Raw genomic sequence first — 144,179 nt, 5'->3', positions numbered from 1 at the left:
GGCATGTTTAAGCCAGCTAGCTAATTAATATTGGCAGGCCCATTGCCTTTGCGTAGGTTCTGACTTAAAGCAACTACAGGACGGAGGAGTCCCGGGATCTCCAAGACTGTCACCTTTATGGAAACAGGCTACCACACCTTTCTCCTGTGGAGCAGCTAATTTCATTTCTTGGGATGGACTGTGTAATACATATGTAATATGCTCCTTTTTTAAAATTGTTTTAATTCTTTCAAATTTTAACCTAAATAGTAGTTTAAGTAGCTGAGAGAGAGAAGGAAAATTAAAATTGAAACGGACTTGATGTCTTTCATGATAAACAATGATGGCTTCATCTCAAACAAAAAAGCAAAAGTAAAACATCAACCTCTTGGTTAACTGCTGAACACTTAGCTACTATATCACCCAATTGCCTGTTAACCGTGGGTTACCTACCTCCCATCCTGCTCATAGTTTATTTGACTTGGTACTCTGTCCAGAAATCAGAAAATATAGGTCCTGCATTGTTCCTCCTAGCCCTTTCAGCAATACACAGGACTTTTTATCAAGCCTGGGATACCATTTTCTTCTTCATGAAAACACTGTCCAGCTCTTGGCTACTCTATCAAGAATCATTTCAGAAGATGTGATCGCTACAAAACTCTTGCTGATGCCACCAGGCTGATATGAAGGCCCCTCCAGGGTCTGCATTCTGTTCTTGTTGTTGTTGTTGTTGTTGTTGTTGTTGTTGTTGTTAGGTGCCATCGAGTCAGTCCTGACTCATAATGGCCCTAGGTACAAGAGACCAAAATAAGCCATTTTCACAAGCCTTGCGATGTTGGAAACCATTGTGGTTACCACTATATCAATCCACCTTGTTGAGTATCATCCTCCTTTTTGCTGACTATCTACCAGGTCAGATTGACTTTAGTCCCCAAATGACTTCTTTCCTCATTAACATGCTAAAAAAGTCTTTTGAAGCAAATCTGCCCATGTGATTTCTTGAAATAACCATGAACATTAATTGTGGATCCAAATAAAATGAAAGCGTTGCGCTTCAATTCTTTTCTCCGTGTATCATGGTGTTACTTATTGGCCCCATTGTGAGAATTTCAGTTTTCTTCACGTTGAGGTGTAATCCATACCAAAGGCTGTATTATTTTATTTTATCAGGAAGTGCTTCCATACCTCATCGCGTTCAGCAAGCCAGGTGGTGCCATCTTTGTATTTCAGGCTACAGATGAGGATTCGTGTAATCCTGATGCTGACTTGCCTTCATATGACCCAGCGTCCAGTATTTGTTCAGCATGCAGACTGAATAGGTATGGTAAAAGGATACACACCTTTCTTTGTTTTAGACAAATCTCTCTGCTCGGTTCTAACAATTGACCCTTGGCCTGTGTATGTGTTTCACATAAGCACAATGACGTGTTCTGGAGTTCCCATTCTTCTCACGGCTACCCTAATATGTTATGATCCACACAGTCAAATGCCCTTGCCTACTCAATCAAACATAAGTAAACATCTTTTTGGTATTCTCCGCTTTCGGTCAAGATCCATTTGATTTGGACAATGATATACCTTGTTCCACATGTCTTTTCCTAAATGCAGCTCGACTGTCAGGTAATTCCCTCTTGGCGAACCGCTGCAACCATTTTAAACTACTTTCAGCATCATTTTGTTTGCATGAGATATTAAAGCTGCTAGTTAATAATTTCCCCTTCTGTGGGATTGTCTTTCTTTGGAATAGGCACGTCTATAGCTGTCTCTTTGGAAGAAGACAGCTCTCTTCCAAATTTCTTGACACAGACAGGTGAGCAGCCCCGGCATGGCTCTGGTGAAACCTCTCTATTGGTATTGTGTCACTTCCTGGAGCCTTGTTTTTCAATAATATCTTCAGTGCAGTTTGAACGGCTTCCTTCAGTACCATTGACTTTTGATCATGTGCTGAAATGTTTGAACATTAACCAAATTGTTTAGGTCCAGTGACTGTGTCATCCTTCCCTCTTCTGTTGATGGTTCCTGTATCATCCAATATCCTGTCCGTGTTGTTGCTAGGTGCTGTCGTGTCAGTTCCAACCCAGTGATCCTAGCCCACCAGAACCAATCACAGCCTGATCTGTGCCGGCATCATAATTGTTGTGTTGGCGCCTATTATTGCAGCCACTGCATCAGTTCATCTGGTCCAGACACTTACTCTTTTGTGCTGAGCTTGTACTTTACCAAGCACGATGTCATTTTCCAGTGATTGGTCTCTCCTGATAACATGTCCAAAATATGTGACACAAAGTTTCACCACCCTGACGTCTAAGGAGTATTCTGGCTGTCTTTCTTCCAAAACAGATTTGTTTTGTTTGGGTAAAAGGACTTTCAGCATTCTTCACTAGCATCTGAATTCAAATGTATCGAGTCTTCTTCAGTCTTCCTTATCCAATGTCCACTTCCCCATGAAGACACTGAAAGTGCTATGGCTTCAATCAGGTCCACGTTAGTCCTCACAGTGCTGCCTTTGCTCTCCACCACGTTAAGGAGTCGTCTTGTGTAGCAGATGCACCTAATATAATGCATCGTTTGATCTCTTGGCTGCCGCTTTCAGGAGTATTCACTGGGCATCCCAACCAGATGAAATACTTGACAATTTTAACCTTTTCTCTGTTTATCATGATGTTACTTATTGGTCAAGTTGCAAGGATGTAGGTTTTCTCTACAATAAATTGCAATCCATATTGAAAAACTGCAACCTTTGAAGCCAGGGCTTCAACTTCTCACGTTCAGCAAGCAAAGTGACGCTATTAGCAGAGCAAAGGTCCTTGAGAAGCCTACCTCTAATCTGATGCCAGTTCTTCTTCATCCAGTACAGCTTCTCTGATTGGTCATTCAGGAAACAGATGGAGTGAAAACAGTGAGGATACAACTCTGCCACACACCTTCCCGACTTTAAACCATGCAGTCCTCCCTTGTTCTGCCACCGCCACTATGTGATGCAATACAGTTTCCACATGGACACAAAAGAGTTTTCTGGAAGTCTCCTTCCTAAGGCTGTCCAGGATTTGTTATGTTTATTGCGTAGTCAATAAAGCATTCCTCTGGCCTCCTGTGCCTTCAGCCAAGAACCATCTGGCATCAGCAATGAAATCTCTCATTCCGTGCCCTCTTCTGAATCGGGCTTGGGTTGCTGGCAGCTCGTTGTTTTACTTTATTTTTTCTAGCTGCCCTGTTAAATCTTCTGTTGAGCTCTTTCACTTTGTCATCATTTCTTTCTCGTACCTGAGCGAAAAACTGAAATTTGCTTTTGACATCTGATGTCCATTTTGTTCTTTCCTGTCTTTTTAGTGGCCTTTGGCTTTGCTTTGTCGATGATGCTCTAGGAGTCGTCCCACAACTCACCTGGTCTTTGGCCAGTAGTGTTGGATGTGTCAACTCTACTCTTGATAGGCTCTCAAAATTCACATGCGATACGCTCAGGGCTGTGCTTCGACTCGGTGCCTTCATTTTCTTCAGCTTCCACTAGAATTTGCATATGAGAGATTAATGGTCTTGTTCTGAAGGATGACCTCGAGCTTCTTCCTCAAGTCTATCTCAGGAGCAGTGGATCTGGTTCCTGTGTACTCCATCAGATGACATCTATGTATACAGTTGCCAGTTATGTTGCTACAAAAAAAGGTTGAGGGTTCGCGGATCAGAGCAACCCATTCATCTAAGGTCTTTGGAGAGTGCTGGAAGAGGTTTAATGGCAAAGTCCTCAGAGCCAAGCCATTCACGGTCATATAGAGGTCATATGCCACTGAAATATGTGATATTTGAATTTGGGAGTTTTCCCTATAGTCAGGAAAGGCACCAGAAAACCTGGGCTGGATCTCGCCGAGTGGGTTTGCTTCAATAAGCATGGACAAGGAAAGATGTTCCTGGCTGGAAGGAGGATGTAAACAAAAGCAGGACAGGGTTGGGGGGCGTGGGGATGGCGGTGGTTGGGAGGTGAAGACAAATGAGGAAGCAGAGCAGAGTGCTCCTGTGTGCTTCATCATGTCCTCATTCCATCACCCGAGGCCAGGCATAAAATCTTAAGAGGTGCCATGCTGGGTTGGATCAATAGTCCATTCAGGATTCTATATTTGGAAGCAGCCTCAGGGGATATTTCAGGAGAGCCTCTGGTTGTACTCGCCGGATGATTCTTTAGAGATTAAGGAGGTAACTTGTATAATAAGCCATTATGGGGCACTCATTCATGATTTTCTGTTAACCCTGTCTGCATCTAGAGGCAAACATTTCCCATCTGAGAGGCACAACCACTTTAAAGGAACGCTTTATAATGCAAGCTGTTTCCACGGCCTCTCAAGACAGCTGATCGCGAAAAATAGTTTATAAAAGATAACACTTTTTAAAAATAGCCGATCGAGATAGAAAGCAGATCGGTGGTTGCATAGCGCTGGGGATGGGAAGTGGGCTTGCCTGCAAACGGGCACAAGGGAACCTGTGGAAGATATGTTTGTGATGATGGTTTTACCACTGTATCAATTTACTAAAAATCATCACACTGGAGTGTATACGATTGCTCATAAAGCTGTTCTTTTAGAAATCCTCCATAAATGACCTTACCCAGGAAGCATCACATTCTTTATCAGGAAAGTTACTACGAAGACAGAGATGACACAGCAAGGAAACAACATCAAATCATATCACATGAGAAATGTTTCAAGTGTCAAGTCAACCTGAAAAGGAGGGTGGGGGTTGAGGAAGGGCGAGGAACAAAACATCTGGTGGAGCTGACAATCTTGGGGGAAAGGAATACAGTTTCTCAGTGAACCTCCCAGGAGGATGAGCTACTACCACGGATGACGGCGACTGTTTCCTCGGAGAAGCAGGAGTCATGCAACCCTGGAAGTGTTCAAGTCTGGGCCCGCTGCCCCTTACTGAATGCCGCCAAGCCTTGGAGCATAAGGACCTTCAGGTCCTTTCTCATCACGAGTGTCTGTTATAACTTGGTTAGATAGAGGTTGGCCTAAAACACGAGGGAAACTGAGTCAACATACCAGATGTTGTCTCCATTCTTCCTAAAGAGCCCATGTATAAAATTGTACAAGGAGATCTTGCCGTCTTCCTTCCTTCCTTGCTGCCTTCTTCCTTCCTTCCTTCCCTTGGGGCTTAGACGATTTCTTTACAGTACCAAGTGTGGTGAGTCAGTTCTTTGGTCCCTATCGGTCTTAAAGGACCTGGTTTTAATTTCTTGCCTTGGCCTGACATTGAAAAGCTCTCTAGTCTTTAGCAGCTCAGTTCTCTTCCCAGCCTCACCTCAATATGCCCTACCCCAAACCACCTATTACAGGCAAACAGATCAACACACAGCCTCCCAAACACCTTTTATGTTTCCCATTCTGCATCTTCCCTCAGATTGATCCTCCCATATCTCATACCTCCTTCTCTGCCCCCTACACTTCTGTACATCCCATGTGGCCCCCAAGGCTTGGCTTCTGTTCCACTTTCTCTCGGCACCTCAGGTGAGTTGGGTTGTGGAGATGTGGCTCGGGACTACTTCTATTAGTTGTCCACCTGCAAAAACTAAATATGGAAATTGGAAGACTGAAACTACAACAGGCCCAAGGTGAACACAGAAGCAGAAACCAGATATCCAAAATAGGGCAAGGTGAGATGATGCTTACCTTTGGCATGGGATTAAGGAACCCAAACAAAATACTGATGGATGCCTGGCTAGGGCTGCAGTGGCTTTTTTTCTTCCTTCTAAAGTTGTCATTTATGTGTGTGTCTGTGTTTGCATATATAATGAGCCCTCGTGGCACTATTGAGTGAGAATATCCGGTCCTATCGGGTTGCTATGAGTCAGAATTGACTAGATGGCAGTGAGTAATGTAGCCGTAACTTATAAAGCACCGTATCTCTTTCCACAGTGATTGCGCAGTTTTACATGTCCACCAGCAACAGTGGACATTTTAAACAGTTTGTTATCTTATGAAAATTCACTGTGTAGTTTTCAGTCATTTATCTACAGCCGGTATATAAGTTGTGCCTTCTTTTTAAAGGGTATTCTGGGCAGGAAACACACAAGCAATAAACACCGATTAAACTGAAGCGAACAAATGCATGCCATTAGTGACTCCATCCCTAACAACCAAAGCTATGGTGCTGGAAGCTACATTACTCATGTTTGAAATACCAGCAAGGTCACCCATTGTCATTGTTAATTGCCGTCGAGTCAGCCCCAACCCACAGCGACGCGATGTGCAACAGAAGAAACACTGCCAGCTCCTGCGCCAACCTCACATCTGTTCCTATGCTTGCGACCATTGTTGCAGCCACTGTGTTAATCCGTCTCCTTGGGGGCCTTCCTCTTTTCTTGATGCCCCTGTGCTTTACCAAGTATGATGTCCTTCTTTGGGCACTGGTCTCTCCTGACATGTTCAAAGTATGTGAGGCGACGTCTTACCCTCCTTGCCTGTAAGGAGCACTCTGGCCTTACATCTTCCAAGAGAGATGTGTTTGTCCTTTCGGCAGCCCATGGTACTGTCGATATTCTTTGCCAGCCCCACAATTAGAACACATCCATTCTTCCTGCTTTTCAACACTCTAAAGAGGTCTTGTGCACTAGATCTGCTCAGGGCTATACATCTTTTGATCTCTTGGCTAGTGCTTCCGTGAGCACTGATTGTGGATCCAAGCAAAATGAAATCCTTGATAACTTCCGATCTTTTTTCCATTTATGATGTGACCTATTGGTCTAAATGTGAGGATTTGGGTTTTTTTTGTTGTTGTTGTTTTGTCTTGTTTTGTTTACATTGAGATGTGATTCATACATTAGGCTACAATCCTAGCTCTTCGTCAGCAAGTGCCTCAAGTCCTCCTCACTTTGAGTAAGCAAGCTGGTGTCATCTACAGATCTCGGGTTGTTCCTAGCCCTTCCTCCAACCTCACATGATGCCACATTCTTCTTCACATAATCCAGCTTCTCTGAAGATTTGCTCAACATACTGATGGGTAAGAGGATCCAAAGCTGAAGCATGCCTTTCCTGCTTTTAAAACATGCAGTCTTCCCTTGTTCTGTTTGCACTGCCTCTTGATCCATGTACAAGTTCTGCATCAGCACAATGAAGTGTTCTGAAATTCCCATTCTTCTCAAGGCCGTCCATAGTTTGTTATGATCCACACAGTTGAGTGCCTTTGCATTGTCCGTAAAACATAAGCAAACATCTTTTTGGGACTCTGCTCTCAGCCAAGATCCATCTGACATCAGATAATGCTATCTCTTGTGCCAGGCCCTCTTCTGGATCCAGCCCAAACTTGAACTTCTAGCAGCTCTCTGTCAATGTACTGCTGCAACTCTTGTTGGATGATCTTCAGCAACATTTTGCTTTCATAGGGTATTCATGATATTGTTGTATAATGTAAGCATTCTTTTGGGTCAGCTTTCTTTGGGATGAGTGCAAATATGCATCTTTTCTATGAGCTGGCCAAATAGCTTTCACCTAAGTTTCCTGGCATAGACATGTGAGTGCTTCCAGTGTTTCATCAGTTTGTTGAAACATTTTAATGTCATTCCATTGATTCCTGGAGTATTGTGTTTGGCTAATACTTTCCGTGCAGCCTAATTTCTTTCTTTAGTACCCTTGGTTCTTTGCACATTTCATTACCATATTTTACTGTCTTCTCCAACTGCCCTTTGAAATTTTTCTCTTTAGCTCTTTTACTTCATTATTTCTCCCATGTGTCTTAGCTACTTTATGGTTAAGAACAAGTTTCAGAGTCTCTTCTGATATCCACTTTGATCTCTTCTATCTGTGCTGTCTTTTTATGACCTTTGGCTTTACTCCCACAGGCTTTACTCTGCCTGCATCATTATGGTCGCTTCTACTTTGAAACCAACCAACCAACAAAAATCCTCTTGCCTTTCTCAGTCATATTTTGAGTACCTTCAGATCTGAGAGGTAGGTGCTCTGGTGGTGTAGTGGTTATGTGTTGAGTTGCAATCCCCAAGGCCAGTAGTTCAAAATCACTAGCCACTCCATGGGAGAAAGGCAGGACTTTCTACCCCCATAAACAGTTAACAGTCTAGGAAACTCATGGGACAGTCCTACCCTGTCTTATATGGGTCAGAAGTAACTCACTGACAGTGAGTTTGGGATTTATTTTTGGTTTTTGACTAAGGGCCTCCTCATATGGCATTATCTCTAACAATCTTCTATTTCTATTCACGCGGCTTGATGATCTTATAATTTTCCAATGCTACCAATTAGGTTCTCAGAGACTAGTTCCTTTGAAGTGTTTGTTCCTTCTTCGTAGTCTTGTTCTTAGTCAGGAAGCTCTGATGAAAGTTATTCACTTTGGATGACCCTATTGGTATTTGACATACCAATGACACATCATAGCAACACAGAAACCACAACAGTACAACAAACTGACACACAAGTGATGAGGCTTGTAGGTAAGTGGGTTAAAAAAAAACTGCAGTATCAATTTTTTTCCCCACCAAGTCAGAGGACCTCAGAGAAAGTCTATGCACTTGGAATTGTTTGGCTGAGATTTTAAATCCCAGCTTAGCTAGTAATTTTCATCTTTATGAAGAAAACCTTTATTTCTGGTACAATCTCCTGAGCAGCTAGCATGCCAGATGACAGCGTTGGCCCCAAGGAAGAATAAAACTATCATGCCTCTTTCACAGGCATCCTGATGGTGCAGGGCACTATGAACTGAGCTTAAAACCACAAGGTCAAGCCCCAACAAATTGTTTAAAAAAAAAAAACACCACAAGGTCAGTGCTTCAAACCCACCAGGGGCTCAGTGGGAGAAAGATGAGGCTGTCTACTCCTATAAGGATTTTAAGTCTTGGAAACCCAAAAGGGGAGTTCTACTCTAGTCTGTAAGTTAGAATTGGCTCAATGGTAGAGAATTGGTGGGGAGGGGTGCTTTCCTTCCTCTCTCACATTTCAGGAACTTTCCACGAGAAGGACCTGCCCTAGAGGAAGATGTTTTTTCTCCAATCGTGGTGATAGCATCAAACCCAAAATTGCAGTTGCAGGTGGCTGGTTCAGTAGTATAAAGATGTAGCCTGAGTTGTTGCTTTTCTGGATCTTCAAAGAGACTGAATGCCATCAGTAAGGGAGGCAAAACTCTGTCAATAGACCTGCGGAGAATGGAGGTGCTACCATTGAGTAAATTGCGTCTAGTCTTGGGTCTTTGGAATGGTGCAGGCCCAAAGAAGGGCCGAAAGTGTGTGAACCTCAACAAGAAGCCACCAGGTGCCTTTGGCGTTTTCCGTCTCGACTTAAGCCTCATCAAAAGCACAAGCCCTTCTAACACCTCTACCACCAGTTGATAAGCATGAACTCAGCACTTCCACCTCCTTTATCAAAAGGGTTGGTGTCCTCCTGAGCGCCCTGAGTAGCAAAATAAACCATCACGTTAGCCTCATCTTTGTTAATTTGTCTACATTGGCAGGGGCGTGGGGGGGGGTACCCATCACTACATACTTGAAAAGCTTTCTGCCTGGCAGCGTCAGCATCCTTCTGCGCCATGCCTGTTGTACCTCCTCGTTCTGCGGGTGGTGTTCCGTGCACCCTGGCGCCCTTCGTTGTGCTGCTTTGACAAACGTCAGCGCTCCACACGGAGGTGTGGGCCTCATCGCTAGCGCGCACTCATCCAACTGCCAGTCACTGTCCCATCGAGGCTCATGACCTGCTGCAGTGCGTGAATGTTGCCATGAGGTCACTGTTAACTTGCACTCTGAGCAGCAGAATGCTTTCCATCCGGGGGCCGTAAGAGGTTTCCCGGTGCCTTTCAGCAAACACCACCTCATCTTCTTCTGTAGCGCCCGTCGAAACAGCAGCTCCAGGAGCGGTGGCTTGCAGGACTGGAATTAATTGAACGAATTTCATTCTAAGCTTCCCTTGAATTGTGTAACCCAATTTATTCTGGTTCTTTTCAGGCTCCAGCTGGCTTTCATTCTGGCCTTCTGCGCACGTAGGTCCTTTCACTCCCAGCATCCCTAACCTCTGACACCGGGCGCCCTGCCTCTATATTCTGTATCTTTATCCATACCTTCTAGTTAACGGTGCCGGATGTCATTGGAAAGCGCCCTGGTGGCATAGTAGGTAGGCAATCAGCTGCTAACCAAAAGACAGCGATTCAAACCCACCAGCCACTCTTAGGGGGCGGTGTGGGGGCGTGGGGGAGATGTGGCAGTCTGCTTCCATAAGCATTACAGACTGGGAGACCCTATGGGGCTGTTCTACTTTGTTGGAGTTAACTCAACAGAATGTGTTTGGTTGGGGGTGGGGGGGCTTTGCTCTGTTGGTTTTTATTAGTAGAGTACCTACGTGGTACAAATGATTAAGCACTTCCTACTAACTGGAGCCCTGGGGGCATAGCGTTTACACATTGGGCTGTGAGGTAGTTTGTTTATTGTGCCAACCTGACTGATAAACACATGTGGGGTTAATTGAAGGGCAGAAGGATAAATAGCTCAGTGAGCCTTGCCTTTCTAGTTCTCAGGTCTCTTACTTTCTGATGGTCAGACCAGAGTGCAGCTGCCTGAGCAGTTCCCTGCTTCAGCTGGCAAGGCTCACTTCCTGCGAGACATCCCTGAGAAGAAGCCACATGGATCTACCCCGATGCAGCCCTGGGTACTGAAGCAACTGTGTGGAGACCCCTGCAAGCGCTGAGATGCTTACACATTCACTGACTTGGCTTTCCTCCTGCAGTGGGCATCGTAGTGTGTGTTTTGTGAGATGGAGGAGGACTTTGTGGATTGGTGTCCGACAAATGGGTTAATGTTGTACTTGTGGGCTTGGGCAGCACCGAGTTGGGATGTTTTCTTGATGTGCACTTACCCTTTATATAAAACTTTCTCTTATACATGAGTTTCTGTGGATTTGTTTCTCTAAAGTTCCCAGACTAATACAGGCTGCTAACTGCAAGTTCAGCAGTTTGAAACCACCAGGTGCTCCAAGGAAGAGAGACAGGGCTTTCTACTCCTGTTAGGAGTTAGAGTCTGGGAAACTCACAGGGGCAGTTCTACCCCATCCTGTACGGTTGCTATGAATCGGTTTTGACTCAGTGGCAGTGAGTTTGGTTTGGTTTGGTTTTACTAACTGAATGGTTGGCAGTTTGAACCCCCCAGAGGCCCCTCAGAAGAAAAGTCTGCCTATCTGCTTCCCAAAGACCACAACATTGACAATCCTGTGGCGAACAGCTGTACTCTGCATACATGGCGTTGTCGTGCGTCAGAATGAACACGCCAGTAGCTGATTCCGATTGTGTTGCTTGGCTTTTAGATTATTGGTCAGTTTGGGTTTGGATTTTGTTTCAAATGATGATCTGGTTTGCCAATTACATGTAATGCTCTGGATCTTCAGAGTGCTCACTCTTCTTGTTGTTTATTTACCCTTTTACATTTTATAAACTGACATCTCCCTTCTGCCTCTCACTCACCACCCCCACCCCCCCACCCCCCCACCCCCAGGCTGTGAAGGCTCACTGTTAGACCAACCATGTTCTCACTGGCGCGTTGAAACCAAGCTGAGGTGAGGAAGATACAGCCCCTGCTTAGCCACAAGGGAAAAGAAGCCCAGCTCAGGGGATCGGTGACTACAAACGACTGTACCCTCGCATCTCAGATAAAATCCTCTGCTGAAAGGGAGGGAGGACCCTGTCTCGCTACCAATGCACGTGGCCAGCTTTAAGCTATTATGGGCTGCTTGTTGTTGCAGCAAAGGGATGCTGTTGTGAGCAGTCAAACCTGCACGCCAGGGAGCTTCAAGAGGGTCGTGGGAAATGGAATGAAAAGAGAACAGCATCTTTCCACGGGCTTTTTGAAGCCCCTCCGAGAAGAGCCTGCCTCGGAAGGCTTAATGTAAGCGTCTTACGGGGAGTCAGTCCAAGCTTTTTGAGTTATTATCGTTGCTATTTGTCTTGCCCACTAAATAGGTAGCAGTGGGAGTTTCTCATGCCCCTTTATTAGTAAGAGAACCAGAGACATGTTTATAAATAACCTGGTACAAGTGGAATACGGCTACAAGGACTAGCTGCTGCTGGATCGGTTCCAATGCATGGGTCCATGGGTGTCCTGTGTGCTCCCTGGATTTTTATGGCTGATTATTTTCACAGACGTAGATTGCCACACCATTCTTAGGAGATTTTTGTAGAAAAGCCCAAATCACTGGCTTTTTCTTATCAGGGGAGTGTGTAAGGGTTTGTACCATGTGGGGCAAAATTGCTGACTGGCACTGGAAAATTAGTATTGCCAATCAGTACACCCAGTACACCTCCACCCGCTGCGGAAGGCTCACCGGGAAAGCATGGCTTTACTTTTATTCAGATTTGCACATTTGAAGTTGTGTCCAATACACGTTTGAAAGGGCCTTTAGAGGTTGTGTGAAGAGGTCTGGTGGGGCTGGAGGGCAAGCCCTGGACTGCTACCGGCCACCCTGGTGGTTCAAAACCACCCACTGCTCTGTGAGAAAACTACGAATCTCTCTCTCCCAGAGGGATTTACAGTCTCAGGAAAAGGTTGCTATGATTTGCCATTTACTCTACGGCTGTGGGTTTATTTTAGACATCATTTAGCTCAAACTCGGTTTTTTTCTCTCTCTCTCTGCCAGTGTCCGGTGGGTCTCTATTGTGGGAAGCAGTCCTGTCCACTTACGTGCAGAAAGTTCCCACGGATGCAATGAGCCTTGGGTCTGCTCAAAATACTCCCCTCCCTTGGCTGCTTCTTTCCCTGAGCTAGAGACTAGCGAGCGCTGCCAAGGAGGTCCAACCCCCCACAAGGCACGGGACCGAGCAGGCGGTTTGCAGGGAGGCCCGTGTGACATTTTTCTCGTCCATGCTTCAGACGGGCTGATGCAGAGTTACATAATTGACCTCCAGTTTCAGCTAAACAATGAGATCTTAACAAAGGCAAAGACAATTTCAATCTACAGTCTTGTGTGTATAAATGCAGCACTTCGGGGAAGGGGGGGGACACACCTCACTGCTGTCGAAGTCAACGCGGACAGGTTGCGACCCCCGTTAGCTGCAGGCTGGAACTGCCTTTGTGCAGCGCTGCAGCGGAGTAGAAAGCCGGGTCCTCCTCCCACGGAGTGGCTGGTGACTTTGAACTCTGGACCACAGCCCAACACGCAACCAGGGCTCCCCAGAAAGCCAGCACAGATAGAGACAAACATGTTTCGTGGTTTCACATTTCATCCCCAAGGTGATGAGGAAAAAACATTTACAAGGAGCTGTGTAAGGGTTGGGAGTGGGGTGGAGGGGAGCGGAAGACGGGCATTGATCTGAACCAGTGTTTTGCAGAACAATGGAGTCCGAATTATAACAAGAGGGGTCCCACCCCGTTTTCTTTCAACCTACTATTTTATGATGCCGCCAAGCTAAGACTGCCTCCCACAGCATTCCCTCAGCGACTGAGGACTGGAAAACAGGGAAGTCACCTGTCGCGACCACAGACCAGTCCCTGCCTGAACCTGCTCCTGGGCTATCTTCCCTACGCCATGGTGTCTTCGTCGCCTTTTTAAATGCACTGTTTGATCGCGCTTTATTACCTGTTCGCCTGTGGACAATATGGTTCATACGTTAAAGAAAATGGTCTCCTGACAGCTTGAGTCATGGTTTTTAGCATTTTTATTTTGAATTGTTTTCGTGGAAAATGTAAATCATGCACATGGTTTTAAAAAAAAATCCAAATCCATATATACACAAACCAAATCTCTATTTCCTCCAGTCTCTCAGAGACTGGTCTTCTTCTCCAGACAAGGGTCTGTCGCAAGAGTCCTGATTGTCAACCAAAGGACAATTCTCTACCTCACCCTTCAGCCTTTAAGCAAAAGTGCTTACAATCAAGCAGAAAGGGATAAGGCTGAAATCGGGTTCCCAGGTGGCTGTCCTCCTGGCTCCATTGTGTCTTTCTTTCTCAGGGCTTGGGGAGAAGCAGTACACACCCTTTTCCAGAAGTGAAAATATCATTTTGAGCAGCTCTGATTATTTCCATACCCACGCCGCCGACACCGGAAATGGCCCAGCTGTAAAACACGACCCAAACAGGCTGTCTCATTGTTCTGTGCGGAGGCTGCTGTAGTTGTGAGCTACCCAAGACTTCATAAAACAATCGACTTATCAAAGGAGGAAAGCATTGCCTATCACAGATTTCCTTTTATATTTTTATATTTTTCTAAACCTTGTGTAACCGCTTTACCTAGTAAGCTGTAAATGGCATGTGGTTGCTTTTAGTGGTTGGTAAGTCCTTCCAACTCACGCGACCCTCTGTGCGCAGAAGAGGACCGACCCTTAAGGCTCTCCAGAGTGTGGCCTTTGGAAACAAGATTCTCTTCAGAGACTGTAACTCTGGACAGGAGTAGAAAGACTCATCTTTCTCCCACAAACTCACTAGTGGTTTTGAACTGCTGGACTTGCAGTTGGCAGCCCAACACATGACCCTCTATACCACCCAGGGTTCAGGGACTCTTAAATGAATAGTTTTTAAAAATCACTCTCTTCAAGTTGATTCCAATTCAAAAAAACAACCTATAAGACAGAGTCGAACTACCCAGATGATTTCCAAGGCAGTGATGTCAAGGATCACTCACTACTCGTGGAAACTGACTCAACAAGACTGGGTTGGGTGGTGGTGGTGGTAAGAGTCTCTGGGTGACACGAGTGGACAGGTTTGGTTTGGGTTTAGCCCTTACGGTAGCAGACTGCCACATCTTTCTCCTCACCAAGGTAGGTAGATTCAAACTGCCGACCTTTGCATCAGTAGCTGAGTGCTTAACTACTATACACTCCCTGGGCTCCTACCTACACGAACACATGCATTATCCTTATGGGAAAGGGCAAGGGTTTGATTGTTGATTCTTTTTCAAGGAGGGGCTTTCAATACAGCATTTTCCCGTCTTCCTTGCCTAGACATTCTCGATGTCTCCAAAGTGTACTGAGTTAGTGACAAGCAGTGGTCGGGAGGCTCCTTCTAGGGCGATGATTAATCTCCACGAATCTGCTCCTTTTCCTGCCCAACCCCCTTGTCTAAGTGTTACTCTCAGGAGAAAAACACTTCTTGTTTCTCTGAGAAGACACACTTTAAAAACTGTGCTCTTGGAATGCTTCCCTACCCAGAACATGCTGGCATAGAGCGAAAACGTTAAATTTAGAAAATTCTCTCCCAAATCACAAAACCCTCAAGCCGAGAGGAAAAACAGAGACCCTTCTCATCCAGGATTTCATCTTACAGAGAAGGGAATTGAAGTCTCAGGAGGTTCGGCGGTTTGCCCGCGGTCACATGGGACAATTCATTCATCTTTTGTAACAAATGACTAGTGAGCATCTGTCTCCGAAGGGTCCGGCTCTATGCAGCCCCTGGGCGCAGCAGGGAGATGGTCCTGTCAGGGACAGTTGGGGGCACACCCACCAGCCTAGAACTCAGTGTCTGCGCTCTTTCACCACCCTCCATCACACTCTTCTCCCTGGGACTCTGGCCTGGCTTCCTCTGAGGATTAGCATTCAGGGTGATAAAAATAAGACTATTTCCAGGAAGACGGATCCTCATTTATTCTCATTCCTTCTGGCAGGAATCGAAGGACATTTGGGAGGAAGCCAGAGATGTGAATATGTCCTTATTCATAGAGATGATGCCACTGTGATTCCGGACAGGGGTGGAGACTGCACATGGAAAGGGTGGCCTGGGACAGAAACCATAAGAAAACCAACTCACCCACTCAGGAATCACAGCCAAGACTTCACCTCCTATACAACTGGGTGGAACGTGAGGGGGCGGCAAATAGAGCAAGCCTGGATCATGACTTTAAAGCAATGGCTTGCTAATGTCTGAGGTGTCTGTATTTGTTTTTGTGTCATAACATATCGGGAATAGTATAAGATTAAATAATGTGGATCATGTAAAGATGGTTAAGTACCAGTCTTGGCAAATAAAACCCAGACACATGGCGTGCACATGCACACATACATGTGCATGTATGCATGCACACATACAGAAGCTAAAACTTGACCCTACACAACTCTCAAGTTAAATAAAATCCATGTTGCAGGGAAGAGAAATATGTTCCTGGATCTCTGTGAGGCTCACCGAATGATCGGGTGGGACTGTGCAAGTAGACTATGTGAAACACGGCGGGAGGGGATTGATCGGTTTGCGTCACTGGCCTCCTCCCTCTGTGTAGAAGAGAACCAAGCCAGAGGCAGAGAGAGATTTCCTGGGACCATCAGAGAAGAGCCACCAGCAACGCACACTTGAAATCCCTGTGGGAAGTGTCTAGGCCACACTGAAGCCACAGGCCTAGGGAAGGAGACCATGAGACAGAGCAGAGTCCCTCAGGCTGTGAGACTGTGAGGCAGAGTGGGGGGGTGGGGAGCTTCCTGGCCCCCAGAGGCACAGGCCAAGGTGCTGTGTGGCTTCTCAGGGAGAAGAGACACTTGGCTGCTGCTGAAGATCCAAGACAATCTCCTTACTGTTTTCCGATGCTGGCTTGGGGTGACCTGTTAACGTCCTAAAAAGCCCCCATCATGGTGAGTATTGTCTCTGAGTTTTATGTGGCCATTAAAACAGATTGTAGAGCCCAGCAGAAAAGTAGAGTGCCGTGGGTGGAAAGGTTGGTGGCAAAATAGGGAAAGAGATGGATGGAGGGCGGAGGTATGTCTGACCTCTGCCTTGGCCTGGTGTGCAGCCAGGTGAGGCCAGATGTGGCCACACGCCATTTTCTCACCTACTTTGGAGTGACACTAGGAAACTTCATGCAACACTGATTCTAGGTTATCTCTATAAGTGAATGAGTATCAGTTCTTTCCAAGAACATAATAACAAAAATAATTTTTTAAAGAGTGTAATTGTTAGGTCTCTCTCTCCGGCCTAAATGTCAGCCTCGGTCCTTGGCTCCGCGCAAGAAAGATTTCACGCCTAAGCCGGGCTCGTGATCCAAGTGAATTTAATGAAAGTTCAAAGAAGCGTCAGGTTTTACGCGGCACCCATAGGATTCCTCTGACCATGCGGCCTGGCAGAGACTGTCCCAGGTCATGCAAGGATCTCTCTCCTCCCACGAAGACGACCAGACCACCCAAGCAAGCCCCTCTCCCTTCAGGTCCCTGCCTTTTCAAGGGTTCCCGGGGGAGGCATGGTGAACGACCCCAGGTCGATCCCATTGGCTGAATTGCAATCACCTGGTCCAGGTGGGCTGCTCCAGGTGTAACGCCCATCCGACAGCTTTGTCCTATGCTGGCTCTCCTGGGCATGTGTAAATGGACTTCCCAATTCCCTAGGCTAAGCTGCCTAACAAAGGGACTAAGCCAAAACCAAACACCCAATAACATCGAGTTGATTCTAACTCATAGTGGCCTTAAAGGCGTGAGTAGAACTGCCACCACTGAGTGTCCATGGCTGTGAATCTTTACAGAGGTACACTATTGGGTTTTTCTCTCCAAACCAGCTATAGGTTCCAATGACCCACCTTGGGGTTAGTGCCTAATCGCTGCACCTTAAGTCCCTCCAAACAAGAGTTTGAGCAATTGTAATAGGCTCTTTAAAGTGTCCAAAAGCAAGAATGTCACTTTGAAGACTCATGTGTGCCTAACCCAATCAAGGTCCTTTCAAAAACCTATCTGAGTCCCAAAGCTGGACAATGAATAAAGAAGACCAGACAAGTGTGGTGTTGGCGAAGAACACTGAAAGGATCGTGGGTTGCCCTGAGAACAAGCAAATCGGTCTTGGAGGACATACAGCCAGAATGTCACTTGGAAACCAGAGTGCTGAGACTTCATCTCACATACTGTGGACCCTTCATCAGGAGAGACGAGTCCCCGGGAAAGAGCATCGTGCCTGGTGGAGCAGAAGGTCAGCAAAAGAGAGGAGATGGATGGCCACAGGGACCACAACCAGGGGCTCAAACATGAAACCGATTGTGAGACTGGCACAGTGCTGGGCAGTGTTTGGGCCGTTGTACAGGGAGTCTCCCTGATTGGCAACCACATTCGAGTAGATTAAACATATGAAACCCCCTGCCATGAAGTCCATCCTGACTCACAGTGACCCTATAAGTCAAAGTAGACCTGCCCCTAGGGGTTTCTGGGACTTTAAATCTTTATGGGAGCAAAAACCATCCCAAGCAGTGGATGGCAGATTCAAACTGCCAACCTTGGTGTTGTAACCCATAACACCAGCAGGACGCCTTGCCAAATATTACAGGAAGTACTTTTGCAACCCAAGACCAGAAGAACTACTTGATGTCTGGCTACCACTCCCATTGGCTCTGTAAAGGATCAGCTTGGAAGGTCGTGCATAGTGTAGGAGAAAAATATGGAAGAGAATTCAAAATTACAAAAGAGTCTAGACTTACTGGTCCTCTAGAGACAGGAGGGGAGACTCCAGAGACTATGCTCTTTCACCTTCAAGTCGGGAACTGAAATCATGTTTGTGTCTTCTAACCATCTTCTCAGCCATTTAAAATCGAAAGGGCAGCATTTACCCCAGAGCAAAGTTCTTCAGGTTAGGAAAGGAGGGAGAATAGGACAGGCAACACAGGGAGGAAGTGGGATGCGCGATGGTGCCCGAGCGGGTTATTACGGATGTGCTGAATCCGAATGTGCAGGAATTGCTGGATGTATAAACATGATCTGCTCTGTAAACCTTCACCTAATTCACAATAAAATATTTTTGAAAACTAAAAATAAAGGCGGAGCTTTATGTAATATTGCCCCAAACTTTAATTCATGCATCTGTCAAGTAAACCTCTTCCCCTCTCACTGCGAACCCAAAAGTAGACAAACCAAGAAAAATGTGTGAGAACCCTGCAGGTGTTTTCCATGCTTGCTTACAAAAGATGGAGCTAGGAAGATCCTTTGAGATCTGCTGTTCTTGTCGCGGGCTGTCTGTCTGCTGGTATGAACATGTCATTTTCACGTTGGAGGCAGCAGCTGGGTGGCACAGAAGAGTCTGTACGTACTCTAGATTCTAGAAAGAAGTCTGTACGTACTCTAGATTCTAGAAAGAAGTCTCTACGTACTCTGGATTCTAGAAAGAAGTCTGTACGTACTCTAGATTCTAGAAAGGAACCCTGGTGACTCTGTCGGGTAAGCACTGGACTGCTCACTACAAGGTTGGGGGGGGGGGTCAAACCCCTGGCTGCTCCAAGGGAGAAAGAGGGGGCTCGATGCTCCCACAAAGATGGAACAGCCTCAGAAGCCCAACACGGGCCAGCACCAGTCAGAAGTGGCTTGATGACAGTGGGTGCACTGATAAAAACGTGCCTTCCCTTGAGAAAGTGTCCATTGATTCTCATGGGGAATATTTATTTCCTGAAGGACATTTAAAAACTACTGCTTTGATTCATAGAATTCTATGGGCTTTACGACTTTGCGGCATGTATTTGAAATTAATCTTATGATTTATAATGAGATTCCTAGGCACTGTTATGGATTCCCCAGAGGCTCTGTACTCAATGTGTGTCTTTACACCAGCACCACCAGTCTCTCTCTCATGAGAGCCTGTCAGAAATGCAGAATCTCAGGTCCCTTAGCAGACCTGTGGAATCAGAACCCACCTGCAATCCCCAGGAGGGTCCTCTGCCATCCGAAGGCTGCTTTCAAAAGAGACATTCCTAAGTTGCACCCCACTGGATGTTCCCTAGACTTTGAAAAGTCCCTTGGCCTAGAAATTCCAAGTTATTTTTAAAATTTCCCAGAAAAAAAAAACGTTAGCATGTGATAGTTACAGAATTCCTATGAAAAATGGGCATTATTACTTCTGGGGCAGAGAAGGGAATTTTCAGGTTACTCACTCTGAAACAATTAAATAACCATGAACTTTTTCTGATTACTGTATTTCAGTAGAACATTATCATTTACAAAATAGTTTCTTGTACATGGTTTCACAAATACGCGGAGCCTCCTGGAACCAAAATGTAATACATTCAGATGGTCCTATATTATAAATGAAGACGTTGAGGCACAGAAAGAAGGTCTGACAGAAAACCTGAAAATTAGGCAAAGCCAAAACCAAGATCCTAGTTTAAAAATATATATTATGACAAATTTTACAAAGCAGACATAATCTTATTGTTGACATTCCTCAGCCAACTTCAACAATTATCAACGTTGGATATTATTGTTTAATCTCTACCTGTGCCACTCCTATGCACACTGGAACAATTACACACACCGGCACTCTGGTAGCAACACTTTTTGACGTGTGTGTGTGTGACATGCACACTCACCAAAAATTTTTTTAAGTTTTCCAGAAAAAAAAACAGAAAACCTGCTAGACAAATTCTAAAAGAGCTGTAACACTCCAAAATCTTTTTAAGAGGGTTTCATGTCTTACATGTAAAGGGTATGTTGCAAGCAAAATGTGGCGAAACATGTGACTGTGATCAGTGGACGGCTGCAGACAGGTTCTCTCCATAATGCATTTATTTGTCTTGGTCTCTTTAGGGTGCCTCTAAAAAAATTTTAAATAAACAAAAAGATTTTGAATTAAGGGCTAATATCAAGTGTTTAACAAAACTCAGGTGGCGATCTTCCTAGATCATTGAGAGAGCCAGTGGCACAGGGGCTGCACCCTGGGCTGCAGCTCCCCATGGTTCACAACCACCCGCTGCTCCTCAAAAGAAAGACAGGGTTTTCTCTGGCCATTAGCAGTTCAGGCTTGGAAACTCACAGGTGCAGTTCCACCCTGTCCTATAAGGTGGCATTAGTTGGCATCATTTCCATGGCAGCGAGTTTGTTTGATGCAATATGTTCACAGGAAGGCACAGCTTTCAGAGGAATCAAGTGTTTTAAGGAACGTCTAGAAGGCTTCGACGATGAGGTAAGAGAGGGAAGCTCACCGAGCTTGTTGAAAGAAGAAGTGGTGGCTGAAGTCAAGAAACCAGTGGGAGAAGGCCACAGGATTATCAGCGATAACACAGCTACTAAAATTGGGGTCTCAGATTTTCAGGGTTTTTATTGAGAAAGCTTGCACTCAGCAGGCTTTCCGCTCAATGGGTGTCAAAAGCATCGCATGACGATTGAAACCCATAAAGATGATTATGTGGAACAAATGGTATTCAAGGACAAGTCTTGGGTTTATCAATATAATCAAAAAGAACAAGATCCAATCAAAACAGTGGCTTCCAAAAGGATCTGCTAAGGCAGTGCAATTCCAGGCAGAGCAGTCGGCTTAAAGGGTTATTTGCGGTTGTGGTGGTTGAGGGCCGCTGCAACCCTTTGCACGACACAACTACACCCAGTGTGGTCCTGCCCCACCCTCCCAGTGGTCACGCTTGACCCCATTGTGACAGCCACTGTGTCAGTCCCTCTCATTGAGGAGCGTCCTCGTTTTTGCTGACTCTACTTTACCAAGCCTGATGTCCTATTCCAGGGTCTGGTCTCTCCTGATAATATGTCCAAATGATATGGGATGCAGTCTTTCCACTAAGGAGTCGTCTGGCTTTACTTCTTTCAAGACAGATTCGTTTATTCTTCTGCTAGTCCATGGTGCTTTCAAGATCATAATTCAAAATTCAGTTCATCTTCAGTCTTCCTTATTCCAAAATCTATCACTTGGTAGGTTTTTCTCAAATGACATAGGAAGCTCATAAATGCATGTGAAGAAGTCTTAAGAAAATTAAAAACCCTAGGGAATTAAAATCCACAATGAGGAGGACGTAGAACTCCTGGAGGTGTTGGAGCAACAGCAGTCTAGCTGAGGGGAATGACTCAGAGGCAGAAGAAGGGTGAGCATGATGGTGGGACAGGAGGAAGGTAAAAGGAAACAGAGACAAGATCTAGGAAGCAAAGCTAGGGATAGACGTATAAGCATAGGTGTTACATAGGTAAATACATTGATTCACAAAAATAGACATATTGACCTATGTACATATATTTATAAAGCAATATATACTGAAGTAGTGGACAGACTTTAGGCCTCTGCTCATGCCCTCCCTCAATGCAAGAACACTTTGTTCTAAGAACCTGGAATTCTGTGCTGCTCACTGTCTGAGCACAATCACTGAAGACAAAATGTGTGCATAAATAAATGTGGTGAAGAAAGCTGATGGTGCCTGGTTATCCAAAGATATAGGGCCTGGGGTCTTAAAGGCTTGAAGTTAAATAAGTAGCCATCTAGTAGAGAATAAACAAGCCCACATGGAAGAAGCACTCAACAAAGGGTGTCAGAGCAGAGACCCCAAACCCATCTGTAGACAATGGAACATGCCCTCACAGAAGGGTCACATACAATATTCCTCTGGTTCCTTGAGGTTTCCTTAACCCCCACTATCATGACCCCAGTCCTGCCTGTGAATTGGGGCTAAACCGGAGCCTGTGCACAGGTACAGATAAGAGATAAGAGATCACGACACATGGAGTCCAGGAACATGAATGAGAGTAGCAATACCAGGAGGGGAGGGGGAAGGTGGGAAAGAAGGGGAGGAAGAGGGAACTGATCAAAATGATTGACACATAACCCACCTCACCGGGGACCCCCCCACCCCCAAGAGGATGAACAACAGAAATCATGGGCAGAGACAGCAGTTGGTGTAAGATATGAAAATAATAATAATTTGTAATTTATCAAGGGGTCACGAGAGTCAGAAGAGGGAGGGGGGAAAAGGAGCTGATACTAAGGGTTCAATAGAAAGTAAATGTTTAGAAAATGATGATGGCAACATGTACAAATGTGTTTGATACAATGGATGTATGTATTGTTATAAGAGCCGTAAGAGCCCCCAATAAAATGATTTCTTAATTAAAAGAAGAAAGAAAATTAAAAACTGAATTGATGAGAATAAGGTCAGAGAAGTTACACCAAAGATGTTTTTTCTTCCAAAATCAGGATATCAGGGCTAGCAAGGGTTGTTCTATGACAATTTCATTGGGAAACTTCACCCTATTCACCCTATGGCCCTGTCCTACCCCTGCAGACTTCTCTTTGTTCCTTAAGCTCAAAGAACATTGAAATGAAACAAGATTTGAGCTCCTTGTGGATATTAAAACTGATGTTTTAAAGTGGTGTGAGTTAGTTAGTTTCTTGTGCCAACCTGGCCGATAAACACACGTGGGGTTAATTGAAGGGCGAAGAGATAGGGTGCAGCTGCCTTAGCAGTTCCCTGATTCAGCTTGCAAGGCTGACTTCCTGCAAGACATCCCTGAGAAGCCATGTGGACCTACCCCAATGCAGCCCTGGGTGCTGGAGCAGCCGTGTGGAGACCCCTGCCAGCGCTGAGATGCTTACATGTTCACTGACTCGGCTTTCCTCCTGCAGTCGGCATCATTGCGTGTGTTTTGTGAGATGGAGGAGGACTTTGTGGATTGGTGTTGGACCTAAGGGTTAATGGGTTAATGTTGGACTTGTGAGCTTGGGCAGCACGGGGTTGGGATATTTTCTTGATGTGCACTTAACCTTTACATAAAACTCTTCTTATACGTGGGTTTCTCTGGATTTGTTTCTCTCAAGGACCCAGACTAACACGTGGTGCAAACTAGGGTTTTTTAACACCTCTCATGGGTATGTGTGTGTTCAGAAAGTTTGTGGAAATGTGCATTGTGGAAAAAAAAACAATGCCTAGACTGCTAAACTTTTTGCATCAAAATAATCTGACTAACTGGTTACATGACTACACAGGATCTAACTGGAGACACTAAGGATAAGACATCAGCTTGACAAACACAAATTCTTCTAAAATTGAAACTGAAGCAGACATCAAATTTATGGTGGCGCTTGAGAGGCAGAATGGTGAAACTATTGATGCTTCACAAAAAGTTTATTGAGACAAGATCTCACATAAATCATCAGTTTAAAGGTCGATAACTCGTTATAAGAAGGAAAGAGGACCAGTGATTCGCAGCAGAAACCATAGCCAACTCCGTAGACGTGTCACTTGGGTGAGCTTACATAATTCTGACTGAAAAATTAAAGTTGAGCAAATGTTCCGCTCAGTGAGTGCCCAAGCTGTTACGTCTAGATCAACTGCAGACAAGAACAGAGCTTTCTATTAAAAAAAAAAAATTTTTTTTAAGTGAAATCAAAACAAAGCATTTCTTGAGAGAGCAGTAACAGGCGATGCAACATGGCTCTGCTAGCACGATCCTGAAGACAAAGTAATGGCTACCAAGGGCCAGAAGTGGTCCAGTCAAAGCAAAAGTAGGCCAGTCAAGAGCAAAGGTCATATCAATTTTAAGTTGTTTCCGTTTTTTAATATTTTTTGTTTCTTTTTGATTGGGGTTTTCCAGTGTTTTCTCTAATCGTTGCTATTGTGTTTGTTTGCTTGTTTGTTTGCTTCCTGTGTGTGCTCTGCATGATTTTCTTTCTATGGAATCCAGGATAGGCAGATCTGTAGAGACAGGCACTGCATAGGGGCATGGCGGGGAGGATGGGGACAATGGGGAGTTAACAACAATGAGTGTTAGAAGAAAACCTTTTCTGAAATTGATTGTGGAAATGACTGCACACATCTTCTTAACATGACTGAACAATTCAATTCTACCATCTACAAAAGGTTTGCCAATAGAATTTTTTTTTAAGAGCAAAGGTCATGGCAACAGCTTTTCTTTGTTTTGTTTTGATGTTCAAGGCATTTTGTGTGTTGATTTTCCAGAAGGTCAAAGAACAATAACATCTGCTTATTATGAAAATGCTTTGAGAAAATCATCCAAAACTTTAGCAGGAAAAAAACGAAACAGGAAAGTTTCTTCAGAGAGTCCTTCTCCAGCATGGCAAAGTCCCTGCATGGCATCTCGTGAAACCAGGGCAGTTTGGCAAGAGTTCTATGGAAATTCATGAGGCAGCTTCCTGACAATCCTGAGTAGGCTCCTCTGCCTTCTTTTTGTTTCCTAGTTTAAAAGAAAATCTTTAAAGGGGACCCTTTTTTCTTCAGTAACGGTGTCAAAAAGACTGTATTGACCTGGTTAAATTCCATGGGCCCCAGTTCTTCAGGGTTGGTCTGCTATCCTTGCTGACAAAAATGTCTTGGCCCTGATAGAGCTTATGTTGACAAATAAAGTTTTTATTATTTTTTTGTTTATTTAATCCTATTTTCCATGACCTTTCTGAAGACTCCTCCTGTGTGTGTGTATGTGTGCGTGTTGCACAAATCTACCTATATTGAAATGAGCAGATCTTTTTTTTAATCATTCTACTGGAGACTCTTACAGATCTTATAACAATCCACAATTCAATTGTATCAAGCACAAATGATACAATGAACAAATCTTAAAAGGGCCCCCTTTTCTCTCTCTCTTTTTTCAAATTCCAATTCTGTATGGCAAAAAAATCTGGCTCTGTTACCTCCAAAATGTAAATGCTATTGCCGGATTTCCTGCTGTTTCCTCCAGGGAGTCGAATCATCCTTCCCTCAATTCAGGTTTTGCTTGGAGAAGAGGAATGCTTTTGTTCTCGGTGGGAAAGCTGTATAGGATACCAAATCAAGTTACTGCATTGTTACCCACCCACCAGTGAAACCCAGGCACGTCTCATCCCATCTGTGCTATTAGGCTGCCTGTGAAATGGAAACCCCCTGAGCCAAGTTCCACACCTCCCCTATCCCCTCCCCCACCCCCATCCCTACCAGCTTTGCACCTTCCCCCTGAATGCTCACCACTCTGAGCCACACACTGGGGACATCTCACACACATTCAACCAGAGTTCATTTAGCTCTACTGTGCGCTGGCCACTTGCTCTCCCTACTGTGTGCCAGGTAATTGCCAGGACTTGCTCTTATCTCCAAGAAATCCGAACGTGTAAGCATCTCATTTCCCTTTAAAAGCTGGACAGGAAAATATAAACTTGTCTTCCATCTCATTGCAGGAGATGAGTCAGCAGAACAGGAAATTCTCCTTCTGATCCGTGGGCCGGGCGGGCGTGTGCGGTATCGAGCAAGGGCTGGGGAGGCGCCCAGCTTCTCTCCTGGAGCCGCTCTGAAAGGTGAACAATGGGAGCTGGCCCGTGAGTTTAGAATTGTTGACACACACTTGCCAATTAGAATTGTCCCAACATGTTTGGGGGAAAGCTCAGCTGCTTCCAAATAAGGAACAGGGCAAATAAGGAAACTGATGGTTGCCCACGTCTCAGTGGCCTCGGAAAACAAGAGGTTCTAGGCGGTGCAAACACAGAGTCTCAGGGCAGACTTGAGCAGCACACCCAGGTGTGGGCCTATTTGGGGAAAGATGTGTTTCAAGAGACGTGCTGAGACTCCACAAAAGCTTTCAAAACAGGAATCGGAAGGCGTAGTGAGTGACAGGCCCAGAAGAGCCGTGTGGACTGGAAAAGTCTAGAATCATGATTAAGCCCCTTCTGGGTGCAGCTCCTGTCAGCAGTCCAAAGTCCACAGGGGAGACCCCAGTTGTAATGACTCTTCTCTAAGACCTTTTAAGTCAATGAGCCACTGTGGGCCTCAGGGTTCTGATCTGCCTAAAGAAAGCCCCTTGGGGACTGTTTCTAAAACTGGAGCTCCGGTACAGACTCCAGTGTTCACACCACTCTTTCCTACCTTCCAATCTTTTCCTACCGAAATGAGGAGGGAGAAATAGCTGAGTACGCTGTTTGATCAAATGAGGACTTTTAAAAATAGCTGCTTTGTGGGAATCAGGCTCTGTGTGTGTGTGTGTGTGTGTGTGTGTGTGTGTAGAGAGAGAGAGAGAGAGAGAGAGAGAGAGAGAGAGAGAGAGTGTGTGTGTGTGTGTGTGTGTGTGTGTGTGTGTGTGTACATTTCTTCCAGGAAGCAGTCGCCACTGTTCAGAGCCAGCTCTGAATGTTTCGGCTTTGCAGAAAAACCAGTGCAGCCACAAGAGGAGTGAGAGCTTCTATGTGAGAAGGAGGTGGGGGGGAGGAGTAAATGTGCTGAGATTCCAGCCTTGAATTTAAAAAAAAAAGGATGATAATGCTGCTAGCTAGAATGGGAGGTTGAAAATGAGCCAAGAAATAAAAATATGCTGGGACTTTTAAATAGGATGTAGCCAGAGCCCGTTCAATCCGCCTCTTCCACTCTGACTGGCTTTTTACATTCGCCTGCCCTTCCCCCTCACCCCACCCAGGCCCATTCTAATTCTTTCACGAAGACTCCAATTCTTCTCCCTCCTCCCCCACGGAGAGATTACATAGGAGCCGGAAGGAAGTGACACATTTTCCTGCTTGAATGGAGCAGGCCCCTGCAGCAGCAACTCCACATTTGTCAGCAGTGTTATCTCACCTCCCCACCCCCCCTCCACCCAACCGACCCCCGGCCAGCACATGGTTCTCCACATCACACTTCCCAAGCTGAACCCTGTTTGATGGCTGCCAGGCCTACAGGATAGCGAGCTCCAGCTTGGGGCAGCCAGGCACGGAAATTCAAATTCCTATCTAGCGCAAAGGCCAAGGGCAGCGCCTACACTGATCTGGGTCCTGCGCCTGCACCTCCTACTGTGCGTAGCTCTTGAGAAGTCGGGAGTTATCGGGCCTGCCTTTGCATGCACTGTGTGACCTGGGGCATATTAGCCTCTCTGGACCTCATTCTCTTCATCTCTAGAAGATGAAGTCTACATCTCGGATTCTAACCAGGATTGAATACGGTCGGGTATGTATCATTCCTGGATTGTTGAACCAACTTCTTAGAAGGTAGACAGCACAGTTTCAAATGTAAATCGACTACACCTGGACTTACCAGGTGTGCATCACAAAGTGCCAAGTGTAACTGGGAGTGCTTACTCTCAATGCCATAGAGCTGGCTGCAACTGCCCGTGTGAGTTTCTGAGATGGTTCATGGTTACAGAAATAGAAAGCCTCGTTTTTCTCCTAAACAGTGGCTGGGCACTGCTTACCTTGTGGTGAGCAGCCCCGATGTATAAGCGCTTCACCACCAGGGAGCCTAACTGAGAGTGGGAGAGACAGATAAAGGAGTCTGTTTCCTTTCTTGCCTTCTCGAACATTTCCTCCTGCCCACCCTCTTTGCCTACCCTCCATCTTTAACACACTTCTCTCCACCACCATGTTGGCTGTGCACCTTATTGGATGTGCTTCTCCTGTGTTCCCTGCTCTAGCCGTGCAGTAATTAAGCTCTCCACAGGAGGGGATTGACAGGTTGAGCCCATTTTTTTCACTCCCTTGGAGTCTCCTTAGAATCCCTGCCAGTCTGCTTCCTTAAGGATGGCAGCCTTGGAAACCCCATGGGGCAGCTCTGCTCTATCCTGTTAGGGTGCTTGCTATCAGTCAAAGTCTACTCTGTGACGTGGGTTTCGACTGTGGTTTATTCATAGGCGTTGTTCTCTGGGTGACACTGAAAACATAAATTGGTATTCCAGTTCATAAATGGCAGTTCCCCCCAACACTGGCTAATTGCCTCTGCCTGTGGAACAGTGCGTGGCGGGTCATAAACCCACAACAGCTATCTGCTGAATGGATGCGTTGGGACCTCCCTGGGCGTTGCGTTCCTCATTGGCGTGAGAATGCCTCATTGAGGTCAGCGGGCAGAATCAGTGATTCTCAAGCCTTGGTTCTTCAAGGGACCCCAGCAGAACTGTGCAGAAGTAGACTCCATTCTGGAATGACTCGGCAGGTCTACGGTAGGGAATATGAATGAGTACTTCAGAAACAACCACTTTCCAGGTGATTTTGCTGCATGGCTAAACTTAGGGCTCATACTGCCAGATATTTGTAACCATTCTCAGCTGTATAGAACAGCAAGCCTGCTGAGGGGTGATAGTACCATGAAGGTGGTGTAGTCCTTAGCGGGCTCACACCCTTTGTTTTGCTCTTCTATTTTGATGGGGGTGGGGGTGGGAGACACTGCTTTTACATGATCCTCCAAGAAAGGGAATGAAAAAAGAAATACAACGAAACCTCTGGTTTTGTTTCACAACATACAAGCAATTTAGTAAACTTTCGACAGTTCCACCATGTTTCACTCACAGAACTATTTGTAGGTCCTCTGGGGAAGTGGGGGCACCGCATGCTTACGTCTCCATTCCTCTGAGCCTCTATTTCTGTCGCTAGGTGACTTCTGAGGCCAACACAGTCAGCAGCCTGGCTACATGGTCCCAAGGATGCTCTGTTTGATGGCAGAGAAGGGGTTCTTCCTCAGCGTGGCTGCCCTGCAGGATGACCTCTTAGTCGTGGGTCAATGGCAAAGCAGGCACATGCATGCCATCAAGTTGGAGAAGGAAAGGCCAGATATTAAAGCAAAAGATTAAGCTGCAAAGTTCTGACCGAAAATATAAAGGAGGCAGGTACAAACACCATAGAATTTTCCATAAATGCTCAGGAGCTGGAGGGAGCAAGTCTGGGATGAAGGGAGCAGACATGGGAGATATGGCCGAGTCCCTTTCTCAGGAAGCAGAACCTGAGGCCCAGAAGTCACTGGGAAGAACATCAAGGTTCTCCTCCAAGAGACAAAGCTGCAAAACGCCTTCTCCAGGCACGGTCTGGAGGAGATGGCTCCCTTGGTTAGCAAGTAGCATTCGTATTATCACTGAATCATTTATCAAGTGCCTGCTGATGAGGGTGAGTCAAATGGCCCTATATTTATGGCCTATACATTTGGATTTTCTTCACAGGGATTGTCGGTTTCATCATAAAGAAGCTGGGAGACGAATCTTGCAGAGAAAAACCAGAGCACCCTGCTTGTCATCTTCAAGGTATGAAGTCTCAGTACTTTCCTCCAAACTGCCTCTCGCAAATATTGATGAGGGAACTGATATTGGCAGCAACAACTTTTAAATGAACTCAAATAACTGGAGTGAATTGAAAATAGAAATATAGCACATTCCATCAAACTCCAGTTCCCTCCACTGTAGTAGTAGTATTTTCGAAAGAGGGAACTTCAAAAAGTTCATGGAAGTATTCCATTATCCCCCTTGTATGGACATTTAATTGTAATATCATACCTCTTAAATTTCCAGTTTTAACACTGTGTTAGTCTGGGTTGATCAGATAAACAAATTCATAGACACTCGTGTATGTAAGAAAGAGCTTTATATAAAAGAGTAATTGTATATTAAGGAAAACATCCCAACCCAGTCCAGATGAAGTCCTTGAGTCTGATATTAGCCTATAGATCTGATACCAATCTATAAATTCCTCTTCAGACTCGTGAAACACATGCAATGATGCCAAATGCATGAAGATCGCAGGCCAGTGGGTAGCAAGTCTTGTGGATCCAGTGGTGGTGGAAGCATCTCAGCACTGGGAGGGGTCTCCACTCCATGGTTCCTCCAGCTCCAGGGTTCTGGCTGCATCAGCGTAATTCCAGGTGGCTTGTCAACAGGAATGTCTCACAGGGAGAGTGTGTGTCCCACCTCCAGGGAGGAAGACAGGAGTTCCCAGAATCCTCAGGAGAAGGCCATGCCCACACAGTCTTCATTGACTATGACCTGATTGACAGGCTAGACTCCACCCCTTCACTCAAGTTGACTGATGTTTATGCAACTGCCATAAACACTAAGGGGCGGCAGGGGGATTAAAGCCACATGTATTTAGAAACAGTGAAGTTTTTTGTTTAGTTTCCCCTCAAAATGTCTGTTTTTAGCTGACCAGCCTGTCATCTCACGTCTGGGGAGATCAGTTCAAGGTGGACGGAGGAGTCAGACTGCCAGGGTTGGGATCTCAGTGCTGTCACTTATCAGCCACGTGACTTTGCCATGTCACTTACACTCTCGGTGCTTCCATTTTTTAACCTATAAAATGAGAGTGAAGATGCCTACCTCGTAGGGCCCTTGTAAGGCACAAAGGAGCTAGGATCCGTAAAGAACATAGTCCCAGACCCTTCAGTGGCGCTGGGAGCAAGTGCCAAGGAAGAACACACTGCTTCTGCAGCTCTTAGTGTCCTTTCAGCAAAGCACTCAATCCACTTAACACCAAGGTGGTGGGGAATGACCATGGGAGGCTCCACCTAACACACCTGTGGGACGGAATGGATGCTATGAACTTCATTTAATCGGGGCTTACATTCATGGAATGATACTTGTCAATCAGGAAGGAATAGTTCATGAGAACTAAAATTAAATGAAGTCCTTGGTGGTGTAGTTAATGTGCTTGGCTGCTAACTGGGGTGGGGGGGAGCCAGGAAGGGGGTGGGGGGAATAGTTCAAGTACATACAGTGAAGTCTTCCAAAAAACCCAACCTGACTTGCTGTCCTGAGTCCTTTATGACTCTCAGTGACCCCAAGGGACAGAAGAGAACTAGGGGTTTCTGAGAGTGTCGCTTTTTATGAAAGCATGCAACAGCACCTTTTTCCTGCACCTTTAGGTCATCGACCTCTTTTGAAATCTGACGAGAGCTCTGCCCCTCTGCTCAGGACAGTGCTCCTTCACACCTCGACAGCATATTCTGCAGGTGACGTCATGAGCTTCACTGACCTCCAGTTCGGCTTCCCCGGCTCTGGTCATAGTTGTCTCCATGGTGACCATTCCAAATGCCAAATTCCAGGGCCACACTTCACAAGATGAAAACCTTGATCCAATGCCATTATTTGTCACTTCTCCTTTTGCAGTGGATCTCATTCTTGGCTGGATGTTAGGGAGTTTTTAAAAAATCCAATTGCCAAGCCACAGCCTAGCTCCATTGAAATCGGAATTTCTAGAGGGTGGAACTAAGGCATCGAGATTGATCAAGGCTCCCTGAATGAGACTGTTCAGCCACCTTTGAGAAACACTGCTCTCTGGCTTCTCCACAAGAAGAGTAATAATTCAGTTGATCAGAGCAGTCCACCTGCATCCAAATTCCTGTACTTTCTGTTCAGAATCATCTCTGGGTGGTGCATAGCATTTTCCTCTTTACGCTAAGAATTGATTTTCACCTCACATTAGTTAGCATGTCATGAGGAAATCTATTGTTCAACTACAACAGCCCAAAGGGGATGAGAGGAACCAAAAAAAAATGTAGAAGAGAGAAAACAAAACTGCCTTGGATTATTAAATTCCATCCAATCCCATGAGTATGGTTTACTTAAAAAGCAGAGGACAAAGAGGAAGTGGAAACCATTAAAAAAAATTAAGCTGGTTTTTGAAATCCTGGGTGACTCAGTTAAATCTGCATGAATGGAGGCGTCCAGAGAGACCGGAAGAAGCATCTACAGAGTGTGATTCCTCTCGCCATAGGAGGTGAAGAGTGAAATGGAGACTGAGTAGGTGGGATTGAGTAGCACAAAAGCAGTCTTCCTGTAGAGCCATCATTTCAGAGCTAGAGGAGACCACGAAGAGACGAAGAGACGCCAGTCCTCTTTCTATTCTAAAGCAGCCCAGGGTGGCAATGCCCGCCTGGTGGTGGCAGGGCCGGGCATCTCCTGAGTGGAGTGCTCTCACACTCTGTGAAGTCAGTGTGAGTGGGTCCCATGACGGCCCTCGAGAGGACGCTAACATAGGCTATCAATAAGATGAGCACATACTTTATTGTCTCAATGTAGACGCTTTTAAGAGTAAAAGAAGTGCTTTGAGAATGAATTACTTTGTTACAACAGACCAACCTAGACAGACCCTGATACCTGTTTACACGCTTCTTCTTCTTTTTCCAAGTCTGTCAAGTCACCTCCTTGGTAATTCCCCCATCCATACTATCTTTAAGTGGGGGATGACATGTAGTAGGTTTCCAATGACCTTCGACTCATCTGCCAGTCCCTCCGAGGGAGAACCCAGAGATGTCAATCGAAACAACAACTCCTGGTTCTAACCCCTGTTGCTTTTCCTTTTCCTGTCTCCCCTCTGGATGCTGGCATTCCTAGAGGGGGACAGTATGAACTCGAGAAGAGTTCCACAAAAAGTGTCTGCAGCGCTTGTGTGGTCAGGCCGAGGGTGTGTGGCCCTCCCCCTCCACTTCCTTCCTGGTGGATGGCGCCTCTGGGCAAAACCTCTGCTCCACAGCACAGCTCCTCTGACTTGACTTCCCTTTCTCCCAAAGATGCATTGTTGCTTCTTGAGGGAGTGCATTATTTCTTCTTCCTGTAATAGAATTCCATTTTGAGAAGGCAACGTTCTCATTTCTGTGGCTCTATTTATTTATTTATCTATTTATTTATTTATTTATTTATTTATTTATTTATTTGCCTTTTCAAAGACAGACCTACCTTGTCCAAAGGGAAGAAGAATGCAAACAATGAAGACTTCAAGGAAATAATTAGTCCAAGGGACTAAGGGACCTCATGAACTGCAGCCTCCTCTACTCTGAGACCAGAAGAACTAGATGGTGCCCAGCTACCACTGCCAACTGTTCTGATCAAGAGCTCAGATGGTCTTGGGCAGAAAAGGAGAAAAATGTAGGACAAATATTTAAATCTAAAAAAGACTAGATTTCATAGAGATTGGTGAGATCCCTGTGGCTATGGCCCTTATACATGTTTCAAACGTAAGGTGAACCCACCAGTGGGGATCCCCTTGTAGCCAAACAACAAACAGGACTAAAAAGTGAACAATAACACTCATGGGGAATATACGCCTCTGAATAATCAACCATGGGCAGCATTTGCCCAAAAATGAAGCTCAGAAGGCAGGCCGGGGCAGGGAAGAAGGATAAAATGGAATGGGGGACTCAAGGAGGAGTACCCTAGTGCTGTTTCATGAGGGAGCTGCTACAAATGAAATGTGGGTCAAGTACTGAATGGAGAACTAATTTGTAACCTTTCACTTAAATGACAATAGAATAATAAATCAAAGATAGACCTGCCCGGTTCAGTTAGGGCCATCAGCCAAATATGGGTTTCAGACAGAGACAACAATGGGACCTCCAGTCACTTTTCAGTAGATGCTGCTTTGGGTGTTTTTGTGTTGAGAATTTGCTCTTTGGAGACCTGCCCCATTCAGAGCATTATTTCCTTTCTCAATGTGCTCTTTTCAAAGAACTTAATTTTCTTTTTAAAGAAAAGGCTAATTCTATAAGTTACCGGTGTCACCTGTTCCTCCCCTTTCCCCTTCCAAGGGTTTCCAGGGAGTTTCCAAGTGCTGAGATACTCTGTAAATCCTTTGCTGATTCTCTCTACTCTACTCTGCTATAGAGCCGGTTTCTATTATGAAACTCTCAAAATCGGTTTCTGGAAATCCATTTCCCACCAAGACTGGAACCAGTCAAAGACTCAGTCAGGTGAAACACACAACATTCCTCTAGTTCTTTAATGCTTCCTCCCCAACCCCCACTATCAGGGCCCCAGTTCAAGCCCACAAATCCTACTCCACCAGTGTATGTACATTGGTAAAGATAAGAGCTTTCGACATACCTAGTCCAGGAGCGATAAACCCCTCAGAAACAGTAATGGGAGTAATGATTCCATGAGGGTATGGGAAAGGGGGTGGGGGGGTTGGGGAGACTGATAGCAATGATGGATGCATAAGCCCCCCGCAAGGGGAATGGATAACAGAATAGTGGGTGCAGGGATACATTGGACGGTGTAAGATATGGAAATATATATATAATTTATTAAGGATTCATGAGTGTGGTGGAGGGGCGGGAGGGAAGGAATAATGAGGAGGTGATATCAAGGGCTCAAGTAGAAAGAAAACATTCTGAAAATGGTGATGGCAGCATCTGTACAAGTTCACATGATATAATTGATTTATGGATTGTTTTAATATTTGTAAGAGCCCCCAATAAAACAATCAATTTCAAAAAAGAACTCAGGGTTATGCATGCTTATAAAATATATCTTTCAGTTATCAATACTGCAACCTCCACCAGCTGCTGCTGCCTCGTCTTCAGATTTTCTCACAGGAGCTGGTTAACTAAGTGGTCTTAATACGACCTGACTTACCAACCTCCAGCTGGTGGTGCAACTCAGAGAGTTCCCTATTACTGTAGGCTTTCGTCTTGCAGAGATTGCTTACGCCATAGTTTCCCCCTGCGTGTATCAGAACTTTAGCTACAATACCGTCTCCATGTTATTGGAATTATTACTACCTTATGATCATGTCTGGCTTTTTAAATTCTCCTCCATGCCCAGATACAAAGCAGTCTTTTCCCCAAGATGACTTTCACCGTGAAACAGGTATGTAGTCATGAAGGTGGAATAGAGTGCCTCTTACTACCACTGAGTCAATTCTGACCCATAGCTACCATATTGGGAAAGGTAGAATGGCCTCTGTGAGTTCCCAAGACTGTAACACTTCAGGGGAATAGAAAGCCTCATCTTTTTCCCTTGGAGTTGGCTGGTGGTTTTGAACTGCAGACCTTTTGGTTAGTAGCCCAATACCTAAGCACCACACCATCAGAGTGCCTCAGCCCAGTGGAAATGTTCTCAAGTTGGAAGAGGATTCTGGCAGGGAACATAGGTGGGATACTGATTAACCTCCTCATGTGACCTTCAGAAGAATCACAGAGTTTTCCTTTTGCAACGTGATGGGGACTGTGAACTCTGCAGGGCTGGAGGAGGTTGGGTTGTGGAGGTGGGAGCTTGTAATAGCATTTGCAGAGGGGTGTCTCATCTAATTTCCCTTCCTGCAAGCAACTTTGACGTTTAACTTTAGTCATTATTGCCTTCCAAGTTAAGAAGTTATTAAATTTTTTTACTGCACCTCTATGAGCCTACCATATGCAAGGGATTTTTGAGCTCTCTTGGATGTAAGAAGAACCGGGAGCCCAGGAAGTGGTGGCAATGTACAGCCTGGGAATGCTTCTGGGGGCAGTTCAACTCTGTCCTGCAGTGTCACAGTGAGTCAGATTCCACTCCCTGGCAGGGCTGCTGGTTTTTATCAAGTGTAAACCAAATTTGATTCATTACACTCTCAAGTTTCTTTAAAGTCCTGGTTCCATATTTGTAGGCACATGTGCAACCTTTTGGGGGGAGAGGGTCAGGGTGGAGAAGGCTGTTCTGAAGATAAGGGTTAGCGTCAGACCATCTTGGTATCTCATATGTAAGTTTACATGTTTTACCCCAAGGGGGTTTTACTGGACTATTTATAGTTTGCTTATTTTAAAATGTGTTTCAGGACATGGCTTCTGTAAGTGCCCTGGATCTGAGCACACTCCAATGATAAACAGTATAAAAACAAGCTGCTCGGTGGGATGCTGGAGTGGATTGAGTGGACTGAGAGCACAGCTGACTTCTGGCTTTCCACTAACGAGCTGGGTGACCTCAGGCAGGCCACCAGCATTTAATAACAAATGCCTTATGCAATCTGTTAGAACACCAGTTTCCTCAGTTATCTCATGAAGGCCTTTGAAATAATATACAAGAGAAAGCTAATGTGTTGTTCTAATGCACAATAGTATTCTGTTGTCAGGAAGAGCAATATGATACTTGAAACCTAACTGATGGTTAGACACCGAAGTGAGCAGAATTTTGTTTTGTTCAAACCTTTGGGAGGTGGACATTCCGGAGGTGGAGGCAGGACTGCACTGGCATCCCCTTTCCCCGTACATTTCAAAGTAGACCCAGTGTTGGACCAGGCTCTCCATCTGCAGTCCTATGAGGCAGGACTTCAGGGAGTACATGGTAAGATCAAGGCATTTTGAAGGATGATGATGTCATGATCCAACGGTCTGTGTCTTTGAAGGGCCTAGAAGCAACATGGGCAGAACTTGGATATGCTAGAACGGGATCCAGAAATCGATGATTGGATGGCTGCTAGGTTCCTAATTTTATTAGATCCAGTAACCATGCCAATGGCTGGTGCAAAACTAATGAACAGAAGGTCTGTACAAGGTGCTTCATAGGATCAATCATGCAGGGTTGAATGCTTCATGCTTGAGAATGTATGTAAGCGAGGTACTAGGAGCGCATGAAAACAATTCCATCCGTGCTATCAACAGTGGAATGGGACAATGAGTGGTCTCCATCTATGAGATCTAGCAAGAGCTATTCGTTCTGAAGAATGTGTCATGACTTGCTGCAGGTTCCCTGGAGCTGGCTATGAGCAGGGAGTGAACAATAGCAAGATAAGGGAAGTCTAATATAATAGATATCCAAAATGAGGTCAAAGCACAGAAACAGTAAGCAAGTCATAAAGTGTGTTATGAAGGCTTGGGGCATAGTTCTGGATTAACTTGCGGGAGGAAATATAAGAGCAAGTACCACCAAGAAGTATGTTAGAAACAAATAAGTTAACAGCTTCGAGTATATATCAAAATGGATCTTAATTGCAACGGGGGAAAAAAAAAAGCTTTCATAAACATAGACTCTTGTTTTCTTTGTTGGCTTGTCTTCATTTATTCTAACATCACTATTTTGTCATCTCAATAGAAATGTATGGGCATATTTTAGCAAATATCCTGATATTGAAATTTTAGAGTAAAACGTTGAGACTCATCAAAGAGATGAGGGTCATAACTGGAACAGCAATGGGAGGAAATACTTTTGGGTAAAAATACAATGATTAGGAAGGAAGGGAGAGCATAACTGTAGGTCAGAGATTGACTTATATGGCAGTCAATGAGTCCCTGGGCAGCACTGTACTGGGAAATGTTTAACAGCCAGCTTTCTTGAGCAGGGGAGGGACAAGCCCTAATTTATTAATTTATAGCACTTACTGATTTCTGAGGTATAAATATTTCCACTGTGACAAATTTTCACCACACAGATATAATAAAGGTAAATAACCCCGAAAGAACATAAGAAAATAATTGGAAAGTAATGAGTTTTAAATATTTATTACTCTTATTTATAATATAATTTAATTGAAAGTTTACATCATTTAAGTTTTAATAATGTCCGTTTTTAACAACCAGCTTGTAAAATTCCTAAAAAATTAACAATCAGCTCTCATGAGTCAGTATGAGCCAGCTCCGACACACCACTCACTGCTGGTGAGTGCAAAGAACCTAAGAGACTTGTTAGATACAGAGCAAAAGAAACGGAAATCGTAGTGGACTAGTGGTCCCTGATGAAGAAAGGTAGCCGTGGATTGGATCCTTCTTCATGCAAATTAATGGATAACTCCAAGGTTCTTCTAAGGTGCCATCAGCCCATTGCAGGACACGGCAACCCTGTGTACCACAGAATGAGACACTGCCTGGTCCTGCTCCATCCTCACAATTGTTCTTGTGCTTGCAGCCACTGTGCCAATTCATCTCATCGAGGACCTACTTCTTTTTTGCTGCCCCTCCACTTCATCAAGCATGAGGTGTTTCTCCAGGGCTTGGTCTCTCTCCTGGTAACATACCCAAAGTGCATGAGATGAAGGTTCACCATAATTGTCACGTAAGAGTATTTGGGTTAGACATCTTCCAAGATGGTGCTTTCAGTATTCTTCTCCAGCACCATAATTCAAATGCATTGATTTTTCTTCTGTCTTCCACATTCAGTCTCCAACTTCAAGTGCACATGAAGCAAATGAAAATACCGTGGCTTGGATCAGGCCCATCTTAGTTCTCAAAGTAGCATTCTTGCTTTTTAGCAGATTAACCTAATTCAAGGCTTCCTGTGATCTCTTGACGGCTGCTTCCATGAGCATTGATTGTGGATTCAAGCAAGATAGACCAGCCAGTCAGAGTGCGATGTAGCAATGATGAAAAATACAACTTTTCTCTAGCTCCTAAAAGCTTCCTCCCCCCACCAGTATCATGATCCCCATTCTACCTTGCAAGTCTGGCTAAACCAGAGGGTGTACACTGGTACAGATAGGAATTGGAAACACAGGGAATCCAGGGCGGATGATCCCTTCAGGATGAGTGGTGATACTGGGAGCATAGAGGGTGGGTGGGTTGGAAAGGGGGAACCGATTACAGGATCTACATGTGACCACCTCCCTGGGGGATGGACAACAGAAAAATGGGTGAAGGGAGACTTCAGACAGGGCAACATATGACAAAATAATAATTTATAAATTATGAAAGGTTCATGAGGGAGGGGGAATCGGGAAGGAGGGGCAACAATGAGGAGCTGATGCCAGGGGCTTAAGTGGAGAGCAAATGTTTTGAGAATGATGAGGGCAATGAATGTACAAATGTGCTTTACACAATTGATGTATGTATGGATTGTGATAAGAGTTGTATATGCCCCTAATAAAATGCTTTTTAAAAAAATCTTGACAACTTTGATTTTTTTCTCCATTTATCGTGATTGGGCCAGTTGTAAAGATTTTGATCTTCTTTGCAAAGAGTTATAATACACATTGAAGGCTACAATCCTTGAGCTTCACCAGCTAGTGCTTCTAGTCCTCCGCACTGTGAGCAAGGTTGTGTCGTCTTCATATCACAGGTTGTCAATAAGCCTTCCTTCTATCCTGAAGCCACATGCTACTTTATATGAGCCAGCTTCTCTGGTTGCTTGCTCAGCACACAGATTGGAAAAGTCTGGTGAGAGGATACACACCTTTCCTGATTTTAAACCAGGCAGTATTCCTTTGTTCTGTTTACATAGCTGCCTCTTGATCCAGGTACATGTTCCAGATGAGCACAATGAAATGTTATAGAATTCCCATTTTTCTCAAGATTATCCAAAAGTTGTTATGATCCACATAGTTTAATGGCTTTGCATAGTCAATAAAACACAAGCAAATATCTTTCTGGTGTTCTCTGCTTTCAGGAAATAACCATCTGACACCAGCAACAATATCCCTTTTTCTAAGTGTCCTTGTCTGAATCTGGCCTGAACCTCTGGCACCTCCCTGTCAATGTACTGCTGCAACCATTCTTGGATGATAGTAAAATTTTATTGGTATGTCATATTAATGATGATGTTTTATAATTCAAGCATTCTCTTGGGTCATCTTTTTTTGGAATGGGCACACATCCAGTCATGTCTTCCAAATTCCCTGGCAAAAACCAGGGAGTGCTTTCAGTGTTTCGTCAGCTTATGGAAACATTTCGACTGGTATTCCATCAATTCTGGGAGCCTTGTTTTTGTTAATGCTTTCACTGCAACTTGGACTTTCTTCCTTCAGCGCCATTGGTTCGTGCTCATACGCTGCCTCCTGAAATGGGGAGTGTTGACTAGTTCTTTGTGAAACAGGGACTCTGTGTAGTCTTCGTCTTCCTTTGATGCTAGAATCCTTCAGTATTACAACTCGAGACTTGCGTTCTTTTTCTTCAGTTCTTTCCGTTGGAGATATGCTGAGCATCTTCTTCCTTTTTGGTTTTCAAAGTCTAGGTCTTTGCACTTTTCACTATTTCACTTTGTCTTCTAGAGTTGCCCTTTGCATTTTTCTGTTTAGCTCTTTGACATAACCAGTGCTTCCATTTCCCTTAGCTCTTATTAGCTAAGAGCAAGTTTAAGTCTTTTCTGACATCCACTTTGGTCTTTTCCTTTTTTAAATCATTTTATTGGGGGGCTCGTGCAATTCTTATCACAATCCATCCATCCAGCCATTGTGTCAAGAACATATGTACATTTGTTGCCATCATCATTCTCAAAACATTTGCCTTCTACTTGAGCCCTTAATATCTGCTGCTCATTTCCCCCTCCCTCCCCACTCCTCCTACCTCAGGAACCCTTCATCATTCATAAATTATTATTATTTTGTCATATGTTACACTGTGTGCCGCCTCCTCCCGCCCTCTTCTCTGCTGTCCCTCCCCCAGGGAGGAGGCTAGACGTAGAGTCTCGCCATCAGTCCCCGATCTTTTCCCTCTTGCCTAGCTTTTGAAGGACTGTTTGCTTTCTTTGTGTAACGATGTGCTTGCTGCCATCACAGAGCTCATCGGGTCTCCTGTCATTAGTGTTTGATACATGAAATATGTTCTTAAGAGGTTCTTGGACTGTGGATAGACAGATGGGATAGCCTTAAGGTCATATGTTGGCTCTTGTGGACTTGTTTTTATTTTCTTCAAATTTGACCTCAGCTCACATATGAACAATGGATGATCTGCTCCACAGTTGATGCCTGGCCTGGTTTTAGCTGCTGATATTGAGCTTCTCCCTCATCTTGTCCCACAGATGCAGTGTAGTCTATCTGGAGGAGTCCATGTGTAGTGGTTGAACAAGGTATTTGCAATGAAGAAGTCATTGGTGCTGCAAAATTCTATCATCCGATCTCCAGCTTCGTTTCTATCACTGAGACCCTATTTTCCAACTGCTTGTCCTTCCTTCTTGTTTCCAACTTTTGCTTTCCAATTGCCAATAAGTATCAATGCATCTTGATTGTATGTTTGATCAACTTCAGACTGAAGAAGTTAGTAGAATTTTTCATTTGTCACCACTAATTTTAGTGGTTGGGGCATACATTTAGACAATAGTTGTATTGATGGGGATTTCCTTCTATGTCAGCAGTTCTCACCCTGTGGCTCCTGACCCCTTTGAGGGTCCAACAATCCTTTCACAGGGGTCGCCTGATTCATCACAGTAGCAAAATTATAGTTATTAAGTAGCAACAAAAATAATTTTATGGTTCGGGGGTCACCACAACATGAGGAACTGTATTGAAGGATCACGGCATTAGGAAAGTTGAGAACCACTGGTCTAAGTCGATAGACAACTTATCACAGACAGCATTGTAATTCGAGATAGATAATGGAATGTCTTTTTATACGAGTGCAATACTATTCCTCTGGCTTGTGTCATTCACATCACAATAAACCATATGAGTTTCTGATTCAAAAATGGCCAATACCAGTCCATTTCAGTTCATTAATGCCTAGAATATCGATCTTGGTTCTTTCCATTTCATTTTCAACCGCTCTCAATCTTCCGAGATTCCTACTTCATGCATTCAAAGTTCTGATTGTTAATTGATGTTTGGAGAGGTTTCTTCTCATTTTCAGTCATGCCCCGTCAGCAACGAAGAGTCCCCAAGGCTTTGCTGCCACAGGCGTTTCCCCCTGCACATCATCTGGTCAACTCTGCTTTGAGGAGGCAGCTCTTCTGCAGTCATCCGCCTCCTGGTACTACCTCTGACTATATTCTGCTTCTGTTCATTAGCTTTTCCGTAAAGAACCACGCTTCCATGCCATCCATAGGGTTTCTAGTGGTTAACTTTTGGAAGTGGCTAGCTGATTCTTTCCTTGTAGTCTGGAGGCTCTGCTGAAACCTGTTCACTTTGGGTGACCCCGCTGGCATTTGAAATACAGTGACAGAGCTTCCAGCACCCCAGCCACACACAAGCCACTGCAGATAACAAGCTGAAAGACAAGTGGTTGAACTATAGTACAGCGAATGTTCCGTCCTCCAGGTTTGGGAGATGCTTCATCTAAGACCTCAGCTGGCACAGACTCACAATGTAAATTAAAAACAAAACAACAAACAATATAGTAAAGAAGCTTTTTAAACTTAGCACTCCCCAACTTTTTACTTAATATCAAGGGATGCTGGTAGTCTTTGGAAAACCACTTAAGAAACACTGCCCTCTCTAGCTGTGCCGGAAGCCTCCTCTCTCTCAACATGTCTTGACCCAATGTTCAAAGGATACATCGTATCTCAGGAGTCTTGGCAGCAAACTGAGTTACATGTTGGACGCTAACTGAAAGGTACACAGTTCATTTTTCTCCTTGGCAGAAAAATGAGGTTTTTTCCTCCCATAAAGATTGACAGCCTCAGAAACCCTACGGCGCAGTTCAGCCTTGCCCAAAAGGTCACTATGAGCCAGACTCACCTCAATGGCAGTGGACCTTTCTCATATGCTAACTCCGTGGTCCTTAACTCCCCCTCCCCCATATGGTTCTTAAACTTGACTGCATCTCAGAATCACCTGTAAGTTTCTTAAGCCAACCACAAACCACAGTCATTGGTTCTCACTCATGGTGACCTTATATGACAGAGTAGAACTTCCTCATAGGGTTCCCAAGGCATAAATCATTACATATACAATCTGCTACATCTTTCTCCCACAGAGCAGTTGGTGGATTCGAAACACCAACCTTTTGGTTAGCAGCTGAGTGTTTGAACTACGGTACTACATAAGGTTTCTTAACAAACCAAACAAATCCACTGCTATTGAGTTGATTCAGACTCATAGAGATCCTATAGGCAAGGTAGAACCGCATCTGTGGGTCTCCTGTCTTTCTCTAGAAGTTTCTTAAAGAACCGATCAAATAAGAGTATTTGGAGTTGGAGCTTAGCTCTCTATCTCTACCCCTCCCACCAAATCTTCCAATGTGATTACAAGTAGCCAGCTAAGACCAGTGCTGTAGGGATCAGTTAGATAATCCTGAAATAAATCATCTCAACTAAGATGACAATAAGCATAAAGAATGAAATATGCTCAAGGGAATGAATGAATCCTCAAGGGAATGAAAAATACTCGAGGGAAAGGCCAACTAAACCAAAGGAGCAATGTCATGGGGTGAATTAGATTTCCCAAAATATGTGCCACGTTGGCTGGGCTATGATTGTTAGTCGTCTAGCAGTTATGATGTCCAGATTGTAATCCCCTGCTCTGATGCGATCAGCAGATCATTTGTAGGAGGATTAGGGTGGCATGCAACTCATGGGTGACCTCAAACTCAGGTCACACCACTGATCCAGTGGGAAGAAGTTTCCCTGGTGTGTGACCTGCAACACCTTTTATCTTACAAGAGATTAAAGCAGAGAGATTGGAGCAGAAGTGAAGACCTTAGTACTACAAAGAAAGATGAGCTAGGAGTCGAAGGCATTCTTTGGACCTGAGGGTAGCTAATGTTAAGGCACCTGGAGATCTCCAAGAATTCTCCAAGGAATGCTGGGCTGTGGTAGTTATATCATCTGGTGTCAATTTGGGACTTGAGAGGATTAAGAGTGAAGGGGTAGAGCATAGTCTGTCAACCTGCAGATAGCCAATGAGGCCTCTGTGAGAATTCTGAGAATTGCTATATTTCTTCCTGGGAGCGACATCCCTGGGGAGAAGCCACGTGGACCAACACTGATGTAGCCAAACCCTGGACCTGGAGAAGTCACATGGAGACCCCTGTCAGTGCTGAGATGCTTACCACCCCACTGGATCTACAAGACTTCCCACTCACTGGCCTGTGATCTTTCTGCATTCAGCATCATGCATGTGTTTCATGACTCTAAAGAGGACTTTATAAATTGGTATTGGACATATGGACTAATATTGGACTTATGGACTTGATCTGGACTGGGCTGGGTTGTTTTCTCAATATTCAATGGCTCTTTTTTGTATATAAACCTCTTTCTTATACATGAGTGTCTCTATGAATTTGTTTCTCTTGTTTGCCTGAACTAACACACGAGCCCACAGATGTTGGAAAGAAACAAGAACCTTTTCCTAGTGCCGAGAAAAAGGGACAGCTGGTGCCCCAAATTTGGACTTTGTGTCTCCTAAACTAAGAGAGACTAAATCTCTGTGTTAAAGCCACCTGGTTGTAGTATTTCCACTACCGCAGGACTAGATAACTAAGACAGGCTTGCAAGGAGGAGGTCAAGAGCTGATGGCAAGGGTGCTAGCTGATGGCAAGGGTGCTAGCTGCTGCTGGAGAAGGTCGAACTAAGCCCCGCACTCCCAAGAAAGACAGCAGGGATCCTTACTTGTATATCTTTTATTTCTCACTTGCATCATGCTGTTTCGTTTTGTCATTTTTATGTTTGAAATAAACTTTTCTGTTATTAAAGGCTCCAAGTCCACTTCAGTTTCCTTTTTGAATATTATTCTTTTATTATCTATGCAATGTGCGTGCACATTATGTTCTTATAGGTATGTTTGCCTATAGCTTTTGATTACCTATATGTCTTTCTGTGTTCCTACTTGTATATCTTGACCAAAAAAAAAAAAGCAGCAAACCAAAGAGAAAGTAACAAAGAAAACAGAGAAAAAGTTGCTAATTAAGAAACAGAAAAATCATAGATCTATGTGTCTATATTTATAGGTTAAGTATTAAGGTGGCGGAAGGACCTTGGGCCCCTACTCAAACACTCCCTCAATGCATGAATACCTTCTTTTATTAAATTGGAACTCTATTATGCTCACTCTCCCGACACAACAGCTGGAGCCAAAGTGGGTGAACAAGTAAATGTGGTGAAGAAAGCTGATGGTGCCCGGCTATCAAAAGAGATAGTGTCTGGGGTCTTAAAGGCTTGAAGATAAACAAGCGGCCATCTAGCTCAGAAGCAACAAAGTCCACATGGAAGAACACACCAGCCTGTGTGATCGAGTGGTCCCGAAGGGATCAGTTACCAGGCATCAAAGAACAAAAAATCATATCATTGACTGCACACCTCCATGATAGGATCGCTGAAGACAAATGGGTGCATAAGCAAATGTGGTGAAGAAAGCTGATGGTGCCCGGCTATCAAAAGAGATAGTGTCTGGGGTCTTAAAGGCTTGAAGGTGAACAAGCGGCCACCTAGCTCAGAAGCAAATAAGCCCACATGGAAGAAGCACACCAGCCAGTGCGATCACGAGGTGCCAAGGGACCAGGTATAAGGCATCATGCAAAAAAAAAAAAGATATAAGTGTGTGTATGTATGTGTATATGTGTGTATATGTATATATGTATATATATACCATATTAAATGAAGGGGGAAGTGCAGAGTGGAGACCCAAGGCCCAAGTGTCAGCCAATGGAGATCCCCTCATAGAGGGGTTTAGGAGAGGAGATGGGTTAATTAGGGTGCGAGGTAGTACCGATGAAGAACACAGCTTTCCCCCAGATCCTGGATGCTTCCTCCCCCCAACTACCATGATCCGAATTCTACCTTGCAGGCCTGGATAGGACAGAGGCTGTACACTGGTGCATATGAGGGTTGGAGGTACAGGGAATCCAGGGTGGATGATACCTTCAGGACCAAGGGTGTGAGGGACGATGCTGGGAGAGTGGAGGGTGAGTGGGTTGGAAAGGGGGAACTGATTACAAGGATCCACATGTGACCTCTTCCCTGGGAGAGGGACAGCAGAGAAGGGGGGAAGGGAGACTCCGGATAGGGCAAGATATGACAAAATAACGAGGTATAAATTACCAAGGGCACATGAGGGAGGGGGGAAAGGGGAGGGAGGGGAAAAAAAAAGAGGACCTGATGCAAGGGGCTTAAGTGGAGAGCAAATGCCTTGAGAATGATTGGGGCAGGGAATGTATGGATGTGCTTTATACAATTGATGTATGTATATGTATGGATGGTGATAAGAGTTGTATGAGTCCCTAATAAAATGTAAGAAAAGAGGAGAAATAAATGATTAGGGCAAAGACTGTACAGATATGCTTTATACAATTGATGTATGTATATGTATGAACTGTGATAAGAATTGTATGAGCCCCAATAAATTGTTAAAAAAAAAACCAGAAAAATCACGTTGGTAAAAAATAAATAAAAACAAAGCTTCAGCCTCTAACAAAGCAGGAAAGAAGGATCCCAAGGACGATCAGTATCTAATCTGTACATTGAACACATTAGCAAGGTCGTATGGTAGTCCTTGTATCTCCCCTCTTAGATGGAGAAATGTGTTTTAAAAATTCTTTTGTAAACTTCAGCTTTTATTGGTTCTAGAAGGTCTTCTCAGAGAATCCTGTGTCATCTCTCCTTGCTCTGTACTGCCAATTTATTTTTTTATATTTAGATAAGTGTAACGTCTTCTTAAAGAGCTGGAGTCTTGTGCTGTGTTTTCAGTAAAATCAGAAGCTGGTGGACTACTGAGTTTTAGACTGTTTTTTGTCCACCTGGTATTCCATAGGCTAATGAGCAGGGAGGCAGTTTTTATATTCTGTAAGCACAACTAAGTGGTCATTTAGACTTCTAATCATGCATTTAATATGGTTTTTGTCATTTAATGTTTTAAGGATTTTAAACCACTTGTCTTCTACACTCGTGGTGTATGTTTACTTTTTTATTTTCAATTAGGCGAAAGCGTATAGAGCAGATCATCTGTTTTATATTCAACATTTCATATACATTTTGTGTCAACCCATTGCTTTTATTTTTAGTGCAATGCTTTCCTGGATTACGGCCCTTGCCTGCCAGACTTGTGTGCTGTCTTTGGAGCTTTAGTAGACCAGTTTTTTTCTAAGGATTTTGCTAATGTGTTATGAAAGATCATAAACGTCTATCATGTCATGTGAGTGATATTAAATCTTGGATTCAGGAATTTAGACCCAAGAGCTTCTCAGTGTTTTAATTCTCCCTTTTGCCCCCAAGTTTTAAGCTGAACTAGAATATTTGTTCAGAAAGGATTCTAACTACATAGCTTTGAAGATTTTTCTGTACCTATTTTTGTACTATGCATTGGTCATCAAATGAATAGCTAATAAAATCTCCCTATAAAGAGATAATGAATAGAGAATTAAATAAAACCTTGTATTTCTTTATTCGGGTATTTATCCATTTTTTTTACTATATTCCAGGGACAAGGTAGCCATGCAAAAATTTAGCCATGTAAGACAGAGACTAGAGAGGTATTAGCCACTATGTATGAAAGGGGCTCAGATCACGAAGTGAGTAGTTCATTGTGATGAACAACTCATTTCGTTAACAGAAGCAAGGTCTGCAGAAGGCGGCAGGCAGCAGTTTTACCCAGGTGTGTAGTCACTGGGAACTGACTCATTACCTTTAGTTCTGTGCAATGTTGTATGTAGCATTCGGAACAAGTAGACCACATGCAGCGGATAGTGATCAGGACAATGCAGAGTTTCAAAGCTGGGCCAGGGAAGAAGCTGAGTTGGTTATTGTGATGTCGGTACTTTCCCATATTTAACCAACCTGTGTGTTGATGCTGAAGAGGAGCCCGACAGGAAAGCCAGGGCCTTCAGGACAAAGCAGCATTGAAGCAAATTTCGATATAAGGAAAATGATCATATAATTTTGACTGCCTAGAAACAGATTAGTTTTAGGTTCTTAGTTACTTGGAAGAGCATGGTGTATAGGGAATTAAAGTCTCCTTTGAGATAAGTAAGGTGCCCTGAAGGTATAGTGGGTTATGTGTTGAACTGCTAACCCTAAGGCTAGCAGTTGGAAACCACCAGGTAACACGTGGGACAAAGATGAGGCTCTCAACTCCCATCAAGAGGGACTGGTTTACCCTGCCCATTAGGGTCACTCTGCGTCAACATCGATTCCACGGCAGTGAAGTTTAGTTTGGGCGTAATTAAAGGCGCACTGGCGGGCTGTCCATTAGGCTGCTAACCAGAAGGTTGTTAGAGTCTACCGGATGGCCTGTGGGAGAATCAGGAGGCTGTCTACCCCTGTAATGAGTGCTAACCTCTTAGAAACCCAAAGGGGCCGTTATACTCTGTCTTATAGAGCTGATATGAGTCCGCACTGCATTTTGGGTTTGGAATACTTAGGCTGGTTAACGAAGTCCCACATTTGAGCCTATACATTTCTGTGATATAGACATAAAACACATCATTGTGTCATAGCTAAAGTTCAAAGTCACCTAAATATCTACAGCACAAAAGTAGATGTGTACATCAAGCAGATAGGATATTTGTATGTGTCCCCATTACAGAGCATTTACGATCTTTTAATAAGAAAAAATGAAACCATTTTTTAGAGATAATGGTTAATAACATCACGAGTTTTGTGACTTATACCCAAGAGACATTTATATGTTTTATATGACTGTGCCTCCCAAAAAAGTTTAAAGCAAAAAAGGCAGCATTTGCCCAAGGTCAGAGTTCAGATGGTTAGGAAAGGAGGAGGAAGGGAAACAGGAAGCCCAGGGAGGAAGTGGGTTGATCCGTGGTCCATTGAGGGGATTGCCATGGAGAATTCATACACATCAGAATGTGTATGCATTGCTAAATGCAAAACCGGTGATCTGCTCTGTAACCCCTCCCCTAGTTTACAATGAAAAAGGGGTTTTGATTTTTCTTAAGGACAAAGCAAGATGTTCTGTTGGGATATACAAACAGGAGGTACAAACATGAACTTACTCCAATCTTTCCTTCATCTTTAAATAGGCATACGGTTTCAAAAGCAAAACAAAACGTTTCTGTGTTTTAGGATAAAATCCTGGATTAAATCATCCGTGCATGCAACTTTTACTTTAATGTGGAAAACCCGTAACCTAAATGCTATGCTCCAGAACTTGCGTCAGAATGGATTTCAAAATTAAGTTTATTGTTTCCCTTTAATGTGGTTAAATATGGAATATTTGGAGAAGCTCAAATGCCAAAGGGCAAAAGGGTACCCATTGTACCACTGTGGAGAGATATTGCTGTGAACACCTGGGTGGATTTCCTTCCTGTCTTTTTAGGCTCTGCATATTTTGTGTTTGTTTGTTGCACATACTTGTGCCCATATTGTATCTGCATTCGTATCCTGATCTTCAAGTGCAAGCAACTTCCTCTGTTTTAAGAAAGGTTAAGACTTACCCACCTGCTGGGTGGACTTCACTTTGTCTTAAATACTCTCTACTATAGGATACTTTGATTTTTTTTTTAAGTGAGGGCACCTTGTTGAACATGGTCATGTGATTTTTGCTATTTTATAGACTCTGCAGAGTTTTAGGAAAGCTGCCTTGAATTAACCTAAAGGAGTTCTGGGGACATAGTCCTTTGAGCTGCTAATTGCAAGGTCAGTAGTTTGAAACCATGAGCTGCCTTGTGGAAGGAAGTTGAGGCTTCCCACTCCAGTAAAGACTTACAGTCTCAGAAACCAAAAAGGACAATTACACTCTGTCCTATGGGGTTGCTGAGTTGGAATGGACTCGATGGCAGTGAGTTTAGTTTGGTGTCCCGTTGAATTTACCTATGGGCGAATCCTGTTTGCACCATTGTGCTGGTCTTCCAGGCCAAATTTGTATATAATAAGAGGATAGATAAAGAGCTGATAGCTGACTTCTGGTGAGCTAGTGAACCCGGCAGGCATGGTACACAGACTCTACATCAAAGACCTGAGACACCTAATGAAACACAGATGATAATCCTGGAAGATGATAATCCTGAGCATCAGAGGAAAGGGGAGGGAAGTAGATCGAAGAGCAACCAGGAGAAGAAGCTGAACACAAACAGTGAGAACAGAACACATATGAATGGGGTGGAATATGCAGGGGGCAACGTTATGAACGGTTTGTTATGAAGAAAATTAACCAGGCACCTTGAGGGAATGAGTGGCTGAGCCTGGGGCATCAGGACCTTCCTGTTGGTGAACACCAGGCTCAGTTGGCATAACGTGGCTCACACACACCATGTCCTAGGACCTGCTTTAGTGAGTAGCCAGTGGGATTTTAAAAGCTTGTGAGCAGTCCTCTAAGGTGCAATTAAGAAGAGTGATGAGAATTGAGACATGTGGATTAATGGGCTAATGGACCATATAAACCTCAACCTCTGTGATTCAGAAACCAGAAAACCTAGATGGTGTCTGGTTACCATTGCCAACTGCTCGGAAAAGGATCACATGAGAAGATCCTGGAGAGAAGAGGAGAAAGATGTGGAACAGAACACAGCATCATAAGAGACCAGTTTACTTGATGGACAGAGACTGGAGGGACCCACAGGATGATAGCCCTTGGTCACCCTTCAAGTCTGAACTGAACTTAAGCTGGTGTTAGAATAATCAACCATGTATGACCAAAAAGTATTTCCCCGAGGACAGAGGGTGGGGAAGGGAGAGGAGGAGGAATGGGCACAGGAAACACGGAGGGAGGGACAGTACATGGAGAGAACTGCTATGGATGAGTTGAAACAAAATGTGTATAAATTAGTGAACTCAAAACTCATTATCTGCTCTGTAAACCTTTACCTAAGTTACCATAAAAAGTTAAGGGGGAAAAAGGCTGAGAACCAGTTATAATTTTCTCTGTACACGTCATAAACCTGCTGTGCATCAGGAAGCATGGTAGTGGTAGGTTTTCCAAAATTCTTAACTGTGTCATTTTCTAATCCGACCTCTTGAGTTCACCGTTGTACCTGGGTACCCCTAATCCTGTCTAGAAGAGGAAGCAATGAAACCATGCCACTTCTCATTTAGGGAAGAGGAAAATTTGTGTTCCGCCCCATGCTAAAGCTGCTTCACCAAGGAACAGACTCGCTTCCAAGTGTTCTCCTCTTATTGGGTAATAGTCTTGCATGGAAAAGCGGCCTTGAATTAACCTCAGGGAGTTCTGGTGGCATAGCGTCCTTTGAGTTGCTAATTATAAGGTCAGTAGTTTGAAACCATGAGCTGCCCTGTGGAAAGAAGTTGAGGCTTTCTACTTGGGTAAAGACTTGCAGTCTCAGAAACCGAAAAAGACCATTATACTCTGTCCTATGGGGTTGTTGAGTTGGAACTGACTTGATGGCAGTGAGTTTAGTTTGGTGTCCCGTTGATTTTACCTATGGGTGAATCCTGCTTGCACCGTTGTGCTGGTGAGATTGAGGGTACCCTTAGTGCCTCTCAGCTCAGACTTGAAGCAGGATACCTCTAGGGCAGCCGTTCTCAAACTGTGGGTCGCGACCCCTTTGGGGGATCGAATGACCTTTTCACAGCGGTCACCCAATTCATCACAGTAGCAAAATTACAGTTTTAAAGTAGCAACAAAAATAATTTTATGGTTGGGGGGGTCACCACAACATGAGGAACTGGATGAAAGGGTCACAGCATGAGGAAAGTTGAAAACCACTGCTCTAGGTCTTGTACACGCTCCAGAAAAGATTAGAGGAAATTTTGCTCTTTGTGTGCCTAAGTTGTTCTCAGTAGGTAGGAAACTGTTGCTTCTCTTCCATGTCGAGTCTGGCTAAAGGCCCACATAAGAGAACGCATGCATGACTGCACACACGCGAGAGAACTGTGTCCTAAGGTATCCTCTCAGATAATATGTATTCAGAGGAAGGAAGACCAGTTGGAAGTAGTTGAGACAAATCTATTTATAATCAACTGGCATATTTAACCAACTGTTGGCTAACAAATATAGATCAGAATGACCAAGATAATTTGCAAAATGATGCTTTCTTCTGAAGGGGTGAGGGGAAACATTCCTATTCTGGCAAATCTTAGGAAGCCAAGATTCCAACAGTTTTCTTCCCAAGTCAGCGAGATTCCTTCTTCCCTCCCTTATTTTATCAAATTATATGGATAGTAATACGGACATGAATAAAACAAAGAACCCTCATAGAATTTGGTCCAGTAGTGGGCACATATTTAAATAATTATAACGTGACCTAGTAAGCGAACGCAGTTGACTTTATGGGAATATTTAGAAAGGCGTTCAATCCAACCTTCGGTGGGTAGGGAATAGGGACAAACACTACCCAAGTTTTCATATTAAAGAACCAGGAGGAGCTTTACTGGCTGCGGAAGGAAAGAGGGACGGGTGTGTGGAGTGTTGGGACAGAGATGGAGTGAGTGGATGCTAATATTCCAGGGGAAGGGACAGCCTCAGGCAAGCATGAAGGGAATATGCAATCCAAACTGCCTCACTAGAAGGCAGTGGAAATGTCAAGTAGGTGGCTAGAGGTTTAGGTTGGGGGATGAGGATTTGGCTAAGGATCCAGATGGATTGTTACTGAAATCATCCTGGTATTTCCACCTGAACGACCAGTTGAGTTTACCCAGAGAGTGTATAGTCACAAATTCTCTGAGAGACAGATGGCTTCAGTACTCAGAGCATGGTCTAGGAGGAAAAGGCAACCGAGGGAACTGAAATGGGTGGTCAGAGCACTGAAGAAACCCAGCAAAGTGTCAAGACAAAGTCCAACAAAGGTGGAAGTGATCATGGTTTCAGATGCTGTGAGGAAACAGAGAAAGATAGAAACAGAGACACGACTATTGGGTTGGGTAACATGGAGATCATTAAGGACCTTGAAATCCTCTCATTGAAGTGGTGGGAATAGAAGCGCTAGTGCAGAGAGACCTAAGATAAAGAAAGGGGAGATTGAGAAGGAACCTTTGTCCTAAGAACCATTCCTAAGGGAAGTAGCTTGGGGGAGGGGGTGGGGGTGGGTTTCTCTGCAGGGCCTGACTGTTCCAGGGCCCAACATTCCCAGATCATTTTTGCCAGGTCGCCAGGTTACACTGTGCTTTGTCAAACACATCCCCGCGTGTCCCATGGGCATCCTCTTAAGACTCTTTGTAATGTTGTTGCAGTTGTTTCTGAGAGCCCAGAACATAGGAGTCGGTGTTAGGTGAATTTTTGTTATAATGATCCCAGTTTCCAAGGAAGCTCTACTGACGTCCAAGAACACATTGTGTAGCCCCCCTCATTTTCAGGATGTATGATGATGACAAATCTGAAGCGGAAAAAAGGAAAGTGACTTGCCCCAGGGGGGTGCCAACCTCCCAGTTAAATGTCTCTTCTCATTTGTTTGCTCTGACAGCCCTGAATAAAATGGGGCGCTCTCTCTAGAGGAGTCTGGGTTTGAACCATCACAGAAAGGCAGAGAAGACGAAAGGAGAACGAGCGGTATAGGCGACTCCGGAGAAATACACAAAAGAAACCAACCAAAATACTAGACGTGAATACAGCGCAGCCCCGGGTGCTTGCCCCGTTGACTGGCAGACAGAACTACTAATGTAGACCCAGAGGACGGTCATAAAGCAGGAGTGAAGCTGTACCGTCTGGAAGAATCTGGAACACTTGTTTTGAAAAGGAATTGTTCGGGAAATCAAGGACCCAACAGAAAGCAGAGAAGATGGCAAGTATAAATATCTTTAAATGTCTCCTTTTGGGGTGGGGTTATGAATGCTTTACCATTTCTTTCAACCTCAAGGTGAAATCCTTGACAGTCTTGCGCTTTTCACGTGCAGAAGGCAGCCCTGTATTCATAGGACCATTGCAGAGAGGAAGATCGCCGGAGTGAACAGCACATAGTAACTGACGATGAGCGCATCTTTCAAGAGCGGGCACAGCCCCTCTTGGCTGAAGACCGGCTTTTACACTTGTTTTTCTTCCACCATTAACTCGATTGAAGATTCTTTCAATACAAATCTAATAATAATGGCAGCTAACATTTATTGCTAACCCAAATGAAGTCATTCCATCTTCAAAACCACCCTACAAGGTAGAATTACCTTCCTGTCACACTAAGGGTCAGCATTTGGGGCCCGGGTATCTTGGCTTCGCGGCCCAGGTTTTAACCACAGATGCTACAGCTTTGGGCTGGACAAACCTGGGTCACTTCTCCGGCCATTTTCTGGCCGTTGCCAAGTCCCTTTAGAAATCACTCTCCGTCTCTGCAAAAAGGATTCAGGCTCGAGTTCCCGAGGACATGTGGGTCGGAACCAACCAACCCTACAGCACCTAAACCACAACAGACGGGCCCCGCCCAGGTAGCTCGGGGTGCGACCTGTGAGCTTTCGCCGCGGTGCAGCAGCGAGTCTGCACCACGAGGAGCGAGCACTTTGACCCGACGGCTGAGCCCGCTTCCTAGTGCCGGCCTGGCCGCGCGTGTCCCTGCTTCTTTCCCGAAAGTCGCGCGTGCTTGCTAGGGAAACTGCGCTGTGCAGACGGGTCGCCGATCCAGGAGCCAGCGCTCAGCGCGCGGGGCCGGGGGCTGGTGGGAGCCCGCCAGCGAAGCCCAGCAATCGGACCAGCCGCGAAGCGCGGGTCTCAGCGGGAGTCGGGCGCCCGGCGGGCGGGGCGGGGCGCGGGCTTGGAAGGAAGCGGGCGTGGCCAAGAGCCGGCCCGGGCGCTCTCCGCTCCTCCCCTTCCCTTCCCTGCCCTCCCCCACGCCCTAGCCTTGCCCCGCCCCGCTCCGCCCCGCCCCTCCGGCCCAGCCGGGAGGCTCCGCCCCTCCAGTGACATCACTGGCCAGGCCAGCCGGCGCCATTTTGAAAGTGGAGTCGCCTGTCCCTGCCGCCGCCGCCGCCGCCGCCGCCGCCGCTGCTGTCGTAGCTGCCGCCGTCGCTGCTGGAGAAAAAGCAAAAGCAGGGAAGCCCCAGAGTGAAATCCACCATCCTGCAGGCTGGTCTGCTCGCCCCTCTTTCCTTCTTCCCCGACCCCTGCCCCCTCCCCCACACAGGTGCCATCCGCCGCCATCCGCCCTCTCTACCCCCCCATCCCCAGGTGAGGGGGGTGAGTTCAGGAGCAGAGACCCCGAGGAACCCAGCAGGGTCACCATTTGCAGCGCAACATGGCAGGTAAAGGAGAAATCCTCCTCGGCCACTGACAAGGCACGGCTTCCTTCTCCCTCCATCACCCCCTAGCGACGGTCTCTGCCGCACAGAGAGCCACGGGGCGCCCCTCGGATTTCAGGGAATCGGCGGGGTGGGGTGCGGGTGGGGGTGGGGAGGGTTCCGGGGAGGGTCGTGGTCGCTGTGAGACTAAAATGGCTTTTAAAATAAGGGCTGGAACCTTTACGTGGGTGGGGGTGGGGTGCGTGTCGGCAAGGCGTGGGTGGGGCGGGGTGGGGGCGAGTGCAGATTTGTCTTGACTGCTGTGGAGCCTGGAGTTCCCCCTCCTCCCCCCCCCCCGCCTCTTTTTTTTTTTTTGCACATTTTCCATCATTTAATTCCTATATTTCTTCTTGCAAGGCTCTTTGGGTGCATGTACAAATACGTTTTTGCAAAGGGACGGAAGAGTGCTTTTCAAGTTACTATACAATAAGGCATATCTATATACACACATACACAGATACATTTCCTACTGTGGGTAGGTATATTTTGGAGACGAAAAGTCTGAATTGGGGGCTTTGAACCCTCAGAACTACTCTAGGTAGTTCTGTTTCTTTTCTTAGACGTTCAGACCAAAAAGTGCCAGGCCATTTAATACTGCAAGTTTCATGGAAAAAAAAGTAATTTAAACTTTGTGTTCTGGACCTTAGCTTTTGTGCAGATGGTCTTTTCCCCAAATGGGTTTTCATACAAATAGTTGTGGAGTTCAGGGACATAAATAGCAAAGGAGAGCGATTTAAGCACAAGCTTGGGGGAGAATGGAGGATGTGCAGGAAAAACCAGGTTGGACTATTGATTTAGCATGGGATGGGAACGAAGGAAGAAACGGGTAATTGCTTTGAGGACTATTTTTGTACATTTTTTGTTAGGTGCCCTCCTTCATGTGGCAGACTCACTTGTAGATCCGGAATGAGTTTCCTGACAGTTGATTTCAGGTCATTTTCAACGATTTTCTTCTCTGGGCCTGAGTGTGAAATGGAACCATCGAGAGACTTAAGATCAATTTTGCCCTGTTTTTCCAACATATAAGTAGATTGGACTTTTAAAACAAACATTGGGTTGACTTATAGTTTGCTCTTAACAAGGTGCTCTTTGGCCTGGTTGGATCATAAAGTGAAATCAAAGTTGTTTTGCACAGGTGACAAATTAGCAGGCTTGTTTTTTGCAAAGTCTTGGATTCTGAAGGAAAAGATTCAGGGAGGCAAAACACGCTTCCGTGCACCATTCTGTTTCTTTTCCTGTCAGGAGCCAATGATGCAAAGCAATGGGCGGTGTGTTTTGTTTGGTGTGTATGTGCTGTGGTGATAGGGGTCATATGAATCATTACTTTATCACTCGGGCAGTAATGTTCCTTAAGTTTTCTCTTCCACCTTTGTTTTATGGTAGTTTACCCTAATGAACTTTTCTGTGCGCTTTCTGTACATTTACAATACCGCTCTCCTCTGAGAGTTCCTCTTCTGGTACGCCTTGCTTGAACGGAAGGCTTTTACCCGGTTTTAGTGAATGTAAAAATGGAAGGAGGTTTTGAATAAATGTACACTTTAATGATTAGCTAAGTCTTTAAGTCTGCTTACCTGGAATATCATCTCCTTCTCGCCACCTCTCCCCTTTTTAAAAAAATGAAGCAGCTACTGGGGACTAATCTTTTTTCTAAATTAGTGCTGTGGAATGGTGGTTATATGTGTGGGTAGAATAGAGCTATCAGTATCAAGCCAACCCTGGATGCCATCTCACTGTTGACGGGAGTAAACATGAACAGAACTCAATTTTAATTGCTGTTTTTTGTGTATGTGTGTGTGTTGTTTTTTTCCAGGAGCTGGAGGAGGGAATGATATTCAGTGGTGTTTTTCTCAGGTGAAAGGAGCCGTAGATGATGATGTAGCAGAAGGTAAGAAAATGTTTAATAATGCAAAGCTTGATTCTTTGAAAAATCTTGGCTGCTGAGGGATTTTCATGAGGTGATGTCTGTAATAGTTTTAAAATACTTTGTGTTTATTTAAGAGACATGAATGGTTTTTAAACCTTACTTTAGTGGCAAATAGTTTTAATAACTCTTGCCCAAACCTGAAGTAAATGAAAGAAGCAATAGATAGGTAATGATATATATCAAACAAGCCACATGATTACGTTTGTTTTGTTTTTTTAATATATGAAGGACTTCGAGAAGTTTGTGGAAATTTTAAATTAGAAGATAATGGAAAATGTCCACAGACTTTTTTAAAGCCCCCTTGGGCGTTCCATATACAAGTTCGGTGGTGCACTTTCATGCTTATCCATTGTATGTCGTAAGTTAAAATTGGTGTTGTCAACAGTTCAGAAACACTATTGATGGCTTTTTCACTTGGCTTTTGGGAGTGTGGTGTTGATTGGCATGTTCTATGAATAATTGCTGGCTCAAACGATGTATTGTCTTGAAGGGATTAGTTTAGACAGATTTGAAAAATAATAAAAACACATAGCTTGTCTTCTGGGAACTTAAATCCTCGTGTAGTTTTAAGCTGGTTTTTAATGAGTTGAAGAACTTACGTTTCCCCCCCGCCCCCCTCCAAAAATTTCCCCATAATTAATGCACTTGAAAGCTTGTGAAAAGTTTTAGAGCTAAAGTTATGTGCTCATTTGATAGAGATCTCATGTGGTGGAGGTGGAGGCATTATTTCCCATTAAGTAGTTGCAGTATTTCATAGTTCACATGCCTAAATTTACAGTTTGCATTTTAGTAAAATTCAGTAGTGTCTTGAAATAGAGTAGTAGTTTTTCAACAAAACTTAATCAAATTAAAGCGCATGCTTTTTCTTAAAATTTTTTCTAGTGAAAATTTGTATCTTTACATAGAATTGTTCTCATATCAAGATCATTTTCTGAACTAGTCTCTAGAGGATCTTGTTTTTGTTGAGAGTTTTTCCTGGTGGAGACAGGATGATGGTTTTGTGTTGAGATAGATACATGCTTGTATTTTCTTGTGTAGATGTCATAAGTGTATCTTTTGAGAAGCCAGGAGAAAGCCAATGGCATGAATGGATACCAAGTAATACTTTACAGAGTGCTCGTCTTTTTTCTATCAGATACTCCTCAGGTTTTAGAAGATCAGTCAAAGAAAGGTCTTAAAGAAGTTTAGGTAGGGACTCACCATCATACTCAAGTGTGAGTCAAGGTTTTCTAGTGAAGCCTGTGGTGTTTGACTTGTTTAGAGAACTAAATCCTAAATTCAAGGGAGGGGTCACATGTGGCTCATTTTGTAACTCCAGTACCTGTTGAATTGTAGGCACTCAACTTGGATCAATGGTTCCGTGCTATTGTGTAACACCAAGTTTTGAAAGTGCTGTAATAGACGTAGTGCAATAGACCTTTGAAACCATTTCTCAAAGGTCTGTTGGGGGTGCCTCCTCAGTGCTGAGAACTGGGGTTGAGGTGTCTGAGAAACTGCTCCCTTCGCTAGCTCGTAGTTTAATTGTTAGGCACTAGGCAAAAAGTCCGTGGATTTACTTCATCAGAAGAGATGCATGCTCTGAGTTTACCTGATTGAACCAAATGGCAGTTTGGGGCTTAAAAAATTTCATGGAAAAATGGAATAGAAAGATATGGCATTTTTCCACGAACTTTTTATAGCGCCTTCATAAACACGTGGTTTAGTTATAGTTCTCATCTAATATTTTTTTAGCTATATTTTGCTAGTGAGTCATATTTTTTGAGTGTGTACCTATTTTAGCGTACAATGTATTTTTAACATCTTAAAAATGCTCAGGCTTGATATGTGTATTTCAAACATACAGGACTTCTTGTACCTGTGTCTGCAAGTGTTATTAAGGATAGAGCAGCATCTAATTTATAAATTAGGCTGTTTCAATTTTAGTATTTTAAGTGTACCGTGGTACACATGCCATAATCTAATGCTTTTATATTGCTGTGGGATGATTTGTTTTAAGAAACAGAGTAAGATTATTAATATATTGCCAGCCCGTGGTTTAGACTATAATCTAAACGTGATATCTAGCTCTATCTTTGGTGTAGTCTGCTTATTTTCTCTTAAGGCCAGATCTCGATCTTGTACCTGTGAAAAGCTCCAGAGTGCTTTTCTCATCTCATGGACAGTCACAGTTTCTACTCGTATAAAATTCTTTAATCTTTCCATACCCACTTCACCTTAGTTCAGGTTCTCGCTGTCTCACGTCTGGTGGCAGAAGCTTCCTAAATCATCTCCTGCTGCTTGCCCTGCCTGTGCTTTGTTGCTTGGTTCATCTTGATTGTGGTCCTCGTCTGGTCGCTTTTTTGGGTAATCTTCAGTGGATCACTGTATCCACTGGATTATGAATGAGGTCAGACATTTGATACCAGCATGTCAGCCTTGCGCCAGTTGAGCCCCTTGCTCTTCTTAGACTTATATTTTAGTGTGGCTTCACGATCCAGCGAACTGGAAGCAGTTCTTCAAACAGCTCTGCATGTTTTCACTCCTGAACTTTAGTTTTGCTGCTCTCCGTCTTAGATTGCTAGGCCCTCTTTATATAGGTCTCTTAACCAAACCTTACTCTTCCTCCAATTCACCCTGAAACTTGGCTACTTCTTTCTGTTTCTTTCCAACTTTTTTTTTCTTTTCCTGAAACCTCAAGTCATGTCTGTCATCCTTTCACTTTTTGGGAAATGTTAGTTTTTTAACCTCTTAACACTTTGTATCATTAGTACCTAAAATCTTTTACATTACACGGTAAATATATGCACGACTAGTTTATCTTCCATCGTGTATATATAGGGCATCCTGTATAAACTGCTAAGGAGCCCTGGTGTGAACTGTGGGCTTAGCATTGTCAGTTCAAGCTCACCAGCTGCTCCATGGGTGAGAGCGGGGGCTAGCTTATCCTGTAAAAGGTGTGGATGGTCTCGGAAACCCTGTGTAGGATCACTATGAGTCAGAATTGACTTGATGGCAGTGGTTTTTGTTTGTATTTTTTAAAATAAAGCTTTACAAAATAATATTTGAAGGTATGTAAATACTACTGTTACTATTGGACTTTGAGGAGACAGGGGAGTTAAAGAAGAAGGCATTTATGGCCATCTTGTGCTTACCAGGATTTATAACTAGATTGATGATACACAACTATTACAGAAACTCATTGGGAGACCTTGGACTTTTCTCTTGTTATAACACCAACTAATATGTCAGGTGGCTAAGTTCTCTGTGTTCTTACATGTGTTGAGGTAAAAAGTACTGGGTGAAGTGCTTGTTGCTGCTGCTGCTTAGACTCTTACTACTTTGCTGCTTATCTTATTACTTTGCAAAGAAAGATGTCTCAGAGGGAAATAGTTCAGCTTTTTTTTTTTTAATCATTTTATTGGGGGCTCGTAAGTTCAGCATTATTACTACTGGCAAATAAGTTGTTTAATTTAGATCAAGAACCTTAACTTAAATCTTTACTGAATTTTGTTATATTAAAGCTTCAGAATTTTACATTAAATTATTAGACAGAATTTGATATTTGACTAGATAATCATGTTGTCTTGTAGCCTTTGTGGGTCCTTCTTGAATCTTTTTTTTTATTTAGTCATTAGGACTCATTTTTAATAAATCTTTTTATTGGGAGGATCTTTACAACATCTAATAGGGTACAAATGAGCCCTGCTGGTGCAGTAGGTTAAGGGTTGGGCACATGTGGGGTTGGCAGTTCAAACCCACCATTTATTCATGAGAGAAAAACAAGGTTGTCTGTTCCAGAAAAGATTTACAATCTTAAAAACCCTATGTAGGGTCACTGTTTGGAATCCACCAGGTAGCAATAGACTTGTTTATTGGGATTTTTAGGGTGCAAGAGCCCTGGTGGCACTGTGAGGTAAGCATTGAGCTATTAACTACAAAAACGTCCACTCACACCTGCCAACCACTGCAAGAGAGATTCTGGAGTTGGTGTGCTGCCATAGAGGTTTGCAGTCTTGAAAATTTTGAGTGGTAGCTCTCTGTCCAAAGGGGTTGAGTCTCTGAGTAAAACTGAGACAGTGGCAGTAGGTGGGTATATTAAGGTACATACTCTAATCAGAGAATGTTATGTGATTTAATCTTGTCTAAGGAGCTCTGGAGGGGCCCTGGTGGTGTAGTGGGTTAACACATTGAGATGTTAAGCACAAAGCAGTTTTAACACACCAGTCACTTCACAGGAGAAAGATGAGATTTTGTGCTTCTGTAAAGATTTAAAGTCTCTGAAACAACACCCTATGAGTTGGAATTGACTTGATGGCAATGAGCATGAAGTTTTACGCTTGTTGGTGTCGTGGGTTGTGTGTTGAGCTGCTAACATAGTTTGAAAGCACTAGCAGCTCTGCCAGAGAAAGATGAGGCTTTCTACTCCTGTAAAGAGTTAGTCTTGGAAGCTCACAGGGGCAGTGTCCTGACAGGGTCGATGGGAGTTGGAATTGGAGTTTTGGAAGAAGTGTTTGAAGCAGTAAACACTATCCCTGGGTGGTGATGATAGGTGCCATTGACTTGGCTCCGACTTACAGTGGCCCCGTGTATGGACAAGAGAACAGAGCCCTCACTGGCTGCTGCTGCTGCGTCACTATTGTTGCAGCCACTCTGTCAATGCAGAATCCTGTCTAGGGTCATTTGGGCAGTGCCATGTGTTTCATAGAAGTGATAACATTTTCTCATACTCAGCTCTGAAACATTCCCTGTTACTGACAGCTTTCTGTTGAGAGCTAGATGAAAAGGCAGGCACAGGTGTAGATTGCTCTTTGTTGTTGTTTCAGCCCATTGTGATGCCATGTGTCTGGAGCAGGACTTCTCCAGGGGATTTTCAAGGTTGTGGCTTCAGAAACATTGCTGAGCCTGTCTGCAGAGGACGCTCTGCGTGGGTTCTGACAACCTTTCAACTTGTCAAGCGCTTGACGATTTGTACCACCGGTGTTGTACTGCTCAGTTTAAATCCTGCTAAATCACTACCTAAGGATCTTAGATAGGTTTAACATCTTCGTGCTTATTTCCCCCTGTAAAATGAGGAGTTAAAAATTAAAATGTATTTTATTATGCATTTTGATAGTACAGTGAGTTAGTGTGTGAGTGCTTAGAAACCCTTGCAGTAGGTTACATGCCTTTCAGGGTTTAACCATTATTGTTTGAAAGTTTGTAGCAAAGCAAGTTAGTAGTTACTGTTAGAGTGAGGAAGCGGGGTGGCTGGGGTTGTCTTTAAAGATCACTAAAGTCTTCCCAGCCAAAGTGAAAAAATGCTGTGTGCGCGTGTTTATACAAAGCCCTTGATTCCACTACTTAGAGCTCCAAAAACACTCAGAACTGTGGGTTAGAGACAAGTACTGAGGTGGTCATAGAACGATCAAGAAAAACTTTGACATAATTACTAGAAATGTCAGAATAGTGGTTACCTTTCATAAGTAGAAAGGAGTTGTGTTGGGAAGGGAGCTGGGGAGGCTCTTGGGGCAGTCACCTAAGTGGTGGCTTTACTTTGTAATGACAGATTGACCTGGCATTTTATTTTAGCCTGCTTTTCTCTATCTGGTAGAGTTTACAGTAAAATGATGGGTTTTTTGTTTTGTTTTAATCAAATACCATGAAGAGTTTAGAATGAGAAATGACAGTCCTACTTTATCCACTAGTCCCTCTCCCTAAGGCAATTACAGTCAACTCTTCTAACTCGATTCCCTGGTATTTAATTACATGTGTGAGTAAGATGATGGTCCTTTATCAGATCAAAGGATCCCTGGTGGCGCAGTGGATTGTGTGTTGGGTTGCTAATCACAAGGTCAGCAGTTCAAGGCCACTAGCCACTCTCGGAGAAAAATGAAGCTTTCTTGTTCCTATAGAGATTAACAGCCTTGAAAACCTATGGAGGCTACTCTGAGTTCAAACCCAGAGTAAATCTACTTTGTCCTGTAGGCTCACTGACTCTGAATTGACACAGTGGCTGCGATTTTGGTTTTGGTTTTTTCAAACCAAAACCAAGCCCATTTGCCATTGGGTCAATTCTGACATAGTCAAGGGCAGAGTGTAGGGCAGAGCAGGACTGCTTGTGCAAAGGGGCTCCGCGTTCACAGAAGCAGCTGCCGCGTCTTTCTCCCATGGAGTTGCCTCTAAGTTCCATTGAACTTCACCACTGCATCACCAGGGCTCCTTGAGGATTCTTCCATTGCTTGTGAATTTTAGACATTTCCAGTGTATTCCTTTCTACAGCAGATGAAGATTCCCCGCTGCTGTTACTGTCCCTAGCAGACCACAGCCAAAAATCTACCACTGAACCAGCAGTGCTTTCTACTGTTACTTATCAGACCACCTACCACTGCAGTCATTTCTCCATGTGCCATTCAGTGAAATTGATTACATTCTGTTTGTGCAACTGTTCCTGCCCAGCCCCATGGTGTTCCTCCCCATTGACATAAGCTCTCTGCTTCCTAAATTTCCGATTTTAGCATTCAAGTTGCTTTGTCAAGTTGATCCCAGATGGATAAATCTTAAGAGAATGCAATACTCAAGACTGATGATTTACTAGTGACCCTAAACTATTGCTTGGTGTAAAGAGGGTGGTCTGGCATTAGGTTTATAGACTGCCTGAGTAATAGTTGAGGGGTCATCCAGCCACAACGGCTTCAGAAAGTCTGGAATTGCTGAGAATTTGAAATTCTATTCTGCATTTCCCTTATCTCACTTTTTGATCAGGATTCTTTTATAGAATCTTTAATTTGAAAAAAATTCAGTAAGGTAACCTTGCAGTTCCTCTGGTTTCATCAATTTGCCTAGTGCATTTTCGCAAGACTTTATTATAGGAAATGTGAACATTTGCAGAGAGCTAGGTGGAATACTGTGGTTAAGGATTTTTGAAAGACATAATTCCTGACATCACATAAAATGAGTGACTTAAAAAACCAGCAATGACTTTTAATCCATGCCACGTGCTTGATATGCTACAATACAAATGAAATTAAAGGTCATTTGTGTTCTGTGTTAGAGGAGTATGCATATTACATTTAGGTGCCTAGGGTAAGTAAGCCCCTGTTATTTATTTTGCAGGTTTCATTATATTGGCACATAGCTACTTTCCAGTCCAGTACTTAAGTCCTAAAAGTTTCCTTGCTTCCTAAAGATAATCAGATGCAAATTTAAGGCAAGTCTAATTTGGTGTCTTTTAAAACCAGTAAAAGGGAGTAAGATACCTCCAGTAGAGATATTAATATTCGTTGGCGACTAGCATTACTCCTGATGATAAAGTCTAGTGGCTGTCACAGTACACTTAAAACATGACTGACAGAATCTACATTGAACAATATCTGTTTTATTTTAAGATGTGTATGTATATAATTTAAAGATAATATCTTATTCTTTAAATGAAAGTTGAGAGCAAATGACGATTGAAGTGTATTAGTTAAGGTTACATATAGGTTACTAAAATTAATAGGTTACTACTATCCTTTGATAGTGAAACATTTTATTAAAAACCTGTCAAATTGTGGAATAAGCAGATAATTGTGGAATAAGCAGAATGAGAGGTTGTTTGAGCAAAACATTGATTACATCAGTGAAGTAAATTGCATATATTGTTACATTTGATCTTAGCCAAAAGACAAGAAGCGGTGTGTATATTCTGTATTATGTGTGTGCATTTGCCTTGCTCCGAAAGAACCCTCCTGGTGCTGTGGATTATGTGCTGGACTGCTGTCCGCAAGGTCAGCAGTTTGAACGGACCAATTGGTCCCTGGGAAGGGATTAGGCAGCCTGCTCCCATAAAAACTCAGCCTCAGAAACCCTGTGCAGCCGTTCTCTTCTGCAGGGACACCGTAATAGGAATTTCAGGCGGCTTCATGCTGGCTGGTAGATAAGTAAAGTGAAGGGTTGGATACAAGTACTTTAGTTAGTATCTGGACTTTTGACTAGATTTTCAATTTCCAAAGTTGATCAAATTATATTTAATTTCATCTCCTTTCTGTTAGGTAAGGATAGATGTTCTAAAGAATTAAACTCTCAAGAGTTGCTCCCTTAGAAGAAGGAAAGACAATTACAGGCCTAAATGTCTTTTTATGGGGCTCTGGTGGTACGCTGTGAGCTGCATGGTTGACTGCTCAAAATCACCAGCAGCTCTTCGGGAAAAAGACTGGGCTTTCCACTCCCATGAACCCTTAGAGTTTCAGAAACCCTCTAAGGGTAGCAGTGAGTCAGCATTGACTCGATGGTATGGAGAGAGAACTTGTTGATTTGACTTCATATATAATTAACTGAGTTTGATTATTGTAACTATATAGGCAGTATAAGGGGAAAGATCGCATGATTAATTATTAACATTTGTGTTTAAGGTGCTGGCACTTTATTAGGTACCTAACAAAACTGAAATCCGTGGCCAGTGTTGATATTCTCATATTATAGATGAGGAAACCAGGCTAGGAAAATGCAGTTTTCGTGGTAAAATTAGGTGCCTTGACTGATATTCGGGTCAGCTTATACTCAAATGTATACGGTAAGTAATTTATTAACATTGTAATCTTAGCAAGCAGTGAAACTTTTCATAAAAACTCTACTACCTTAATGTAGTTTTAGGAGACCTGATGGCATAGTAGATTATGACTTGGGTTGCTAACCACAAGGTCAAGTAGTTGAACCCACCAGCCATGCCTTTGGACAAAGATGAGGCTTTCTGTTGCAGATCTACAGTCTTAGAAATCCTAGCGCAGTGGTTCTCAACCTTCCTAATGCTGCTACCTTTTAATCCAGGTCCTTAGGTTATGGTGACCCCCCCCAACCATAAAAAATTATTTTCATTGCTACTTCATAACTAAAATATTTCTACTGTTATGAATTGTAATTATAAATATCTGATATGTAGGATGTATTTTCATTTTTACAAATTGAACATCATTAAAGCATAGTGATTAATCATAGTTAAATGTTGTGAAATATTGATTTCTAATGACAAATAAATGAAATTTTGTTTTGAAGCATGGTGTAGCATGGGTAACAGTTTTCACGCTGGGTACTCATGAGGGCGTTATCTGCATGTGGGCGGACCCGCCTGGAGACAATAGAGGTGTCTTGGTTCCTAAGACCATTGGAAAGATGTGTTTTCTGATGGTCTTAGGTGACCTGTGCAAGGGTTTTTCAACCTCTAAAGGGGTCATGATCCACAGGTTGAGGACCACTGTCCTAGAGAGCCTCTGCCCTACAGGGTCCCTATGAATCAGAATCAACTTGATTGCAGTGGATTTCCCTTGTAGTTTTGTTTCAAAAACAGTTGGGTTTGTTGGAATATGACTTCTTTATATCAGAGTTTATTTGTAGTGCCTAGTAGATTGTTGTTTTTTTTTAAGTAATTAAATCTAATTTTGAGAATTTTTTAATTGCCTAGGGGGGGGCTGAATAATTCTTTTTTTCTGAAAAGGAGGCGGTAGGCCAGATAAGTTTGGAAACCTATGCTGGAGATCAGTGGTTCTCAACCTTCCTAATGCCACCACCCTTTAATACAGTTCCTCGTGTTGTGGTGACACCCCCAACCATAATATTATTTTAGCTCCCTGCCCCCCCACCATAACATTTTTGTTGCTACTTCATAACTGTAATTTTGCTACTGTTAGATATCGGGCGACCCCTGTGAAAGGGTTGTTCGACTCCCAAACGGGTCTCGACCTACAGGTTGAGAACCGCTGCTGTAGATGAAGATGAACCTTCTGAAAAATTATGTGAAAGTGTACATATGTGCATTTTGATAGTAGAGAGCATCATGCTAGCCCTGTGAGCAGCCTACTTTCATAATTCTAAGACTTGCCCTTTTCACCGTGCTGGCTTTTACACCGTGGTGTAAAAGCAATGTGGGGCAATCTACTGGTGCCTTAGCATAAACTCAAGGCAGTGCCACCAACCAGCTCATTTTCATTCCCATGAAGGAGCGGGTTAAGAAATGCCAGTTTGACTTAAAGAATGCCTTTATGATAAAGTGGTAACAGTTACTCATTTAATATCACCTCTTGAATACATGTCTGTTAATCATTTGGCGTGAAAAAGGGAAGTACACCTGATGCGCTTCTGTTATTTACAAAAGTGCATTCGTTGTCTGAAGGAAAGGTATGTGTGCTTTTTTTTGTTTTGTTTTGAACAGAATTTGGTGCTTTTTCCATGGAACTGTTTTTACTTTGAAATTGAAAACAATGGTTATTCAGACTTAAACATTTGGCAGGTGTTTTCTTAAATGAACAGACTTATCGCTTTAATAAAAGCATTTTTTTGCCCGTGATAAAATTAACTTTTCATGCATTAAATTGGAATTTTGGAAACCTTGATGTCGGTGAATATGGTAGGTTTCAGTACTAGTGAATATTTTTAGGCTTCCCTTCATGATGTTAAGGAATGTGGTTTTGATGCTCTCTAATGAAATGTGTCAACATTTGGAAGGTCTGCATAACTTTGAATTAGTGTTTTCCAAAATCATGCTTTTTAACAGTACAAGATAGAGCACTGAATTGTAGTCTGGCATTGCTTAAGATTTCATATGCCTCTAGGAAATTTCCACTGTCATTTTTGATGTGATACCAAAGAATAATAGCCATAGTTACCTTAAAACACTCCTTTTTCTAACTACATTAGGTGAGGGGAGTTTACCTAACCAGCATAATTGACTATACCTAACCAGCATAATTTAAACCAGGCATTAAAGAGATTTGCAACAGTGTAATACCATACCATTCTCTTCACTAATTTTTTTGGTAAGATATATTAAGAAAACAAACTCACTGCCATTGAGGACTGGATAGAACTACCTGTCTGGGTTTCCAAGATTAATGGGAATAGAAAGCCTCGTCTCTCTTCCTTCAGGCAGCTGTTGATTTCAAATTACTGACCTTGTAGTTGGCAGCCTGATGCCTAACTTTGTACAATTTTTGCCCAATATGTAGGCCTTACTAATATTTTTAAGTTAATAAATATTTCAAAATTTAAAAACTTTGGAAGCTGCAGTTTTAAAGAATGTAACTGGATCCTGACAGCCAAGAATGTAGAGGTGTTGAGCCTTTTAAGGTCTCATCATTTTCATAATTTTGAAAAGAGTCCTATGAACCACCAGAGAAGTGTGGTCCGGAGTAGTGTGCTGTTGTCTACATGAATGCCTATAAAGCTGTTCTATAAAAATTGTTATTTTAGATACCAAATTAGATCTGCTTTAAGCTCTTTCATTGGATGCTTTTTGGAGAAGGAAGGAAGTCTTCAGGACTTTTAAGAATCTATTTTTTAAACTTCTTCCATACCAGAGATTAAATACAAGGAGGCTACAAAATGTGTGTGGGAAAATTCTACTCATTTAATTCATTTTTTCACAAACTTTGTATCCTCCTCATACCAGCAGTATATTTGTCAAAATACTTAAAATGTGCAAAAAGTCAGGCCAACAGGACTTCCTTTATTCTGGTCCAGCATCAATAACAGTAAGATTATGAACCTCCTCAGAACCTGTCCACTGCCATTTCTGAACTGGCTGTCTGGTCATAGAAGTGAATCTGATGACCTTGACATTGTGTTTTAGTTAGAGTGCAACATGTAGCAATTTGATAAGTTGTGTTTCTTAGGGAAAAAGGGCATAAAACTGGCATGAAAAGGTCCTATTTCCCAATTGTTTCAACTATTCAAAGGAGGTGAAGGGGGAACGGGCTTTTTTTTCCCTTTCTATAATCCTACCTTAAAGTGCAACATAATTCTATTTTTAAAATAGGTGTTGAATTTCTTATTCTAATAATAGTACCAACTCTTTTTTGCTCAAAGTTTGTGGTATTTCTCTGGTTATTTTTCTACACTCTCGTAAAAAAATTTTTACTCATGTTTTGGTGAAAATTTTTAGATACCAAAGTTAGATTCCTGTTGAACAAAAGTGATTGTTGATAGTATGGTCTCATAGAGGATTTATTAAAGGAGCACAGGTTTCATGGGTGATATTTATTTTATGAGCTAATCTGTTGTCTAGCTAAAGGGTGGCCTCTGGGGATGGTAATTGTTGAAAGAGTATCTCAATGCAGTTATCTCGGAATCCTCCCCCCTTAGCCGCCCCAGTAAATCTGGGTATTTTAAGAATCTGAGGTCTTTTCCACATTTTCCCCTGTTCGAGCAGGATGCATCTCTTGTTCTATGATCAGATCAAATGATAGTGGTAGCCAGGTAACATCTGGTTATTCTGGTCTCAGGGTAAATGATAGGAATTGAAACTGGACCAGACTCGAATATAAAAATTTTGGGTGATTCTTAACTAAACCAGAATGGGGAATAAATTAATATGGGTTGAAATCCTGGAATAGGATTGGGAAGTGGCTTAATGAGCCTTTTCAGGACCCAGATATGTGACTTTGGATTATTGCCAGGACTGAAGCAGGTGACACAAAGTGGTGAGCTGGCCACCATCTTTGAGCTAGGCACCATTGTTTTAGACTCAGCTGATCACAAGATTTGGTTGCTGTACACATGTACAACACTGCCCTTGTTATTGTTACTTGAGAGGGTGATCGTGTTTCTAGCAGGACTTCAATTCTTAATCTTTCCATTTGGGTCCATGACTTCCATACCAGTTTGAAGCCCTGGTAGATCATGTTTCACTTAATGTTGATTTTGGGTTGGTACCTCACCACCAACTTTAGCACTAATTGATTAATCTCTTGTTCCGATGCTACAGAAAATAAACTTATTCTAGAAAGAAACAGAAAATAAAGTAGAGTAATCTGTGTAGATTTTCTTTTTAATTGTGGTGAAAATATACACAAGCAGACAGATACCTACTCAATAATGTCTTCATATATAAGTGACATTGATTACATTCTTCAAGTTCTGAAAGGATCCTTGCTGCCCTATTACCATTAGTATAAATCCAGTACCTCCCAAACTTCCTTTTTCCCCTCTTTTATACATTGCTGGTAGCTACTACTAATCTTTGATTTCTGTATATTTTGCCTAGTTCAGATAGGTGAGATCTTACAACATCAGGGCTATATCATACGCTGCCTTCTGTGACTGACTTAATTCACTCAACATGTTTTCAAGGTTCATCCATTTTCTGGCATGTATCATGATTTTATTTCTCTTTATGACTAAGGAGTATTCCACTGTACCATATTTACCAAGTTGTGCATGTCCATTCATTTGTTGGTGAATATTTGGCTTGTCCCTCCTTTCGGCTATGTTGGGTAGTGCTTCTTTGACTTCTGGAGGTATACACAGAGGATTGGAATGGTTGTTAGTTCCGTGCTCTCCTTTTTTCACTTTTAACTACGCCATTGAACCTTCCTGCCAGCATTGATTGAGGGTTTTAGTTTCTCCAACCTTGCCACACTTGTTTGATCATTTTTGTGTTTTATAAACCATTGCCATTTTAATGGAGGTGTCACGAGTCCTGATGGCAGAGTGAGTTAGGTGTTGTGCTGTTAACCTGGTCCACCGTTTGAAGCCACCAGCTGCTCCTTGGGAGCAACATGAGGCTTTCTACTCCCTTTAAGATCTGCTGTCTTGGAAACCCATAGGGGAAGTCCTGTCCTTTGTGGTAGCCATGAGTCAGAATTGGCCTCGTGACAAGGGAGTCTGGACTTTGGTTTTTAAGCTTATCAACCATAGGCTAATTATAAATTGGAATGGCTTCATGGCAGTGGTTTTGGGGTTTTTTGAGTATGCCTGAAAGTCAACAGTTCAATCCCACCACTCCACAGGAGGAGAATGCCACACTACTGTAAGTATTCTCAGCCTTGAAACACTGTGGAGCTGACAGTGGGTTTTGCTAATGACTAATGATGTTCAACACCTTTTCTTTCATGTGCTTCTAGGCTATTAGAATATCCTCTGTGGTGAATTAATTGTCTATTTAAATCATTTGGGGCCCCCTCCCCAGCCTACAAATTTTATTGTGAATTGAGTTGCAGTTTATAGAGAGATTAGTTTTCCACTCAACAATGGATGCACTTTTTGTTTCACCTCCTTCATTGCAGTCTCCTCAATGTAACATCGCATATCCCTCCCTGCCTGTGTTTCCTGTTTCTACTCTTCATTTCCTAGCCCTAATAAACTTTGTCTTTGGATAAATGCCACCCTTTTGATCTTAAAGGGTTGATTATTCTAAAGTGTGTAAAGCTAGTTGCCTTATTTGTATCTTATAAGTTTCCACAAATGGGTGTTTTTTGAGTCTCGTACCTTACGGCTAGCCTTCCAGGATGCCTATTACTGTTACTTTGCAAAGTCTGCATGAGAAATCTGTCAGCCTCTTCTTGAACACCCCTTCTACTTATTTGTCGATTTCAGCTTCTCTATTCTCTTTATGCTCTCATACAGTTTTTTAAATAATTGGCATTTAATACATACCATATATACTCGAGTTTAAGCCGACCTGAATATCAGCCTAGGCTCCTGATTTTACCACAAAAACTGCATTAAAAATGTGATGAAAAACTCAGCTTATATCATTCTAAATTTCAATCACTTTAAGTAGAACAGACAGTTGCTACCACAATCATTTCCCAAACATTCTTTTTTCTACATGACATTCTCTCCCTTTTCCCCTCACCTCCACCACTGTACCCCACTTTCCCTGATCTACATTTTGCTGTAGCACCCATTTCTTCTGTGTTCCCGTCCATGACGTAAGGGTTAATTGTTCTTATCTTGATCGGCTCTTACACTGTCGTTACATCGTCTTCTGTTCTTTATGTGACTGTGGGTATTTCCTTTGCTCTGTTGTCTTACACGATCATTATGCCTTCACTGTCCGATTCTAGCAGGGCTTAAAGGAGAAAGATGGATGTTTTGAATCTTCACATGTAACTACTAGAGTTTGCTAATAAGATGTTTATAGTTCTTTCTTCATATCTGAAAACACTTGGTAAGCACTTTCTCTACTATAGAAAAGAAAAATTCTAACTTTTTATCTATAAGTAGATTTGTCTTCATTGTTTTCTTAGCTCAAAATTCGAAAGCTCTGCACCATTATTTTTTTAAGCCTAGGAACATTGTGGAATTCCTTTCCTCCATTATGAGAAAAAATAAGATACTAACCTCTATTTTCAAATCCTGAGCATTAAGGACCCAGCCAAAAGCAATCAAGTTTTAAAAGTTGCCATTTTTAAACTTTAAAATGTACACTGATATATTAAATTACAAAGCAGGAGGTCTTTATTTATCTTAGCACATTCCGCAGTGCCTGGCATACATAGCAGGCACTCTTTAAATACTGGATGATGAAGTGCATATGTGAAATTTATTCAGATATTAAAGTACCTGAGAAAGCATAGCTTTGAAGGAATAAAGTTTTCATTCCAGAAGTAAATTTTTGTGAATGAAAAAATTTGGCAATTGGACATCCCCTCACAGAAGGGTCACAAGGAAGGGAAGAGCCAGCTAGGGAGCAGTATAGCACTGATGAAACACAACGTTCCTCTAGTTCTTTAACATCTCCGCTCCCCTCCCCCCTCCCCCACTATGACCCCGGTTCTACTATACACATCCAGCTGGACCGGAGCATGTACACTGGTACAGATAAGAGTTCTCAACACGCAGAATCCAGGAAACATAAACCCCTCGGGAACAAATAATGGGATTAGTGATGCCATGAGGGTAGGGGGGAAGAAAGGGGAAACCGATTGCAATGATTGACAATACCCACCCACCCCAAGAGACAAACAACAGAAACATGGGTGAAGGGAGGCAACGGACAGTGTAAGATATGAAAATAATAAATTATTTATCAAGGGGTTATGAGGGGTAGGGGAAAGAGGTGATAACCAAGGACTCAAGTAGGGAAAATGTTTTGAACATGATCATGGCAACATGTACAAATGTGTTTGACACAATTGATGTTTGGATTGTTATAAAAGCTTTAAGAGCTCCCAATAAAATTGTTTTTTTAATGAGGAAAATAAATAATTTAGTTGTCATAAACAAAATAGGAGTCACCATAAAAATATTTGAAGGTAAATACATGTACAAAGTAGAATATATGATTGTACCTACTTAATAATTACAGGACCTTCGAGAGTGTATTTTTCTATTGGGAATATCACCTGCTCCTAAAACTCAGAACTAGGGAGAAATGGTTTTCTTTAGAGGAGCCTTCATAGTAGTGTAGTGGTAATGCACTGGACTGCTTAGCTGCAGGGTCAGCAGTTTGAAACCACTAGTTGTTCCTGGAGAGAACAATGAGGTGTTCTATTCCCATAACGAATTACAGCTTTTGAGGCTCGTGTGGTCAGTTCTACGCTGTCCTGTGGGGCACTATGCTTCAGAATCAACTTGATGGCAATTAATTTTTGGTTTGTGTTTCATCAAAAACACTCATTCCCTGATTGTAGTAATAGCGCTATTTATACATTTAAAACCATGCTGATCTGTACCCAGTCACTATATTGAAAAGAAGTAGTCTATAATCACCATTTCAGGAGGTAACATGAACAAGTACCAGTAGTACTAAAGGAAAAGGTTCAAGCTACAACTAGCATTAGCCATAAAGAAGGCTCCAGGAATGGATGGAATACCAATTGGTATGTCTCGGCAAGCCGGAGAACTGGAAGCACTCACTCGAGTATGCCAGGAAATTTGGAAGACAGTTACTTGGCCAGCTGACTGGAAGAGATTCATATTTGTGCCCATTCCAAAGAGGTGGCCCCAGAGAATACTCAAATTATAGAAGACTATCATTAATAACACATGCAAGTAGAAGTTTGCTGAAGATCATCCAACAACAGTTGGAGCATTGCATTGACCTGGAGCTGCCAAAAATTTAGGCTGATTGAGAAGAGGAACAAGGGATATCGTTGCTAATGCCATTTGGATCTTGTCTGAAAACAAAAACTACCAGAAAGGTTAACGTGTGTTTTATTGATTGTGCCAAGGCATTCAGTGTGTGGCTCATAACAAACTGGATAACTGTAAGGATGGGCACCCTAGAATACTGGATGTGCTCATGAAGAACTTGCAAAGAGCTCCAAAGGCAGTTATGCTAACAAAACAAGTTAGTAAAATGGCTTAAAATTAGGGAAGGTGTGTGTGTCAAGGTTGTATCTTCTCACTATACGTAATCTGTATGCTGAGCAAATCAGAGAAGCTATATTGTTTACAGAAGAATGTGACATCAGGATTGGAGGAAGCCTTACTAACCTGTGAAATTGCTGAAAGTGATGAGGACTTGAAGCATTTGCAGATGGAGGAAGATGAAGGATTGCAACCTTCAGTATAGATTACAGTTCAGTACGAAGATGACCAAAATCCTCACAACTGGACCAAAAGATATGATAAATGGAGAAAAGATTGGAGTCCAGGATTTCATCTTGCTTGGATCCCATAGTCAATGCTCATGGAAGCAACTGTCAAGAGATCAAAGGAAGCATTCATTGCATTGGGTAAATCTGCTGCACAAGACCCCTTTAGAATATTGTAAAGCAAGGTGACTTTTAGGACTAAGGTGCTCCTGACCCAAGCAAGCCATTGCATTTTCAGTCACCTCATATGCATTTGATTTGTGGCACTGGAAAAGAATGTTTTAAGTGCCATGGACTGCCAAAAGGACAAATGATGTATATCAGAAGAAGATAAGAGTGCAAGACCAGAGGCAAGGTTGAGAAAACTTTGTCTTACATACTTTGGACATATTGTCAGAAACGACCAGTCCCTGGAGAAGGATATCTCATTTGGTGGCGGGGCAGTGGAAAAAAGGGGATGAAGTGACACGGTGGCTGCAATAGTGGGCGTGGGAACACTTGTGAGGATGATTCTGTTGTGCGTAGTGCCACTGTGGGTCCACCTACTTGGTGGCACCTAACAACAACAGTACCCGCTGCCTACCTCGCAGCTCGGTTAAAAAATCATTCTCCACTTGCTCACTGGTAGCCACAGGTGTTCTGTGTGTTCCATAGAGTCATTGAACTGTTTACGTTCTAGCCCAGATTTGTCCATGGCCTTGACAGCTCTATATACACCAACTCATTCCCAGCCTTGAAGAGATGCACACTCAATGTCAATCAACTTTTTAACTTTTAAATATCCTTACTATTTTAAACCATCAAGTTCATTTATTTTTTTGCTTGCTTAATTATTGTATGTTATTTCCTCTAATTTGTAATTTTATGTATAAGGATTTAGCCCTGTTTGGCTTTCTCTACCACTTAATTTCAGGTATTATAAGAGTACTTGGCCCTTAGTGGACATTTCTTCTGTTGTTTATTGAATAGATAGATAAATTGTGCAAGATGAATAAATGAAATATATGAAACTTCCTTTTAAAAAAATTTTACCAAGTGCACATTGTACTCATTTTAAGAACTAGGAAATATAATAACTAAAGAAGAACTTATGGCACTTAATATCATTCCCAGTTTTGTCAATCAGTGAAATGAGGCCCAACAGACTAGTGTACTTTTTTAAGGTGGTAATTAATGTGTTGTGAAAGATGCATATACAGCATTTCAAAAAATGACAAGTTTCTGTCATGTAACCCAGTAGAAAGTGGTTTGGAGTGGATAAGCTACTTTAAGATGATCCAGGATCCCAGGTTTTCAATCTTGGTAACTCTTCCATGGTTTATTGCCTGTTTACATGGGCCAGATACAGCTCACATATTTTTTCCAGTTTGTAGGGTTGGTGGAGAGGCAAGGAAGGACAAAGGGGGAAAAATCAAGTAACTTTTTTAAAGGATGTGACTTGGAAATTTTACACTCATGTCTCATTGTTCCAGGTTTGGTCGTTTGGTCATTTGGCTGTAGAAGAAACGAGATGTAGTCTCTAATTTCCTTTTGAGATGTGCATTATTACTTGGGAGGGTGGGGTAGGTGCCAAGTTTAAGTGAAAATGGCCACTGCAGAGACAATTAGTCTCTTCCTACATGTAGTAATTCTTAGAATTTTGATTTGGGACTGTTGATTCCTAAATTCAGTCTTCTGTCCTTTGTACCTACCTCTGCTGTCCCTAACATTAGATATTAGGAAATTACAAAGTGAAACAGTGTTCAGATACATGTTGGATAATGCCGACCTGGAATAGCTTCTGGAGCAGTAAGGTAGAGCAGTAACAATGAAAATTCTCATCGTTGTTTTATGTGGGTTGTAGTCGATAGGGGAGAACATGCGACCTACATCTTCAAGTTATGAGCTCCCCTCCTTCAGATTGTGTGTGCCGAAGCCTGGCCAGGAAAGGGAGCTTAACCCAGCTCAGGATGGTGTGGAGCAACGTGTTAGCATCCATCTTGGGTTTCATACGGGCAGGATAAGAATGGTGTTTAGCAGTCATTTTGTTATAGGTATGTGGTAGTTACATAATCTTCTGTCACCTTGAGGGGATATTAAGAGTGAAGGGGTGGGGGGTTGTCAATTAGGTTTCAGCTTGATGACCTCATTTGGAGGTGCAAGGGAGATAAATAACTCACTGGAGGCTGGGGCCAAGGCTGATGGCAGCCAGAGCCCTGGAGATGTGTCTACTGCCATTGGACCCACATGACTTTCTACCCACTGGCCTGTGATCTTCCTCCATTCTACATCATTGCCTGTGCTGCATGAGTCTAAAGAGAAGTACATGGGCTACTATCCGACTTAGGCGAAAATAACCGAACTTAAATGGACATGATAGAGACTGGGCTGAGGTGTTTTATTTATGTATAATTACTTCTTGATATAAAGCTCTCTCTTACACATATATGAGTGTCTCAGAATTTGTTTCTCTAGTCAACCCAGACTAACACAAGGTAAACTGAGGATTTTAGGACTAGATAGAATATAAAACAAAGTCAGATAGATGAATACTAGATTTGCTCAATGAAATATGAAGACCTCTCGTCCTGGGAAGGCAGCCTGGGTGGTTCTGGAAGCCTAAGACCTTTAAAAGAGAAGGGAAAGCCCTGTGGGTGCCCACCCCCCTTTTTGGGGGGTGGCGGGCTATAGTCTATGAAGATTTCTCTGGAGCTGTTTATTTGGAAAATCTTTCAAAGAATGACACAGTAGAATTGGTTTTATTTAGATTCAACGGTTGGAAGCATTGTTACAGATTCACTTATTTCTTTCCTCTTAGATACATGCACACCTATGATTTCCCCTGTGAGCCTTTCTGAAAATAAATTGTAAAAGAATGAGATACTTCATGTAAATAACTCAGTGTGTAAGAACATTTTCTTACATAACCACAGCACCACTGTTTATGTGTACAGTACTCAAGAAATTTATCATTGATCCAGAAATGCCCTCTAATAATTATTTTAATCCAACTGGCTTAGAGCAGTTTTTTAATTTAAAAAAATTTTAATATCCATTCCAGGCAATTCTGTGTTGTCATGTTGCTTCGATCTTTTATTTAGAACAATACTGCTTTTTTAAAATCCTGGACTAATCGCCCCCCCCCGACACTTTATTTCTTTTTTCCCTGAAACAGTTTTATTGGCACATAATTTACATGTAATACAATTCAATAGTTCAGTCATATCAAGGAGAATTATACAATCATGACCACATCAATTTTAAGAGCTTTAAAGAGTAGCAGATTTAGCCAATGTGTTAGTCTGGGTTGATTAAAGAAACGAATCCTGAGACACTGGATTTGTGTGTAAGATAGAACTTTATATCAAAGAGTAATTATACATTAAAAAAACATCCCAGTCCAGATCGGGTCCATAATAAGTCCAATACTAACCCATATGCCCGATAGTAGCCCATAAATTCCTCTTTTACTCTTGTAGCACATGCAATGATGCTGAATGCAAGAAGATCACAGCCAGTAGGTGGAAAGTCCCATGGATCTAACGCCGGTGGATGCATCTCTAGGGCTCTGGCTGCCGTCAGCATGGCTCCATGTGACTCTTCAACAGGCAGGTCAAGCAGGGTGGAAGAGATGAAATTCCTAGAATCCTCATGATTAGGCTACACCCACAAAAAGACATCTTTAGGATGTGACCTGACTGACAGGCTAGACTCTACCCCTTCATTCTGTTTATCAAGTTGACTTGAACTTTTGTAACTACCACTTCCAATACAAAGTGTCTTTTGATATCTTTTTTTTACATTTTCTTTTTTTAACCGTTTTATTAGGGGCTCATACAACTCTTATCACAATCCTTACATGCATTAATTGTGTAAAGCACATTTGCACATTCATTGCCCTCATCATTCTCAAAGCATTTACTCTCCACCCAAACCCCTGGCATCAAGTCCTCATTTCTTCCCCTCCCTCCCCGCTCTCCCCTCCCTGTATTAATCTTTTGAAGAGTCCAGAATCCTTATTCTGTGGATTTGACTGTTTCTTCTTGCCGAAAACAAGAATAAAATATTTTTTGATAAGATCACCACATAGTAATGTGTGTTCCCACATAGATATATATGTGTGTGTATGTATATATAAGTTTCTTAAATTGCTATAATAGAAAAGGTTTGGTAACTTTTAGTCTATGAACTTTTTGGTGATTAGAAGTTTAATCACTTGGTAATATCATGTCTTCTAGATCCCTTAAAAGATTCCCCCCCCCTCTTTGTAATTAATAGGTCTTATTGATTACTTGTCAGTAATTCTCTTGGTGGATGTGGAAGGTGGTTTTCTATTCTTTCGATCCTTTCTTTTCGGTTTGTGTCCCTGTGGATTCATTGATTATTTTTCAATTCACTATATTATAATCTATGAATGGCACCCCTCTTTTTGATACATTGTCTTAAATTTGGTTTCTAAGACACTCTTCATCCCACCCTAGTGTCCCTTTTTCATAGCTCAGTATTCCTTATTGTCCCGAATAAAAGATGCTCCAGGTTGGACTTTTTCTGTGCCTCAGCCCTGGGCTCCATTATTTATTTAAGAAACCTTGACTTCTTTAAAGAGAATGATGTTTGGAAACCATTGAGACTGTGCCAACTCAGTCACTTTATAGGACAGGGTAGAACTTCCCCTGCGCCTTTCCGAGACTTGTGGAGCCGGCTGGTGGTTTCAGACTGCTGATCTTGTGCTTACCAGCCCAACACATAACCGCTAAGTCACCAAGGCTCAATAGCTGCCTGTGTAGGTTAGTTTTTTTGTAAAATATCATGTGGTAGTTATGTATACTTAAGGTTATTTGTGTTAAGTTCTTTGTTCAATTTCCTACAAATTCATCAATAGTGAAAAAGAAACCTAATTTAAAACCACGTAATAGGTTACACACTTTGAACCATGATAACAGGTCAGAACATTTGTAGAAACCTAGTTCTGCTTTTTGTTGCTCTTCCCCTTTCATTAGTGGCCTCAGGAAGTAAGTTCAACAAAGTATCTGTAGATGGGATAAATGAGTAATTGTGTGTGTGTGTTTATCACACAAGAAACCAAAATGGATATTTAGGCAGTTCAAGATTTGCCCTTGATTAAATATTAGGCGCAGTCCTCCGTGCTCGGTGCCTGTTCCTGAGCATGCAGTTTGCAGGAGCTTCTTTAGGATAGTGTGTGTTTACTCTATCTTGCTTGAACTTTCTGTTACTGAAACTGCAGCGTGTCTCTGCCCTTTTTAAGATAGGTTAATGTTTACATAGTGAGATGTTGCTATGCTTCCTTTAAAGATCCCTGGTGGTGCATATAGGTAAGCATTGGACCACCTAAGAAGAAGACTGGCCATTCAACCCCACCAGCCACTTCTTGGGAGAAAATTGAGGTTGTTTGCTACTGTAAAGAAGAGTTACAGCGTTGCTGTGAGTCAGAATTGATTTGATGGCAGTGGATTTGGTTGTGCTTTTGTTCCGAATAAATAGGAACTTGGTGACAGCAGGCTTGGTTTTGTTCATGCTTACTAAGGAGTCCCCGGTGGCACATGTGGTAAGCACTCCACAACTAGCTGAAGGTTGGTGTTAAACCATGTCTGAGAGTCAGGGAAGGGTTGTAGCGTTGAGATTTGCCCCTATGGAACTTCGTGAGCAAGTTACTGCATACAGGGTTACCAGGAATTGGAATCGACAGAAAGCCGTAATAAGAGGCTTACAAAGTTTAATTAATTATTCATGTTTTAAACAGAGTGGTGATAATGTGCTTTTTAGAAATCAGCAAATTTTAGTTATTTAAATTACCATAGTAGAAAATATCCTGGAAATTGATGATGTTGGTTAAAAATCTGTGTTCTATCCAACAATAGAGTTGATAAGGGAAGCCAACATTTCCTGTCATGGTTTCCAAACAGTATAAAGAATGTGTAAATGACTTACTTAAACAAATAAGGATGTTGACATCCTTAGGAGGATGGTTAAAGCGAACAGGCGAGCGCACTGAAATGACCAACATGCATGGTGTGGAGACTTCAGTATCCTTGGGAACCCTGGAAGGGTGCCGTAACGAACCTGAAAGAACTTTGGCCGGAACTAGTACAAATGAGAAACATGGTGGGAGAAGTACCTGCTAGCTTGGTATTGAGTTTTGTGGTTAAGAAGGCCCTCCTCGGGAGTAAATGCAGTGTGCTGCCTGAAGCAGCCAGAGCCGTGAATGAACAAGCCACGGGGCAGGTGGTAAGCGTATTATTTTGTAGCATGAATCTGGGATTGAAACTGAATGGTATTTTCCGAAATGATTCTTTCCCAAGAGGTGGATGGACCATTAAGGGAAGTGTGGCTGCCCTTGGAGAGAAACTAACTGGGAAGCACAAAGTTGAAACTTCCTGGTCCACAGTGGCTCCTTTCTTGGGCCACAACCCTGCTAAACAAAACAGAAAATCCAAACCCATTATAGCAAGGTCGAGTCCCACTCCTGGCATGTGTTAACAAGGTAGAAGTGTTCTGTATGGTCCCTCGGCTATGTGCGCTATGGAAGTAGAATGCCAGGTCACTCTTTCTGGCACTGAATCTACTAACTGGACAGCCTCTAAGATGGGCCCTTCCCATTAGGTCATTGTGCCACCCCCTGCCCACGATCGTGACTGGATCGAGTGACTTTCCTCTACAGGTATGGCAAAAGTGATGGAATGTGCCTTCTGAGTTAGGTTACAAAAAACCTTTGGCTTCCATGTTGGTCTGCCCATTATTACTTGCTCTGTAGCAGGGGTTCTTAACTTTCCTAATGCTTTGAATACAATTCCTCATGTTGTGGTGACCCCCCCCCCCCAACCATAAAATTATTTTCGTTGCTACTTCATAACTAAATTTGCTACTGTTAGGAATCGGGTGATCCCTGTGAAAGGGTTGTTCGACCCCAAAAGGGGTCGTGACCCACAGAGGTTGAGAACTGCTGCTTTGTAAACCAAACTGATCCTCTATGGCAAGGAACTGATGTCTGTCCGACAGCCACATGATCTTCTCTCAGTCTAGCTTTGAAAGTGACTGTGACATTGCAACCTTGAGCCAGAAACCACCCCCAAAGACACTTTCCTGGCTCCTTAGAAACATGCTAAAAACTTTCGTATTTTAGGGTACTTTGGGAACTGTGGAACCTGAATATAGGGAAGTAAAAAATAAACCATTTTATTGCTAAGACTGAAGGAAGTTGAGTCTAAGTGCATTCTGACTGATCCCAGCACAGACCTCAATATTACATAAATAAGAACCTTTTTCTTGAAAATTTGAACAAGGAGATAGACACAGACCCAGATGTCTAAAAGGTGGTGGCGAGTTTGTTTCTACAAAGTAAACTTATAAGGGATCCCAGCACAGACCTCAATATTACATAAATAAGAACCTTTTTCTTGAAAATTTGAACAAGGAGATAGACACAGACCCAGATGTCTAAAAGGTGGTGGTGAGTTTGTTTCTACAAAGTAAACTTATAAGGGCAAGCTGCGACAGGAAATTTTGAAATTTTAAAAACAACATAATATTCCCAAGGAGACCCATGTGTATTTGTAGGAAGAGAAGTCTGTAAAGGTGTTCAGAAGAGAAAAAATTGATTGTTGACTATGCACTCTTTGGAAGAGTTTTGTAATCTTCCTGCAATGCAGACCGAAAAAAGATTAAAAGTATGACAAAGAAACATGGAGACTAGTTCCAGTGCATAATAAAATTGAGGGGTCAAAGCAAACAGAAAAGATGAAATCAAAAAAATTTCTGGGCCAGAAATGGCACATTGGGGCAGAGAATATAAGATTTTGGGGAGCAGTTACTATGTGCCAAGTATTTGACATATTTAAGATCATAAATATTTTCTACCATGTTCCTGTGGGGGTAAGCCCTGCTAATATTATTCTCTTGGTAACCTAAAGTGAACACCACACAAGCGAAATGTTTTCTGTGGGAACATTGACTGGCATCCACTGACTCTGCTCCTGGTGGCCTGGTAGGACAAAGTAGAACTGCCCATACTGTTTCCCAGACTGCAGTTCTTCATGGAGCAGCCTGTGTGTGGCTGATGGGTGCCCTCTGATGGCTGACTGTTGGCACCCAGCCCCTGCAGCACCAGAGAATAACCTAGTTGAAAAGGGAATTTTTTAGGACATCGGAATGGGTAGCACAGGTGTCCAGGCAAGAAGCAGACTGGCTGCAAATGATCGATTATCTGGGTTGGTGTAGCACTTACGTTCTGCAGTTAAATATTGCAACAGTGTTGTCCATCTATAATGGTAGTCATGTGGCTATTAAACTTAATTAAAATGTAATAAGTTAGATTTAGTGACTTTCAAGCTCTCACTAGATAAATGTGTATAGTTGCCGCTGTATTAAAGATGGTGGGGTCGTAGTTTGAGAACTCCAAGGAAAATCTGTTAAAAGCTAAGGATCTTAAATCAACACTCATTCATAGAGGCAAAGCAACAAAATGAAAAATTTCAGAAAGTATACCTGTGAGACTATGTCTCTTTACTGCTCTGGGTGCATGTAGCTGAGAAGTTAAACGAGAAGTCAGCCACTTGACGCCTAAGTGCCCTTCTGAGTCCTGTTTAACCCCCTCCTGTCTTGTTTCCCAAAATGACCAACCAAGGATAAACGAAGAGTGCGCGCCTCTGAAGCGGTATTTCAACCTACACAGTGTTATTCCAGGGTTCTGTCCCCCTTTTTTATAATGTAAAATAAAGCTATAGAAGAAAACAACTTTTAGGAAGACTTAATTCACTGAAATAATTTTGTCAAAATGTCCATGTTGTCAAACCCAAGTTTAATTCTCAGTCCTCATCCTACTTGATCTCTAATCACCTCTTGACATGGGTGTTTGTTCCCCAGCTCCTTTTAGAAATTTTGCTTCCTTGGCTTCTGTAAAAACTCTCCCTACCTTACTGTCTTTATTACCAGCTTTCAGTCTTCATTGCCTAGCTCAGGGTCAGCAACGGAGGAGTCAGTACTGTCCCTCAAGCCACTTAAAATTATTCAAAAGCAATAAAGATATTTTTACAAACAGATGAAATCACCATTATCTTTATATCCTTAATAGCCTTTTAATATAACTATGATAGTTTTATTTTCATTTTCAATTTTACTTCAGAGCCACATATATGTGACAGAAGAGCCACATAAGGTTCATGACCCCTGACCTAGCTGGTTCTTCAACTTCTTTACCTATACTCCTTTAGAAATCACATTTAGACAAACGACTTTAAATGCCTTCTGTTAATGGATGATACTGAAATTTCTTTCTTTTTTCTAATTCCCATCATATATATCTTGCTGTCCATTTATGACCGTTCTTCCTTGATCCTAGTTGAAATCTTTACCAGCAGTTTTTTTGTTTGCTTCTTACTTGTTCTTTCTGTAGAGTGTCTGTTAGCAAACGGCACTGCTGTCATCCTTGGAATCATCTTTTGGTACTGCCTTCCACACGCAAATTCTTACCAGCACTGACTTCAGCATTCATCTGTTTCTCTTACTTAATAACTTGAGAACCACTCTTCCAGTTTCATATACTTTATCCATATAATCATAGATATAATTTGTGACTTTAAGACATGACTTAGAAATGCTACAAAACGTAGCACAATCAAACAAAAGTCCAGAAGGACTTGCAGTCTGACTTCAGCTCAATGCTTCAGTCCTCCACTAACACCCCTCCTTCATGTTCTGCTTTATTAGATTTCTTGCCTCCATCAAGTTAACCAAGTTCATTCTCATTTATATTGTTCACTTAATATGGTTCACTAGAGTGTAAGAGCCATGAATGAGGGCAATAATTTTTGTCTTCCTTATTAACTCTTGTATCCTTCACTCCTAGAACTAGTTTCTGGTATGTAGTAGATGGTTGCTGAAATATTTATTGGAAGGAAGACTCTTCAAGAATCAGCTAACCAACAAAAAGTCACAAAAGCTATAACGATTAAGACTAGGTTTAAGAATCGGTAGAATAGGAAGGAGGGAGAAAATGAGCTGATACCAAGGGCTCAAGTAGAAAGAAAATGTTTTGTGAATGATAATGGCAGCAAATGTGCTTGACACAGTTGGTGGTTGGATGGATGGATGGTGGTAAGAGTTGTACGAGCCCCCAATAAAATGATTTTAAAAAAAAAGAATCAGTAGAATATACTTAATCCAAGTAAGTGGGAAAACCTGTGTTTAATTCTCCAGTGAAAGTCATGAGAAATTTAATCTCTTAAAATGGAACCATGTGAAAATAATTACAAATCACATGGAAAACATGATTACTTTAAAAGTTTAGTGGAGCCAATGAATTATTTAAATATAAGATCAGGAAATCAACATCCTGTGTTAACTTATCTACCAGAAATTGTAAAGGAAAGAGTTTTTTCCTCTTTTTTTGAATAGTTTTTAAAAAAAAACACGCACTTTAAAAAAACGTAGTATATGATACATTCCTTTAGATAAGTGTTTGACATAATATATTTCCATTTTTCCACGACTTTTTGAAGTGCTCTCATACTGGTTCAGTTCATTATAATTACTTAGCAAGATTCCTGGGAGTAAGTTAAACTCCAGGTTGGTTTCTACTTGGCCCTGTACTAGTTCCCAGCCCTCTTTGCTAGTTTGACTAAAGTAAACATCTAATTGGACATGTTGTTGGTTACAGTCAAGTTGGCTTCTGCTCGCGTGTCCTTAGGTATAAAAAAACCAAAACAGCCTGATTATTTCAATTATTGAGATAAAGCATAACAAACTACTTTAAAGAATTCTTTAACCCTCTTATAAATGTTCCTCCTTTAGTATCCTTTGGAGATGAGTTGGAGGACTCCTATCAGGAGAAAAAAAATTTTTTAATTGAGTGTGACTGCTAATACTAAAGGTCAATGAACGATCTGGGTCTTCTAGCATTTTCATAATAATCATAGTTAGAAAAGATTGTAGGCAGGTACAAATAACCAGAAACTAATCCTGGTTATAGAATTATCTTTATAAAGCATGTAACAGTTTAACACCAAGGCTTGTCTGTTGAGAATCACACCTGAAGACCAAATGTATTAGCAATTGTTTATCTTTCTGTTCTTTGTTGCAGGAGGGTATGGTTCCATTCCATTTTATCCAAACATGCTATCAGATTATCCAGGAACAAGTTAAAAAGAAGGGAGACTGGTTCCAGAACACATCTCTGGAAATTACCCTTTGGACCCTGACTCTCATGGCAACATTACAATGTAGGTCTGTCTGAGCAACAGTAGCCAGTGGCCTTTGTTCAGCGTATTACATATAACATGTTCCTGTTCACTGAGGCAGAGGCTAAGAAAAGGTTATTATACAGACCAACAGTACATATTTGATTCTTTAAAGACTGTTCTCTAAACTGATGAGAATCAGAGTGAGGTCTGAAAGACACAAGAATACAGAATCCTGAAAGACCAGTCATACTTCTGTGTGAGGCCTCTTGAGTGTGTGCATGCAGAGGCAATTTGTTATAGCTGGTGTTTTAGCCTGGGGGGAGGGGATCCAAAAATCCAAAACTGATTGCCATAACAAAGCATAGCAACCCTATAGAAAGAAGATGGTGGAACCGGCCCTGTGGGTTTCCGAGGGAGTAGAAAACCTCATCTTTCTGCTGTGGGGTGCCTGGTGGTTTCAGAGCTGCCAACCTTGGGGTTAGCAGCTCCATATGTAAGCCACCCAGGCTCCTCCTGAGTTTTAGCCTCGATAACAGCAAATAAAGAAGGGCTAGTTGTGGAACTTGTTTTCCTAAGTTAGATCCACTTGGGTAGCCTAGGCACCAAGAAGGTTAGAAGTATACCTTTGGCAACAAAACCCAAATCCACCTGAAGTTTGTCACAGCTTACATAGGGGCTTACCATGTACCTAATAAAAATAACTTTGTATTTATGGCTCAGTTAACATTAATAATCCTATGACTTATGGAAATTTAAAGATGAAGAAACGTCTTAAAGAATTTGACTTACTGCTTTTTTCTCAGACAATGGATGGCAAAGTAGGGATTTGACAACTTGGAAAGCCGTAGCAGAGTAGACCTTCATCTGACTCGTTCTTAGGCAGTCTTCTTTATCTTAGTGTGCCATACAAGTATTCTGTGTGCTCCATGAGGTGAAGAGGGTAGAGGGGCGCACTGGTCAGTGAGACTAAAGGGAACAGCAGAGCAAGGGGCGGGGGTGGAGGGCCCATTTGCCTTTCAGTCTCCAGTAATATGCCCTAGGCATTGCCACTTGAGGGCGGGGAATATTTGAAGAGAGATTCACAAGCCTCAACATTCATAACATGATAAGGAAAGAGGAAGAAATGGTAGGGTCCTATTTACTAGGACCAGGAGAGCAGAGGAAGAAGAAATTCCTGAATGGACAGGACAACTTGTTCTTCAGAGTGCCATATCAAAATGTTCTTAAAATCTTGAAAATACCATTTTGATGGGCGTAGTGTCCTGACCTTTGGGGAAAATAACAAAAGTGTTGAGCTCCCTCTACAGGTCAAAGAGTTCTGTCATGCCCTGCACAGAACAAACGCTTCCTGAAGGCTCAGCCACTCAGTGCCATCAAGCTGATGCCGATCCCCCTTCCCAAGAACTAGCATTTTACAACTATTTTCTTAACACTGAGTAAAAAGTTGGGTAAATTTTCTTATTCATTGTGTAAGGCTTGCCCTAAAGGTCAGTGTTTGTTGTTATGTAGGGCATATAAAGATAAAAGGATCATGAAAATGGATCATGTGCCCAAACAAAATAGCATCCTCCTTAATGAGAACTGTAAGTATTGAAACAAACTAAATCAAAACAGGAACTGATTTGTGTCCTATTAAGTACAGATGTATTTTAGCAGACCTCTGAAAAAGGAAGGTGAACCAATACACTGATCAGAAAATTAAATTATAAAGACCAGGTTGCATCAAATGTCCTATAAAAAGTTAACCACATACTGGTTCTTTTAGGTAATCAAATGAGAAATCTGTTCTAGAAGAGAGCTCTGAGTTGGGTTAGGGTACTCTCTAAGGAAGACTTTGCTGTGATTCTAACCTTTACTGTAGCTTTTCATCTTAATAGACTTGTACTGATCCCAACAGAGCAATTCTTAACTCTCCGTATGTAACATAGAAGAGTACGCAGTGGGGTTTAATTTTGTGATCATAATAAAATATGAAAATACATATTTTTAATGTTTCAGGAGTACTCAGGTAACAAGGATGGGGCCATGTCAAAGGGACACAGGAGCCAGCTTGAAAGTTCTCAGGCCAAATCTGGAACAATGTGGCCAGTAATTATTTCGTTCATACTTCCAAGTATGAAAATTAAATATGCACAAGTCTATATTGATAGAAATAAATGGTTGATTGAGTAAATACATTGGAAAGAAGGGGCACCTTTCCCACACTGAAGACTTAGAAATATTTGATGTCCTCACAGCTCCCCTCTCTTTTAAGGAAGTGGTGCTTAGTGCTACCTCTGCCCCCAGTGTGGGGCTGTGTTGAGTGAACTTTCCTTACAAAGAGTAGGAAGGGTGGATGGGGGCGGGAGTGATTTTATCATGGAGACAACTGACAAAAATTACCTTGGCTAGGAAAACTAGGTTATCGTTAATGATAGCATGTGCCTCTGATAGACTGTGCTGCGAATGGCACCTCACTTAAGAGGACTCTGTGCTCCCAGCTGTAATCATGGTGTAGCTGTGAGAAAGCTGACTTGAGGGAGGCATATATACTGCAAAGTATCGAACCAATACAGGTAGCTCCCACTTTCTGAAAGTTGCCTTATGCCGCTTTGCTTTTAGTGTCTATTTTTGGCCAATGGAAAGTAAATCTACAGGAGCGTTAACCTTTTACAAATAAACCTAGTAGGTTGTTTTGGGTGTTTGGGACTAAAATTAGTCCTCTAAATTAGTAGTTATTGCTTCTCCACTTAGTTTGTTAGGAACACTCTTGGGTAGTTGGGAAAACCTACTTCTCAAAACTCGGTCACAGGCCAAAAGCAGCTAAGGAAACTGCATGACGTCACATCCCATGGTGTGTGGTGGGGCGCAGGAACAGGATAGGCATCAAGGGACAACTGGGCAAAGCTGAGTCAAGTGAGCAGTTTAGTTTATAAATGCTCCAGTGTTGGCTCCTTTGTTAGGACAAAGGTACCACCATAATTTCAGGTGTAAAATACTGAAGCCTGGTGAGGTATACAAGGTATACGAGAATTGTTTTATTATATTTGGAAATGTTTTTCCAATTTAAAGCTATTCTAAAACAAGTTTATGGAAAACGAAGTTTCGACTCTCATCTATGTGGTTTTTATTCAGTAACGTTTCGAAAATGATGAACTTGTTTTTGTTATGTGAATATATATTCTTTCTTGTATTGGAGAAAGTTCTAATTTATGAAAGTGAGAAAAACCCATAGTAAGAAATGACATGAGAATCTTCTAGTACCGATTTCCTGTTGTGGTAGTGGTACCAGTTAAAAAGAACAGAAAGGATTATGTGTGACTTGTTTCAATTCCATTTTGATTTCTCATTTGCTTAGCTTGTAAGTTACTGGAAATATCCGTTGGCAATTAATCACTATTGTTAATTCCAGGCTGAAAAGAAAATAGATCCAGAGTTCATTTTTCTCAGAGTGAGATCTTTAGTGGATGATTGGCTGTAGATTTATTCAATTATAGGTCTGTTGTCCCTTCAGGTCTTTATCATATTAGGAGTTTTAAGGCAGCTGCTGCTCTCCAGCCATTATTCTACTTTAGTTCCTCCTCTAGTTTATGTAATGTCTGAATCGTGTGTCTGCGCCATGAAATACAAATGCCCTAAGAAATAGGCGAGCTAGCTGTATTTCCCTGCAGAGAGGTTACTTGACTCATAGTCACATTACTATTAGCGGAACTGAGACTGCATACTCTGGTGCCATACCTTTGCATGGTAGTTAATGAAGAAAGAGGTAAAAGGGAAAGGGATTTCAAGAAAAATTATTGCAGAGTGTGAAAGAAAGTGTACCAAACCCACTACCATCAAGTCTGTTCCAATTCACAGCAACCTGTGTAGGGCTTCCAAGGCTATCAATCTACAGAAGTAAAACGCCTCATCTTTTCTCCTAAGAGTGGCTGGTGGGCTTGAACCACCAACCTTGGGGTTAGCAGTTCAATGCCTAGTGCACAGCAACCCCATGGCTCCTATTTTCAGTGTAAAAATAGTTGATGTTCTTTTTATATAGTCCTTGACACTTTGCTTTTTAAGTTTTTAATTGCTTAAATAGGCTGGCTTCTGGAACTAACAAAGATCTGAGAATATGAATAATCCTTTTTGGCTTTTTCTATAAGTTATGCGATCACTTTCCCAAAGTTTGTACACTGCTGTCCACAATGCAAGCGAGTATCAGTCTCCTTAACAATTTATTAATTTTTCCTTTTAAGACAGGACATGCTGTGTTTTGCTTTTTCAATTATTTGTTTTGATGGGGCATTTCCTTGACATGTACAAGTATTTTAATCCTCTTAATGTTTTCCTGAGTTTTAGTAAATGAACTGTTTTTAAAATTACTTTAACTTTTTGCAATGTTTACTATTCTTTTTCTATGCTATCTGCCTTTAGTAGTTATGTACAAATATCTTATTTTAAAAATCCTCTTGGTGTATTTCTACCTCTCCGAAGACCTAACATGAATTTAATTCTTTCTTTACTCACTGGCCAAATGACAGAAGGTGGTAGATAGGAAAAGAAATTTTTCAGGAAAGAGGACAGTACTCCCAATCTCAAGAAGGTGGTCTATATGTGGAAGGTTAATTCTTGTTGCCTTAATGGAGAACTGCATGGAAACTATTTTTTGCTGACAGTAAAGCTAGTTAGTACCTCTAAAATGTTGATTATCCTTAGAGGATGATGACTGTTGAAGGTTTTGTATCAGAAATGTACTGTGTAACGAATGGTAGATTAGAATTTTGGCATGTCTAAAAAAGCTAAAAGTACTTGTCATTTTATTTCAGTATTTACCGTATATACTCATGTATAAGCCAAGTTTTTCAGCACAAAAATTGTGTTGAAAAACTGGGGTTCGGCTTATGCACGGGGTCAGTGGTACCCCAGCGAGGTGTAATATCTCGTGGGTGATTGCCGTTTCTCCACTGTTCATTAAAAACCCCGCTGACACTGGAGGTCTTTGAATGTTTTACTCACATCTAACCAGTAGAGCCGTTTTATGATGACTCCAAATCACAGAAACACCCATAGTGATTCACTTACGCCGGCAGCTGAACTGGTAGGATGTGTCTGTGGCTGCACTCCGTCTCTCCCCTCTGGTCTCTGTGTTAATTCACATCCTGCATTTCCCACTGTAGGCTTATACTCAAGTCAATCAGTTTTTCTGGTTTCCCAGGTAATAATTAGGTACCTTGGCTTATACTCGGATCGGCTTATATTCTAGTATATATATTCTAGTATAGTATTTGCCTCGTGTTTTTGCTTCCTTGTGGATTTGATAAAAGCATACAATCATTGAACTGTACCAGTTCAAGATACAGAACCGTTCCACCGGCCCTCCAAGCCCATGGACCTTTGTAACGAAGGTTTCCTCTGTGTGCTTAAACCACTACCTGTTCACAGCCCTGTTGCTTTTCAGAGTAGACCTCCAGCCGCCACTAACCTGCTCCCTGCCCTTCAGTTTATCTTGTCTCATAAGGCTGTGTAAGTGGAATCACATCCCAGGTAGTCTTCTGACTCTGGCTTCTTTGACTAAGTGTAGCGCATTTTGAGATTTATCCATATCGTATTTGTGCTTTTTCCACCTATGATCTGGAATAGAATTTCATTTTAGGAATCCTAAATGACCCAGCAGAGGGTCATTTCCAGATTTAGACAATAACAAACTGTATACTGTTTTTTGTGTGGACAAAAGATTTTCCTTTCACTTGGGCAAGTGTCTGGTCGGGAGATTGCTGGATCATAACACAAATATTTTAGCTTTTGAAGAAACTGCCAGATTTCCCCCAATATGGCTGTTATTTTGCCTTCCGACCAGCAATATGTGTGTGTCAGTTGCACAGTACCAGCATTAAGTAGTGCCCATTTTTTCTTGTGCTTTTTTCTTTTTTTAATTGTAGTCATTTGAATGGTGTGTAGTAGTGGCTCATCACTTTCTTTACCTTGTAGAGATTTTTCTCTCTCAATTTTTCCATGATTACTTTATATCAGGGGATTTCAAATATGTTACCTTGTCGGCATAAACTCCTGTAAATATTCCATGATTTCCTGATTCTCTGTTATGTAAACAGAACTAAACACATTTTGGAACAAATAGAGCTGGGGTTTTTTTTTTTGTATCAAACTCTACCAATATCTTTACACAAACTTTTAGAAGAATATGTACTAACATGGCTAACATACTCACTATGGCTCTTTCAGTAGTGACGATGTAATGTTTGCAGTCTGTCCCAACTAGTCAGCCCTGTCTAGAGTGAAAGCAGCCATAGGCAATATCACTGAGTGTGGCTGGCTTCCCATAGAACTTCAATTACAAAACCGGGCAGGAGGCCATAGTTCTCTAACCTATGTACTAGAGGTTGTCTTTATATTTCTTAATTCTTTATTGTTTGAAATCCTTTCAATCTTTTATTATCTAATAGATAGTACAGTTTTTCTGAGGCAGTACTAATTCTGATTGGTTTATTTAAAATATTTATCTGGGACGGAGTCCTCAAATGGAATTACAATGAGTAATCCTATAAAATGTTTGACAATACAAGAACTGGATTAGTTAAAGAATATTAGAGCTAATAATTTTAATTTTTTATCATTATAAAGTACTTACTGTAAATTACTGCCATTTTATATGCCATTTTAAATTTTTGCTTGTGATTTTCATATTAAAGAGTATTTAGTATTTTTAATTTATGTATGCTTGTGTCCTGCACAATTTTTATTGTGGCACAAGAGAAACAACCTGAGGTAGGTGACAGGAAGGGGAAAGAAAATGATGGCACGGTGTGCCCAACAAAGTAAAACTAGACCAGTACAATGGATGTCCTTACTCTCCTGTCCCTGTTCCCATTTCTACCTCTTCTTTGGCAAAGCCCAGGTTCCGCTTAGGGACGAACATGGGGTGAGGTGGGTGGGGAATCTGTTTTGCAATAAATTATATATTTTTTTGTTTTGATTATTGACTTAAAATTTAGCAACTATCTGAGCTAATATTTACCAAATATCTGAGAGTGCCATTACTGTGTATTAACAGAGTAAGACAATTGACTCATGTTCTAGTGGGGAGGGGCTTCACTTTTTAGTAGCTATATCAGGGAGTACTTCAATAAGATTGATAAAGGCTTTTTTTATCAAATAATATTTTTGTTGCCATAGCAAAGATGCAAATCCCCTTTTAAATAAGATTTCACTGTCTTATTTTCATAACTAGGCTTTAGCTCTAGTTTAGAATTAGTGATTGTAATAGTGGTACTGATGTTTTTGTGGCACGTGGGAAACTCGGTGCCATCAAGTTGATTCCAATTCATAGCAAGCCTATAGGACAGAGTGGAGAGCTGCTCCCTCCTCACGGCGGCTGAGAATCAGCCAGCCTCATCTCATCTTTCTCTCATAGAGAAGCTGGTGGCCTTAACCGCCGACCTTGTAGCCAATGAGTGCTTCCCATACAGATCCACTGGGGCTCCTTCTGAAGCAGCCAGAGCGGGCATAGCTGCTTTCACCTTCAGAGTACAATGTTGACAAATCTTTGTAGCTCCTATTAGTTGTTTTAAAAGTACTTTATCGGAATCCTCCTGAGGTTTCCTAAGGTGGACAGCCTAGTCCTTTTTCACAGGCTCTTTCTAGTCTGGAAACTCCATCGAAACCTGTTCACTCTGGATGACCCTGCCTGGCATTTAAAATACTGGCCACACAGCTTCTAGTAACACACAAGCCACTACTATACAGACTGTTGGATACACTGCGCTCAAACGTAACGATCATTCTAAGCATGAAGTAGGACTGGCCAGTGTTTCATTCTGTTGTATGTAGGGTTGCTATGAGTTGGAACAGTACCTAACAACAGTGGCGACAACATGTAGAATATAACATTTTATGAAACCTATCTGGTATTAGCATATTCTTCAAGACAGCACAAGGTATTTGTATAAGATGGTTGTTTTATTTTACCCAGGGTACAGTATTCCCATTTCTAAGTACTCATAAATGATTCTTGCTGATAATGATCTTATAGAACAGAATAGAGCCACTTAAGGTTTCCCAGACTGTAAATCTACTGGATTCTGTTCTTAGAGTCTCTGGTGGGTTTAAACCTCCAATTTCATAGTGAGCAGCCTCACGAGTAACCCACTCTGCCGCCAAGGTCCCTTTCAATATCCCTAGTCCAAAAGTATATTTTAAATTATTTTATTGGGGGCCTGTACATATCTTATCACAATCTCTACATATACCACCACTCCCAAGGTGACGAGCAACAGAAACATGGGTGAAGGGAGACAGCAGACATTGTACAATATGAAAATAATAATTTACAATTAAAAAAATTATTGGTTTTTCGTACAACTCTTAACACAGCCCATACATCCATCCATTGTGTCAAGCACATTTGTACATTTATAAATTATTATTATGTCATATCTTACACTATCCAGTGTCTCCCTTCACCCACTTTTCTATTGTCCATCGCCCAGGGAAGAGGTTATATGTAGATACTTGTTATCGATTCCCCCTTTCCACCCCACCCTCCAGTCCAAAAATATTTAAATTGTTGACTATTCTGGGTAGAGTAATGAACCGTGCCAGAGAGTGGACATCCTCCTAGTAACTCTGTTGGTGAGTTTCTGCCCTCTGCTGTCCAGCAGTTTAATGCTGCCCGTCTGGGGCATGCGGAGTATCTCTCCTATATGTACTATACTGTGTAGGACAGAAACATAAGACAGGGTTGCACTGTATGGTTTCAGACATCTGCCGGGAATCTTGGGACATAGCTCCTGTGGTACCATGTGTGCTCCTCTCAGGCCATCATTCTTGTGTGTTTAGTGAAAGCCAGTGTCTAATTTGTAATGTTGTAGACCTATGCAGCCCAGTATGGTAGATACAAGCCATGCATGGCCATTTAAATTACAGTGAGCAAAAATTAAAAGTTCCTTGATTTCACTAGCCATATTTCCAACGCTCAGTAACCACTTGTGGCAAATGAGTTGTATTATAGGTCACAGCAGACAGTTGTTTGACAGCACTGTTTCAGACTTTGGCGTGCATCTCCTCCATAGTTACTAGTAATCTTTTAATGCTGCAAGGATCTGAATGGTAGAGACTATTTTTAGGAGCCATAGGCAAGCCTCATTTTGCTGGATTTCATTTTATTACATTTTGTAGATAATGTATTTCTTTTACAGGTTGAAATTGTGTGACAGCCTGTATGGAGCAAGTCTCTTGGTGCTGGTTTTTACTCCAGCATGTGCTCCTTTCTCTCTGTGTGTTTTGGTACAATATTTCAAACTTTTCTTACTGTTTTTACACACTTAAATAGACTACCAGAAAGCTGAACTCACTGCCATCTAGTTGGTTCTGACTTTTAGAAAACAAGGTAGAACTACCCTTTTGTGTTGCCAAAATTGTAAACTTTTCTGGGAGCCACTGGTGGAGGCAAACTGGCCTTGCAGCTAACAGCCCAAAGTGTAACCCATTATACCACCATGCTCCTATAGTATAGTGTCAATGTAACGTTTATATACACAGCGAAACAAACGCCTGTATAGTCGTCCGTCCCCCGTCCCCCCACACACACACACACACCTAACAGTACCTGACTGACCTTAGTTTGGGCAGTTCCAAAATTTATGTGGCCACTATTTTTAGAACTATTCCTCCTTTATGTGCACATGTAAAACTATGGTAACTTTGATGGCCCACTGGGATCAACAGGAGGTAACGCATAGTGGGAAGTTACAGATTTGAGGTTTTACAGTTTCTAGGCACACCTGCAACCCCACAGTCCTTGGCACGCTGCTGTGTGGTGGCACAGGTAGGATACGAAGCTCACACTTGGTGCTCTTCAGAATGCATTCTAGTTTTGTAGGTCTGCAAACAAAGTTTGGCGGTATTCTTTCCTTGACATTTTCTTAAGTCAGTCATTGCCCAGTGAGGCCTGGTTAGATCTTGGCATTTCACAACTTAGGAAAGCTTACAAGTATCACCCACAAATGGGGAAGCTTAAGGGGTTCTCAGGTATTTTATTATTTTTCCAGGTGTTTTATACCTAGGTGACTTAGTATCCAGAAATCATGGTGTTTTACTTTTTCTCTTGCTTTTAAAAAAATGCATTATTTGCCGTGAGGGAGGGGGAAAATTAGGAGCTATTAAGGGCTCAAATAGAAAGCAAATGTTTTGAGAATGATGATGGCAACAAATGTACAAATTTGCTTGACACAAAGGATGGATGTATGGATTGTGATAAGAATTGTACGAGCCCCAAATAAAATGATTTTTAACATTCATTATTTAATATGTCAGGGAGGAGGAAGGAATGCTGCAATAGTGCTATATTTAAATTTCGTTATACAAATCAGAGGGGTAGTACCTCCGAAAACATAACTGTGAAAAATGCAGAATAAAAATCACAGTAATAAGTCCACAAGTTTGGCCACCTGTGCTCACTCAAAAAATATTCCTTTAGGCACTTCACGCAAAGAAGCCCAGGTGATGCTTTTAAGTTACGTCCCGGCCTGCGAATTGCAAGGTCCGAGGTTCAAACCCATCCACTACTCAGTAGGAGGAAGATTTACCAAGCTTCGGAAACTATACAGGGTTGATCTGAGTCGGAATCAACTCGGTGACAGGGAGAAGGTGAGGCACTTCCATCAAGCCATCAAGTATGATTGTTTCCAAAGTTTCCTCTGTGTTCATAGACTTTTGACATGATAAGTATTAACAAACATCAGTGTTTTAAGAAAATCTTTAAAGTTGAGCAAGTTATGTTGAGAAAACCCTGTGTTTCTCCCCAACAAGGACTGAACGTGGGTTGACTTGTGTGACGTCAATCATTAGCTCTTCTTGCTGTGTGGGATGGGACCTTTTTAGCCTCTTGCTAACCTGACCCAGTTATTTTTTAGGATTCTTCAGCTTTCCTCAAGTGTTCCTCTTAGGTTTCTGTCACACACTGCTTGGCATCTATCTTCTCATTGTTTGGGTGATACAAGCCTTCTTTTTTTAATCATTTTATTGGGAGCTCATACAATTCTTGACACAATCCATACATACATCCATTGTGTTGCACATTTGCGCTTTTGTTGTGCTCATCATTCTCAAAACATTTGCTCTCGAAACAATTTGCTCTTTTCATAGTTACTAAGATTAGTACACACATTATCTAGCCAGCCTTTATTGGGTTAACCACTCCGCTTACCTTCAGAGCCCTGGGGACGCAGTGTTGACACAGTGGACAGTTTAAACTCACCGCCAGCTCCAGTGGAGTGCGATGCTGCTGTTGCAGTTGGCTTCTGTAAAGATTCACAACCTTGGAACCCCTAAGATAGAACTGTCTTAAAGTCAGTGTCTCTGTGAGTCAGAATCAAGCTGAGGGCAGTGGATTGGATTTTTGGTAGGTTAGTATATGTGAAAGTATTGGACTGAGTGCTGGAGTGACACCGTGGCTACAACCATGGGGGCAGCCATGGGGACAGCTGTGAGGGTAACCGAGGGACCAGACAGTGTTTCTTTCTTTTGTGTGTAGTAGGGTGGCTATGGGTTGGAGCTGTCAAAATGGCAACTAGCAACAAGTGCTCAGAATTCAATAGTGAAAGGGAGGATTAGCAAGCACACAGAAACAGTGTAGTTAGTGCTTGACTGCCAACAGAAAGATCAGTGGTTCAAACCCACCTGCTTAATGGGAGAAGCTGTGGCAGCATGTTTCTGTAAATGCTGCTCCTGTCCCACATGGGAAACCATTTCTACTCTGTCCCATGGGGCGCAGTAAGTCATACTCACCCAGCACTGCAGTGAATTTGGTGATAAGAAAAATGTATAAGGTGACATTGGTGGTTCTAGAACTCAGCAAGGCACAGGAGATTAAGGGTCGAAGTAGTCTCTGTAGAATATATCATCTAAACAAAATTGACTTGTTTTTGTTGATGAGTAATAACGGGGAAAGTAGAACTCAATAGTACTGCTTCCAGTGTATCTTGAGAGTTTTTAAAATCCTGGTGACTAAGGAAAATAGTTGATAGCTCCTGATCACACATCTCATAATTGGGAGCGGTTTTATGCTTGCTTAGATGGTGAGCTTGAAGGCGTAGGCAGTGTACGTACTGTTCACCTGTTGCGCTTCTGTTGTTAGTGGCCGTGGAGGCGATTCTGACTCAGCGTGACCTTGGAGGGGGCTCAGTAGAACACCCCAGGGGGTTCTAAGGCTGCACTTTGGGAAGCTGATCACCAGATGTGTCTTGAGTTACCTCTTGGTGGCTTTCAGTCACCTGCCTTTGACTTTATTTGTTTGTACCACACTTTTTGGCTTGTACATAATAACAATACTTCTGACATATTTTGTTAATTCATCTTTAAAAATGAGTACCAGTACAACTACATTATTGCTATCACCAAAAGGTAAAGATGAATTTTGAAAAAAATTTCTCCTCTGTTTATCTTTATTCTAATTTTTTAAAATAACTCTTCATCTAATATTTTTGCGCTTCCAAGATTGGGAATACTAAAGTTTCATTTTGTCTTTCTCATATATTTAAACTAAATTGGGATGACTTTGGTTAAATCTAAAGTTTAAGCAGTGTGTTTTCTTCTCATCTTTTTAAATTGATCACTCGTTCAAGCACCGGAAGCCTTTCTGTAAATGGGAGGGTTGCATTGCTGTAGGTGTTTGTGAATTACACGTAAGTGGGTTACTGTCATTTGACAGAGTCATGGAAACCGAGATGATAACACTGGAAAGAAGGGGCACCCCTCTCTGCCAACATTGCGCTTAAGGAAAATCTTAGATTATTGCCTCATACCACGCACATCTCAGTAGCACATAACTCTTGAACATCCACCTTAAGTAATGGTCCCCTGCCTAAGAAGAAAAAAATTAAATACCTTATGATTCTTGATAACACATATTGCAGTCAATGTGTCTTGCGTTCCTCCACCCCACAAGTTTCTCTTTTTCCCCCACCCCCACACATTCTGCATCACATTCTACAGCTAGGTAGGTGAGTCAGTATAATCTTCAGATGAGGTTGCTATGCTTACTGCTTCATGACTTAATTACCTCTCGTAAGAATTGCATATTATATGTGGGATCTTCCTCCTCCCATCCCCAAATATCTTTAATCTTTTTAACTATAATTACCTTCTTGCTAGTTTAATTGCCTGTAGATTTTCCACTCTCCACTTCACTTCAGGAAGATCGAGGATCCTCCCTTACTAGACATGGAACCCTTCCTGCACCACACTTCGCTTAGCCATCCTAATCCTCAGTGTTGCTCCACAGAGGCTAGTCAGAGCAGGCTCTACACACCAAGATGATTGGCACGTTCCTTATTGAATTGTAGCTATAGTAACCCATCTACCTAATAAGAGTTGCTGTTTACTTAAGTGAATAAAAAAATTTGGACCTGGTGAAAGATGAAGTCATAACAAATAATGAGGCGAGTCTGCCCATTATTCCACTATGTAACCAGGAAAACAAATCTGCTGTCCCTGTGAGCATTTCACTATGCTGAGAGCATGGAGAGTTCAAGGATTTGTATTTTGGTTCAGTTTACTTCTGTATCCTAATTAGCAATTCTGTAGGAAAAATGAACGGTGGAATTTATCAAACCAATCATTTGCATATTCAAAGCGGTACCTGCCTGAAGGTTTTTAATTTAATTGAAAGGTAATTTGAATATGGACAGTTTTTGCCTTATTCCCTGATTTTTAAGCTAACCTTCAAGTAAACATCGTTCACTCTTAGCAGTTTATTCTCTTCAACTATAATTAAAGTACTGAATGTGTAGGAATATTACATGCTTTTAAGCCTTTATTATTTTCACTACCGAGGTCAGAACAGTATCACTCAGCTAAGAACTACTAAGTACTTACTGATGCTTGGCTTTACAGAGTAGTACAACTTATTTCCTGTTACACTGCGTTACGCGAGGGGATAACCCTCCCCACCCACCCCACCCCCACCCCAACCTGGGATTTTTTCAAAGCTACTGGTATATATTTAATTTTTATTTATTTTTTTTTTTTTTGTCAAAACAACCTTTTTAATGCCTTCAGAGTACTACTCTCCATTGTACCTGATACATTTGTCAAATCTGCAATTCCATTCTTGGAAACATTTTCCAAACTCATTTGTTTGGATGGCTGACAGCACCTCCCTTGTTTTTTTTCTTCACTTCTTCTATGTTGTTAAGTTACTGTCCTTTCATGTCCCTCTTTATTCCCAGAAACAAAAAACGGTTACATGGAGTGAGGTCAGGTGAGGCAGGTGTGTGGGCTAAGAGAAGCATGCTGTTTTTTGCCAAGAACTGGCACAGGAGATGGCTGCATGAGCAGGTGCACTGTTGTGGCAAAACCAGCCCCCCATCTGCCACAAATCAGGCCTTTTTTTTTTATCAGACACTGTTTTGCAGTCCTTTTAGAACCTCTTTATAGACAACTTGAGTCAACATTTCCTCCCTTAGGGCAGTTGATGGACATCCAGAACAAGGTTTGTCATCAGTCGACATTTCACCTTTTTGCTCCATACACTTGAGTTTTCCCCCTAGCACGGTCCTTGTGAGCTGTGTTCAATATGGCAACAGTTGTTGCAGCATTTTTCCTGAGCAGGAACCAAAATTTCACAGCCACAAGCTGTTAACTCGGCCATCACAAGAAATGAGGTTCGAGCTTTCATGAAAAAATTCCCTGTGACCAGAGAGAACCTTCACTGAGTGCACTAACTCTGACTGAGCGAGTTGCTTTATGCTCGCCCAGCAAGGAAAATGCATGCTACGAAATGTCTGCCCGGCAGAGCTCTTGTCCGTTTTCTTTCTTTCTTTTTTGGGGGTACTCCCTTTATGTATATAAAATCAATGTAAGTCGTACATTTATTCTTTCTTAATACTAACCACCTTCAATATGGGCCAGAGTTCTTAACCCAGAAGTAGGGTACTGCCTAAACTCTCTGAAATCATATGCAAAAACAGTGCATTCTGTATATGCATTCTCACCAAGGAGGGTGTATACTCTTCAGAAAGATACGTAAAGTTTGATTTCTTACATTGTTAATAGTGAGCTGGAATATAGACCAGGAGATGAAAACTTACAGAAAGAGTAAATTCCCCTGTTTATTTAAAATACATGTATATGAGATGTTTCCTAATACGACTGGAAGTTTTGTGGGGGAAACTTGTTAGTGACGGTGTGATTGTGTCATCTTACTGCCCAATTCTACAATGTCGACCTTTTCCTTAGGAAAAGGGCGCTTTTGTCCAAACACACAGGTGGGTAGGGCCTTCTTTTGAGCTTGCCTGTAGAGTTAGCACCAGCTTTGGATGTGTGCATTTAGTCTTGTGCAGGAGCCCAGGAGAGCGGGCATGTTAAAGGTGTGGTGCATAGCACACGGGGTTTGGGATGTAAGCATGTTCTGTTTGCAAGCTTTTGCTGGAGTTTACAAATTGATCGCTGTTAGAATTCCATCTGAAATAATTTTTACATTATTTTGTTTAGTAATATCTACTTTAATTATTTACAAATCATCTCAGATTGCATACATAAATCTGTCAAAAGCATTTTAAGAGAAGAGTAGTAGGTTTATTATTAAACATTTAGTAGTACTATCAGAATGCTTCACATGACTAATTTCTTTATAAATTTGACATCGCTAAACTAATATTTTTTCTATTTGAATAGTGTCTTCATTTTTTCTGGGAAAAATGACTTGGACTAAAATATTGATGAAATAGCTTCAGATTCACTATTTTCAATGTCAGAAAGCTACTGTGGAAGCCTGGACTCTGTTAGGAAAGACATACTAAGTTCTGTAACTACAGTAGTATGAAGGGGAAAAACTAATGTCTTTTCTTTCTGTTTCAATTATACAGCAGATATAATTTCTACTGTAGAATTTAATCATTCTGGAGAATTACTAGCAACAGGAGATAAAGGTGGTAGAGTCGTCATCTTTCAACAAGAGCAGGAGGTAAGAGTTCAAAGTTTAATATTTAAATTTCAGTTTGATCAAGGGTCTGGAACCTGAATTGCACAAGGGAATCTCAAATCACACCATAGGATGTTGGCCTTATTTTTTCAAGTGTGTGGGTTTCAACTAGAGTATCTAATACAGAGATGGCCTTGGTTACCTTAGCCTTGTTTATTTATGAGCATATGTGTGGGTGGTTATTTTTGTTTGTTTTAGTTTTAAACATACAACTTTAATTGTAAAAATATTTGGCTAGGGAAGTGGTTGGAATCAAGATTTTAACGTGGTTTTGAAACCTTGGCTCGTAGTTAAAATTTTTTCTCTTAAAATTTCTTAAAGGAAATTTACTTTGACCTCTTCTCAATGCTTTAGCTTATTATGTAATTGGTGGGGGGGATTGGGGTGGGGTGGCTAGTTTAAAGGAAAAGTTCAATTATTTTATTGCTAGTTCATACTAATGCTGCTCTTGGGATTTCGAAATCCCAAGATTTCTAAATAAAAGTTTAAGTGGTAGTTGCTTTTGTTTTGTATTGTTTGGGGTATAACTTAGGCACACTTTTAAATCTGAATGACAGGATTTCTCGCTAAACAAAGTCTGTCACACGTGATTTTCCATATACTCCCTTAATTTATAGATCACAGCCAAATCCTTAAAATTACAGCTGTTTCCCGTATTTCAAAACTTTGCTTTATGACACCTACTTCCCTTATACAAAAGACCCTACATTGGTATCTCTTTTCTCTAACTGAAAGAAATCCAAAGAGGGGTTTTGCTTTTACAGAAAATGTCAAAAAGTGACAGTGTTCAGTGAGTGGCGAGCTGTTACAAGGTAGCTTGGGGGCAAGCAGAGCGGTGGCATCTCCAAGCTCCTTCCTCAGGAACTACACGCATCAGTAAGCTGACAGCTTGGAATGGTGTCTGTGAACACTGCCTGTTAGTGTTATTTTTGGTTTATGTGGTTTGGGGTATGGTTTAGTAGTTTATTTTGAGGGTCTGGGGACACTCAAAATTTTCCCCCATACACATACAGTAATTTGTTGCTTCATTTTATAGGCTTGCTGTGTTTTATGGTAGCAGGGGAGACTTGTACTTGTTCTGAAACATCATGCCCCTGGCTATCTGATACGTGTTTATGATTATTTTTTTTAAAGCATGGATAAAATTTCAGGTATAACAAATAGATGTCTAAATCATAGTAGTTAGGTTCTTAAAGTTAGCCTTTAAAGGATTGTGAAATTCCTTAAATAAACAAAAAATCTAGTAATAATAATACTACTTTGCACTTCTATAGCGCCTTTGACCTGAGGATCTCAAAGTGCTTTAGAAACACTAATGAATTAATCCTCACAACACCTCAGTGAGGTAGGTAATTTAATTTTAAAAGAAATGATTAATAGTGTCTGCTTAGAAGATGCACAAACACTAAATATGTCTCCTTTTTAAAATTTTATTTATTTTTACCTGGAAGGAATTGTGAAAATAAGACCAAAGCTTTTCTGGACAAGGAGTAACCTTGTGAAAGGGGGGTATGGGGCTACTTTAGTTCCTTCTTCCTGGTTTTAATCGGCTGCAAACTTGACTTTTCAGAGTGGAAATACTAAGTGCCGAAATGGAACCTTACTGAGGTTTGGTACCCAGACGCCGCTTGAGTTGTCAGGACCAGCACTGGGAACTCCTGGTGTGCTCTTTTCACCGCTCTGACGCCTGTTCTGTGCAGTCACTGCCACGTCAGACGGTTGTCTGATTACTCAGAAATTAGAGTAAGCTTTCCCAAAAGACCTGATCTGTCCTTGAAATTAGATTTTATTAGAATGGCTACTCTATACCTCTACTTCTGTGCTAAAGAAAGCTATTTAGAGGGGGAGGGAAATTCCATTGAATTTCGTTTATTGAGCATTTCCATTGTGTTACAATGTGTTGATGGTTTCAGAGGGTACATTTTGTAATGAGGCTTTTGTTAGCTTAAGATACAAGCTGTCGATTATAAGCTATTTTGGTAATGCTTTGAGGGTAATAATTGTTTTCACCATCTCTAGGTTGAAAAGAATGGGTAGGCTTAAAAAGGGGCGGGAAGATGTTTGCTTTAATCATTGCTTCAGTAGAGATAGTTGGAGTAATAGGGTTTTCCTAAAGGCTCTCAGTAAGCGCTTTAATTGAATCAGAGGCCTAGTGGGGTAGCTATGAAATTACTCCCACATTTTACTTGTATTAAGAAGTAATAATTAAAATTTAGTTTGAAATAATAGTCATTTCCTGTAATTCTCTTTTGAAATTCTGCCGAAAGATTTTAAAGAGTAATATTTCCAAAATGTAATCCTGCCAAAAGATTATTTTTTTACCTCCTTAAGCCATGCCTTGTAGAGCCATGGTCAGAATCTCATTGTTCATAAATGTACACCTGCCCCTCGCTGTTTAACTCTTGTTATCTAGCAGTTTGCTTTTACACGTTAGTGAAAATTCTGGTAGGCTATCTTGCATATTAATGATATGCATCTGGCAGTAATGAATGCCAAAGTGCTAGGCAAAAGGGACACTGGCTGTGGTGGTTTAAGGTTGTTTCAGCTTGGCTGGACCATGGTTCTCCATGTTTTGGCAGTAATGTGGTGATGTAATTGGACAGTTATGTAAGCATGTAGTTAGTTATGGCAGGATGAAGTCATCCTCCATTTTGTGCTTTGATCATTTTCTATTTTCACCTAATGCCAGTTTCATCTAATGGCTTGGTCTTTGAAACCCAACCACATCTGCCAAGTGGAGAATGGTGTATGTGCCTTACACCTGTTATTCCTTGTTAAATACCATTTAGTTGTTTCGTATTATGGCGACCCGGTTCCCAACAAAATGAAACCCAGCCTAATCCTGCTCCCGCCTCATAATTGCTATGTTCGAGCCCATTGTAGCAGCAACTGTATCCGTCCTCCTTGGAGGTCTTCCTCTTTCCTCTGCCTCTCTATTTTACTAGCATGATGTCTTCTTCTAGCAACTGGTCTCCCCTGCTGAGAGGAAGTCTTGCCATCCTCCCTTCTAAAGACTATTCTGATTTCTTCCAAGACAGATTTGTTTGTTCTACTGGCAGTCCATGATGTTTCTGTATTATTCACCAACACCATAATTTAAATGCATCACTTCTTTTTTGTCCCGTATTCCTTGTCCACCTTTCACATGCATTTTAAGTGATTGAAAACGCCATGGCTTGGGTCGTGCACACCTTAATCCTCAAAGTGATATCTTTGCTCCATAACACTTTAAAGAGGTCTTGTGTAGCAGATTACCCAGTGCATTACATTACTTGATTTCTTGATTGCTACTTCCATGGTTGTTGATGATGGAAACCTTCAGAATGTGAATCAGTTATCCACGTATGATGATACTGTTTACTGGGCCAGTTGTGAGGATATTTCTTTTCTTTGCATTGAGTTGTTATCCATCACTGAAAGTTGTATTCTTTGATTTTCAACAGGAAAGTGTTTCAAGTCCCTCTGGCTTCCAGCATGCAAGGTTGTCTCTCCCCATTTCAGTAATATACTTTGATCAGATCTTTTGAGCTTACCCCTATATACTTGTAGAAGTGTAACAATTAAAAGATGATGAGACCTTAGAGATAATTTTTTTCCTTCGTTTTTAGAAAGAATAAGTTATATAAACTGGCTGTATGGCTTAGTTTAGTAGTGTAGTTCTACAAATCGAACTTGGGTTCAACTTCTAACAACCACAGCTGTTTAACATATATTGCAGTGTGCACTGTCTATTGTGTAGTAGTCTCTGCTTGTTGGAATTGAACGTAGTGTCCACTGGTGGCATGATCATAAAGCTTTGTATGCAAGACTGTCATTTAATTAACTGTACATGTGTACTTATCAATTGATTACAAGTGTACAAATAAATTGACAGAAGTTAAATTTTTTCCAAAGCAATGCAGCAAGAGTAAAAATTCTCTATTATTACTTTAAGTGATTACACATAATACTGAATATTAGCAAACTTTTAAAAAATCTTATCAACCACACAGGAAAATCTGTTTCATTAATTCATATTAGTTCCTAATGAAGAAAGTACTTGATTCTCAGTTTTCTTAACCCTATACCCCCGAGTGTGACGTTTTTGTAACATTTAATTAAATTTATGTATTTATGTATATATATTGATAACTATGAAAGTAAAGAATAAAAACAATTTTCCCCATGAAATTAAAATTCAGGCATTTAGGGTTTAAGTACTGGATTCTCAATTTTTAAAAAAAATCATTTTATTGGGGGCTCATACAACTGTTATCATAATCCATACACATACATCAAATGTATAAAGCACATTTGTCTATTCATTACCCTCATCATTCTCAAACCATTTGCTCTCCATGTAAGCCCCTGGCATCAGCTCCTCATTTTTCCCCCTCCCTCCCCACTCCCCTCTCCCCCATGAACCCTTGATAATTTATAAATTATTTTTGTCATATCATACACTGTTCGACGTCTCTTTTCGCTCACGTTTCTGTTGTCCATCCTCCAGGGAGGAGGTTATATGGAGATCCTTATAATTGGCCCCCCCTTTCCACCCCACCCTTCCTCCGCCCACCCAGTATCGCTGCTCTCACCACTGGTCTTGAAGGGATCATCCACCCTGGATTCCCTGTGTTTCCAGTTCCTATCTACCAATGTACATCCCCTGGTCTAGCCAGATTTGTAAGGTAGAATTGAGATCATGATAGTGGGGTGTGGGGGGAGCAAAAGCATTTAGGAACTAGAGGAAAGTTGTATGTGTCATTGCTACATTGTACGCTGACTGGCTGGTCTTACCGTGACAGTTCTGTAAGTGGATGCCCTGTTGCCTACAGGTGAGCTTTGGGTCTCTGTTCCGCACTCCCCTCTCATTCGCAATGATATGGTTTTTTGTTCTTTGATGCCTGATCCCTGAAATCTTCAACACCTCGTGATCACACAGGCTGATGTCCTTCTTCCATGTGGGCTCTGTTGCTTCTGAGCTAGATGGCCACTTGTTTACCTGCAAGCCTTTAAGACCCCAGATGCTATATCTTTTGATAGCCGGGCACCATCAGCTTTCTTCACCACATTTGCTTGTTCACCCTCTTTGTCTTCAGCAATTGTATCTGGGAGGTGAGTACACAATGATAGGAATTTTGTTCTTTGATGCCTGATAACTGAGCCCTTCAGCACCTCGTGATCACACAGACTGATGTGCTTCTTCTATGTGGGCTCTGTTGGTTCTGAGCTAGATGGCCGCTTGTTTACTTTCAGTTTTCTTAAAATGTTTATAAATAGTGGTGGGGTTTTTTCCTGTCAGAAAGTAAAAATTGGAAAGCATTTGGATGGAAAGACCTGAGTTCTAGTACTTAACTGTTTTCCTTCATTAATTTATGTAACCATGTCATATAATGTGAAAAGAGAAATATAAAGAAAAGGAAAAAATACTCATAACTGGACCAGTAAGCAACATAAAGTAATCTGAGAAAAGATTAAAGTGATCAAGGATTTCATTTTACTTGGACCCGGAGTCAACACTAATAGAAGTAGCAGTCAAGAAATTATTACACTGAGAAAATCTGCCTACAAAAGATCTCTTTAAAGTGTTAAAAAGCAAAGATGTCACTCTGGAAACAGAAAAGGGCCCTGGCTTGATGTTTTTAATCCTTTCATGGGCATGGGAAAGCTAGATAATAAATAAATAAAGTAACTGAAGGAGGGATGCTTTTGTAGGAGAGTACTGATGAGGAATATTGAAAGCACAGAAGAGTGAGTAAATCTGTTTTGAAAGAAGTACATTGATGATCAAGACCGTGTCTTGTGCACTCTGAAGAAAGACCTCATGGTTGATAGAGTGGAGGACCCCTAACAAAAGGGATTTGACATTATTCAGCTCACAGGTAACAGCGGTTTACGGGTTGATTCTGAGACAATATTCATAGGAGCACTGTGAGTTGGAATCTGTTTGGTAGCATATCACGAAGCTCAAGTACACCCACTAAACACTTAATTAATTAATTTATTTATTTTAGCTCTTGATTATTTAGTTATCTTTTAAAGAGTTCTTCCTCATGAAAAGCCATTTGTCCTAGGCCTGGTGGGGAATGATCAGGGGTAAGGTTGTGTAGAGAAGAGGTATAGCTGTAGCCCAGGTGGGGACGGAGCATGGTAGTGGGGCAGGAGGAAAGTCAAGGGAGATGGAGGAAGGAGCTGGGAATCAAGGGGCATTTATGGAGGTCTAGACAAAGACATGTACATGCAAACATATATATATGAGGATGGGGAAATTGATCTAAGTGTCTACATTTATAGGTTTAGTATTAAGGTGGCGGAAGGACCTTGGGCCTCTACTCAAGCACTCCCTCAATGCATGAATACTTTCTTTTATTAAATTGGCACTCTGTGATGTTCACTCTCCCGACACAACTGCTGAAGCCAAAGTGGGTGAACAAGTAAATGTGGTGAAGAAAGCTGATGGTACCCGGCTATCAAAAGAGATAGTGACTGGGGTCTTAAAGGCTTGAAGATAAACAAGCAGCCATCTAGCTCAGAAGCAACAAAGCCCACATGGAAGAAGCACACCAGCCAGTGCGATCACGAGGTGCCAAAGGGACCAGGCATAAGGCATCATGCAAAAAAAAAGATATATATGTATATGTGTGTGTGTATGTATATGTACATATATACCGTATTGAAGGGGGAAGAGCAGAGTGGAGACCCAAGGCTCAAGTGTCGGCCACTGGAGATCCCCTCATAGAGGGGTTTAGGAGAGGAGATGGGTCAGTCAGGGTGCGAGGTAGTTCCGATGAAGAACACAGCTTTCCCCCAGATCCTGGATGCTTCCTCCCCCCAACTACCATGATCTGAATTCTACCTTGCAGGACTGGATAGGGCAGAGGTTGTACACTGGTGCATATGGGGGCTGGAGGCACAGGGAATCCAGGGTGGATGATACCTTCAGGACCAGGGGTGTGAGGGGCGATGCTGAGAGAGTGGAGGGTGAGTGGGTTGGAAATGGGGAACTGATTACAAGGATCCACATGTGACCTCCTCCCTGGGAGATTGATGGCAGAGAAGGGGAGAAAGGAGACTCCGAATAGGGCAAGATATGACAAAATAACAATGTATAAATTACCAAGGGCTCATGAGGGAGGGGAGAGCGGGGAGGGAGGGGAAAAAAAAAAGAGGACCTGATGCAAAGGGCTTAAGTGGAGAGCAAATGCTTTGAGAATGATTGGGGCAGGGAATGTGCGGATGTGCGTTATACAATTGATGTATGTATATGTATGGATTGTGATGAGTTGTATGAGCCCCTAATAAAATGGGTTTTTTTTAAAAAAGCCACTTGCCCCATTGTGTGTGTGTGTGTGTGTGTGTGTGTGTGTGTGTGTGTGTGTGTGTGTGTGTGTGTGTGTGTGGTGCTGCTCTGTAGGTTTTTGATGGCTGAGATTGTTTTCATAAGTCATTCAACTGGCTTATCTTCCAAGGTACCTTTGGGCAGGCACAAACTTCCAGCCTCTTAGTTTGGGCGTGTTGGAGCCATTTGCGTGGACCCAGGGGCTCCTCAGGTTTCATGTGGTGTCGTTTACTTACTGGGAATAGTGAAACAGAGGCATCTCTGCTGATTGCCGAGCACGTTAGCTGGGCTGTCAATAACTGGATAGTAGATAATATATTAGACTCTTCCAATAAGGTTTTTCTTGTTGAGGTCAGAAATTAAATCTTTAGAAGATATTTTGGCCCCTTAAGTATTTTTGCTCTATGTCAGTTGACCAGAAATGTTAATTAGGTACCTCCAAGGGGGCCGCTGGTGGTGCAGTGAGTGGTTAGGTCATTTGGCTGTTGGTTGGAAGGTCAGTGGTTGGACCCCTCAGGCATTTGGTGGGAGGAGGGAGCAGTCTGCTCTAGTAGAGCTTTGCAACCTTGAGGACCTTGAGGCAGCAGTTACTCTGTCCTGTAAGGCCCCTCAAGAGCTATGGGTTTGGTTGGTTGTTGTTGTTGTTTTTTTTTTTAACGTACTAACACTCTCAAAAAAAAATTACCAACAACAAAACTCCAAATACATGGAAATTAATACTATTCAGTTAAGCTTGGAATCCTTTTTCTTATCTTTGCCATTCTCTCTACCCCCACACTTAAAATACTTACTGTGCTTTTGTCATTAGTCACTGCCATTGAGTCCATGCTGCCTCATAGTGACCTTGTAGGACAGGATAGAACGGCCCAATGAGTTTCCAAAACTGAGGCACCACTGGTGGTTTCAAACTGCTGATCTTTGCTACCAAGGCTCCAGGTTTATCAAAAGTGCTATCTTAACTGAGGCCAATGTAGAAAATCTGGATGGAGGGTGGTAGGGACAAGAAGGAACCTGTAATTTCAACAAACAAAAACAAGCACATTTGGTGTATGTCAGAGGCTTAGGCACACACATACACGGTATGGTAAATATTTTTTTCATCATCATTAGTGATCCAGTGATAGTTATTACAGCTAATTATTACTAAAGTTTGTTTCCCTATTAATGTACCTGTTACAGATATCAAGATAGTTTATTTCTCAAGTGGATGTTTCTCTCTTTCGTTTAGCTGTTTTAAGTAACACTGTTCTTTCTAAAAAGGGAAGGGGTCCTGGTGGCATAGTGGTTATGTATGAGTTGGGCTGCGAAACCTCAAGGTCAGCAGTTGGAAACTACCAGCTGCTTCGTGAGCAAAGGCGAGGCTATGTGCTCCTGTAAAGAGTCAGTCTCGGAACCCTGCCTTGACTTGATAGCAGTGTTTTGTTTTTGGTTTTTCCTAACATTGACTCTTTCAAGGATCTGTTATTTCTTTAAAATTTTCCTGAATACAGGAAATATGAACATTTTAAAATACTTCTTCCCGTTTTTACCAAATGCCTTGAAAAAAAAGTATGTTCAATTTATATTTCTCCCCCAAATTCTGGGATTGTCTTGTTTCCCTTCGGTCAGTGGTTATAATAGAGCAGCGGTTCTCACACTGTGATTCACAACGTCTTGGAGGTCAAACAACCCTTTCACGGGGGTTGCCCGATTCATAGCAGTAGCAACATTAACAGTTATGAGGTAGCAGTGAAATTAATTTTCTGGTTTGGGGGGTCACCACAACATGAGGAACTTTATTAAAGGGTCGTGGCATTAGGAAGGTTGAGAACCACTATAATAGAGATTGAAACAAAACCAACAAATTGATAATAGGAGAAAAATACCTTATTGGATTTCAGTGTTACCTTACTTACAATCATTGCATATTTACAGTAATGAAATGTTTCTGGGTTTCCTTCTACTCTGACAATTTACTTCTAGAGGGCACACATGCTGAAAGACACTAGTGCTTCCATATAGTGGTATGTTTTTCTGTTTCGTAGATGTACTGTCTTTTAACTTTATTGTTGTTATGGCTTAAGTTTTGTTTGCTTTTTTTGTTGTTGGTTCCCGCCTTCTAAATTATTTCAACATTAGCTCTCCTTTGCCATTTTTCCATTCAAATCCATAACTTACTCGTAAGTTACTGATAAAATGATCTCTTCCACTTTCACCACAGCACTCCCAAATAACCAGGCAGGTGGTGAGAACAGTCTAAAAAACCTGTGTCTACTGATGTAAAATGCACTTTTATCAGACAGAAAGCTCTTCCAGAGTTGTTTCTGGCTTTGTGTGATTTGGCCTTTTTAATGCCGTTTTCAGTAAGATTGTTCAACATTACTCATCTTTTCTGCCTTGCATGTCTTGTGTGATTGAGTCGTGTACACAGATTTTGTAATTTATTGAAATTATTGGGTTCTTTGTCAATTGACTTTTTATATCCTCTCAAGGTAAATACTTGCTCAGAATATTGATCCCTGCAGGTTCTTTAATTTGGAGGCTCTACTTGTTAAGAGGAGTTGACTTGTGCCCTTGCAAAGGGAACATTTCTAGTTATCTTAACATGCACTGTGTGTGTGTACATTCTTACAGCAGGTTAATAAGCATTTGGGCCCTTGGCAACCACCTGCTGCTCTGAGGGAGAAAGATGAGAAAGAAGTGTGCTTCTATAAAGCTGTGTGTCTATTTCTATCACGTTGGGCAAAGATAATGAAGACCATCTGACTCAAGGTCTGTCATCTTTGCCACCACTTTAACAAAAGGCATAGATAAGAAACTGAATTTGCCTTCACAACTCAATGCCATTATTGATTCAGTTGCTTCATGTTGCCTTTAGATGCAAAATGGATTGATTGGGCTTGGTTGCACTTTGAAAAAGAAAATAGCATTAGAATATTATTTACCTTCTCATTTAATTCTCAAAACTGCCCTGGCCCTCCAAAGATAGAATAAATTCTCCCTGCAAAATCAAGCTTTAGTGGGTTATTAAATTTTATGAATCTCAAAAGTAAAAGGTAGACCTAAAAAGAATCTGTTAAATTTTAGTCTGAAACAGATTAATAAAATAGGGTCCCGCTGAATTTCTTAACCAACTCCTTAATGGTATAAGTTAGATTGAGGATTCAAACCCACCAGTTCTGTGGAGAGAAAGATGCGGTTATCTACCAGAGATTTGGTGCCTTGGGACTCCAAAATAGGAGTTTCATTATAAGTTGGGAAACAAAAAAAATAAGTGGATGTCAGAAGAGAATAAAGCCAATCAAAGAAATGATGGAATAAAAGCTGAACAGAAGTTTTCAAAGGGAAGTTCTAGAAGACAAAATACAGTGAACCCTAGAGGTAGAAAACGAAAACGAGTCTGCTCAGCATATTTTAAGCAAAAGAACTGAAGAAAAACTTCATGCCTCAAGTTGTCATATTGAAGGATTCAATGCAAAATAATGGAACACTGCAGGAACCATCAAAAGAAGGTGAAAAGAATGCAGTCACTAGTGGCATAGTGGTTGGGGATTGGGCTACTAACTATAAGCTTAACAGTTTGAAACTACCAGGCGATCCACCATAGGAAGGTGGAGCTTTCTACTACTATAAAGCGTTGTCTAGGAAACTCAAGTAACAGTTCTACCGTGTCAGGGTGGGGGTGGGGGCCTATGTTAGAGTAGACTTAATGGCTTTGGTTTAGAGTTTTGATACCAAAAAGAACTAGTCAGCATTCACCTATTTCAATAGGGTAGCATGTGATCCAGAACTAATAGTACTAAGGGTGGAAATCCAAGCTACACTTAGGCATAGCCCCGCAGAAGGCTCTCAGAATCACCCAATTGGAATATGTGTGCAAGCTGATGAAGCAGGGGAAGCACTCACTTGTCTATACCAAGACATTTGACAGCCACCTAGCCCACTACTGGAAGAGGAGTTGCAGACTGTGCCCATAACGTGACCCCAAGGAATGTGGAATTTATTTTTAAGATCATTAATATCACATGCAAGTAAAATCCATCATCAGAATATCTAGTCAGATTAAGCCTCTGGCAGGTCCCTTCTAGTCACAAACAAGGGACTCTTGACTGTGAGGCAGATAGTATTGTAAACTTGATATGGTGAATAGATCCCTGGTCTAATATGATAATTAGTTGATAACCCCCCCCCCATTTCTTATTTTTTAATTATTCTTTTTTGGGGGGGTATTTTTTTATTTTATTTATTATTTTTTTAAAAAAACAATTTATTAGGGGCTCATACAACTCTTATCACAGTCCATACATATACATACATCAATTGTATAGAGCACATCCGTACATTCCCTGCCCCAATCATTCTCAAAAGCATTTGCTCTCCACTTAAGCCCTTTGCATCAGGTCCTCTTTTTTTTCCCTCCCTTTTTTTAATTATTCTTAATGAATATGGCATTCTTTTTGTTAAAAATCATTTTAGAAGGTGCCTATTACAGCTCATGACATTTCATACATCAATTGTATCAAGAGTAATAGTTTCCAAAACATTTTCTATTTGATCCCTTGGTATAAGCTCCCCTTTTTTCCCCTCCCTCCCCTGTGTATCCTTGATTAATTGTACATTGTTATTTCGTGTCTTACATTGGGTTTCCCCTTTCTTATCCTTCCCCCTCCCTGGCCATCCCACTACAATCATAATATCACTACTCCCGTTACTGTTCCTGAGGGGTTTATCTCTCCGGAATTCCATGTGTTGGGAGCTCTTATCTGTACCAATGTGTGTTCTCCAGTCTAGCCACATTTGTAAGTTAGAACTGGCTCATGATGGGGGGTGGGGTGGAGTATTCAGGAACTAGAACAGTGGTTCTCAACCTTCATAATTAATGCCTCAGTCCTTTAATTCAGTTCCTCATGTTGTGGTGATTGGCCCCCCCCCCCAACCATAACATTATTTTTGTTGCTACTTCATCACTGTCATTTTGCTACTTGTATGAATTGGGCAACCCTTGTGAAAGGGTCATAGAACCCACAGGGTGAGAGCCACTGACCTAGAGGAATGATGTGTGATTCATCAGTGCTGTGCTACACTTTGGTTGAAGCATCCTTTGCTTACACTGCGTTGGGTGGGGGTGGGAATATCCAATTATCTACCAATGGGTTTTGAGTCTTTTGATGCCTGATCCCATCAACACTTCATGATCACAACAGGCTGGTATGCTTCTTCCATGTGTGCTTATTTGCTTCCCTGCTAGATGACCACTTGTATGACTTCAAGCCTTTAAGACCCGAACATCTTTTGAGAGCTGGCTACCATCCGCTCTCTTGGCCACATTTGCTTATGCATCCATTTTGTCTTCAGCAATTGTGTTGGGAAGGCGAGTATCAAAGAGTGCCAGGTTATTAAAACAAAGTGTTCTTGTGTAAAAGGAAGCCTTGAATAGAATTTAAAAGTCCATCTGCTATTTTAATACTGATCATATATACATGCCTGTAGCTATACTCCTCTAAATAGCTTTTGCATCCTATTTCTTTCCTCTATTTCCTTTCACCTTTCTATCCCACTATCTTGTTCACCTTCTTTTCAGCTCTCAGTATTTCCTCTTGAATACACTGCTCTTGATCAGACCTCACCTGGCATTATACACCCTCCTGACCATCAATTTTAGATCTCTTGTTGTTCCCTTATCTGAGTTTGTTGGCTTTCTGCTTCCACTCCCTGCCCCCTCCTCTCCCGTGTGGCCCTGGAGCCACCAGTCCCGTAGTTTTCTCCTCGGGATGGTTCGTCCTGCCTGTCTTACATAGGTAGACACAGGGCAAGAGGACAAGGAAAACAAGCAAAACCAAGGGGGGAGGACATAAAAAAACAAAACAGAACAAGAGAATAAAGCAATAGATCCAGGTCTGTCTGCTGACCCTTATGTATGTTTTCCCATCAAGTCTGATTTCAGGATTCTATGGGGACTTGGTTGCTTTGCTCCCCTTTCTGCCCATTTGCACTCCCTTCATGATTCACCCCACTGTGTATGGGCTCACTTTCCGCACAATATCTCTAGTGCTGTTCCCCGTCGTGCTCTGGATTAGTGAAGGAGGAATATGTGTCGTGGTGAGGCTGGTCCTACAGTCCTGTCTACGCACTGGCTGCTCTGAGCAGGGATGGCATTCCTGGAGCTTGGTGAGCCGTGATGAAGTTGACCTCCCTTTTCAACCAATCTGAATTTGCTCTAGGCTCAAATATTTCTCACTTACTCCACAACAGAAATTTCCTTTTTGGCTTTTAGAATATTGTTAGTGGTCTTTTCTTTCTTTGTTTTTAATCTATATCTCATTTTTTCCTTTTCTTTCTGTTTTGTTTCCTGTTGGGTTTCCCAGTTTTGAAGTACAGAAAGAATGGAATAGAGACAATAGCTGATGCAATGGCTTATCGGGAAATGGGGTGGGGGGGTGAGCTGGAAGGGGTTGGGGAATTCTGGAACAAATGGTAAATGTGGGAGGAGGAAGGGAGCATGAGAACTGATAGTGGTGCTGCATCTACAACTCTTTAGAAGTGATTTTAACTATGGAAATGTATTGTATGAATATTATATCAAAACCACTGAAAAAACAAACTTGGCCTATGGTTACCATATATGAAGGATGAAGAGCTTTTGTTTAGGGGAATTGAGTTTAAGTGGTGGTGGAATGATTTGGAAAAGGTCAATAATGGTTGTACAACACAAAGAGTATAATCAGTGGCACTGAACTATAAATATAGAAGTTGTTGAATTGGAAAATATTTTGTTGTGTATATCTTTGCCATAATTAAAACAATAACCACCAGAATTACAAGTAAGTACAAGAAAGAAGAAAATGTTCTAAAATTGGTTGCTTATCTTGTTCCAATCCCGATGTTGAGTTCTTCCTCATACTGCTCAGTGTCAGTTTGCAGATTAAGTATGGGGAAAGGTTATAACTGACACATAGTTTTCCTGGATTTAAAACCACGTGATTTTTTTTTTTTTTTGCTCAGTTGGCACAGTTGCCATTTCATCCATGTACAGGTTCCACTTGAGCACAATTAAATGTTCTGGAATGCTCATTCTTCTCAAGGCTCTCCATAGTTTGCTATGATCCACACAGTGGTGCCTTTGCATAGTCGATGAAACACAAGCAAACATCTTTCTGGTATTCTCTGTACTTTCAGCCAAGATCCATCTGACATCAGCAGTGATATTCTTTGTTCTTCTGAAGCTGGCCTGAATTTCTGGCGTTTCCTTGTCAATGTATTCCTGCAGCTATTGGTGGTGGTCTTCAGCAAAATTTCATTTGCAGGTGTTGTTTAATGATATTTGTTCTATTATGTGAGCATTCTGTTGGTGACCTTTCTTTGGAATGGGTACAGTTATGAATCTCTTCCGGTCACTTAGCCAAATTGCTTTCTTCCAAATTTCTTGGCATCAATGAGGGCGGGCTTCCAGTACTTCATCAGCGTATTGAAACATCATTTGGTATGCCATTAATTCCTGGAGCCTTGTTTTTGTCTGCAAGAATCCCGTTGGCATAGTGGTCGGGCTACTCACGGCAAGGCTAGCAATTCAAACTCACCAGCCTCTGAGAGACAGAGACCACCCTTTCTATTCCTGGAAGAGAGAGTTACAGTCGTGGAAACCCACATGGGTACTTCTTTGTCCTACAGAGTCTCTGAGTTGACATCGACTGGACAGTGAGCTGATTTGGTGGCAAGGCGTTCCGTGCAGCTTAGGCTGCTTCCCTGAATGCCATTGGCCTTGCTTATAGGCTACCTCTTGACATGGCTACGTGCCAGCTAGTTCTTGTTGGTACAGTGACTCTGTATCCTTTTCATGCTTCCTGCAAAGTTCAATATTTTACCTATAGAATCTTTTAATATGGCAGGTCGGTGCTTGATTTTTTTTTTCCTCTAGTTGTTCCAGTTTAAGATATGTTGAGTTTGTTCTTCATTTATGGTTTTCTAACACTGGATTTCATTATAATATTTTGCTTTGTATCTTCTCAAGCTGCTCTTTGAAATTCCCCCACCTTTTTTTTTTTACTTTGATTAGCTGTATTTTAAGTTTAATTTGCTCCCAACTCTTTTAAGTTTTTGCTTTTTTAGTATCTTCTGGGAGGTCTTTTTCTTCTGTGTAACCTCTTAAGGTTTAGGAACAATTTGTGTCTTCTCAGTGAGGATCATTTCAGTGTGGCAGGGAGATGTCATGTTCACATGGATGTGTTCAGTGATCAGAGAATCCACATCTAAAATCTATTTTTTTAAATCATTTTATTAGGGGCTCATACAACTCTTACCACAATCCATACATACATCCATTGTGTAAAGCACATTTGTACATTCATTGCCCTCATCATTCTCATAACATTTGCTTCTCCACTTGAGGCCCTGGCATTGGGTCTTCATTTTTCCTCTCCACCCCCCCCATGAACCCTTGATAATTTATAAATTATTATTTTGTCATATCTTGCCCTGTCCAACGTTTCCCTTCACCCACTTTTCCGTTGTCTGTCCCTCAGGGAGGAGGTCACATGTAGATCCTTAAAACCGGTTCTCCCTTTCCAGCCTGCCCTCCCAGTCTTGCCACTCACATTACTGGTCCTGAGGGGATCATTTGCCCTGGATTCCCTGTGTTTCCAGTTCCCATCTGTACCAGTGTACGTCCTTTGGTCTAGCCAGACTTGCAAGGTAGGATTTGGATCATGACGGGGGGCGGGGAGAAGGAATTTAGGAATTAGAGGAAAGTTGTATTTTTCATCGGTGCTACAGTGCACCCTGACTGGCTCGTTTCCTCCCCAAGACCCTTTTGTAAGGGGATGTCCAGTGGCCTACAAATGGGCTTTGCATCTACACTCTGTATTTCCCCCCCTCATTCACTATGGTATGATATTTTGTTCTGATGACGCCTGATACCCGATCCCTTGGACACCTTGTGAACGCACAGGCTGGTGTGCTTCTTCCATGTGGGCTTTGTTGCTTCTGAGCTAGATGGCCGCTTGTTTGCCTTTAAGACCCCAGATGCTATATCTTTTGATAGGCAGGCACCATCAGCTTTCTTCACCACATTTGCTTGTTCACCCTCTTTGTCATCAGCGGTTGTGTAGGGAAGGTGAGCATCATAGAATGCCAATTTAATAGAAGAGAGTATTCTTGCATTGAGGGAGTACTTGTGTGGAGGCCCAATGTCCCTCTGCTACCCCAGTACTAAACCTATAAATATATGCATATAGCTCTATTTTCCCATCCTCATATAAATATATTTGCATATACACATGTCTTTATCTAGACCTCTATAAATGCCCTTTGCTTCCTAGTTCTTCCATCTATTTCCTTTGACTCTCCTCATGTCCCAGTATCATATTCAGTCCCCACCAGGGTTTTAGTACTTCCTCTTGGTTACATTACCCTTGATCGTGCACAACCAGGCCTCCCGTGCCCCCCTCACCACCGATTTGGATCATTTGTTGTTCCCTTGTCCCTGGGTTTATTAACACCACTACCTCTCCCCCCACCTCCCCCTCTCCCACGTCCCCGCAGAACTGTCAGTCCCGTTGTTTTGTCCTCCCATTGCTCATCCAGCCTGTCTTATTTAGACAGACCTGCGGAGATAATAAGCATGCACAAAAACAAGACAGCAAAACCAAGCATCAATATACAACAAAACAACAAGCCAATGAAAAAACAACAAGAAAGAAAAGCTTGTAGTTAGTCCAAGGATTGTTTGTTGGCCTTTAAGTGTGTTTTCCAGTCCAGTCTGTTAGGGCATCTCGCCCTGACCCCAAAGTCCACCTTCAGCATTCCCTGGGGACCTCGCTGCTCCGTTCCCATGCTGTTCTGTTGTACCACCTTAATGTTTTGCCTCAGTGTGGTGGGATCAAATCAGGTGCAATTCCCACCCTGTGTCTCTGATGTTGTCCCCTATAGTGCTGTGGGTCAGTGAGGGGTGTCGTGTCTCATAGTGGGGCCCGCCATATGGTCCTCTGTGGACTGGCTGCTCTAATTAGGAACACCATCCTCACAGCCTAGTGAGCTAGGATGTGCTTCACTCTCTCCTCCCTCTTCATCTGCTTCCATGTACTTCAGTCAGATATGTCCCCCCCCCCCCCGGAACTGCACATTCAGTGCCGTCCTTTGAAATAAGTTCTTCTTAGGGGAGGGGCAGGTGTCCACTTTGTAGTTGGGATTGGGACCGGCCCTCCCAGACCTCTCGACTGGTTCCCTACTCCACGCCGGCATGTTGCATTCACATCTTGGAGCACTGGGTTGAAGTCTGGTCCCTCTTTCCCTGTGGAGATATAAACAATACCCTCCCCTTGGGTGGGTTAGTGCCCTGTGTCCCCGCTACCCTTTTCTTTTTTATTATTGTCTATTTTTAAGTATGTGCATCAAAAATTCACTCTCTTTGGGCCACCAACCCCACTATTTGGCTTGGTCATAACTACCAACTCTGCCATTGTAACGTTAGTAGGGCACACACTGCTTCTGCCAAGTGAAATCTTTAAAATACTTGGTTACTTTTAAATAGGCATACCCTTAATGCTCATGGAGTTTTCGTGGGTGTTCTTAAAATGGACCCAACGAGTCTACCCTCTTGATTTTCATGATTTTTGTGGGGCTTTTCTGGGTCAAGTGAACCATTTTAGGAGATCATCTCAGGCTGTTACAGGAAAAGCTGAAATTGTCTCCTCAGCTCTTTAATTAAACATTCCTTCCATTTTCCTTTACTACGCTACAATTAAGAGCTGTTTCTCATCTGTTATGCTCATGATGTCATCCCATAGCTCATTAGGTGTTCTGTTCTTGAAATTCAGGTGGGATATGCTCAAGGTCATGTTTGACTGTTGTGGATTTTTACTGTTCTTCAGCTGCTGATATTGAGCTCATCAAAAAAGTGTATTCAATGTTAAAAATTGTTGGTCCTTGCCAGACTTCAACCCAGTGCACCAACCCAGCGCAACATGCCTGTGTGGTGTAGGGAACCAGTGGAGAGGTCTGAGGGGCTGGTCCCAGTCCCAACTACTATATGGACACCTGCCCCTCCCCCCCCCCAGAAGAATTTATTTCAAAGGATAGCATTGAATCTGCAGCTCCGGGGGAGGGACATATCTGATTGGAGCACATCCTGACACACCAGGCCTTGAGGACGATGTTCCCGATTAGAGCAGCCAGTCCACAGAGGGCCACATGGCTGGCCCCACTGTGAGACATGACGTCCCTCATTGACCCATAGCCCTACAGGGGGCAACACCAGAGACACTGTGGGAATTGCGCCTGATCTAATCCCGCCACACCGAGGCAAAGCACTCAGGAGTGCAATAGAGCAGCAAGGTCCCCAGTAAATGCTGAAGGTAGACTTTGGGGCCAGGGCGAGGTGCCCCACCAGCCTGGACTGGAAAATACTCTTAAAGGCCAACAAACAATCCTAGGACTAACTACAGGCTTTTCTTTCTTGTTGGGTTTTGTTTTGGTTTTGTGTCGTCATTGGTTTGTTATTGTTTTGTTGTATATTGTTGCTTCGTTTTGTGCGTATTATATCTGCAGGTCTGTCTAAATAAGATAGACTGGATGAACAATCTGGAGAAGAAAACAATGGGACCGACAGTTCCAGAGGGACATGGGAGAGGGGAAGGTTGGGGGAAAGGAAGCGGTGTTACACAAACCCAGGAACAAGGGAACAACAAGTGATCCAGGTCAGTGGTAAGGAGGGGGTAGGAGGCCTGATAGGGCATGATCAAGGGTAATGTAACCAAGAGGAAGTACTGAAACCCAAATGAAGACCAAGAATGATAGTTTGACAAGAGGAAAGTCAAAAGAAATAGAGGAAAGAGGTAGGAGGCAAAGGTCATTTAAAGAGGTCTAAATAAAGGCATGTACATATGCAAATATACTCATATATGAGGATGGGAGAATAGATCTATATGCATATATTTATAGGTTTAGTATTAAGGTAGCAGAAGGACATTGGGCCTCCACTCAAGTACTCCCTCAATGCAAGAATACTCTCTTCTATTAAATTGGCATTTTATGATGCTCACCTTCCCTACACAACCACTGAAGACAAAGAGGGTGAATAAGCAAATGTGGTGAAGAAAGCTGATGATGCCTGCCTATCAAAAGATACAGCATCTGGGGTCTTAAAGGCTTGAAGGCAAGCAAGCGGCCATCTAGCTCAGAAGCAACAAAGCCCACATGGAAGAAGCACACCAGTCTGTGTGATCATGAGGTGCTAAAGGGATCACTTATCAGGCATCAAAGAACAAAAAAAATCACATCGTAGTGGATAAACAGGCGGAGTGGGGACACAAAGCCCATTTGTAGGCCACTGGACATCCCCTTACAGAAGGGTCTTGGGGAGGAGAGGAGCCAGTCAGGGTGCGATGTAGCAATGATGAAACATACAACTTTCCTCTAGTTTCAACCCCCCCCCCCCCCGCAGCTATCATGATCCCAATCCTACCTTACAAATCTGGCTAGACCAGAGGCTGTACCCTGTTACAGATAGGAACTGGAAATACAGGGAATCCAGGACAGGTGATCCCTTCAGGACCAGTGGTAAGAGCAGAGATATGAGAGGATGGGAGGGTGGGTGGGGTAGAAAGGGAGAACCAATTATAAGCATCTACGTATAACCTCTTCCCTGGGGAACGGACAACAGAAAAGTGGGCAAAGGGAGACGTTGGACAGTGTATAATATGACAATAATTTATAAATTATCAAGGGTTCATGTGGGAGAGGAGCCAGGAGAGAGGGGGAGGGGGGAAATTAGCTGATTCTAGGGGCTTAGGTGGAGAGCAAATGTTTTGAGAATGATGAGGGCAATGAAAATGTGCTTAACACAATTGATGTATGTATGGATTGTGATAAGAATTGTATGAGCCCCCAATAAAAGGATTTAAGGAAAAAATTGGTGGTCCTTTCAGGGCCCCCACATGGATTAAACCTCTGGACACTGTCCAGAGATGTATAACCTTGCTGTCAAGCAAACAAAAAAACACAACTCAACAACAATGCCTAAACAAAATAGGAAAACCTCAAAAAGAGAATGGAAAACATTAAAAACAGAAACCACTTTAAAGCGTATTAAAGGAGAAATCTAGAGATAAGGTGTTTACATTTTAACCTAACGACTCTGCCATAATTGACTTTAAAATGTAACATTTGATTCCTCTTTTGACCCATTTTGAAGGTGTTTGTAATATATTTTTTAATGTTTTCTGCTTTCTTTTTGATTGAGGTTTTTCTGTATTGTTTAGGCATTGTTGAGTTTTTGTTTGTTTGCATCGTGTTTGTGGTTTGTAGGATTTTCTGTAATGAAAATCTAGGGTAGATAACATCTCTAGAAACTAGGAGGTTTATAATTATTTCAGGGCATGGGAGAAGTTGCAGGGCAGGGGAACCGGAGGCTGACAACAGTGAATATGGGAAGAAAATGTTCAGAAACGGAGGTGATGATTACACAACTCTTTTTAAAATGTTTGAATAAGTTGTGTGATAGGTGAATTTTATATGCCAGTAAAACTTTTTTTAAGAATAGAAAAGTTCATTTGTCTTACAAAATTCTATCATGCTATCTTTAGCTTTATTTCTTGTCACCAAGGCCATATTTTGCCAACTAATTACACATTTGATTAGCTTCAGACTGAAAACATCGTAGCATTCTTTAATTTCTTTATCAGTAGCTTTAGTGGTGCATAAATTTGAGTAATAGTTGTTATGACTGGATTTCCTTTTATGTGGCTAGATACCCTATCAAAACCAGCCTCGTACTTCAAGATCTTGTTTGACAGTAAATGCAGTGCCATTCTCCTTGATTATACTATTTCTGGCATTGAAACGTTATGACTGTATGGTTCAAAATGGACAATACCAGTCTATTTCAGTTCAGTAATGCCTGCAATATCGATCTTTATGCATTCCATTTTAGTTTTGGCGACTTTCAATTTTCTTAGATTCATACTTTTTACATTCCAAGTTACAGTTATTAATAGATGTTGGCAGTTGTTTCTTTTCATTTGCCAAAGGCATTACTCGAGTCACATCATTACGGTTGACACTAATTTAAGAAAGCTGCTCTTCGTCTGTCATATTTTGAGTGCATTTCAACATGAGTGTGTCCCCTGCACAATGTGACAATGTTTCCATGTTATCCATACGTGTTTCGTGGCTTATTCCTTCTTTGTGGTATGTTCTTAGTCTGGAAGATCTGCTAAAACCTATTCACACTGCTGATATTTGAAATACCAGTTACATAGCTTCCAGGATCACAGCAGCCTACAAACTAAGACAGACAAATGGGAATAACTCAAATGTACGAGTGATTCTCTTATTTCAAAATAGATGACATGTCGATTGATGGCAAACCTCGCTCTGGATGTCCGTCAACTTCCCAAATGGATGAAAAGGTCGACAAAACTAGTGAACTTGCGCTCGAAGCCCGATGACAGACCACAGAAGAGATGGAGAAGTTCTTTGGACTGTCTTGGAGCTTGGTTCAGTGAATTTTAAAGGAAGATTTGGGAATGAGAAAGGTTGCTGAGAAATTTGTGTCATGGATTCTGACTGGCCAAGAAAAGAAGCATTGAGTGGAAATGTGCCGTGTTCTGAAAGGACAGCTTAGAAACAACCCAGACTTTTTTCCCAGGGTCATTCTTGATGACAAAACGTGTTGTTCTTACAAGCTACCCCCTCCCCCTGAAAGCAAACATCAGTCAAGCTAGTGGAAGACACAGTTGTCATCTTGCCCAAAAACTCGAGTGAAATCCAGGTCAGACTGTTAATTAAGGTTTCTATTTAGAGGTTCTTCAAAGATTGCATAATGGTGTGTGACAAGAAAGGCCTGATTTGTGGCTGACGGGGTACTGGTTTGCCACCACAATAATCCACCTGCTCGCACAGCCATTCTTGTGCACCTGTTTTTGGTACATCAACAACAAAAACAACCCAGTATGCCTTTGTTGCCCCGTGCACCTTACTCACCTAACCTCGCTCCTTGCGACTTCTTTTTGTTACTGCACATGAAGAGAAACATGAAAGGACAGTGACTTGATGATGTAGAAGAGGTGAAGAAAAAACTAAGGAGGTGCTTAAGCCATCCAAACAGGAGTTTGAAAAATGTTTCCAAGAACGGAGTCACAGATTTGACAAATGTATTAAGTGTAATGGAGAGTACTTTGAAAGTGATCAGGTTGTTTGGGGAAACAAAATTATGGGTTTACAGTTACTTGAAGGTTAGGATTCTTTATTGTTAAATGCCCATCCATTTAACATGTAATGTATATAACACACCACAGTCTCCTGTCTGTTAGTTCTAAAGGACAAACCAGTGTCAAGCCATATCCAGATAAACCGTTTCACTGGTACGCCCTGCATTTTTCCTTAGTGTTTCGGTTTTGGGAAGCGTGATGATAGTACGGTCACTGGTGCTGCAGTTGGTTGCACTTAAGATTGGTGGTTCACCTCTCCCTGATGACACCGCAGAGAAAGGCCTAATAATTTTTGTCCATTGAGATTACAGCCCCAAAATTTATGAGCAATTCTGCTTAGTTACACACAGGGTCACATCCACTGCAGTGGGTTCAGTTTGGAATGTGGCTTTTTAATACCACACCTCTGACATGAGTAGATAAATATTTTTTAAATTCTTCTGAAATGATACCAGAGTGTATATGGAATGGATTGTTTTATTTGTAGTGAGAGAGGACAAGATTTTGGATTAGATTTTTATCCTTTCTACCCCTAATGTTGGAGCCATGGAGGTATAGTGGGCTAAGTATCGGACTTCTAACAACACCATTTGGTGGTTCATACCCACTAGCTGCTCCACAGGAGAAAGACGAGTCTCATTCTGTAAAGCTTTATATTCTCAAACTCTATGAACCAGAATTGCCTCAATGGCAGTGGGGTTGGGTTGTTCCCAATGTAGACTTTATTCTCTACAGTATTAACATTGTCAAATTTACTACTGATCATTGATACTGTCAGAGAGTTTGAATATAACAATTCATGGATGATTGATCCAGATAATGTTACTGATAACAAGCAACCCAAAATGTATACTTTTACAATGATAATTAAATATAGTTATCTTTTTATGTGGGAAACCAGTCCACCACCCCCCCAAAAAAAAACTAATACCTTGGAGTCAATTCTTACACTTACCAGCGAGCCCTATAGAACTGTACAACTTCCCTACAGGATTTCCATGGCTCTAAAGCTTGGAAATGGCACAGGAGCAATTTCCACATTTTTCTCCCACAAAACTACTGGTGGGTTTGAACTGCTGACCTATCAGTTAAGCTGAACACTTAACCACTGTACCACGAGGGTTCCTTTTTAGGTGGAGAATAATAATAATCGTTTCTATTGACCTAAACAAAATTATATGTTTGCTTGACTTTGGGAAAGTATCTATTAAAACCTTCCACTGAAACTATTTTCAGCAAGTTCTTTGAGTTCGCCATTTTATGATTTTGAGAGGTTGTCAATGTGATAATAGTCTAACAGATGACTATCTGAACATGGTTAAAATTGCATTTCTTTGAGGTATTGGTGTTACAGTGAAGTGGTTCACAAGCGTATCTAGTCATGTAAATTCTATTCCCACACTGATGTAAGGTGAAATGAATCAGCGATAACAGTGCCGATCTCATGATAAAGGAGAAGGGTACATAGTTGATGGGGTGGGATGGAGTGCTGGGGGGTTACCCGTTGTGTAACAGCTCCATGGCAATGACTTACAGAGTTTGGGGATATTTTAAAATCTTTATCTCAAAGACAGGGTTATTAGGCAAGCAGAGGAACCAAATCGGTCAGTTGTTCCATTTTCCAGAGCTCTTCATTTTGCACTAAAGTGACCTAATGCAAACCTATGAGAGAGGTGCCTGGAGGAAAAGAAGTGATCTGCAGTAACACATTGCGATTTGACAAAGAGGGGGCCTCAGCCATTGCTTATTCTCAGCAAAATATTCTTATCTTTAATTTTCAGGTTAATCCTGTGACAAAAATCTGAACAGGTTTTTATCAGTATAGTACAGGACCAGTCTTTTTCCAAAGTGGATGTTGGAGTGACCCAGTGGGCATGCAAAAGCAGACACCTACACTTTTATCTAATATTGGGGGCTAGAGTTCAAAAATTTTAATGGGGGTGGCCAAGTAATTTTTTTTCTCTGAAAAGGGGCCAACTAGGCTAATAAGTTTGGGAACCTATATTCTATATCAGTGGTTCTCCAACTAACACCACGCCCCTTTAACACAGTACCTCATGTTGTGGTGACCCCCAACCATCAAATTATTTTCATTGCTACTTCATAACTCTCATTTTGCTACTGTTAGTAATTGGGCGACCCCTATTAAAGGGTCATTAGGCCCTCCAAAGGGGCCATGATCCACAGGTTGAGAACCACTGCTCTATATTGTTTAATATTGTTAGCAAAAAAAATAGTGATCCATATTTTCCTACTGAACCAGCTTAAATTAAATTCTTTAACTTTTCCTTACTCTATTTTTAGCTTTCTTATTTAGTCTTTGAAGGCAGTTGAATATTTATAAAAATATAATTGCATACATATGAAATACATTTTTAGTATAACTAGAATTCACAAGGTCTGTTGGAATTGATTACATGCTTGATTGGTTTGAAATAGTTCTCTCAACAATGGTCCAAATATTTATGTTTCCATTATAGAACAAAATCCAGTCTCATAGCAGAGGAGAATATAATGTTTACAGCACCTTCCAGAGCCATGAACCAGAGTTTGACTACTTGAAAAGTTTAGAAATAGAAGAAAAGATCAACAAAATTAGGTGGTTGCCCCAGAAAAATGCTGCTCAGTTTTTGTTGTCTACCAATGGTAAGTATAATATTTTTGTATTACATTTTTGTGCCTCTTCTGTACATGTGTCCTGTAGAATATGTTTTCCACTTTCAAAGACAAAATACTTGTTAAGAGACCTTTGTGAATAGACTTGGAGATAACATGCATGATTATAAACTTGTCTTGCCTTCCCTTTTTGATTCTCTTTCAGTTCTTAAATTATATCAGTGATAGTCTCAGGGGCCGATATTTTAAAAACAGTTTATTGTTTTGATTAAAGTTTACTAAGTCCATTTCTGTTCAACAGTCTATATATTGTTGTATGACATTAGTTGTAATCCTCCCAATGTAGCAGAACTCTTTACCTCTTCTTCCCTGCAGTCCCCTTGGAACTTTTTTTGGGGGTGGAGGAGGCACACCGGCACATGTTATAGTGCCAAGAACCCAACATTGCCGTCAGACTTAGGTCAGATCCTGTCTCTGCCTCTTCTCACCTTAACTTGTGCTAAGTTCCTAAAGCTAGTTGTGTTTCCTCATCTGTGAACTGGAGCTGGTACCTATATATTGCTTATAGAATTATTGAGTATTGGTGTGATAACCCTCAGCCGACATTTACTGCCGTAGAATTAGTTCCAACTCGTAGCAGCCCCATATGTTTGCAGTCCTAAGATGGCATCTGCAGGAGCAGCCAGCTTCCTCTTTCTCCCCCAGCAACGCCAGGGCCCCGGGCATAATAGCCATCCCGTCCCCCAAAACACAAGCCCAGTCAGGTGTGACTCAGAGCACCCATGTAAACATAACAGACAGTAAATGCTAATTTCTGTCTTCTTTTAAGATGTAACAAGATACTTACAAAAAGTATGCCCAACTGTAAACACAATATCCTGTGAAAGTGTGGTCCCCACATTTAGATATTCCAGAAGAGAGCCTTTCCTTGACCGCTGGCAGGATCCAGTGAAGACAAACTGGAATTGGCTTACTGCCTTCCTATTAATCTGTGTTGGCTTGGAATTTTGATTCAGTTTTAATTTATGTGGTAAATAAATTATTTTGAATAGCATTTTATAGTTATGTTCTCTCTCCCCTGCCCCCACCCATTACATCAAACATTAAGCAATTTATAAAATTTCTACTCTTGGAAGTAAATGTCACAGGAAGTATGCTTGTATTGGAATATCGGTTCCTAATAAAGGCAGTTCGTTTTTATAAGCCAAATTTTTTTATGAGAAGAGATTCTAGAAATATGCCCTGACCTTGAAAGAGTATATAATAATGCACCCCACACACTCATGTCCCAGCTTCAGCGGTGAACTGATGAAGGCCAAACAACATTTCTCCAGTGCTCATCCTGCCCCTTCTCCGCAGTGTTAGTATTGGGAAACAAATCCCATTTCAGTTCATTGTGGCTGTGAATCTTAAAATAGCTGCTAACTCTGCATTCGTGTCTATATGTAGCTTCTAGGTAGGCTTTTCTGTGTTCCTCTCTGTATATAAATATGGAAGGCACCATAACACATGCCAGATCCTACCAGGTCCCCTGGGTGGTGGATTGGTCAGTATACTCAGCTAACGAAAAGATAGGCACCTTAGGAAAAAGGCCTAAGAATCAACTGCTGAGTCATCGACCATTTAATAAAATCCCCGTGGAGCACAGTTCAACTCTGACAAACATGGCATTGCACTGAGTTGGAATCAACTTGACACCAGTTGGTTTTAGGCACTGCAGTAGCTCCGTAGAGGGAGAAAGTACTAAATTCTGGGGGGCTGGGTAAGGAGTACATAATTGCAAGGAGGCTTCAAAAATTATTGAAAGCAAAACAAAAATTATTGAAAGCATAATTAAGAAATAATAAAATTTTTCCACAGCTTTTTGTAGCTACCTCCTATTATGGGTTGTTGGTTTTGTTTCTCTACAAAATTCAGTAGTGTCTTTGATTTGTGCATACTGCCAAGGTTTACATATACTAGTCAATAACATTTCTTCTACAGGCACTGTGGCAATGCATTGTAAGCTTCTGTCTTTCTCGATATTGTTAATGGATACTAAATACAATGCCCGTGTGTGTGTGTGTGTTTTGAGACTAGTAATCTTACTAACTCTGGTTCATTGTGGAAAGGATAAAAAAGAAGAAATGGGCCTTGAGCTTCCTCTGAAAACTTTAGTGTCTGAGTTAAAGCGTAAATAACAAATGCGGTGGCCCTTTACCGTTGTACAAGGGTTAGAGCGCTACCGTGAGGGAGTCCTTCATGGTGGAAATAGTTCTACATTTGGCCGTTGGCAGTATGAGTTACCCGTAAGTACCTCAGAGTACAAACCTGAGGATCTTTTAAAAGGGTGTGGATTGAAACCCCTCTGGAGAAATTTTACTTCGACACATGGCGCCATTACCACAAGTTGGAATCAGTGCAAAGGAACTACATTTATTTTTTGGATTTGTACTAAAGATAATGAAGTGAATGGACCACAAGATAACAACAAAAAAACCCAAAACAAAACAGGGAATCCTAATGCTCTTCATCTTTAGATGATTGTTTTAGAACAAATACTTGTCCCAAATAGGAGAAGAAGTCAAACAGTACAGTTATAGGGGTGTGTTCCCAACAAGACCTGCTGAGCCCTGTCTCCACAATGAGTGAGGGCTGCAGGCAAGCTTCCTCCATAGTACACCTGTCTCGGTCCTGTTAGATACATTTGGGAATAAAGGTCCGATCCAAGCATTGGCTTCTACTGCTTGGCGATTAGATTCCAGGTGGACGATCAGCCCAGAAGATTGTGCAGAATGGTTTGATGGGAGTGGAGCACTAAATTTTGATAGGTTTTTTTCAAAGGACACAGATCGCGGGCGCTGATTATCTTTTTAAAGAAATTGAAAAACTGCATTAGTGTGAAGAAAATGTTTTTCCCCACCACAACAACGCACCTTCATACTTAAAACTCAAAATACATTTCATTGGGAACATAATCGATTCCCTAGAGGACACCCAAACCATCTTTTTAAGGTGGTATAAGTTGAAGAGTGCGGAATTCTTTGGGGAAGGATTAGAGAAAATGTAACATCCTCCTTCAAAGTATGTAAACCTAGCTGCAGGATTTGTCAAGAAACAATAACTTTACATCTTTAATAAAGGTTTCTTTTTTCCCCCAAACAGTTGTATTGGCATAAAATTAATAAAGGTTTCTGATGTTGTAGCGGTACTGTTTGATATGCTTTCATATGTTATGTATGCTAGTAGGTGCGTTACACATACATGGAGTCCCACACCATATAACCTTCTTTGAGGCAGTGCACATCCACACACATCCATGTTCCCGTAGGTTTATAACGGAGTTCAGAAAGCTCAGTAGGCGTGTGGCACGTGGCAATTGCAACAGCTTCCCACACACACAACACCCACCATCTTGGTGGTTATTATAATATTACTGGGTTATGCGTGTGTGCTGTTCTGTACCTTCAGTATAAAAGTTGATTGTGTAACAGTGTGTGCTTAGGCATAGATTGACAGGTTTAAGTCTTGTGTGTTTGCATCGTGAGTGTTGTAGCATTATCTTACTGCGTAATTTTCTTTTAAAAGATGTGAGGTACAGTCTGGCTCCCAAACACACCAGAATTAGTGCTGCTGATAGCAGTGTGAAGAACTAAGAAGTTTGGGTTTGGAAGTGAAACATACGGATATTGAGTGAGGCAAATGTGGAAGATTAGTGAATGCTATATTGTTCACGATTAAGAATCACAGTGATCCTGAAAAACAGAACAAATTCCAGGTTCAGCCCAATGCAAAGAAAGCTACAAGGCTAATAGGAATGTGAGAGGGGCCTGTGTCAGACATGGGGAACTTGCTAATGACATTTATTGGGTATCAAACACAACCAAATCCCTCTCAGTCCATTGATAATCACTGCTAAGACATAAAGCTTATTCAGGATACATAAAGAAAAAGCAGCATCAAATTCTGGTATGATATTTGTCCAAATCATATGGCATCGTATGTCATATCATGGTGGCGGAGGACAAGTATTGGGCTGCTAACTATAAAGTCACTATTTCAAATCCACCAGCTGCTCTTTAGGAGAAAGATGAGACTGGATACTTTTATATACAGCAGAAAACCCTATATATCGGATCAGTATGATTTGGAATCAGTAACTCAGTAGCACCGGGCTTGGTTTTTGTTGTGGATCATGGACATGAAGCAGTGAGTTCCCAAACTCACAGCGGCAGTTGCAGTCTCTCCTGTAGGGGCTCTGTTCATTGGCATCAACTCAATGACAGTGAGTGTTAGGGTTACACAAAGGGACTTCCAAAATTGTGGGGAAATTCTGTTACCTTTCAATTCCATTTTTGTATGCACTTTTTGAAGCCTCCTAGTATTATCTGAGAGGTTTACAATTTAAACTCATCAACTACTTTTTGAGTGAAATGACTTGACAATCTATTCCTTTGAAGATTATAATCCAGGAAAGCCTGTAGGGAAATTCTGCTTTGTCATAGAGGATCAGAGTTGGAATTAGTGAGATGGCATACAACAATGACACACACACAAATAGGTTTTTTCACATGTAAAATAATCATTATAAAGTATAGAATTCTTTACCTACCTAAACTCTATAAACATATAAATTAAGTAGCTTGTGGAAAATATATTTAACTGCAAGGTAACTAAATTTAGAGGGGATTCTCAGCTGTGAATTCGCAGAAGTCCGTCGTGGTTTCTGTTTAATACGCCTTACCTTTGAAAAAGGGCATCCATAGGACAGCTGTAAAGTCTGCAAGTAGAAGATACCACTCACTGAGCCTGGAGTTGAGGAGTCACGGAGATACTCCATTTCTTTCCTCCTTTTATATAAAATCATTTTATTGGGGGCTCATACAACTCTCAGCACAATCCATACACGCAGCCATTGTGTCAAGCACATTTGTACATTTGTTGCCATTGTTCTCAAAAGATATTTCAATGTGTTTTTTATTTCCTTTTGAACTGCTTTTATAAACACATTAATTTTATTTTACACCCATTTGCCTATGAAAGACCACTAAAATGTGAAAATTCGTGTAAGAATAGTATTTTATGATTATAAACAAAAGTTCAATTCATGACTCATTACTAGCAAATAATTGATTCAGTAAATAAATGGAAAAGCAGGTCTTCATATCCTTTCCAGAATTGATTTTCTCCACTCCAGGAGATAGATCTTAGTCCTCCTTTTATGTATGAGTTAAGTTTAGTAACTTGCTTCCAAAAGTAGCAAGGGGGAGATTATAAGTACATGGTAGAGGGATTTAGCAGTTGCTTCATCAGCCAAAAGATCCGTTAACATTGCCAAAGATCAGTTTTTGCTACCATCTGTCCCCGGATGGGATACAAGGAAAACAATTCACCACTGATACTCTTACATACCTGTGATTCCAGTCTGACGATGAGACAACGCCATGAAGGGACATTGGGCAAAATAACTTGACCAACTACTCCTTAAGTGTGAAAGTTATAGGCCATAACCAGGAATGTCTGAGAAACTGTTAAAATCAGGAGATATTTGAGAATAAAATACAGTGTGCTTTTGGATTCTGGATTGGTTCCTGGAGCAGAAAAGGGGCACTACTTAAAATATAGTGAGATCTGAGTAAAGACTTTAGTTTACAGTGTTAATTTCTTAACTTTGACAAATAAGTGAGGGACTGTATTGTTTTCCATAGCCTTTCTATGTACCTAAACTTAATTCCAAAACAGACCGTTTGCTTTTTGAAAAGTAGTGTGCTATATGGTCCTATCATGGTGAGGATGTATGCTTTGAAGTGCGCGATATTTTTTCAGACCCTATTTCCTACTTGTGAGCCTCTAGTGTAGTGATGGAAACACCCCACCCCACCCCACTGCCGTCAAGTTGATTCCATCATACATTGACCATGTAGGACAGAGGAGAGCGGCTCCATAGGGTTCCTAGGCAGTCAATGTTTCCTGAAGCTGACTGCCACTCCTTTCTCCTTTCAAGTGGTAGGTTTGAACAGCCAACCTTTTGACTAGCAATCCAGCACTTTCTACACATCTGGGTCAATGAAAGAATTTGTGGATTCTTCAATAAACCCTCCAGGAGATGATTGACACCATGGCTGTAACTATGGACTCAACCTTAAGAACAATTGAGCGGATGGTGCAGTACCAGGCAGTGTTTGGTTCTGTTGTGCATTGGGGTGCTATGGGTCAGAACCGATTCAATGGCACCTAACAACAACAATAGACTGTAACAAGATCGAGAAAGATCCAGAGTCCTTAACATTTTGATTCTTAGTAATAGATTCTCTTAACTTACTTTTTTTTCCCTCCTCATATTTTTTAAAAGTAGATGTTTAGATACTAGAGTATAGGTGTGTAGATACTGACATGCTGTCAAGGGGGCCCTGTCCTGAACCCCAACCTCCAATGCAGTGGTTCTCAACCTTCCTAATGCTCCGACCCTTTAATACAGTTCCTCTTGCTGTGGTGACCCCCCTTCCTTCCCAACCATAGTATTACTTTCATTTCTACTTCAAAACTAATTTTGCTACTGTTACGAATTGGGTGGCACCCCCCGCCAAAGGTACGCGACGCACAGGTTGATAACCACTGCTCCAGTGGTTGCTCTGTTTTTGAGCCTATTGTTGCACACACTAGAGCAATTTATTTATTGTGTCTTCTCTTTTTCACTGGCAGCGATTTTACTAAACAAACATTGTGCCCCCTCCAGCGACTGGTTCCTCCTGATCAGGTGTCCAAATTATATGAGATAAAGTCTTAACATCCTCAACTCTCAGGAACACATTCTGGCTATAATTTTTCCAAGACACATTTGGTTTATTTTCCGGCAGCCAGGGTACTTGGAATATTCTTTGCCACCACTGCAATTCACATGCATCGATTTCTTCTTCAGTCTTCCTTATTCTTTTTTTAGCTCTCACCTTCTTTCTCTGGTTTATGTTTAAAGGCTGGAGATCTATGTGCGACTTGTTTAAATATCAGGTGAAATTTTATCTGGGTGCTTCATATGTAAGTTGGAATTTCGAGTGTGTGTGTGTGTATTTGAGTGGGTGTGTGTGTGAGTGTGGGGGTGGGTGGGTGTGGGTGTGTTCACCTGACTACAGTAATTTTTTTTAAATTAAATCAGACAAAGGATTTTATTCACTTTGTTTTAGGTAGGTGAAATAATGAGATACATTTCAGAACAATGCATTCATTCAAATGTCTCTTCAGTTAGTATTGAAGTCTCTTTTCTTTCTTTTTCTCTGAAAACTTGCTTTATTTTCTTCCCAGATAAAACCATAAAATTATGGAAAATCAGTGAAAGGGACAAAAGACCAGAAGGGTATAACTTGAAAGAGGAAGATGGACGGTATAGAGACCCTACTACAGTCACTACACTACGAGTGAGTACCTTCTGATGACCAGTGTGTCTCATTTCTGGATCCTGAGCGGAACTTCAATAGGAATCACACCATTCTGCTCCCTTCCCTACCAACAGTTCTCTATTCGTAGGACATTATTAACTCCCATGTCCAACATAGAAATGGGCCTACAAAAATCACAACCAGGACTCAAATTGAAGGCTCTCTTGACACTGTTACCCAAAAAGACAAACCTGCCATTGAGTAGATTCTGACAGCAACCCTGTAGAACAGAGTAGAACCACTTCCTTGGGTTTCTAGGACTGTTAATCCTTACAGGTGTAGGTATGTAGGTCTCCCCATCTTAACCCAATATGGATCCAGGGCTCCTTTGTATTACACTTAAAAAGATTAGCTTGAAAATGAATTACCTTTGAGAGCAAAGAAGTAGATTTGCACCATATATTCTAGCTGTAGCTCACAAATACTAACAATAAAAAGCTGCTACGAGCCTCCTTGATTTGAGCCGTAAGCAGTTATGAGCATTGAGCAAGGCAGAGCTCTCCAGCAGAAAGAGCCACTAGGGAAAAGCGGCAAGCTTGGAATGGCGATAAGGCAGCTGTGAGTTGGAATCGACTTGTTGTCAGTGAGTTTGTATTTTTTGTTTTTGTTTACTGTTGCCAGTAAGAGAAGACAAATTATCTGAATTGTTTTCCCCTTTGCATTTCACCGTTTTAAGGACTGTACAGCCATTGGTCATTAAGACTAAATCCCTGTGTAAAATTGTATTTTTATGTTTCGCCAGAAACTAAAATAATGATGTGCTCCTGACCTTGACTGCTACTGTTAAGAATCAATATTTTAAAATAATGAATCTCTTTCTTGTCTTATTGACAGGTACCAGTCTTTAGGCCCATGGATCTAATGGTTGAAGCCAGTCCACGAAGAATATTTGCCAATGCTCATACATATCACATCAACTCTATTTCTATTAATAGTGATTATGAAACATATTTATCTGCAGATGATTTGCGGATTAATCTTTGGCATCTGGAAATTACAGACAGGAGTTTTAGTATCCATTTGGGTTTGGAAGTTTGGTTTTGGAAAGTGTTCTGTCTATTGGATTTATTCCCTTCCACCCTAATTCATATTTATGTTTACATTTTATATTGTGCTGTAACATATGTGAGTTTCTTATTTTGTACTTTTTTTCTTCGTATATGACTGATTGAACATAGAGTCATTAGAAATTTCTCTGAGCCCCTTTAAAATATACATATGTTTTTTAAATTCATGACATGTGTTAGCAGGTATTGTTCATGTATGCATTTCCAAATAGATAGCCTTTGAAAAAAATAACCAAGCTTTATACTAAATTACTAATCTACCAACAAATATGAGAGCTCTTTTCCCTTAGAACTTACCAGTCTAACAGCCTAAGTCAATGAATAATACTTTTGTTTTCATTTGATTTTCTCTCATAATGAGAGAAGTGAATAATCCTTTTATGTGTATAAAACATGCTCTTGTTTTTTAGATTTACATCTTTGCATTGCTTTTTTTCCCCAAAGCACTGTACTTGTGTTAAGTAAATCTGCCCTGTCAGCTGTGTTACAGAAGCTTAATTTTTTTAGCCTGTTGAGTCCCCTTAATGTACATTAAGCTCTCTTAATAGTAAATTTAATATTGAATTAATAGTTAATGCTGTTTATAAGACTGATAAATTTAAGTATGGGGGGGTTGTTTTGAGTGGGTTTCTGTTAGACCTAGAAAAACGTAGTATAAAATGGCTTCAAGTGTCTGTGTTTTCCTCTGTTATTTTAAACATTAAAATGTTGGCCCTTTAGAATATATTCTCCTATAAAGAATGAAAATATAAATTTCCAGATTATCTTCTCGTCAAGTGTCCAGTCATTTCAGAAATAACACCCCCCCCCCATTTGAAATCCACTTTACATTCTCTTTGGACTCTCTTCTGATCCATCATTGATTTGTGTATACTCTATTTAATATTGATTTAGGATATTTTTTAGCGTCTCATAGAGCTAAATTCCCCTCATGACACGAAACAGAGTAAAGTTGATTACTGAATGCTGACTTACCTGTTAATTTGTATTTTATTTTACTTTGGTTAGGAGGCAGAGGTGTGTGTGTGAGATGTGATGCAATTTAGATATAATACTTGTGCTTCTGTGTATGAACGGCTTTCAGGTTTAATATGTGTAAAATTACATTTGCCGTGCTTCCTAAGTGGAAGTTCCTTAATGAAATGTGTTCAGATATTGTGGACATTAAGCCTGCCAATATGGAAGAGCTCACCGAGGTGATAACAGCAGCTGAGTTCCATCCAAACAGCTGTAACACATTTGTATACAGCAGTAGTAAAGGAACCATTCGGTTATGCGACATGAGGGCATCCGCCCTCTGTGACAGGCATTCTAAATGTAAGTTCATTTCTATGTCTTTCTGTGAAATGGTAACATTTCCTCTTTGCCTTACACTAACCTCAGGCATGGTAAGGTTATTCACATAGGCGTGGAAGTTGTTAGTCTGTGTGCTCCAGACCTCCTGCGTCCTTTGGGAAAGTGCCACTTCAGGTAGTACTGGACGCACCCTTGGCAGTGTTCTCTGCTGATGGCCCAATGGCTGTATTCTTAGTAGAATGCTATTTTTGAGGGACTGGTAGTTGGACCCTTGGGGGTGCTTCTCGGTCTTAAATATAAGTTTAATTTTTTTCTGAGTTGAATCATTTTTTAAGCTCATGAAAATCAGTGCAAGCCTGTTACCGAAGAATTTTACCAATCACTCTAAGATAAGTAGCAGATACACGTTTGCAAGATGTCTTTATCATGGTGATACAATATGGACAAAGTCAATTAGTTTATGCAGAATATGTAAATTGGTTGCCCTGAAGTCAAGTTGAGGATGATTCTAGTTCCACTAAATTAGCTCTGACATTGCATATTTAACTGAAGATCTTTAAAAACAAAACCAGAAAAAGGCTGTAGGGGAAAGGATGTTGTTAGGAGCAGTGTTTTTCTTTCCTTTGTTTGCCTGTCAAGAAGTCCTTGTGGTGCATTGGTTAAGTGCTCAGCTGCTAACTGATAGGCTGGAGGTTTGAAACCCTCCGCTGCTCCTAGAGAGAACGGTGCCGTAGCCTAAAAGTCAGCCTTGGAAGGCCTGCGACTCAGTTCTCTGTCCTGTATGCTCCCTGAATAAAATCAAAGGCAACAAGTTCACGTGGGAGTGAGATTAGCCTATGATTTTACATCACTTAGGAAGTTCGTGACTGGTTGTTTCAGTACTTTTTACTGGAACCAGAAAATTTTATACTTTGCTTTTTATTTTCTGCTTGTTTTCAGTGTTTGAAGAGCCTGAAGATCCCAGTAACAGGTCATTTTTTTCTGAAATCATCTCTTCGATTTCTGATGTAAAATTCAGCCATAGTGGTCGATATATGATGACTAGAGACTATTTGTCAGTCAAAATTTGGGACTTAAATATGGAAAACAGGCCTGTGGAAACATATCAGGTATGTTTTACCTTTCAGTGTGCATAGACTATTTGTCTGCCCCAACGTAGTGTGGCTTTACCCGTAGAGTAGGCTTATCCCCCCCCTCCCCTCTCGGAGATCACTAGGTGAGGGCACACTGTCCATGCTTGACTGTTCAGCAAGGGTTGGTGGCTTGAACCCACTGAGCAATGATGTAAAAGTAAGTTTTGGCAATCTGCTGTTTGAAGGATTTCTACCCAGGAAAATTCTGTGTCTGGATCTAAGCTCCACTGTGTGACACATTAGAACACCACAAGCCATCATCACCTCGACTACACTGGGTTTGCGTTTTTGCTTGTTTGGGTTTGGTTTGGGGTTTATTTGTGACAAACTTAAAACACTCAGGATTCTCCTTAATGGTGCTTGAAATCTCAAAGTTAGTACCCTAGTTGAAATAAAAACAACAGAATATAGGCAACTGTTTTTCTTTAAAACTTCACTGTGTAACTTGACTTGTGTAGCCCCCAAGACTGATAAGTTGCCTAGGAGTAACTTCTCCAGTTGTTCTGCCCATGCCAAATCGAAGTCCTGATCAAAAGCTGGGTGTGTGTGTTACTTCTACAGAGTCATGTGTTGTTGAATTCGCACAATTGTATGGCCTGATTTGTATGTGGTTGAAGATTATGTTTAGCTCTCTTTTTTTTGCCTTGTATGCAGTCTTTGGAACCTAACCCCACATGAGCTGCAACTCCTCTATTAAACCCACTTTATGTCCCAGGCCTGTACACAAACAAAGTTCCATGGGTACCTGAAATAAGTTGAGGGAGCTTCATGTCTAGTAGTGGAGAAGTCTTAACTCTGGGAAGGCTGCTCTTTTCTATAGTGGCCGCCCTTTTGAGATTCTCTTTTAGCGAAAGAGGGATGAAAAGGAGCTAGTAAATTCCTTTTGTTCCCACTGATCACAGCGAACACTTGAAATACTGGGCTCACTCACTGCCTAACTTACCCGTTTATGAACTGTTAGCAAATACAGAATTGATACCTCAAAATCTAACCCTTTAATGTTACAGAAGACAGTGCTGTGCATTCATACTTCACTAAAACGGGCACATGATCGTGCTATGAGTAACAGCATAAGCATTTAATGAAAGATAGTTCAGTCATTTATGCCCATAAACCGGCATTTAAATAGGAAAAGGTAGGTGCTTTCTTTCCCAAGTATTTTAGTTTGTGTTATAAAAGAATGTGTCATATTTAAAGTGAATTTTTTTTCACTCTGTTCCACAGAAAAATGTGTTTCTAGAAGAGGACCGCTCTATTTCTAAATTTTAGGGTCATGTGCTATTACTATATAGACTAAAGAAGATTAAGGGGGTTTGTGTGTATTTATTTTTTAAAGATATTTGAATAATTATATCATTACCTAATTTCAACAGGTCATGAGTTTAAGTCAATATATATAGGCATAACATTTGTTTTTCTCCAGGTACATGAATACCTCAGAAGTAAACTGTGTTCGCTATATGAAAATGACTGCATATTTGACAAATTTGAATGTTGTTGGAATGGATCTGACAGGTAACTGGTTTTAATTTAAACCTCTTATTCAAGTATTAGCTTTATCAAAGGAGAGAAATGTACTATTTAACTCTCCTTCCATGATTGGTCCATTGGGTTGCTAATAATAGAAAAGTCGGCCCTTCAAACTCCCCAACTGGTCTGAGAGAAAGGTGAGGTAGCGTGCTTCCAGGAAGACATCCAGGCAACCTGTTCAACAAAGCTAGGGAGTGGGAAGTGACCTGTGGCGGTGTTTGTCCTGTTTGCTGGGCCGTGGTAGTTCCATGGGGAATTCTTCCTTCCGTCCTCCAGCTTCCATCCCTGAGCTCAGTGCACCTTGTGCCCAGCCACCACCTGTCTGTCAGTGGTGAATTGTGTTCATTTGATGTTGGACAGGTTTCAGCAAAGTGAATCTGTATTTAGAAGCCTTTATTTAAGCAGATTTCAGTTGTTTGGTATGTTGTATACCAGGGTTTTTTCCATGTATAGTGTACACCGCAGAGAAGCAGTACTTGGTAGGTGTCCTGCTGTAACATCATAGCCATGAGTAACTTGCTTTCTATCACTGTCCTTTTGTGGGGGCGTCCCCCTTCTCATGGGGTTTGGAATGCTCAGACTACTATTCCCGAGGATAAGTAACCCTTACTCTTTCTGTGTTTTAGGTGACAATATTTATTTAGCAATTAGTACATTCCAACAAAACAAGATAACAATTTTGGAATTATTTACACTTCCGTTAAAAGTAATTCGACACACTTTACTCCATAATAGTTGAATCATGGAAGTGTGGTATGGTGGATTTCATTATGCAGAGGCTAGTAGAACCTGGAACTTTTTTTAAAATCATAGTACTGGGGGCTCTTACAGCTCTTATAACAACCCGCACATCCATTGTGCCAGTCACGTTTGTGCACGTGTGGCCATCATCGGTTTTGAAAGCATTTTCTTTCTACTTGAGGCCTTGGTATCAGCTCCTCTATTTTCCCTTCAGAACTTGGAACTTTTCTATTTTATATGTTAATTGTCTTTCCTTCTCTTTTTTATAGCATGAGTTTTACTTTTCGTACATCTGGCCACAGTGAACCAAGAGCCCTATTGGTCAGGCTAAGGAAACCCTATCTGTACAGTCACAGCTAACCCTGAGAAGACACTAGTCTGGAAGCCTGGGGCAAGGAAGGATAAAAGAGGAAATTAGCACAGTCTAAGAGCAAGAAAATGATAGAAAGTTACTGTCAGCATGTTCCTTCATTCAAATCTGCTTAACGTTTAGTAGAGGCTGACTGTGCGAGGCTACATGGAAATACTGAGGCATATGCATTTTTTAATCTCTGGTTCATCTGTTTTGCCTGACTGTTCTGCCTCCTTTTTACAGTGTTGTCATGACTGGATCTTACAATAACTTCTTCAGGATGTTCGACAGAAACACAAAGCGAGACATAACCCTCGAAGCATCACGGGAAAACAATAAACCCCGCACAGTTCTGAAGCCCCGCAAAGTCTGTGCAAGTGGCAAGCGAAAGAAAGATGAAATAAGTGTCGACAGCCTAGACTTCAACAAGAAAATACTTCATACAGCCTGGCACCCCAAGGAAAATATCATTGCTGTAGCCACTACAAACAATCTGTATATATTTCAAGACAAAGTGAATTAGGGTTGGCATTCCTAGCAGAAGAGCCCACTTCCTGCTTAGTTGAGATAGTTGAATCTAGCATTCGTATCTATAAAAGAGAGAGGTCCATTGTGGCACCCCTTTCCAGTGTTTAATAATGTGCCATTTGACAACACATTTTTATAGCTACATGGAGAAAGCTCTGTTGACTCGTCACTGCGTTCTTCTCCATGTCGGCTAGCCATTTAGGTAAGGGTAGGGCACTTTTAATTTAAATGACTTCTTGCACCATCTTGCCTAATGGACTAGATTGGACTGTATCAACATTGATTTACTCCACTTTTTATGCCTTCCATTGTGATGACGTCAAACACAGTGAAAGCCTTCAGTCATGCTATGGGATTTAATTGTGTATCCTCATACTGTATCTATCATTGGTGGGGTACACCCATTCCCCTTTTTAAATTAAATACAGCTCATTCTTACTGTGGCTTGTAGCATTCCTCCTCGCCTGGCTCCTGGACTCCTCCCCTCATCTCGTACCTTGCCCCTCCACCCAGTCTTGGGGGTGGTGTATACAAACGAACGAACGAAAGCACACACAAGTGAGTCAGTTTGGGGTCAGTGGTAAAGGGGGACATGTTGCAAACAAATGTTTTAAATAACAGTTGGCTGTAATCACTCCTTGCCATGTCTGGCACTGAAAATAAGGGAAAAAAAACTACTGAATAAAAGTGACAAAGAATGGAGAATCTGGTTTTCTTTTTCTTTTGGATCTACCTCTTTAAGCCAAGGCACAGTGAAATGAAATGAGTTTCCATTGTTTTATTGGTATTTTTGTTCATTATTTTTCACAACTCGTCTTTTACATGAAGAAGAGGTGTTGCTTCTGTATGAACATGTTTTGAATATGTTTTTGGTGTTACTGAGGATTCCGAAATCTATAAAATGCTAATAGGTTTGTTGTTATTTACAATGTAGTTATGTGAGGGTATTGAACACATTGGCATCTGCACTTAACTCATCTGTTAATGAAATTGTAAGTTGGCACCAATTTATAGAACCTCATTTTTTAGATACTTTATAGCGCTTAATTTTGCCTTGCTACAAATACTAAGTCACAGATTTAATGAATTGAAACTTTGTTATTGTCGTTTTAGTCATGTACCATAGCATACACCAAACATCAAATGATTTTATGTAAACACTGCACTAAACTTTTTCTTTTCCTGCTACTAAATCAGAAGGAACTGTGTTGGCACCAAGTTGAGTGCTTTGTCTGCTAACTGAAAGGTCAGCAGTTCAAACCCATCAGCTGCTCTGTGGGAGGAGGACTTGACAGCCTGCTTCCATAAGGATTACAACTTTGGAGACCTTATGGGGTAGTTCTAATCCGTTCTGTAAAATTGCTATGAGTCAGAATTGACTGTGACAGCAGGAATTTTCTTTTTACCAAATCTGAGCTAAAGGATTTTGCCATAACCGGGTTTTTTTCCCTTCCAATTTTGGTTTTCCAGCGCTATTAAAAACCAACTTTAAAGGTACAGTATTCAGAAGTGCTTAATGGACTCCCCACAGCTGCCTCAAATAAAAATTTAGTGATCTGTGTATGGCTACATGATCCATAAGTGATAATACTTTATCCAAAGATGAAGAGTACCCCTATTTTTAATAGGTAGAATGTACCTTTGTCAGTCTTTTAGAAGCTTTAATTGAGAAAAACAAAAACTTTATTTTTAAAAGATGAATTTAAGTGGGCATTTATATTATTAGAGAACTGTAGTATATTTTGGTTGAGCAGTAATATAACAGCCTCAAATTGTAGAGGACTCAGTGCTTCTTACATGTCCACTGCCTACTGTTCTGTTCCTCAGTAATAAAAAGTGATTAAACAACTCAACACGAATACCCTCTACAGGTATACAATATTATGTCTTGTTAGCATTTTGGCACACCAGAGAAATTTTATGTAATAAAATGACTGTATCTCTTGGACTCCCCATATCTGAATTTGTATTTAAACATAGATGGTCTCTCTGATAAATCTTAAGGTGATGGCACTTTTACTAATTTATTTGGGGATCTTGGATGCATTCATAGTCTGTGTTATTCTTCAGACATATCTTGGAAGCAAGATACTCCCTTAGCAAGCAGTAGCACGCTGTTCTCGTTCTGGGCAACTTTCCGATGGTCTTGGGGAGGTGGTTTTCCTAGCCTTTGAGGGTCTCTCGAGATCATAACACCCAACTGCTTTGGGGAGTCCTCTGATTCTACAGTAGCTATGATGATTCTTACCCAGGACACTAAGGGTTAGTTTGTTTTATATTTAAGAGATTATTGCTAGAAATCAAATGCCTCTATCAAGGAATGCTATTATAAATCATTGTAACAATATTCTCAAGTACAGTTTTTAAGTTCTTTGATGTAGCAAACTAAGCCCAAGCCACTCCACTTTATGTGGTCGTGGCTCATCTTTTTATTAAACATTATACATAGGGTAAACTCGGTCTTGTCAAGTTGCTCGTATTTCCTATTTTTCTTGCCACTAGTATACTCATTTTACTCCTACTGTCTTAACCTTGAAAAAAATTCATGACAGGAAAAAAAACATTCTATTCATTTTCGTGGCTCGGCAAGAAGAGTAATTTTAAGTATCTGTGTCTATGTAAACATGTTTATATACATTAACTACTGGATATTAAACTTTCTTCTGTGAAGTCCTTAGTCTTGGAATAAAATAATGCATCCATGCACTTTTTCCTTTCAAAATAAAGTGAGGATTTTTTTAACCTTAAATGTGGAGAATTATTTTGGTTATAGAAATTCCTGTATTAAAGAATTAGCAACATTTACGTTGTTAAAGAGTATTTTCCCTTTACAGGAATAATGTGTGCTTAGAGTATGTCGGTGTGAAAGCTTAAGTTGCTATTAAGCATTTTTAGTGAAGCCGTTGCCTTACGTCTCAGGAATTCAGGTGCACCCTGTAATGCGCACTCCGGGGAGAACAAAACCACCACCTTCCAGAAGACGTAAAGTGCAGATACATGCTAAGGAATCAGGAAAACACGCTGTTTCCTTGAGTATTTCAGCGCACAATGGTTGGGCTTAGCTGATTGGATTCTTTCTTTGTTTTACCAGGGTTAAAAAAGATTGGTTGGTCTTTGTCACATCTTCCCCCCCCAAAGCTGAGGCAACCTTCCTGCGTCTTGTTATCCCTATGGGGGTGCTGGAGGAGTTCATGACAACCCTTCTCATTCCATTTCGCCTCAAACTCTTTGAAGCCCCTTCGTGTACGGTCACAACATTGTAACAGTACGTCCAGGAAACCTGGGTTCTTAAATGCTGAAGAGACTTTTTTAATTTCATGATAAATTGTGTTGTCCTCCTGCCATAGTTGGATTGGGATTAGATTCCGTGACCTGTTACCTCAATATAAGAGTTTATATAATCCCCACCTTTCAGGTTTATAGTTAACACGAAATGCCTTCCCTAGCTAGGCCTGGTGGTATCAGATGAGCCTGTCCCATCCTCAACCTGGGGGTCAGACGACCCTTTCACAGGTATCGCCTGGTTCATAACATTAGGAAAATGACAGTTAAGAAGTGGCAACAAAAATGTTATGGTTAGGCGTCACCACTACATGAACTGTAGGAAAGGGTCATGGCTTGACTGCAGTAAGCCTGTCACAGAGACCCTATTTAGGGGTGCTATGATGGGTGAGCATCGTTCTGATCTAACAAAACTACAAGGTGTAGTTGTGCTTTGTTTCTTAAAATGTAGTTTTGTAATTTGGTAAACATAAGATGGTATTTGAGGGAAATAAGTATTTGTCTTAATTTTCTATGCTTCAGTTTTTGGGATGTGGATAGGTTGTCATTTGAGGACTTTCCCACTAGGGGGCAGCAATTAAGTCTCAAACATTTAAAGGTATATTGTACTGGAGAATTGTATTAAAACTTAAGTCATTACAGGAAGTCTGAAGAGTTTATTTCCCAATAAAACCACTATTTA

General features: G+C 41.7%; 1 protein-coding gene and 1 non-coding gene across 2 annotated transcripts; one reads left to right on the top strand and one right to left on the bottom strand.

Moving 5' to 3' along the window:
* Nucleotides 1-20,200: 20,200 nt before the first annotated feature.
* On the bottom strand, nucleotides 20,201-20,264 carry LOC142455762 (U7 small nuclear RNA). The gene has a single exon (XR_012785899.1). It is a non-coding gene; the product is annotated as a U7 small nuclear RNA (small nuclear RNA).
* Nucleotides 20,265-54,376: 34,112 nt separating this feature from the next.
* On the top strand, nucleotides 54,377-140,913 carry PPP2R2A (protein phosphatase 2 regulatory subunit Balpha). Its single transcript, XM_075556486.1, has 10 exons — nucleotides 54,377-54,699; nucleotides 56,546-56,620; nucleotides 100,925-101,022; nucleotides 126,021-126,186; nucleotides 133,435-133,547; nucleotides 134,403-134,580; nucleotides 135,788-135,952; nucleotides 136,871-137,040; nucleotides 138,488-138,579; nucleotides 139,931-140,913. The coding sequence occupies exons 1-10, from the start codon at nucleotides 54,693-54,695 to the stop codon at nucleotides 140,208-140,210; spliced, it is 1,344 nt and encodes a 447-aa protein (XP_075412601.1). The 5' UTR covers nucleotides 54,377-54,692; the 3' UTR covers nucleotides 140,211-140,913.
* Nucleotides 140,914-144,179: the final 3,266 nt, after the last annotated feature.

Source organism: Tenrec ecaudatus, chromosome 8 (assembly GCF_050624435.1).
Source record: "Tenrec ecaudatus isolate mTenEca1 chromosome 8, mTenEca1.hap1, whole genome shotgun sequence".
NCBI classification, from domain to species: Eukaryota; Metazoa; Chordata; class Mammalia; order Afrosoricida; family Tenrecidae; genus Tenrec; species Tenrec ecaudatus.
The sequence above is the reverse complement of the archived record's forward strand: the minus strand, read 5'-3'. Positions and strand labels throughout refer to the sequence as shown.

Bases quoted from the DNA above. Each gene is read 5' to 3' on its own strand.
- PPP2R2A (XM_075556486.1), top strand. The intron at 56,621-100,924 runs GTAAGAAAATGT...TCAATTATACAG, and splicing joins AGATGATGATGTAGCAGAAG to CAGATATAATTTCTACTGTA. The intron at 101,023-126,020 runs GTAAGAGTTCAA...TTTCCATTATAG, and splicing joins TCTTTCAACAAGAGCAGGAG to AACAAAATCCAGTCTCATAG.